Raw genomic sequence first — 144179 nt, forward strand, 5'->3', positions numbered from 1 at the left:
TGTATGGTATGTTTTCTAGCCACAGTTTTCTCTTAAACAATGGAGTACTGTAACTAGCTGATCATAATACATTAACAGTAAACCCAAAATTTCTAAATTATTTGCTTATGTGTGCCTCCTCCCCTTCCCCCAAGACTAGCTACTGTTATTAACATTGATAAACCTTCTTGCTTCTCCCATTCATTAAATCATTTTCATTCATTCATCCCTCATGTTTCAAAGGTTCAGGTCTCATTAAGTCCTTCATAGATGGACACCATCCCCCAAATCTATTCAGCCTACAAATTTCCTGCATCATATCACACATCCCTAATCCTCTCATCACCTTCAAGAAACAGCTGCAGAGGAGCTCCCCCTTCATCACTCAGTATGATCCTGGACTAGAACAACTGAACCATACGCTTCACCAGGCTTTGACTACATATCATCGTGTACCCTTGAAGAATACATGACACGAAGCTTTACGTCTCACCAGGGCCCGTCAACACCGACATTGGATTGTTGATGACAAAACAAATTGCCTGATTAGATAAATCTTGTTTCAAATTGTATTGAGCAAATGGACGTGTACCGGTATGGAGACAACCTCAGGAATCCGTGGACCCTTCATGTGAGCGGAAGACTGTTCAAGCTGGTGGAGGCTCTGTAATGGTGTGGGGAATGTGCAGTTACAGTGATATGGGACCCCTGACATGTCTGGATATGACTCTGACAGGTGACACATACTAACGCATCCTATCTGATCACTTGCATCCATTCATGTCCATTGTGCATTCCAATCGACTTGGGCAACTCCAGCAGGACAATGCGACCCCCACACATCCAGAATCGCTACAGAGTGGCTCCAGGAACACTCTTTCGAGTTTAATCACTTCAGCTGGCCAACAGACTCCCCAGACCTGCACATTACTGAGCATATTTGGGATGCCTTGTAACGTTCTGTTCAGAAGAGATCTGAACCCCCTCGTACTCTCACAAATTTATGGACAGCCCTGCAGGATTCATGGTGTCAGTTCTCTCCAGCACTATTTCAGACGTTAATCGAGTCCATGCCACATCATGTTGCAGCACTTCTGCGTGCTCACAGGGGCCCTACATGATATTAGGCAGGTGTACCGGTGTATGTGTGAGTAACTAGATATCAGCTGTCCATCCGAATTAATGACCACTGCCAAACTGTGGTTACCGTATTTACTCGAATCTAAGCCGCACTTTTTTCCGGTTTTTGTAATCCAAAAAACCGCCTGCGGCTTAGAATCGAGTGCAAAGCAAGCAGAAGTTCTGAAAAATGTTGGTAGGTGCCGCCACAACTAACTTCTGCCGTCGAATATATGTAATGCTACACAGTCATGCTTTGTAGGCATAAAGATAAATACTGGGGCCAAAATCTCTGCGTCAGTAAATAAATTTAAAAAAAGGTGGAAGACGAGCTTTTTTTTCTCCGCCCCGAGTTTCAACCACTACATTTTCATACATTATTCAACGAAGTAAATACAAATTCCGTATTATTCATCTTCGAATGTAGCAGAATTTCAATGTACTACGAATTTTTCGACTGGCAAGACTGTTAGGGATGTTTGTCAATATGGCCAACTCTACGTTCTGAATTTTTTCCTACCTGTGAGAAGAGATGGTTGCTAATAGAAACCTGATGAAATGTGAATCACATACAGTATTCTCTTCGCCATAAGAATAATACGAACATAAACATTTTGCCATCTATTCTTTCGTGTTTGCTGCTATCTCATTTAAATCCTGTCTGCCTAATAGACTACGAAACTAGAGTGAGACAACAGCAAACGCGGAAGAATATACGTATCGTGTCATGTTTATATTCGTATTATTCTTATGCCTAATAGTGATAGTCAGAAATGAAGCACGGCAACTGACTAGATTTTTAAATCTAAGATGACACTAATTTCTGTGCAGAATTTGATGTTCTACAGAAGCGGCCGCAAAGATTTTCAAACGGAGAAAAATTTTCGCCTAACTCTCGTTCAGAACATTTTCTATCATACGCAGTCTATTATTTGGTTCTTGTTGATCATTATCAAAGAAAGCAGCAGTGTAAGTAACAACAAATAGCAGTCTCTTGCCGTTGTTTCGCTAATGGGATGATTCCTTTTTTTTTTTTAAAAAAAAAAAAAAAAAAGCGGCGGTAGCGTGCACAAAAGCAAGCCATGCCGCGAGCGGCGACAGGCCGTAAACACACACTATAAGAATGCGACAAACAATGCATGACACAGTACAGTAATGCATTTTCAGCTTAGAGTGACGTTAACACCTATAACAAAGAAAACGGCACTTATCAGATCAAAGCAAAATAAGCAATCGATTCAAACCAGACGAAGCACGTGAAAAAGGAAGGGTACCCGTATAAATACGGACGGAGCGCCTGACGCATAGCAAGGGTTACCTGGTAAAGCTTAACGGCTAAGCTTGCGACTCGAACCAATCTACTGTAGGTGTATCGTCATTCATTCGACCTAAATTGTGTCTCATATTACAATGGACCAACTTTGTTTCGATTTGGAGGTGCGGCCTAAAACTTTTCTCTCTCCTTGAATTTCGAGTCTCAAATTTCAGGTGCGGCTTAGATTCGGGAATTTTTTTTTTTTCCTTTATTTCGAGTCTCATTTTTTAGGTGCGGCTTAGATTCGAGTAAATACGGTAAGAGCAAACTTGACCACCTAGTGATGGAGCACTCTGCTGAATATATTATGCTTGATTTCAATGGCTGCTTTGCAACCCATGCCATGTGGATCCTTCTGCCTCCCCCCACCCCATCCCATCCCCTCCAATACCAATTTTCTAATCTACAGAATATGGAAGGGGTGGGGGCAGGGGAGAGAGATACATATGTGCACAGCAACCTGAAAAAGGATTCATCTCAAAGGTAGCGAAGTTTTCAGTATTTATTTGGTGAGTTGTTACCTTTACTCCTAAATTATTTACATTCTACCAGAACTTAAGTGCACCATATTTTTTCTGTGTAACAGTGTTGTATGTTTATTTCATTAAATGAAACCTCACAGACATGTTAAAATTCTTAAGCATTGGTGGGTGGAGCGTTCATTTACAATAAAATGCTACTAAGGGTACCAGGAAACCCTCTGAAAAGGGTTATAACTATCTTATCTTTTTACAGATCTGTACCTTAATCTGTAAAAATGGAATTCTTATAGAATCACTTTGTTGTCAGTCTGCCTGTCAAGAACCCTTTTTCTTAAGAATGCATGGATGTACCAAGTTGAAATTTGTCACACACTAAGGCCTTCAGTCCCTTGGTGGTGTAAAAAATTGAAGTCTCCGAGTCAGTGAAATCAAAAGATACATCCATTTATGTCACATAGTTTAATATTTGCAAACTCGATCATCAAAACTTCTAAGGTACTGCCCGTTGACCTAGAATCTTGAAATGTGGCAAGCAGCAAGGTTTCACAGTAGATGTAAAGGATGACAATTGAAAATAGTTAATTTATAGTTATATCACATGAAAAAAATTTCTTTTGTCATTTGACTTCAAAACTTTTAAACATTCCCAGAACCTGGTATCTTGCCAGTATCAGTGTCAATAACAGGCAGAAATTGTCGAGATTCTTAATTAAGTTTATAGACAGTTCATCATCCCGGGAATTAAGTTTACAAGAAACCCTCTGAGCATGGTCCTACTCACTTCTGTCCAAATAGAAAAATATTTTTCAGTACCTATTCTGGGGGACAGTGTCAAGTGTAACTGCTTTATGAATGCAATTTCTTTGTCACTGTTTGCTTAGCAGGCAGGTAATCTGTAAGCTGCTTTCTTAAAATTCCAAGTCTCTTTTCTCCTACTTCCAGTTATATTTCATATTACTAGCACACGATTCAGCTTTTAGTTTGACACATTTATCTGTAACTCACTTTTGTACACACAGCTATCAGTCTGTTGTTTCTGTATTCAGATTCTTTTATACATTTCCTCAGTTCCTGGGATTTTTCACTTGACACTTGTTCTGTCTCGAGCCACAAAGGTGGCAGTGATCAGGATGTGCTAGGTAGTGCTAGACTTCATTTGTTGCAACTTCCACTTGCTGCATGCATTCCTCTGCTTCTGTCTTCATTTGTTTGACCTGTTTCTATTGCCTGCTGCTAAAAAAGAGGGGGGGGGGCAGTCTAACTGGTTCCCATCCAAGCTCCAAAGATCAGTCAGAAAACGGTGATCACATAACTTCTGTAACAGTAATTGCATATATGACATTTAAATGATGTGCCCATGTAGTATGAGCAGTATATGATAAACTAGGAACAGTACAATAAAATTGGAAATTTAGTAAACACACATTGATAAATGAAATTCATGTAATGCTTCTTGCATTGCATGATAAAAGGAAAGGTTCAGAATTCGCAGTAACAAAAGGTAGACTACTTGTATTGGATTCAGTTGTTGTTGTTGTTGTAATTACAGACAATTTTAAATGTCAATTAAATGCAAACACTGTTAAGCAAATAATTTGGTTTTTATTTAACCATAAATAGTAAGCAACAATGAAAATGACAACCACATTTTCAAAAAAGTGCAACCAAAGAAAAAGATTGATTCTGGTATTAGGAAGCAAAAACACTTATGTTTGACAGAGCAAGGGGAATAGAACAAGTTTTTTTGTAATGGAAGAGGCAGAGTATAGGAAAACTGGAACTTGGAACACAACCTGCTGACGATGTTGTATTGGATATGTGGAAATTGGTATAGGATACTAAAAATGTCAATGATTCATAATTTAGGATTCTTTACATGGTGTTTGTATTATCAATTTTCATCTCTGTTCTCATAACTAAATGTCTGACACATACAGGGGTTGCCCAGAAAATAACACACGGCATTTTTTTTCTGCAACATTTCTTTATTGAACATAATGAGAATTACATGCACAAAAGAATGGTATTTTATCTACATACCCTATTTCTCCACATAATCTCCATCCCGTTCCATGGTCTTCCTCCAACACGAAACAAGGGTGTGTATGCCCTGTCGGCACCAGTCCTTGTCCTGGTGGCGAATGCTTCACTGTGTGAATCACCTCCTCATTATCCTCAAAATGTCTTCCATGAATGGCATCCTTTAATATTCCAAACATCAGCTTGCTGCCACATTTCGGGTGTGACAGCCGTCGATGGTCTCCCCGACTGCTGCAAATCATGGAGCTCCGCCAAACCGTCTTCTGATGACCTCACTCTCCGTACCCAGTCACTAACTGTACTTCTGTCATCAGCAGATTCTCCACAAGTGTTTGTGAATATTTCTTGCAGTTTCTTTATCTGCAGTGAGAAATTCAATGACAGCACGTTGCTTGTAATGTACATCACCTACAGACACCATTTTGAAACTGTCCTGCAGCCACGCTATCTGTCAGAAGTGACAGAAACTTGGTGCGATCACTCAGGAGACTTCAAATAATACGAATGTTTTGCATTCGTAGTATTGAGGGGGAAAAAAATGCGATGCATTACTTTCTGGGCAACCCTTGTACATAATGTCAGAACCTTGGTTTTAAATTCCATTAACTTTTTGGTTTGGTGCTTCTTCTCTGGTTGCTGCTCACATAAACCTTGATATCTCTTTTCACCATTCTTGATTTTAATTCCTGTATTGTTTTTTATGATCTGACAAGAGGCATTACCTGTTTCATAAGATGAGTATTTTCTTTGTTGTTACACAGCAACAAGAATAACTGGAAGCTATTTGGTTGGTAAGTGGTATCTTTTACTTTGTTTGAATTAACTTTAAATGTATCCACGTCACTATAATTCAGACTACACAAAATTACCTAAAAACAGAAATTGTTAGAAGATTAAGTTAAAGGTATCTACAGAAACTTGGGTTTTAGGATAAAAATGTGTTGAGATACATTGATATAGAAAGGATTAAAGGTGACTCACTGTATAGTTAAAGTTTTCAGTGATTGATAGGTACATAAACAAGACTGAAAATGTAGATAAACTTTTGAACAATATCCTTCTTCATAGTTAACTGTAGTGCATGTCATGTCAGAAGGCACTGCAGCTTTGAACACCTCTTTGCGTTTCTAGCTGCCAATTAGATTGTCTTCCTCCAGATGGCGATAAATGTTCTCCTCCAGACTTGATTGGCAATGCAGTTTTATTCATTGTTGTGTGAAGCCGTACTTTCTACAGTTTGACAACACATAGGGTGTTCTACCACCACCCATAGAAACCTTACCTCCTCCCTACTTTCCTAATGTTGTTCGTCTCTGGGCAGAGGGGCACCTTCTGTGATCTGCAGTATAGTACAGAATATGCATGAGTCATAAACCTGTGGAAAAATATCTATCTAATGCACCCACATCTTAGCCTATCAGGGACAAGGCCACCTGTGAAAGGCCTCTGCCAGACTGTGGCCAAGAGTAGAGTTGACCAGCTTCTCTGAACTGCTTGGATGTTAATTATCCTTACAACACATCCTCCTGCTCTTACTCTCCAGTAGCCCATCTTGCTCCCTCCCATTTCATTCCTCTTTGTCACTATGTGTCACATGCAGCTCCCTCTACCTGTATCAGAGTAAGTTCACTGGTGCCACGTCCCCATCTTGTGTGCTTGCTGCTTCTCCCGCCCCGCCTTCATGTAGTACTCAGATGCTAAGTGCTGTAATTAGTCTGCCGCATAACTTTGTTATCACATACAAACTGTTATAGTGCAGTATGTTGGCGCCACCTCAATGTTCAGTGTTTCCGTGTGTTCGCAGTGTGGTTCAGGCTTACATGGAATGGTGTTTGGTAGTGAGAGAAAGGCCTCTGTGTAGTGATACTGAGGTGTGCGTGAAGGATGAAAAAAGACATTTGAAAACAATCTAAAATTGTCATACCAAATGTACTGAAGTCTTTCACTGATCTGGCCAACAGTAGAGAAGCCACAAATAATATAAATTTTGGGCAGGTTCGAAAAATGATGACAAAGCTTTGTGATATTTTCTAGACGACTGTTTTGCCAAGTAACAGCACAGTAACGTTGCCAAAATCTCTAGATGTGAACACATTTCTGTCCTACAAGAGAGGGATATAAATGAAAAAGGAAATCTACGGAATTTGACAAGAAGTTACTGCGTGGAACTATGCTCTGATATGGCAGATGAGAGTATCCAATGGCTAGAAAAATACAGGATGGTCTCCATGCAAAAATTATTTGTTCTGGCCAAGAGACCTCTGTTCTCTGCACACTTGGTTTTTGATTGAGAGTGTAATGATGGTCAAAAATGTTTAGTGGAATGTAGGCACATTGCAGCAGCCAATGCACTTATTGCATGCTGAGACAATAATCTTGTAGTATACTTTGATAAAACTTGGGTTGTACCCCCCCTCCCCCTCCCACACCCACATCCCCCCCCCCCCCCACACACACACACAAAATAGTGTTTGCTCGACTTAAATGAAAATATTGATTTGAAGGTACCTACAGTTACTTAAGTACATATTGGCAATTTGGGTGATGGGTGCAGTGATGAATGAACAATAAGAGCGGCAAATAAATTTCTGAGAGGCATGGAATATTCTGTCATATTAAGGAGAGCTCAGAATTTAAATACAGTAATGTCAGATGCTACCATAATTAATTTTATAGTTTTCTTAACAACTTTCTCACTGGAAGTTTCTACAATATCATCAGTGGTGACATTTTTAATTACACGGTGAAGTGTTTCGAGAATTTCCACGTAAATTCTAGAACCACTTGGCCTTCGACCATATTGAACACACGATATTTTAAATATACGTGTGAGAAAGCCTATCTACTGCATGTCGCCTGTCTGTGTGGAGGTCCGAAGTGTGTTAGTAAGAAGACAGACACTGCAGTCGAACGGCACCGACAAATGTTTGCCGGTCGCGCCATGGAAGTTTAATGAAAGAATATGGCATACTCAAGGAACCTCTATGTTATTCCGTACTGTTTTATAACTGTGAATATTGTTAGTGACGAAAGAGCAATTGAATGGAAAAAGATTTTTTAGTAACTTTTAAATTTAACTTGCTAGAGGCAAGACTTGTACGATTCCTGTATAATAGAGTCGTGGTTATTAAGCAAACTCTGTTGTAAAGGTAGCTTAATTGTTTTTAATGTGAGACTTACAAGAAGTAAATTGCTTATATGAGAAGTATGAATTTTGTTCTTCGTGGAAGTTTAAATACACTGATAGTTGTTGAAAAGTATTCTGAGAGTACCTCATTATTTCTCTCTCTCCCTCACACACACACACACACACACACACAGAGAGAGAGAGAGAGAGAGAGAGAGAGAGAGAGAGAGAGAGAGGGAGGGAGGGAGGGAGGGAGGGAGGGAGGGGGGGGGGTTGTTTCGGAGACGTGAGGTAGCCGGCTATCCGGAGAAGATCAGTTGTGCATACCAAGCAAGTCTACGCGTGTAAAGGAAGTGAGAAGGTTGCAATCCAACTTAACACATTCATGTCATCTAAAAATGTTAGAATAGGTGGAATGCTTTTAAACTTCTAACGGTATTTTATTTTTTCTCTCCTAATATTTTTATGTTTTCACTTTAAAATATGAGGCGTGATCAGAAAGTAACAAATTTTTAATTTGGTATTCTTTATACATCAGATTTTTTAAAAAATAATGTTTTTACAAGTGTTCATAATGTAAGTTTGCATTTTCAGCTGTTTTGAATGTTTAGCTCATTGTTGACAGTTGAAGAGGTTATACATGTTTTACAGTGCCTGGCCTTTCGGGCGGGGCGGGGGGGGGGGGGGGGGCATTGGATGAAAAAATGTGCATTTTGGTTGAAAAATTGAATAAAGTGCGGTACTGCTTGTGGGGCTTTTGGTGAATCTGCTATGAGTAAGACGAGAGTAGTATAAACATTTCAAACAGGGTTGAGAAGATGTTGACCACCTCGGATTCACTAGCACATCAATTACTGATGATAATGTGGAAGAAGTAAAGAGAATGGCTCTGGAGAATTACCAAATCACATCAGAGAGATTGCTGATGGTTTGGCATACCCTTTGGCTCGTGCCAAGCAATTTTTTGGACATTTAATGTCTAGCAACAAAGTTTGGTCTGAAATTGACTTTTTCTGGAAAACATGTCGCATGGACATCGCTCAGGAATTGCTGAACGAAGTCGACAATGATCCATAACCTGTAAATAAGGTTACGGTATATCATATGATGAAAGATGGGTGTAAAGAGCATGATGTCAAAACCAAGGCCCACTTGTTGCAACGGTAACTGCTTGAAGAACCAAGACCGAAAAAAAATTTGATGAATGCGATCACATGTGAAGGTTCTCACTGTTTTCTTTGATTACAATGGGATAATGTATAATGAGTTCCTGCCTAATTATATGGTCAGTAAGGAATGCTACCTGGAAGTTTTGTGCTTTTTGCATGATGCAATCCGAAGAAAATGGCCAGAATTGTGCAAAACCACTTAAATTCTTTAAGTAAAACAAAAATTGCCATTACTTGATCACATCTTGCATGTGTCACGTGCTTCTACAAACTTTGAGAATGTTCATAAATTTTTAAGTCCAAATAATATTCTTCAAAATTTCTTGTAACTTTTTTTGTAGCTGCTGGCAAGGGTTTTGTTGTGGAAAGTACTCGACCAAATTCAGAATCTGTACTAAGATTTGAAAAATCACTAATTGGCAATACTGTAATGACCTTGAGATGCCTACTTTCATGACTGCCACTGTAGTTAGCGGTGCAATAAGACAGCTTTTGCAAGCTTAGCATTTCTTATGTACCACTTGATTAAATGGAGAGTTGTTACTGTTACTCCTTCCATTACTTATCTTCTACTATCACATTTACTTTAAATCTTGTAGTGTCAAAGGGATAGAAATGGATCTCAGAAAATGAGTTACACTTCGTATTATGTCCTTGTTGCAATTGTTGAGGTATTAGTTTTGCAAAGATCACCTGCCTTTTCATCTGAAAAGATTATGATTATTAATTCTTGAAAACATTTGTTTAATGGAGATTTTCTGTTATAAGGCAAAGTCAAGACAGAGGAAAGAAGAGTACTGCATCAATATAGCCTGCACTCTGTTGTGGAATAGAAGTGTTAACAGTGGTGTAAGAGATCTTAAACTATCATGGTATCACAGTACTTATGCAGACCTCAAGTCAATGCATAACAGGTAGACAGGAAACCATGTGTCATTTTGCTCCTTTCTTGAATTAGTCAATGATACAAAAAATAGACTTTATTTAAACATATAAACAGTATATACAAATCATACTTATCACCTAGCAGTGAAGTTCAAACATTTTTTGCAATATCAAAATAATTTCTTTAAGTAAATCTGTATGACAGATGGTATCAATGTGTTAAATACATTGTATATTTGATCCATTTCACAATTTAACGTGAGAAACACACATTGAATACACACAGCCTGCTCTTTGTTCATTTTTAAAAGCTGCGCCATTTCTTTGATTTTAATTTCGTAAAAAAAGTTACTTTAGATGCAGGATGCAACCTTAAGGGCAAAAGTGTATTCGTCATGGACTTGCTAAAATTAAGTACTGATTGGCCTCAGCTTATAGTGTGGTGAGGTTTTTTTTTTTTTTTTTTTTACGGGAGTATTGTCACTGTCAGTTTTGCAGAAAAGGTTTTAGAGTAGAGAGAGCTTACTTTGTAAGGCAATGGTATGCATCCTGATGATGAATACTGACATCCAGTTTAACCACAAGTATCAGTCGAGTGGCAAACACATATTTTATGTGAGAAGAAAATCCTCCTCCAGTGTGGTACAGATAACAAAAATCAGCATCCATAATGTAATAAAATTAAAAATTAGAGAAATCAGATCTTCATACAGAAATAAAATATGTAAAAGTGCAATACTGTTGAAACATTTTCTGAAAAGTTTCCGTTAGAAGTTCCGCGGAGAACTAGTGCTTTGAAATATATATCTCATAGCAATCTTCAGTAATTCATGTTACAAGTTTAGAGGGTTTAATTGAACCAGGCCGCCATTTGTACATATGTTTTTGGAAAGTTCACTCATCTTTTTAAATGTGTCAAGAACATCTTCACTTGCAGTTGCCTGAAGATTCTGCTCGACACGTTTTGAGGCCTGTGGAGAAGAAAGAGAAAAGTAGCAATTATTTGTCAGAACATGTAAATAACATGGAATTATTATTTCAAGATGATCTTAAATTACACACTGGTATACATTTCTCCTTCTTACATGAAGTACAACAAGATTGTCTCCAGTAACAAATCTGATTTCTGAATAAGAAACCTGCTATATAATCTTACCTTATACACAGACTATAGATGGCGTTACTGCTACCCACTTTGGGTGGTTAAACTGAAATTGTTATAATTTACTTATCGAAACATCTAGTACACTTGATGTTTTTTTGCATGCCTCTTCATGGTGTTTTAGTGTAATTAAATGCTGGAATTCAGTCACACTGGCTTAGAAACACCCTTCTGCACACTTTCCAAACCACAGTGATGAATTCACTGCACTTCCAGGTTTACCATTTTCTGAGTATTTTGGAATACACTTCTACTTATACAAAACTAACTTTTTCTAAAATGTTTAGGTTTGTTTACAGCCAAATATAAGTCCGTCCTATTATGATTATTAAACTTTAGAAGCCATGAAGGCACTCTGCTAAAGAAAAAAAATGTCCAGTTACTTTGCACTGTCCTCACAAATAATTTTCCAAATCACTTTGAATATTCAATGTATCTTTTACATGGTTGACCAAGAGTTCTTTTCGCATGGGAAGCTCTTCTGTCACACTCTTAATGATCCACTTCAGTGGTGACACTATGACATGTTGATGGCCACTAGATCACCAACGACTGCAGCAGAATCTCATACATAAGTTATGTGCCTGCTGGGCTGGCAGTGTAACAGCTACCTATGCATAGGGCAGTCAATGTATTAATTTTATTATGATCAGTAGTAGTGCAAGATGACTTATGTGTGATGATGAAAAAAAAAAAAAAAAAAAAAAAAAAAAGCACTTTGAGATGAATCTATAGTATCCAAAATTTAATTATGCACTGTGAAAAATTAAGTTACTTGTTGTGCCAGGCAGCACTAGCTTATGTATGGAGATACTCCAATCTCAGTTGCTTCGGAAACAGAAAGCTCATTCTACAGGAAGTGTGTCAGTGAGGTTCTGGAAGGTATCGACAGGGACATGAAGCCTTACTGACTCAAATGCCATGGCCCGCTGCACTATGTTTCTTGGTTGAGGCTCAATGGTGCAAACAGCCCTATTGAAATCGTCCCACAGATTCTTGAGTGGGTTTAAATCTGGGGAGTTCAGTGGCCCAACCACACACGTACATTGCGAGCTGTACAACATGCAGCATTGTCCTGCTGGCAGATGTCATGGGGGGGGGGGGGGGGGGGACACTGCACATTGGGATGGACATGGTTGCCAAGTATAATGTATACATTGTGTTGATCCATTGTGCCTTCCAGAATAATGAGATCATCTAGGGAATTCCACAAAAACATTACCCAGAGCACATTATGAAAAGGAGTCGCAGATAAGTGCAAGAAAAAGATGGTCACAAAATAAGCTTTCAGCCAACAAGGTCTTTGTCTAGACAGACACTTTACACATCACCCCTGACTTTCATGGCCCATAGTGTGTATGTGTGCACACGCACACACCCTCCTGACCATAGTCTCTGACAGCTGAAGCCAGACGTACTGTGTGTGTGTGTGTGTGTGTGTGTGTGTGTGTGTGTGTGTGTGTGTGTTTTCAACAAAGGCCTTGTTGGTGGCAGAAAGCAAACTTTATGAGAGTCTTTTTGTTGTGCCTATCTATGACTCAGCATCTCCACTATATTGCGAGTAGCAACTAGCCTTTTCATAAAGTTGTTACATTTCATCCATTGTTTGATTTTACCCAGCTCATAAAACCTTCTTCCTCTGGCCTGAAATGTTGCATGGCTGTATATGCCAACAACCATCTGTCTGATGGAGCATAAAACCTGATTAATCTGAAAAAAACACCTCTCACCACTCAGTGGATGTCGAATTGTGATAGTGACATGCAAATTCCAGCTTTCATTACTGATGAATAGCAGACAGCATGGGTGCATGAACCAGACAGCTGCTGTGGAGCTCCACACACAGCATCGATCACTGAGGAGATGCTGTTTGTAGCCCCTTTGTTCACTTGGGCATCAGTTGCTCATCTATTCACTTTACACATCACCCCTGACTTTCATGGCCCATAATGCACCACAGATGATTCAGTGTCAGTTTTGGATAACACCATTTTGCCATGCACAGTATAATTTAGCCATGGCAGCACGTGTATAGTTTACAAACTTAGCTATTTCGAAAATCCTTCCATCCTTGGCCCAAAAGCCAATGATCATGTCCTTTTAGATGTCTGCATTACAAAAATGTCTGCACTGTTTTCCATATCTTCCTGACACTTTATATACCTTCCACTGCTAGTGCTGCCATCTGTGAGTTGTGAGTGGTTATTGCACATTGACATCAAACACAGGTGGTGATCACTAAATGTGACTGGACTGTGTAGTTTCACATTTCACTGAAAGGACGGATGCACCCACTATGTAGTGTGGAATAGACATCTAGATATCAGGGAGCCATATCTGCCAGTATAAAAGGAGTAAGGAGCTTTTTGTTGTAAGTAGAGAAGCAGTAATAAATACATCATCATGGACATTTCACCCCCTTACAGAGCTCGGTGGCTCATTGGTAAAATGCCAGAATGCATATCCAAAGATCTTGGGCTCGATACGCAGTCAATCCCCAATTCTTATCTGTCACTTAACACTTCTTCCACCTCTGACAGTGTTTGCTGATGTGAAAAATTCTGGACTGCACCATGGTTTGGATTCCATGTTAAACTGTAGTTCCCCCTATAAGTGGCTGGGTAAGTCAGTTCAGAGGTTGGAGGAAGGCAACTGTGTACCACCTCCAACAGGACCAAGCCTAATACAGTACTGTGGTGTTCTAAACAGTGTTCGGATCGGTGACTGCTTTGCTTTTAAGGCTGTCCAAGTCAACTGTTGATGAAAGTTAAGACATGGAGGAACAACCAGGCAAACCTCATGCACGGGGGCCACCAAGCATTGCAAAGGGTGGTTGTAAAAAAAAACTGCATGAAATCTGCACAAGGAGTCAGTCTTGAGTTTCAAAGTGCTACCAGCAGTCCAGCTTGAACAGTGAATGTGCTTAGGGATTTACAGGGGTGCAATGTTGAGCAGCTCCTCCAATGCCAAACATTTCTGTAGTCAATGCTAAGTGATACTTTAAGTGGTGTAAAGTGCAATGCCACTGGAAATGAGTTATTTGGTGTGATGAATCCTACTATACGAAGTACCAATCCAGTAGAAAGCTTTGGGCTCAGCATATGGCTAAATAACATTACCTGCCATTATGTGTAGTGTCAACAGTGAAGCATGGAGGAGCTGGTGTTATGGTATGGTATGGTGTGGTGTGTTTCTCCTTAGTGTACTTAAGGAAATGCTAAATGTAGAAGGATACGACCAGATTTTACAGCATTGTATACACTGCTTACAGCATATGAACAGTTTGGAGACAATGACTGACTGAACATAACAGTGCACCCTTTTATAAAGCAGCATCTGTGACGCAATGGTATGTGGACAACAACATTTCTGAAATGGACTAGGCTGGCCAAAGTCCTGACCTAAACGTAGTGGAACAACTTTGGGGTGAGTCAGAACACAGCCTTTGCTCCAGATCCCAACGTCCAACATCACTACCTACCCTGGTTTCAGCTCTTGAGGAAGAACACATTGCCATTTCTCCACAGACATTCAGACACCTCATGAAAAGTGCCCCCAGCAGAGCACATTAATGTCCATTAATAGGTGTCATATGAATATATCACCACACTATTACAGTACAGATGGTCCAGTTCAGAGAGAAGTATATACTCTTTTCATCACCAACATCACCACTTTGAGCACTTTTTTTCCATGTAAACATAATATGAAATATTCTCCTATTATGATTCCACCTTCTTTATTATGTAATCCAAGTCGACAGTCGGCGTATGCTTCCCTTGCGACATGAAATTATAATTACTTGAATAAAACCTCACATTACAGCCTCCCCTTCCCACTGTTTGTTGACATAGGACTTCTTTAAGAAAATCAAATATTATTACGAAGTTCAGACCTCCATCTAGTCATTCTGTTTTTATTTTATTATGCGTTTCCTAAATTGCTTCAGATAATTCCTACATTTTCCAAAATTATTCATTGAACAAAGCTGCAGCCAATTACATCCCTGATCCTCCTGCAAATCACCTTGTCATTCACAACAGAGATGTTGGCATCAAGTAAAACTATAATCTTGTAAGCTGTCCTCCCGTCATTTTAAGCTTTCTGACCATGGTTTTTAATGGTTGGCAATTGGACTATGGTGGGAGAGACCTACTGCAGCCTGATTACTTGACATAACTGTACTTTATCTCAAAAATCTACAATAAAACATGTTAAGGCTCCTCTGGGATAAAAGATGACATACTTAATTTATTCACCTTCAAACAATGGAAAATTGTACACACTCATTCACTTTGTTAATAAGGACTAACTTTGAAATTCAAGCCCCCAGAAAAACCCGCAGGTGCTTCAACATTCCTATTCCAACGGAATATTTCCTCAGTGCACTATTAACCACTTTTTAATCCAGCTTCATATATTTGTGATTCACAACTTTCACTACATGCTCATTTGAGGCCCACCTACAGTTATGTGCTCGCTACTAACTTGTATGGTCATCATGACATTGCATTGTCTGCTGGAGAAATGGCGAGAAACTGCAGAAAATTATAGAATCTAAGGTTTGCCAGTTAGTGCCTTCTACTCAGTAGTTCACTGGCAAGGACATCAATTACAATATCGCTATAATCTACATACTTGTTCCTGTTAAACCTGAAACTGGAATGTGTGTATTTTCATTTAAACACCTAATTAAATAACTATTCAACATACCTCTCGACACCAAATTTCAACAATCATTTGTTCATATGCTGCAGATTTCAGGTTACTATTCAGAGACTTTGTTGCTCTAGACAGAACTACCACCATCGTGTAAATATCAATTGCAGCATTTGCCAGTCTATTCAAAATAAATTGTTCTTCAACTATTCCTCGTCCATATTTGATCAGTGCAGATTCCACAGAACTCCCGTATGCAGCAATGGCCTGAAAATAAAATTAAATGAGCTGTGTCTTCAACTGTCAATTAAAAACAAAAGTCATTGCATTACATAAACTGATAAAATATAGTCTTGAAGTAGTGACTCCTCAGGCGTGATGTAATGCACATTTGTAGAACAGTAAAAATTGTTGAATGTAGAATTAATGATGACATTGTATAGTTTGGGTGTATGTTACTGTACTAATAGAAGACCTTTTAATTAAAGTGCACCAACAGTTTATTTGTTTTGTAATAGTATACATATGTTTAAAACATGTCTTCTACATACAGTAAAGCGTCGATTATCTGAAGTAATTGGGGGACATGGGTGTTCAGAAAACTGGTTTGTTTGGATAATCGAACTGTACATGTTTATTTGCCAAAAAGAAGTACTGTACAGTAAATTTATTCATAAAAACAGGCATCTCTTTTAGTATTACAAAGTAACATACAAAGGCAACTTCAGTAGGAATATATAGTATGTGGCACAGTTTATTAAACAAAAATATATACATATTACATACGCATTTTGTATGAACAATACACACAGTATACAAAATTAACGTTTAAAAAAAATCCTTTATTTTGGTCTGTCTAAGCAAGCCTACATGCTTACGAGCAGCTAAGTCATATACTTTTTTCATTACAGATATCTGAAACTGGTCACTTTCATCTTGGGCTTCAAACCATCGCAAGGCAGTATCTAAACAAGTAACGCCTCAGAAGCTGTTGGTATTCTTTCATCTTCACTTCTCTGTCTTGCATGATTTGGTGTCCTGGATCTGCATCATTGATATTCATGAACGTCTTCTTCATCACATTCGTGGCAATCTATTTCTTTTAGCATACCGAGAATTTTGGACATATCATTCTATTCGTTATTTTCAATGATACCTTGTGAATTTTCTTTTGTGTCCAAAATTTTATTCCATGCTTTCTTCAAATTCTCCTCCTTTACACTATTCCATGCTGCGCTGATCACGTAGGACGCGTCTTTCAAGTCAATATTCTTATGATTTCTTAAGAGACTTTCTTCTCCATCCTCTTCTCTTTCTAACAATAACTTACGCAACAATTCTTTCCTGTAATATCGTTGAAAGTCTCAATAACGCCTTGATCCATGGGCTGTAAAAAGGAGATTACATTAGGTGGAAGAAATATTACCTTTATGTTCCACCAGCGGTGGCCCAGTGCGGCAACTACTGTGGGAAACTTGGTTTGGGAGTGAGGGGGATGATGGACGGTGGGATGGGAGAGTAACAGGTGCAAGCGAGTACACAATTCGGTTAAGCGGTCGTTTGGTTGACCAATGTTCGGATAATCAACGCTCTACTGTATAACATTAACACTAACGTGCTCCAAAATACGCTTATAGCAGCAGCTATTCCAAAATTTGAATATCTTGAGAAAAGGGGGGGGAAATGTATTAGGCAGCTATGGCATAGTTTAACATGAATCTGTATCTTAAATGATTGTGGAAAACCTTACAACTTTTTACCCTGCGATTTGCAACTATGAGTATGAAGTGTAAATAAGCAACAGTAAAGTTTTTGCATCTTGTGATTGCATTTCTGTAAGGCTTGGTCAAGATGTTGGAGCAGTGGCATTGATTAACCACAGACAACTTCTGAAATCTTGCTAAGGCAACTGGGGCTGTATGTCACTGTGGGTTTATCATGCCTTAAATGGTTGCCAACAATGAGGGTGTTATTTTTGGGAGTCAGCTAAATCTTATGTGTATCCCACATAAGGAAGAACAGTCATCAGGCCACATATGCCACCTCTAAGTATCTGTACAAATACAGGTTATGGTCCACTTTTTAAGCTCCTGTAACCATCCTAGGTACTTATAGTGGTTAGCTAGCATCTGATCAGTCCATGTTGGACCAAGCAAAGGCATTACTGTTTCCATTTTGTTTGCTTCTGGAAATTGGCCATCTGTCAGACAATAAATTATCCAAGGTCGCGAGTGCGGAAAGAAAAAAGTACACTTCACTGTTCTTGGTGACATCAACCACAGTTCCAAAAATCATTTTGCTTGCAGCTCATTGTATATTTTCAAATGCTCCCACTCATCTTTAACATGGTGAACTCTTTCAGTCACCAAGACTAAATTAAGATTTAAGCTGTTCTTGCCAGAGTGATTCTCTCAGTGCTGTTTTCACAATTAAAGTAATTATTCTGATGCATCTGTTCTGCTTCCCTCTCTAGTAATTGGCCTCTGTCTTTTCAGCACAATACTATGGCTGCAAGTATGAAAATGGAGGCAATTGGAAATTAGGAATTTGGTACAATTAAAATGCTCTGTTGTGTAAGATGGTTCAGACTTATAAATTGTCAAAATACAAACACATTAGATGTAGCATATGTAACTCAAGATGTCTCCAGAAAAAAAAAAAAAGTGTCAGGAGAAACTAAGCCTGATAAAATCCACAGAAAAACACCAAGAAACATTTATCTGACAAATGAAGTAAGGGGTAGAGATTTAAAAGTGGAAGGATAGGCGGCAACTGGAAATCGTCAAATCAGATCTACACTCCTGGAAATGGAAAAAAGAACACATTGACACCGGTGTGTCAGACCCACCATACTTACTCCGGACACTGCGAGAGGGCTGTACAAGCAATGATCACACGCACGGCACAGCGGACACACCAGGAACCGCGGTGTTGGCCGTTGAATGGCGCTAGCTGCGCAGCATTTGTGCACCGCCGCCGTCAGTGTCAGCCAGTTTGCCGTGGCATACGGAGCTCCATCGCAGTCTTTAACACTGGTAGCATGCCGCGACAGCGTGGACGTGAACCGTATGTGCAGTTGACGGACTTTGAGCGAGGGCGTATAGTGGGCATGCGGGAGGCCGGGTGGACGTACCGCCAAATTGCTCAACACGTGGGGCGTGAGGTCTCCACAGTACATCGATGTTGTCGCCAGTGGTCGGCGGAAGGTGCATGTGCCCGTCGACCTGGGACCGGACCGCAGCAACGCACGGATGCACGCCAAGACCGTAGGATCCTACGCAGTGCCGTAGGGGACCGCACCGCCACTTCCCAGCAAATTAGGGACACTGTTGCTCCTGGGGTATCGGCGAGGACCATTCGCAACCGTCTCCATGAAGCTGGGCTACGGTCCCGCACACCGTTAGGCCGTCTTCCGCTCACGCCCCAACATCGTGCAGCCCGCCTCCAGTGGTGTCGCGACAGGCGTGAATGGAGGGACGAATGGAGACGTGTCGTCTTCAGCGATGAGAGTCGCTTCTGCCTTGGTGCCAATGATGGTCGTATGCGTGTTTGGCGCCGTGCAGGTGAGCGCCACAATCAGGACTGCATACGACCGAGGCACACAGGGCCAACACCCGACATCATGGTGTGGGGAGCGATCTCCTACACTGGCCGTACACCACTGGTGATCGTCGAGGGGACACTGAATAGTGCACGGTACAGCCAAACCGTCATCGAACCCATCATTCTACCATTCCTAGACCGGCAAGGGAACTTGCTGTTCCAACAGGACAATGCACGTCCGCATGTATCCCGTGCCACCCAACGTGCTCTAGAAGGTGTAAGTCAACTACCCTGGCCAGCAAGATCCCCGGATCTGTCCCCCATTGAGCATGTTTGGGACTGGATGAAGCGTCGTCTCACGCGGTCTGCACGTCCAGCACTAACGCTGGTCCAACTGAGGCGCCAGGTGGAAATGGCATGGCAAGCCGTTCCACAGGACTACATCCAGCATCTCTACGATCGTCTCCATGGGAGAATAGCAGCCTGCATTGCTGCGAAAGGTGGATATACACTGTACTAGTGCCGACATTGTGCATGCTCTGTTGCCTGTGTCTATGTGCCTGTGGTTCTGTCAGTGTGATCATGTGATGTAACTGACCCCAGGAATGTCTCAATAAAGTTTCCCCTTCCTGGGACAATGAATTCAAGGTGTTCTTATTTCAATTTCCAGGAGTGTATTTACATTACAGGGGAAGGGGGTGGATATAGGACTTTGAGAACAAAATACGCTAAATGTTATGCCAATGTATCTAGAACAACAAAGTAAAAAGAAGTGTAAAATAATCTGGTAAATAAAACAGTCTCTTGCAATGCCATGGCAACTTGGTAGTTTCCATAGTGACAGGTAACAAAGTAGCCGAACTTCTTGGGTAGAAGCAGTTTTGTAACAATGCAAGCCCCTTTTCTAGCCTTTACTTGTGTAAAGATGGTCTGTGATGCACAATTTAGAATATGCCCAATACTGTAGCAGCACAGCACATTTTTGCTGCAGCACACAGGAGAAAAATGTCCACACTCTTAGCTCATTCTCGTGATTGTGTTAAGAAATACGAACATATTGCTATTATTAAATGGTTGTTTCATACCTTAGAGGCGAGTGTAGCAGAAGATGAAAGATTGGGATGCACAACATGGGACAATGATGGAGGGCTGGCCAAGCCAACAGATCGAATAGCTCGTTTGGTTGCCTCACCAAATATAAGTCCAAGGTTTGCTGCAGGGTTCTTAAAAGCCTTCTGCAATTCTCGCAGATGAGCTCCAGCATACTGAATACCTGTAAAACAAAATGTTATATTGATGTGGCTTCTGTGTTAACCACGAAAATCTTATTCGCAAGTAATTACTTCAGACTAATATACAAAGGCCACATACACTGGCAAATGAGTGACAGGTATCTCCAAAGCCAGTTCCCAGAAACTGGAAGTTTGTGAATACATTTTGCTTGGTAAATGTGCAATATTAAGTTCATAAAGTATCATTTAGCCTGAAAAACAATACAACTATTATTGATTGACTTTGATATTGAGGAACTCACCATTTCAAAGGCTCAAACTTTTGATCAGAATGAAAGAAAGCCATTTGATAGCAAGCTTTTGAAATTATTATTTCTTGAATGCATGGTTTTGCTACAATATGTACTGATAAAATTCTCTCGCGCTACCAGCTGGTTGCTGCCCATCCTTACACAGCCGCGCTGCCTTCTGCGACGTCACTGGTGCTCCCTCCATTACCATATAAGGCAATGTTTTCATTGTGTGCCTGCTGCAACCTTACAATGACCAAGACCCAAGTTGCAGACTGCCATCTTTATTGGCACCTTGTCACAAACTTTTATTCTATCACTTATTTTATTACAATGTCCCAGAAGCTATTAGACTGTGTAGTAACAGATGTCTCTTGTAACGTAATACGATGTCTGTTTTCTACAATACGAAGTCTGTTTTCTAGAGCATGCTTTGCTACCACTGATTTCTCATGGTACCGATGGCAAAAGCATCTCTTGTTCTGCACAGCACTGTTTGATAGTATGCAGTCTGAGTGACATAAAACTGTCCGCACCCACTTGGTATTTTATGTACTCCTGATGTTCTGAAACCTGCTCCTGCTCTCTCTCTCTCTCTCTCTCTCTCTCTTTCCCTTTTTGCGCACGCCTCATGAGCTGTTTAATTTTCATTGGCGCCTTTAAGCCTGAATCAATTTCATGTCCCTTTAACGGTCGGCTAACCTTTCCTTTTACTGAGTCACAGAACAGCAAAAACACAACAAGCTTCTTTGAGTCGTCCTGGGTGTCCTCCTGCTTCCGTACTTTCGGAAAAATGGTTTGCACCATCTGATGGTAGTTGTAGTCGTTTTCCTTGAAAATCACCAATTGAGACAGCTACCATTTGATCCACCAAGGGCCTCAGAAAAGAACATTTCTGGGGTGGATGATGATAGATTTTAGCGTGCAGGTATCAGTCTGCTTGGGTGTTTCTGGTAAACATTGTGACTGAAACACCCATTTGCTTCATGGCGGATGAGGAAGTCAAGGAATGCCAAGGCACCATCTGCCTCTACCTCATGATGTGAGGCAAGAATATCCCATCTTTTCACATCCATGAGACCACACAACGAATGTGTCATCAATGTAATGATAAAAGCAGCTAGGCTGTACAGGAACTGTGTCCATGTCCTTGTCCTCAAAAGTACTCCATAAACGTGTTGTCTATAGTTGGAGATAATGGGCTCCCCATCATGACAGTCTGTCTGATTAAAATACGAGGGCCGTTCAGAAAGTAACCTCCGGTTGATTTAAAAAAATACACCAAGTTAAATAAAAATATTTTAATATATACATCTTACAACTACATCTTTGCACTATTTTTCTACATAGTCTCCATAGCGATTGAGGCACTTATCGTATCTCTTTACAAGCTTTGAAATTCCTTCTGCATAAAAATCACCCACTTGTGCCTGGAGCCAGCCTGTGACCGCATCTTTGAGCTCTTCGTCGTCATCAAACCGCTGTGACCCCGAGCCATTTCTTCAAATGCATGAAGAGGTGATAATCACTTGGCGCCAGGTCTGGGCTGTAAGGTGGATGGTTGGTAACGTCCCACTTGAAGGACTCAAGAAGGGCCGTTGTTCTGCGAGCAGAGTGAGGACGGGCGTTATCGTGCAAAAAAACGATACCGGAAGTCAGCATACCACGGCGTTTGTTCTGTATAGCCCGTCGTAACTTTTTTATTGTTTCACAGTACACGTCTTGATTAATGGTTGTACCACGTTCCATGAATTCAACCAACAACACCCCTTTGGCATCCCAAAACACCGTTGCCATCAGTTTTCTGGCAGAAAAATCTTGCGAGGCTTTTCTTGGTTTGGTAGGCGAATCTGAATGTGCCCACATCTTTGACTGTTCTTTTGTCTCAGGGTTCACATACTTAATCCAGGTTTCGTCACCAGTCACGATTCTGTTTAACAATGGTTCTCCTTCGTCCTCATAACGTGACAGAAAGTCTAATGCAGAGGCCATTCTTTGAGTTTTGTGGTGGTCGGTAAGAATTTTGGGCACCCATCGTGCACAGAACTTACGGTAACCCAATCTTGCTGTCACTATCTCGTACAAGAGAGTCTTAGAAATCTGTGGAAAACCAGTAGACAACTCCGACATTGAGAAACGTCGATTTTCACGAACTTTTGCATCAACTGTCTGAACGAGTTCGTCAGTCACCAATGATGGTCTACCACTCCTCTCTTCATCATGAACGTTTTCTCGTCCACTTTTAAATAAACGTACCCATTCACGGACAACTCCTTCACTCATAACTCTTGGTCCGTACACGGCACAAAGCTCACGATGAATAGCTGCTGCAGAATATCCTTTGGCTGTAAAAAACCTTATGACAGCACGCACTTCACATTTGGCGGGGTTTTCTATTGCAGCACACATTTCAAACTGCCACAAAAACTAAACTAGCGCAGGTACGATGTTCACTCGACCACGGCTTGATGCCGACTGACCTGTTGAGTGCGTGAACGCACAGATGGCGTCGCTACTCCCCCCACAACCCGCACTGTGACCAATCGGAGGTTACTTTCTGAACCGCCCTCGTATTCTCCACCGTACAAAAAAAAGTGATGTCTCAGTGTGCTTAAACAAATCAACAACAGCACCATGAAGAGATGATGATTCCATGTTTTGCCTTTGTGAGCCACCATAACAACACTGCTGCAGCCAAGAAATATTTTGTCACGTTAGCTTCATCCGGCTGCAAGAGAGGGTGCGTCACACCAGAAAGCAGTTGAACACCATTGGCTGCGAGCTAATAGCCGCCCATCTGCAGGTGACAGAGTTACTCTCAGCTTTGGATTGGGAATGGATTGATGCAGCCACAGTTGCACAATAAATGTCATCACAGAGAACAGCCAAGGAAACGTAGAATGGGAAATTCAACTGGCTTTCACAGCAACAGTATGGGGAAGAGCAGAAAACGCAGTTATCTGCATGACTATGAGAAACATCGATGCATGTGCCATTTCGGCTCTTACGGGGTCTTAATTTTGCACCCTCATCATATAGTATCCCTTTCACTGACATAATAAGTGGTGTGGCACAAGCAGTTCACAAGAAGCCCAATGAACCTGCTGGAGAACTTCGTTGAGAAACAAGCCACATTCTCTTAAAATCCAAGATGCCAACCTCGAACATAAAAAGAGCTGAATGTAATGATCTTAAAGAAGTCTGTAATGATCCTCTCTTCATAGTCCTGCCAGCTGACAAAGGCAGTGCAGTGATCGTTATGTAATGACCTGACTGATGCAAAGGTTTGGTTGATGCTGGAGGAGGACACACATCAAAAAATTATCAAAAGAACAAATGCCCAGAATAATGAGGAAGACGTCAGAACTTCTCAAGAGGTTTTCACTGGAAGAGAATGTCATAAAATCTCCTTCCTATGGTACCTCTACCATCTACTTTGAGTGGCCTTCGAACAGTTTACAAGAAGGACACAACTCTATTCCCTTCATGTTCGCCATTAGATTGCCACTTTATAGACTTGTGAAACAACTGGCCAGCCTCTTTACTCTGCATGTTGGTCACTGCGTGCACCACATCAACAGTATGATCAACTTCCTCAGTCATATTAAATGCCTGTGTCTTGGAGGAGGAGATATTATGGTCAGCTTTGATGTAGTGTCATTCATGTGTGTTCCCATCAAGTATTATATAGATCTGCTCTCCCAGTTTGGTGACATCGTTGTGAATTTATTTAAGCACACACTGATATAATTATTTTTGTACGATGGAGAATATTTTTATCAGCTGGACGGCATCATGATGGGGAGTCCGTTAGCTCCTTTTATAGCCAACTTGTTTATGAAGTTCTTTGAAGACATTGCCCTGGACATGGCCTCTGCAAAGTGTAGTTACTTTTATCGTTACACTGATATCACGTTCGTTGTCTGGTCTCATGGATGTGAAAACCTGAGAGAATTCTTGGACTGCATCAACGATATCCATGACAAAACAAAATTCGCAATGGAGGTAGAGACAGATGGTGCCTTGCCATTACTTGACATCTTTGTCTGCCATAAAGCAAATGGATGCTTCAGCCACAGCATTTACTGGAAACCCACCCCACAGCCATCACCTATTGCAGAAACATTCTGTTCAGAGAACCTTGGTACATTGAGCGAAAGATGTCACAGATGGTGAAAACCTGCCTAAGGAACTGAGCCATTAGGGAAAGTTTTCAAGGAGAACAGCTACAACTACTACCAGATTTCTTTCCAAAAATCTGAAGCAGAAGGACCCTGAGGAGGATTCTAAAAAGAATCTGTGGCTCAGGGGCATTAAATCAATTTCTTCTTCAGGCTGCAACTGAAATTCGACGGGTCATTAGGCCTGTGAAAGACGATACAGGCCTCAGAAAGCCAGGACTATATAAAATATCATGTGGATGTGGACAGTTCTATGTCGGTCAGACTGTGCATACTATTGGACAGTGCTGCGTAGAACACAAGAGATGCTTTTGTTTTTGCTACCATGAGAAATCAGCAGTAGCAGGATATGCTCTAGGAAATGGAAATCAAACTGCATTTGAAGAGACGTCAGTTATTACACAGACTAATAGTTTCTAAGACAATGTCATAAAAGAAGCAATTGAGATATAATTTTTGACAACACCCTCAATAAAGACAGCAGCCTGCAGCTAAGTACAGCTTGGGACGTGGCCATTGGAAGGTTGAAGCAAGTGTGGCAGGCGACCACTGAAAACATTACCTTCTATGGTGCTGGAGTAAGCACAAGTGACGTAGCAGCAATCAAAAGACAGTCACTACATGACAATGGCAGAGGATTTTAAACCACTTGACATGACTGGAAGCTCGAAAGAATTTTAACACTATTATCTCTCATTTTGTACCAGAAGATGAAGAGATGGTGCGTGTTTAAGTATCAAATAGCTTGGAGGACCACTCACAACATAGCTCAAGAGAGAGAGTTATTGTAAGGACGGTAAGGAACTATGAAGGTCATTGTGACATAGTGAAGGAAACAAGGAGAGATTTGGAAAGGAAATTAAAGTTCTGGGAGAAGACATAAAAACTCTGAGGTTTGTTGATTGCTATGTAATTCTGTCAAAAACAGCAAATGAGTTGGAAGAGCAGCTGAAAGGAATGGACAGTGTTTTGCAAAAGAGAATGTAAGATGAACAACAACTAAAGTAAAAGAAGTGTTATGGAATGTTGAATTAAATCTGGTGATGTGAGACAATCAGATTAGGACAGAACGAAGATTAGTGTTTTAATGCACCATCCACAATGAAGTCATTAGAGATGGAGGGCTAGTTCTGATTAGTGAAGGATGGGTTTAAATAATTTAGGGACATAATAGAAAATCTAAATCAGGTTGCAAATTGGAACTGTTGTTGTCCTGAATGAGTCAAGTATGCTAACTGCTGTGCTACCACCTTGATAGATTAGGTTAGGGACACTAAAAGTAGTAGAAAAGTTTTGCAATTTGGGCATTGAAATACAATGGCCAATGTAGAGAGAATATAAAATACCAACTGGCAACAGCAAGAAGAAGAGTATCTGAAGAAGAGAAATTTGTTAACACTGAATATTAATTTAAATGTTAGAAATTCTTTTTTGGAAGGTATTTGTCAAGAATGTAGTGTTACACATCAGTGAAATGTGGATGAGGAACAGTTCAGATTAGAACAGAATAGCTTTTGAAATGTAGTTCTACTGTGGAAGATTAGCAGAGTTTTCGGACAACTAATGAGGAGGTTCTGAATTTTACTGGGAAAGAAGACATACATATTTTTCCCGCCATACCATAAGTCTGATAATTTGCTTGTTGTGGTTCATTCCAGTCTGCTGCAGCCAGAAACGGAAAGATGGTAGTCTGAGGGCACAAAAAGTACAGACTGTAGGAAGGATGCGGAAGACATTCCCACCCTACTGACTCAATTTCAATTCAAAATGAGGCTGTGTGTTATTGTGCTTCAGAAATGTCTAGATGTAGCAGACAACATTTATGGCCTGTCCAGGTTCAAGAAAAATCAACCAGTATATAACCCTCTGCATCCCACAAGACTCTGCCTGTAACTTTCCAAGCAGGCCACATTGTCCTTGTTTTTTTAATGGTAAATCTAAATGCATTCCATACTCTGGTGTTTCTTTTCAACCTCATAAAGATGGATCCAGCTTATATCACCTGTCACAATATTCACCAGTTGTCCTCATTTTGAAATCTCTGTAGAATTCTTTGGGCCATAATTTTCAAACCAGTTTTAACAGTAAGAGAGAATAAAGGGGTGTAAGAAAGACTGTTTCATAATATGTTGTTGAATTATAATTTTACTTACCAGTCAATGCCACAAACAACCTTAATATGTCATTTGTGCCCTCAAAAATGCGAAATATCCTGAGATCTCTCAAAACCCTTTCCAGTCCACAGTCCTTCATAAAACCCATACCACCAAGTATTTGGATTGATTCATCTGTCACAGTCCACGCAGCCTCAGAAGCAAATACCTGCAAAAACAACAAGACAAAACTCTGCAACATTATATGTAAGAAACTGGAAACAGTTGAAATTAAGCTATGGAAAATCCAGGATGGAATAATGAGAATATTAGGAAAAGGATAGATTGCTACTGTCTGTGACTTATCTCCTCTATATGACGAATAGCAATCTATCCTTTTCACAATATTGCCATTATCTGTCCTTTTTGTAAAACTGGTCAAACATTTATTTCTAGTCTCATACAAATTTAGGGTTGTATTAATTTCAGTTATATGACGAGTCTTCTCAAGTTTCAGTTCATAATTTATAAAACTGGCTTTTTCCCAAACTCCATTAAGGCAACTAAGTGAGAAATAAGCATATCAAATCCCCTCATACATCTTAATATACCTTACCTGCACCAAAGGAACTGGTAATTAAATTACAAGGTCAAGTGAACGCTGTTAAGAACTTTTACATCCATGTTGCTGAACATTTTGTGCAGTACTGGATGAAACCAAAATTCTTAATTAGATTTCTCTGCATTGTTTCCAGTTTTCTTTTGTATCTCTTGGGACACCAATGAACTTTACACTTGGGTGTTTCATTTAATGTGAACACTGATCTCCTTTTCTGCAGTTGAAAACTAATTTTTACATTTTGACTGTGTGCAATGAACCAAACTGCTCTGCTACTTGATCCTTACTGTAAGATTTAACTTTGCTCCACTTACTAAGTTATCCTTGCACAACTCGTGACTCACGAACTGCCCACCAGTTTTGCTTCTGCAAGTACCTCTCTTCAACCTTCCAAAGGAAATATCAAATCAGCACCCTTTCCTCTGCAGAGTGAAAATTCATTTTGCTTAGCCACTTGTTTGCTTGTCTCTGGTATGAAAAGGCAGGCCTATGCATCCTTGCTCATCATCAGCAAAATAATGTTAAAGTTGTGTGTGTGTGGGGGGGGGGGGGGGGAGGGGGGGGATGAACAGGACACACACATACTTCCTCCACCATCCACTGCTATTTCAGCATGAATCTTTGAAAACTGAGGCATCACTAGTATTCAACATCCTTGAAAAAATATGAAAGAACAATGTACATATATGATACATAGTTCAATATATATTTTCAAATCAGTAGAAGAAGTATGTTGATATCTAATATTAAAGAATATAGTGAAATTTTTATTTTTGGGTTTCCACATATGAACTGGTACAAAAAGAACTCTTATACGGCACCCTTGTTCATCTGTCTGTCCATCTGTTAAGATCCCCTTTTCTCAGGAATTGGGTAGAGATACCAAGTTGAAATTTATTTCAAATACTAAGGTTGGTAGTACGTTGGTGGTGTAAAAAAATTAATCATCCAAGTCAGTGCAATCAAAAGATATGGTCATTTATGTCACATACTTTGATACTCAAAGGCTCACTCATCGAAACCTATGCATGAACTATCCATATACTCAATTACATACTTAAGTTTGTACAGAATCCTCAGAGAGGGAGTCTCACTCACACTTGGACTTTTTTTTCCAAATTCAAATGAATGGTGTTTGGTAAAACCCACCACATGTTACAATACGGTGACCTGATATGTCTTATTCCTAAACCACTATGTGCTGTGGGTATGAAGTCTAAATAACATGGTGACAGATCCAGTAAGTATAGTGTCTACTCAAGTTTCCACAGATGAGATGTGCAATATTTTCCCTCATATACTAACCCACAACCCCACTGTCTTTTACCAACTTTATAGAATTGCACTCTTTCTAATCAATGACTCTAGTATTATTTTCTGCCAAAATGAAATGTGCTGTTGGCACATCTATCCATATTATCCGTGCCAGCATAGGTAGGGTTCAGAGTAGGGTTATGTATTCTGGAAAGAAGACAAAGCAAAAGGTTTGGATATCTAACAAATTAAAAAATCTCTCTTTTTTTATTTTCTTGATTAAAGTTAGCTGCCTGATATTTAGCAATGCACACAGCAAACAGTGAGGAAACTATAAAATTACTAGGAGACAGTATGCATGGGCAGTACTTACCTCCAGGAGGTGAAATTTTAGTAATGCCAAGAGACCCAAACATGTATTCTTACTTTTTGCAACTGATAGATTCTGTCTGGTTTTATTGTGTCTATTGGGAGTACTGAGATTTCGTCTTCTAGAGGTAAGTACTGGCCACACACAATGTCTCATTGTAATTTTACAGACTTCAACAGAAAACTGATGACGACGATGATGCTGATTGTTTTATGATATATATGGATATGTTACATAGACACTAATGTAGCAGTAGCACATAGCCACTGCTGAACGGGAAGGAAGAACTTCTCATAGTAGAAGGTTTCCTGTTAATTTTATAATATTAACTTACACTATTAAATTTAGCCTGAATAAGCACAATTTATTTAGTGCATTTTAAAGATAGTTAATAATTATAGCTGTTTCACTTTGTTCACTTATATGTTGAGCGATTCCACAGGCCCAATTCAAATCTTCTGTAAGATAGTTTCACTTTTGAAAGTGATGGAATAAATCCTGGTGGGGAGACATATGAAATAAGCCTTTCCGTGGAGCAGTCAATAGAATAACAACCTTAAAATAAGGAAGCAATGTAACAAGAGGTGCAGTTTGTAAATGAGGTGGTGTACAAGTTGGTTTGCAAATGAGATGGTGCACAAGTTGGGAGGAAAAGAATGTTTGGTTCTAAGTAGTGTGGCCTTTATTCCAGGGTATGGCTCCAGAAAATGACAGTCCTTGTAGATAGGTTAGTTCCACACTGGGAAAGTATTCCACATCTAATACAGAAGTTCCAACAACAGCCAGTATGCCACAGGAGACCTGTTTGTGAAACAAATTTGTCAAATAATGCTAGACATGATGGCAGTGATGAGATGGGATGCACATTTGTGTAACGAATAAATGGCCTTACAGATAATTTTACCACAACTGAACTTGTGAAACTTCACTATCAGAGTGAAGCAGTTACTGAGAATATGTTTGTAACATCCCTCACACTACTACTCATTACATAATCACTATTCGCTTAAATGAGATGTTAGCCTTCAGCAGCAAAAACCATGAATTTGAGACTATAAGCAACATTTTTGTGCAATATAATACTGGTATTTGAATGTCTCAGATCGCCTAGTTCGGTAAGAAACTGAAGGCCCAAAAAATCCTAGATCCCAAACACTAGTTAAGTGTTATTTTCAACATATTCCAACATATCAGTTCTAAGCCACTCTCAGGCAATAACACATCTCACAAAAACAGCACTGTCACTTATGTTTACTTTTATTCATTTACCTTTGAAATAGCAGCTTCAAGTTGGAAATCAACAGATCCACGGTCCATGTTTCCACTAATCATATATGCTAGAGACTCTGTAACATACTGAAGCATTGCCATTCGAGCAATCTTTTCTTGAATACTTCCAAAAGTGTCAATTTTTCGACCAAACTGTACCCTTGTTGTGGCGTGCTCTACTGCTTTCTTTGATACTGCTCGCATTGTGCCAGCAAGTGCTGCAGCCATCCCAAAGCGACCATTGTTTAAAATATTCATTGCAACCTGTGAATGAAATAAAAAGTCTCGTGTAAGTACAGAACATAAATCACTGCCTTCCTACCTAAGATTAGCAGAATCTAACTTGACAAATGCAGCCCAGCATCTGCATCTATTAATTTAATTTTCATTATGTTAGGATTTCTGAAAACCTCTTTATACTTCTTAAAGATTCAAATATAATGATAATTACCATTTCTTGGTCATGATGTGTACATGAATGGCCACTTTCAAAAAATATATGTGCCACCATGAGCTGTTTTTATGGAAGTAGTTACACCAAAAGAGCCACAATGGTGAGTGGAGGAAATGCAGATGCTGCTTTTGCTGTGCTACAAGGAAATCATTACATTATACTGTCCTCAAATACTCACTGAGTTGTTACCTCTGTGTTAATAAACCCTCGCAAATATTTAAAACTGCTGCTACCTAACTATAAACAACCCATGGAAGTAGAATGATGACTACTTAAAAACTAGAGAATTGCTTCAGTGGAGTAAGAGGCATGTTAGGAACATTGAACAGCAGAATTCAAGGAAAATGTGTTAACTACGAGAATGAAACAGTGATTATAAATACACAATTGACAAGCTAAGATGTTGCATGCAGGAAAGAATGGTAACAGCCACACACAGAAGAGGTTGCAATATTTGTTCAACAACACTTAATAAATTTTTTTACTTAGCCATTCTTGAACTGTAGACTGCTCTGCATTCATTTGAAATAGCATATGGTGAGCATCAAGTGTATTTCAGTTATGAAGAACTAATGTTAAGGTATGGATACACTTTCTGTCATGCCATTTTGAGAAAACTGAGAATGTGCCCCGCAGTAACAAAAACTGCCTAAATGTACTGTGAATAAACTGCTCAAGAAACATTTTACACCGCCTGCATTTCTATAAATGTGTATACATTTATATTCATGTGCAGCTGGGACTGAAAGAATAAGTCTTCCAAAACTATAAAGATATTGTGAAATAAAAACAAAATAGTAATCAAAATGAAGGCAGCCTGATCGAAAGTACACATTTTAAATTCTGAATCTGCTGTTGCCTCACCTCATATATTATAGCATGCCTGGATCCTCTTATTGTTGAGTCCACAAGGTGGTTAAGACAGGGCAACTCCAGCTCATTCTACTCTTTGACAGGGGCCCCTCCTGAGGTCACCCAGTACCAAGCATGCTCCTTACATGGTTCATGTCAGCTGATATTGCAGGCCATTTCATTCAGTTGATTCTGGCTTTCTGGAGGGAAGTGCGCTTGTGGATTATTGTCTTGAAGGATGAACTCATTGTCAAAGTGCTGAATTTAAGGCTGGGGGATTTTGTTCCAATATTTAACACCCCTCTACTTATCCTCAAAGGTGACAAGTGGTGTCTGGTACCTGCGACTCGTACCAATCCAAACTGTGATTGACCTACATTCCTGCTGAACCTATGGGTCTGTATGTCTGTGATGTGCACTGGTGTGTACCTGGCTACCTCCACACTCTTCCACAGTAATTATTCAGATCAGACCAATCACGCATCTGTCAGTGAAGAGAAGCTGATTTTGAGTCAGGTTTCACTCCTAGTGTTCCCTTGCCCACCATCTTTGTGCACCACAGTGCAGTTCTGCTTTATTTCCCCTCCTGTTTTTCATTATGGGTGCCTAGAGGCTACATTGATCACAATTCTGGGTTGACACAACCCTCCCAGTTTCTCCAAAAAATGCAGCACTTATTTCTATTGCATTTTTCTAGTGGTACAGACAAGCTGTAATTTGTAGGTAGCAGTCATCAGCTGGTGGTGTTGACCACAGGCTACCACTGTGAGGCAAATCTTCAATGTTTTGTGTTTAAAGTTCAAATGACATCACTGTGGTCCATGGCAATTCAGAGGGTAACCTCCTATGGTGATCACTGTGAGGTAACGGGCGAGTTGTAGCACCCCGGAAATTCTAAGTTCGGAGTTGGCGTGGCCGAGCTGGGGCCTCTCGGCAGGCCACGGCTAGGCGGCGGCCGCACAATGGCCGGACCATGTGGTCCATTGGCCACATGGCTGGAAATTCCATGCTGACATTGTGTCGATGAAGGAGAACATGCCACGAGTGCCAAAGATGGCGGACTTTGTGAAACAATCATGGCAGACATTTCACAGTTTGTACAGAAATTAATAGTAGCCAGATGAGTCATGATACCCCAAAACAAACATGTACATTACCATTATTTGCACCATGATTCTGATGGTGTAATCAGATTTTCAATATCTTTCTTAGTTTAAAGTTTAGCATCTGACTGTAAATTATACAAGTAACACACAGCAATGAATTTCCAAAATCTAAATGGTTTATCCGATTGAGTCGATTGACATGTCTTTAGAAAGACATTAGTGTAAACCTAAATTGGTATAAATTACAGGTATGTAATATGAATAGTACACGAGTTATTGGAGGTCAAAGTGGTCGATTAGTATCGATCGCGTCAGGCCGTAAGTACTCCACAGTTACACGAATAAACGGTAGCAGCATGCTTATAAATATATCTATTCATCTGTGTCTTTGTTTGTATCCGGTATATACTCTTCATGAAGAAATTGCTCAAATATTTACTGCACCAAGACATTATGCTACTGGCCTACTTTTGCTTGCTATTCCTTTAATATATGTTTATTTAATTTGTTTATGTATTTAATAATGTATGTTAGAGCGTGTTTATGGTCCAGCCATAAGAATATTTATTTAATTTCAAGTTATTTAAATGTAAATACAGTATTTCGAATGTGTTTCATTATGTTTGTGAACGTGTGTTGGCTTGAAGACATGGTGGGAGTGCTTTAGCCAATCACAGCACTCATGAATGGGGAGACTTGATGGAAGTGGGAGAAGAGTACGGGAGAGGACATGGGAGAGTCCGGCGTGACGGATGCACAGTCACGGGAGAGAGACTTAGAGAGAGTGGAGCAGTTTGCGCATGGTCGTGAGAGATAGAAATACTTCAGAGTGTGGACTTCTGAGATTTACGAGGTTTTTACAGTGAAGATGTAGTATGCGTTTAGAAGTGAATATCTTGCTAGCTATGTTGTCATTCATAGCTAATTACTGCAGTAGGAATCTATTGTTTCCCTGTTATTCAAGTTATATTTTATTTAATTGCTGCTGGACCATCGACACCAATAAGTGTTTTGCAGAAATATACCACATTCTCAAAAGTACTTCTACTATTGTACTCATCATTTAAAGTCGTTAAGATAGTACCTGCAGATTTTATTTATTGCTATCTTATTTATAAATTTCTATGTTATATTCACGATTGCCGAGTGATAAGAACCTTCGCTTCAAGGCATGCTGACAAACTGAACAGTGTACATGATACACATTGTCCAGTTCATCACTGGAGATTAGTGCATTCTATTGAAAAGCATTAAGAATACAACTTTCCTTTTACTTCTGTTGCACCAGTGGCTGTATATAGTGATTTCTGATAGTCAGGAAGAGTATTGAGAAAAAGATTCTTGGTTAAAAAAGAAAAGTATGCAAGTCATGAGGCTGACGTAAAACATTATTTAGCAGTTTATATACTCAGTAAAATATAAAATAACATCATGAAATTATAATTTAAATGAAATAAGATGCGTGCTTTGATTGAGAATGGTCACAGATTTATAGTGCAAAGCACTGGAACTGATAGTAAAACAATAAGTAGTGCCCAAAAATCACAGATTAAAAGTCATGTGTTCTTCATTCAGCATAACAAACAGAATATCATTGGTAAGGTAAACATAACTAAAGGAAAGGAAATATGAAAATAGTGAAACTGCTAGCGCGAATCATACGAGACACGTTTTCAATCACCCAGAACTCCATATATAATCTGAACCTTCATTTCTGCAATGTCTACACAAGAACATCTACAGTGATGCCAAACTTGCAACCAACGTTATAGCATTCAATCCAGTAAGTTATTGCTGGTGTATTCAGAACTTCCTTTGAAGTCTCCACACAAATTTATTTGCAGATAGTTTAATGGACTTCATATTCAGCTATATATCAAATCATTGTGAGTCTAAGGACATGAAAGGGAGCCAGTGGTTGAGAGGGGAATAAGGAAGGTTTGTAGCATACTTTCCATGGATGTAGAGCATACAGCCAGAGAAAATAAAGAGAAGTTTGGAAAAATAATTAAATCTCCAAGGAGCAGCAATAAAAATTTTGAGGTTCTCCAATGATATATGTAGAATAGGACTTGAAAGATCAGTTGGTTGGAAAAGATAGTGTCTTCCAAAGAGGTTATAAAATGAATCTCAATAAAAATAAAGTGAGGGTAGTGCAGCTCCTGCCCAGATAACAAAGCTTCAAATAAGCTGTCTGAACAATCAACTCAGTTTAAGTATGGGTACAGAGGTCAGACAAGGTGTAGTTCAATCAAGTTTGCCAGCAAGAAACTTGAGGGAAGCTTGGCTACAAAGAGATATTTAGAAAATATAAGGAATCAAGGGTAACTGACAAGTATATCAGAATAAGGATGGAAACAGCAACTAAGCTATGGCAGGAGAAATAGAAATATTACAAGGAGCTAATAGAAGAAGCTGATGTGGACTGTATCCTCACATGAAATGACACGTATACCAAAAAGTAAAAAAATTAATGCAGAAATATAAGAAAAAGGAAACATTTATTAAACTATGGAAAATTCTGGTTGGAATAACAACAATATTATGGAAAGGATAACAGATTACACTAAGTAGAATGGACAAGTACAGAGTGCTTTGCAGAACCACTAAACTGTGATGACCCCAGTGAGTCTCTTCCATGTGAGGTACCAGATACTGTAAACAGCAAAGCAGAGATTCCCAATGAAGACAAAATACAACAAATAATTAAAAAACTAAAAAACAATAAGGCTTTTGGTGAAAAATTTCAGGAGGGCTAATAAGGATTCCGACTGGTACTGGTTAAAGTAATTATGAAACTGTAAAGAATGTTTGAGAATATAAAATTGCCTGACAACTGGAAAATAACCATAATTTGCCCTATACTGAAAAGGAACGACCCCTGATATGTGATAACTATAGAGGAATTTCAGTCCTTAATTTAAGCTACATAATTGTATCTCACTGCCTACTGAAAAGAAAAATCCCAATTACAGAAAAAATTATAGGGGACTATCAATGCATTTGTAGAAGGAAAAAGATCAAGTAAACAGCATTTTTCCCTTAGACAAGTAACCAAGAAAGGTTTATAACATAACGTTGATATTCCATGGTTTTTGTGGAGTTCAAAAAAACTTATGATAGCATACATGGAGGGACAATTATCACTGTCTTTAAAGAGTTTAAATTTCCACAGAAATTAATATGTCTGTACAGATATGTTTAGAGGAAACCTGTTGCAGAGTAAAGACCAGTACAGGAAAGTCAATGCATTTTGGAGTCAGAACTGTTCTTAGACAATGTGACTCATTATCTCAAATACCTTTTAATTTAATTTTAGAAAAAATAGAGAACACAAAAAATTAAACCCAGTTGAAGTAAGACTGCATAATAACATAATAAACAGGCTAGCATATATGGATGATGATGATGATGATCTGGTAAGTTGTAGCAAAGAGGACTTTCAGTTCATGACACATTCTTACAGGAATATTGTAAGAAAATGAGGGTTATGAATTAATTAGGAGGAAACAGAGTACAGGGTTGTGAGCAAGATAAGCAATGATGGTACCTCATTTACAACTGATGAATCCATTTTTAAAAGATTAGAAATGTTTAAAATAACTGGGAAGCATTTTTAGCAAACAGAAAAGAATGGAAATTGAGATTAAGACAAAGATCACAGTGACAAGTAGAGCATATCTTGGCTTATGATGCAGTAGAGCAGTTTTGGGAAGTTTGAAAATCAGACTATAGCAGAATTTTAATTTTCTCGGTAGCTCTTTATGGGTTGTAAACATTTCCATTACGAGGAACAAACAAACAAAAACTGCTAGCCTTTGAGAGGAAGATATTAAGGAAAATATTTGGTCCCTAGAGAGATCCTCTGTCACAGGACTGGGGGCTATTTTAAAAATTATACTCGCAAGCTGAAATTGGCCAAAGGAAGATTGATGTGAGCAGGGTACCTAATTAGGATGGAAGAGGAAAGGCTAACTGCAATTAACGTTCTCAGGATCCAGGGAGGGACGAAGGGACTGAGAAAGAGCACAAATAAGGTGGGAGATTGATATCAATAGGGATACAGAGGCAATGGTCCTGAGAATACAAGAATGGACCACAAAAGCCAGGAAAAGAAATGATTGGTGGAGGAATGTAGTGAACAATTATGGTCTTCCAGACCAAAGTGACAATTAAGAAGAAAACGAAGATTTCTAAAGCTTTTTTCTCAAAACCTTTGGCACTATATATAATAATCGAATAACAAACTTTAGAAGGAACTGACAAAATATAATCAATAAAGATATCGCCTTAATGTGATGGTTAAATAAAAAAAAAAATCCAAACATTCTATAAATTGCATTACTGAGTTCCTGTTTCCATTTTAAGCACAATATTTCGACAAGTGACTCCGTAGTCTCCTTCCTTCAAGTGCTGCTCATATTTCTGTTATGTGTATTCGTTGCCTATCTCCAACAAGTTTATCAGATTTTCCAACATCATTACGCTAATAGAATCTATAATTACGCTGTTTCAGAACCTGAAAGTTTGCACATCAACGTTGGTCTTGTCATATTTCATCTCATAACTACATTACAGGCAGTGCTTCACAATAGCTGATTTGCTTGGGTGCTTTAGTCGGGTGTGACACTCCTCAACTGTACTAACAGTCTCATCAACACGAGACATGCCACATTTGTGTTGAATGTGGAACACATCCAGCTTTCGGAAAGACTGTCTTTAAAATTACAAAGAAGATTTTTTATCTTTGTTGCTGGGAATGAAACACACTGGATGCCATGTTTTAGTTCCAATTTTTTAATCTTTCTAGATACTGGGCCAGCATAATTTAGATAAGCATTTGAAGAGAAACCAATAGAAGGAATTAAAACCCCTGGTAAGAAACTTTTGAGATTTGATGAAGATATTGCAGAGTTAAGTAAATAAGCAGAACAATTAAAAGCATTGCTGTCTCAGATGGAAACAGCACTCAGCTGCTCCTATGATATGAAAATTAATAAATATTAAAAGAATAGTGATGAGTAACCAGAACAGTTATTTAACGATTGCTTAAAGTGGAGTGAGTAAAATTACATCAGATGGAAGCTAAAAGTAGTATAGTGAAAGCCAGATCTACCCGGGCAAAGGCTACTTTAAAAAAAAAGAAGAAACCTTTTCACATCAAGCTGCGTAGACAAACATCTCAGGAACAACTTTATAAACATGTGTGGAGCGTTCTGTTGTACGTAAGTGAATCATGGGCACTTTGAGAAGCAGAAAACACAAATAGCCTTTGAGATGTAGTGCTACAAATAATGCTAAAGACTGCCTGGGTAGACAAGGTGTCAAATAAATAGGTGCTCCAGAGTGAAGGAAGAAAAACCATGTGTTTGGAAGCCAATCGAACACAGAAGGTACACCTGAGCTGGCTATCCGCTGAAACATAATTGTGTCATTAGAAGTATCATTCATGGGACAGCAGAGGACAACAACATAAGAGGCAGACTGAAACCAGAATACATAAACCAGATCGTGAAGGATATCAGCTGTGCCACTTACATCATTTCAAGACAAAGAATGAAGAAAAAAAAGCAGAGCGAGCTGCTGCCAGCCAACCTATGGTTGAAGACCTAACAAGAAGGAGAAGAAGAAGACAGCAGATAAGAGATCCTTTGCTTCTCCTCTTTTGTATCAGTGTCAACCTCATCCTGTGACGTTTTTGTTACTGACTGTGACACTTATTCAGTTTGATGATCTAAGCACCCATTCCATTGGAACACTATTCTTAGTAGTTGTAATTCTTAGGCAAGTTTCTCCTTGTCTGCAAGTGTCTGTGCTCAATGGATCAGAGTCATTAGCATCATCAAATTTCTTTGTAATGGATGATGATGGCTCGAGACATGGAGGCAGAGGTCAGTATACATGAGTTTTCTATAAACACTGTGTCCCAGGGATTCATTTGATTTTCTTGTAACTAACACACCGAGGAAATTTATGTTCATCTGGTTTTCAAGTTTCATTGTGAATTCTGTATCAAGATGGATAGAGTTTAAATGTTTCAGAAATTCTTCAAGCTGTTTCATTCCATGCAGCCACATTACAAACGTATGTTTTAAATTGATTCATTCTAGTGCCTCTGCTTAAAAGTGTCCCATGTACAGGTGATAATGTTTTATTCATCACCATACCATAGATTTGCTCCTAATATTTTCTGTCAAACAGGAAATAAGCTGACATTGAAATAGGCCGAAAAAGTGAAACAATCTTTGAACTTTCCCGTGATTAGTTCCATCAGAAAAGGGTGTAGGGGGTGCTGGGAGTCAGACATGGCTGTAAACAGTGGTGGGGAACCATAGTAGTTTGCAGTCTGGATGGAGTCCAAGCGACAAGTACACATAACAGCAAAACTCGCAGGACATGAAAAAGATGGCTGGGTCTGCCATTGAAATATTGTCCCTAAAATGGAAACAACTCTGCTGCTGTATACACTGAACCACACTATTAATAAGTCACACTGAAAAAATCTGACATATCACATCATTTCACTCTATGGGAAGGAGATGCTCCAAAATGAACACAAACTGGGTAGGTACCATGAGAAGAAAGCTGACTTCTCACTATGCTGGCCTTCCAAACAAAGTGTCAAGATGAACAAGTTGTACCTATGTTTGCCAAAATCAATCACTGTATTAACACACCAGTGACCAGTAGGATTACGTACTGTGCAAGCCTGGCACTAGCGCAAGACTGAATTCGTAACACCTGACGAATGCTAGATATCACTTCTAAAGAGCTTCTGCATCTCAGTCTTTACTTATCAGCTATATACACTGCAGATTCTTAGGAATGGGTTGACAATATGACATGGTTACAAACAGAATCATCGTAGATGAAAATATCGGTACACTACAAAGCAAAATTCAATCACTTGCACAAAGAGCAAAGGCAAGATGCAAGGAACAATACAGTAATTAATCTGAAAGAAAAACATCTGGATGGGAATACAGTGAAGATTCTTGTCGAAGAGCTAAATTTTGTGTCCACTCCAGAAATGCTGGCAATAACAGATCACATCAGCTCAAGGTAGCATGGTGCAGCTATGATCCCACTAGAAGAAGTGTAAGAGACATGCTATGAAACCTGCAGAGCACTTATGAAGGTGACTACACTAAAATCCAAGATCTCCAAAAAAGAACAAATAATGCTGAGAAACCTGCAGGAGAACAAGGAAACTGTGATTCTGCCAGCTGACAAGAGCAATACTACTGTGTTTCTATCACTTGTGGATTACAATAAAAAGATTTTTGATCTTTTGAATGACATTGACTATGAAGAGAGAGAAGTTGATCTTATGAATAAAATTGTGAGGAAGATGATCCTTCTCATGTTGTCTCTTGCCCTATTTTCCTTGTGACATGGACATGTAAACCTGTACTATGGTTGCTGTAAAACTTGCCAACTAATGTCATTATTGGTCCTAGAACATGAGCAACTGTGCCACCACCGTGGTACGCAAGATGCATAGCTATTATTGGCATATCTACATGCCAGCCAGCTGATTATCTGAAATGTATTCTTGGTGAATATGTGAGGAATTGTGAGCAACACATTTGCAACTCCACGCACTTTGTACAGCACCTTAGTCAATTACAACTACACAATAGAGAGAGTGTAGTTGGTTTCAATGTAATCCAGAGTCCCAATTACTGAATCCTTGGAATTAGTCACAGGAACATTTGACACTTGTCGCAGTGTGCACTTTTTAGGGATGTTCTAATGCCAAGTTATTTCCTGTTACAGCAAATATTATGAGTAAACTCATTGCTTGATGATAAGTAGTCCATTACGCCTGTCATGACAAACCTATACATGGAACACTTTAACACAGAGGCTCTAGAATCTGACAAGTTCAAACAAATGGTTTCTTTTGATACTTAGACAAAAGATTTGTGGTGTAGCCAATGGAACAAGAAAGTTTAAAGATCTCCTGGAACATTTAAACTGTGTCCATCTTAATATAAAATTCACACTGGAACTTGTAAAAGAAGGCAAGCTACTGTTCCCTGACAGTTGAGAAAAACCAGACAGATACCTGGGTCTGGTGTACATAGAAAATGCACATACCTCTGCCTCCATGCCTCGATCAATTGCCATCCATTGCAAAGAAATTTGTTACTAAAGATTCCTGTCAATAGGGCTCTACAGCTTCCACACAAAGATAGCCGTGTCAAAGAATTACAAGACCTATGAATAGTGTTCCAAAAGAAGAGCAACAAACTGAGCAGGTTGTATTAAAATCAAAGATGCCTGAGAAAGAGAAATCAAAAATCACTTACCTACATTATGCATCAGTGACACTCCAGGCAAATTCAGCTGTCACTCAGCACTGCCTCAAATATAAATCACGAAAGGAAGTATGAAGAGACCAATATTGCAGTGCAAATACCAAGTATCTTGGACGGACAGCGCAATGAGTCTATTGAAATAATAAAGTCGGAAAATTTAATAAACAAGGAAGGATGTTTCAATTTAAACAAGGCTCAGGTTCTGGCACTCTATGCATAAATTTCTTCCTTGATATCACATCCATCAAAGATGTGAAATGCTATACAAATGTGTTGTTCTGGTAATATCAGTACAAGCTCTGGAAAACAAAAGGGCACAGTGGGCATCAGGAGGTGCACTCTGCCATAAATAGCGACACAGGACCAAATATAGTTAACAGTCTGGTAATAGTCCAGGCAGCCGGTACACACAACATCAATACTCATGCACCTCAGGAAGATGACGGGGTTATTTCTCGACATATTGTGCATAAAACAGAAACAACAACTCTGCTGTATCCCCAGTAGCATACCATCAATCAATTACACCGAGAAAATCAGAGATCATAAGCGTAATTGAATGTATATTAAATGTCACAAAGAAGGCAAAAGAGAAATCCATTTACTGCAACCAGTCTGCTGGTATAAATAGCATAACAAGAAAACTGTAGGTAACCTATGGACAACAACCATCTTGCAGGTTTACGTATCCATGCCACAAGGAAAGTAGGGGATTATTCCAAGTCAAAATATGCAGTAATTCAAGGATTTTCACAAATCTTTGCACATTTGCTTATGCTTACAAAATAGGAACTTCTGCAAAATCTTTTTTGTCTCGACTATAACTTTATTTTATATCTAATTTTAAATGTAGTGATATTCTGATAACTGGGCTCTGCAAGAATGTCAATGAAAAATTGTACTTGTCTACATAAATGCCTGTAACAGGTGTTTATGAAGCTTTTGTTTGGAATTTTTTTCAGAAGTTAAGTACGGCATGTAGTTACCAGATAGTGACATACTGAAGCAGTAAAGTTACAAAGAAAATTTTTACAAAATATTAATGTATGTCATTTCTCCAACCTGCTGGGAACTGTAGCGTCCCCAGTGCTATATTACGAAAAGACTTAAAAAAAGATATTTATAAAGAAGAGACATTTAAAAATTGAATAATATATTTTTATCATGTGGCCGTAAAATAATAATTTCTCTGTCCAAGTTTCAAATGCAAAGAAATAATTTATGACAAAATGATCTAAAGAGACGACAAGATACGCTCTTTTGTTAATTTTTTTTTAGTCGACTTCACTTCCTCTCTTGTCTTGAGTGATGTACAGACGGACATCTTGCGAGTGCTGGCAAATGTAAGCATATTTGTATGAGTTAAGCATATAATATACTGATTTAATATTATTGTGCACTTTTAATTTGTAAGAGGTGATCCCGATTTCATGTCTGTCTTCCTTGAATTAACCTGCATTCAAGTAATTTACAGTTCAACAATCGCAGCGGCCGATGCAGCCAACGACGCCATTACGTGGCGATATTAACTTATGAAAAATTGGCGGAAACGAAATACTCGCCCGCTATTAACATAATATTAATTTTTCTCTACAGCCGCCCGACGTTGCAGAAAATACGTAGCTTTAAGATTCTTATTTTCAGTACCGTGGCCGACAGCCAGAGCCAGGACTCCGACTACAATACAATGGTTAACGGAGGTAAGAAAAATACTCACGCGCATGTGTGGGCCACAATTGTAATTAATAACTAAAGATCTTTTGCTTTAAAGTGAACTGACTAGCCGAGGAAATTAATATGAAAGGTTTATTCCAATGTTCAACTTGTATGCTCATGTTTTAAGATGCAGCAAGTCTAACATTCATTAACGTAACAAATAATTTGAGATTAATATTGTTAAAAAGGAGAACTTCAGGAAAGCATTTAATCGTAAAATCAAAATTCAATTGAATATCATTTTTATTAAGGCCCACCACGTAAGTCGGCAACAATTAAAAAATAATAATAACAATAATCCCCCCCATGAACCATGGACCTTGCTGTTGGTGGGGAGGCTTGCGTGCCTCAGCGATACCACAACGGAGGGGTATCTGTTGAGAAGCCAGACAAACGTGTGGTTCCTGAAGAGGGGCAGCAGCCTTTTCAGTAGTTGCAAGGGCAACAGTCTGGATGATTGACTTATCTGGCCTTGTAACAATAACCAAAACGGCCTTGCTGTGCTGGTACTGCGAACGGCTGAAAGCAAGGGGAAACTACAGCCATAATTTTTCCCGAGGACATGCAGCTTTACTGTATGATTAAATGATGATGGCGTCCTCTTGGGTAAAATATTCCGGAGGTAAAATAGTCCCCCATTCGGATCTCCGGGCGGGGACTACTCAAGAGGATGTCGTTATCAGGAGAAAGAAAACTGGCGTTCTACGGGTCGGAGCGTGGAATGACAGATCCCTTAATCGGGCAGGTAGGTTAGAAAATTTAAAAAGGGAAATGGATAGGTTAAAGTTAGATATAGTGGGAATTAGTGAAGTTCGGTGGCAGGAGAAACAAGACTTCTGGTCAGGTGACTACAGGGTTATAAACACAAAATCAAATAGGGGTAATGCAGGAGTAGGTTTAATAATGAATAGGAACATAGGAATGCGGGTAAGCTACTACAAACAGCATAGTGAACACATTATTGTGGCCAAGATAGATACGAAGCCCACACCTACTACAGTAGTACAAGTTTATATGCCAACTAGCTCTGCAGATGACGAAGAAATTGAAGAAATGTATGATGAAATAAAAGAAATTATTCAGATAGTGAAGGGAGACGAAAATTTAATAGTCATGGGTGACTGGAATTCGAGTGTAGGAAAAGGGAGAGAAGGAAACATAGTAGGTGAATATGGATTAGGGCTAAGAAATGAAAGAGGAAGCCGCCTGGTAGAATTTTGCACAGAGCATAACTTAATCATAGCTAACACTTTGTTTAAGAATCATGAAAGAAGGTTGTATACATAGAAGAACCCTGGAGATACTAAAAGGTATCAGATAGATTATATAATGGTAAGACAGAGATTTAGGAACCAGGTTTTAAATTGTAAGACATTTCCAGGGGCAGATGTGGACTCTGACCACAATCTATTGGTTATGACCTGTAGATTAAAACTGAAGAAACTGCAAAAAGGTGGGAATTTAATGAGATGGGACCTGGATAAACTGAAAGAACCAGAGGTTGTACAGAGTTGCAGGGAGAGCATAAGGGAACAATTGACAGAAATGGGGGAAAGAAATACAGTAGAAGAAGAATGGGTAGCTTTGAGGGATGAAGTAGTGAAGGCAGCAGAGGATCAAGTAGGTAAAAAGACGAGGTCTAGTAGAAATACTTGGGTAACAGAAGAAATATTGAATTTAATTGATGAAAGGAGAAAATGTAAAAATGCAGTAAATGAAGCAGGCAAAAAGGAATACAAACGTCTCAAAAATGAGATCGACAGGAAGTGCAAAATGGCTAAGCAGGGATGGCTAGTGGACAAATGTAAGGATGTAGAGGCTTATCTCACTAGGGGTAAGATAGATACTGCCTACAGGAAAATTAAAGAGACCTTTGGAGATAAGAGAACGATTGTATGAATATCAAGAGCTCAGATGGAAACCCAGTTCTAAGCAAGGAAGGGAAAGCAGAAAGGTGGAAGGTGGAAGGAGTATATAGAGTCGTGCTTCGGTAGCTCAGTTGGTAGAGCACTTGCCCGCGAAAGGCAAAGGTCCAGAGTTCGAGTCTCGGTCGGGCACACAGTTTTAATCTGCCAGGAAGTTTCATATCAGCGCACACTCCGCTGCAGAGTGAAAATCTCATTCTGGAAACATCCCCCAGGCTGTGGCTAAGCCATGTCTCCGCAATATCCTTTCTTTCAGGAGTGCTAGTTCTGCAAGGTTTGCAGGAGAGCTTCTGTAAAGTTTGGAAGGTAGGAGATGAGGTACTGGCGGAAGTAAAGCTGTGAGTACTGGGCGTGAGTTGTGCTTCGGTAGCTCAGTTGGTAGAGCACTTGCCTGCGAAAGGCAAAGGTCCAGAGTTCGAGTCTCGGTCGGGCACACAGTTTTAATCTGCCAGGAAGTTTCATATCAGCGCACACTCCGCTGCAGAGTGAAAATCTCATTCTGGAAACATCCCCCAGGCTGTGGCTAAGCCATGTCTCCGCAATATCCTTTCTTTCAGGAGTGCTAGTTCTGCAAGGTTTGCAGGAGAGCTTCTGTAAAGTTTGGAAGGTAGGAGACGAGGTACTGGCGGAAGTAAAGCTGTGAGTACCGGGCGTGAGTCATGCTTCGGTAGCTCAGTTGGTAGAGCACTTGCCCGCGAAAGGCAAAGGTCCAGAGTTCGAGTCTCGGTCGGGCACACAGTTTTAATCTGCCAGGAAGTTTCAGTATATAGAGGGTCTATACAAGGGCGATGTACTTGAGGACAATATTATGGAAATGGAAGAGGATGTAGATGAAGATGAAATGGGAGATACGATACTGCGTGAAGAGTTTGATAGAGCACTGAAAGACCTGAGTCGAAACAAGGCCCCCGGAGTAGACAACATTCCATTGGAACTACTGACGGCCTTGGGAGAGCCAGTCCTGACAAAACTCTACCATCTGGTGAGCAAGATGTATGAAACAGGCGAAATACCCTCAGACTTCAAGAAGAATATAATAATTCCAATCCCAAAGAAAGCAGGTGTTGACAGATGTGAAAATTACCGAACCATCAGTTTAATAAGTCACAGCTGTCGCATTAAGTCGGGTGATGCTGATGGAATTAGATTAGGAAATGAGACACTTAAAGTAGTAAAGGAGTTTTGCTATTTGGGGAGCAAAATAACTGATGATGGTCGAAGTAGAGGGGATATAAAATGTAGACTGGCAATGGCAAGGAAAGCGTTTCTGAAGAAGAGAAATTTGTTAACATCGAGTATAGATTTAAGTGTCAGGAAGTCCTTTCTGAAAGTATTTGTATGGAGTGTAGCCATGTATGGAAGTGAAACATGGACGATAAATAGTTTGGACAAGAAGAGAATAGAAGCTTTCGAAATGTGGTGCTACAGAAGAATGCTGAAGATTAGACGGGTAGATCACATAACTAATGAGGAAGTACTGAATGGGATTGGGGAGAAGAGAAGTTTGTGGCACAACTTGACCAGAAGACGGGATTGGTTGGTAGGACATGTTCTGAGGCATCAAGGGATCACCAATTTAGTATTGGAGGGCAACGTGGAGGGTAAAAATCGTAGAGGGAGACCAAGAGATGAATACGCTAAGCAGATTCAGAAGGATGTAGGTTGCAGTAGGTACTGGGAGATGAAGAAGCTTGCACAGGATAGAGTAGCATGGAGAGCTGCATCAAACCAGTCTCAGGACTGAAGACCACAACAACAATAACAATAATAATATATTAAATTACGATGGCCGACGGACACGAGAGAACCTGATTTTGATCTTAAATAATCCCAGAAGTTGAAAATACCGCTACAGTACATGGACTGCTCTGCGCTTGTTGATAGCACGGTGCGTACTGTACTCTTCCACCACTCGGGGTCACAGCACCAAGTTACGACACCTTAAGATGAGTGTATAAGAGCCAGAAACTGGTCATGAGGTAAATAAAAGAACCTTTCAACTATAGCGGTATTTTCAACCTTTGATTGTTTGTACTTAAATAATCCTTTAGATTGTTAACTTCATAATAAAATAAAAATTTTAACAGGTCAGCTGTTAATTGACACACACATCTGAAATCAAAATAGTTTTTACTGTGAAGGAAAAGGGTAATTTTAAGTAAATTCATCCACTCGCTGTCTCACTGCCTCAGATGTAAGAGTTTCAAATTAACATATTTAAGTATAACTCATTCTAGGCAGCCAAGTTAACTAGGTGTGAAAATTTATTTCCTTTCATTTGACTAATTCACTAATTTTTCAAAGACTATAATACATATGATTTGTGTGTTTAGCCAGTCACCCACTCACAGTGATAAAAAAGCATTCTTAGACAACAATAGCTGGTTTGAAAACTTTATGGGCATGAAAACAAAGCAGCAAGTGCTGAAATTCATTTTAGAGAATAATTGTCATGCAACAATTAGTCTATTTGGCCTCAGTTGCTCTTTATCTTTCTGAGAGACAGGTCATATCTGTTTGTGGTGTGGCCCTACGGTTGGTTGGTTGGTTTAAATGGGGGTGGGGGGCAAACTGCTTGGTCATCGATCCCTTGTTCCTGTTAAAACAATCATACAAGGGAAAGAAGAAAACAAACGAGACGTAGAGCACAATACTGAAAGGAAGGAAATACGACAAGAACGACAGAAAGGCAACAAGCACTACAAAGAACAAAAGAGGACAAGAAAACCACAGAGAGATGCAAGAAAGAGGTAGGAGAGATTAAAACAAGAGGCAGATTGCCATGGCTGGCTGACCATGAGAATCAAAAAAGGAGAAGCCAGCCACTCTGTAACACATTAAAACAGAGGAGGTAATCATGTGTAAGCCACATGTGGCCAATGTGGAGCTGACAAAGGACTACCGATTCCCTGTGAGAGGAATGCATGGAAGACTTCCACTCATTCATAGTCTCCTTAATGACACACAGTTTCTTGTGTGTACTGTTTTGCCATTCCATTTCCCAAAGCCAAAAACACCTTGTGGCCTTAAGACAGAATGCAGGTCAGTTTCAGAGATGCCCATCTCCAGAAGCAGTTCTGTGTAGCCTTTTGGCCAGCCTGTCAGCAAGCCTTTTGGCCAGCCTGTCGGCAAGTTCATTGCCTGGGATTCCGACGTGTCCTGGGGTCCACACAAACACCACTGAATGACTACCATTCCAGGGCATGGATTGACTCCTGGATGGTCACTACCAAAGGATGGCGAGGGTAGCACTGGTCGATAGCTTGTAAGCTGCTCAGGGAGTCAGAACACCGAAGAAATGACTCACCAGAACAGGAACGGATGTACTGAAGTGCACGAGATATGGCCACAAGCTCTGCAGTGAATACTGTTCAATATGGCCTCTGTGGACATAGACAAAGCCAACATTACCATCAGCCATCGGTGTAATGAGTCCGGTAGGGTTAACACAGTCCTTAGGGCCATGTACGAGGGGCGTTTGGAAAGTCCGTGCAAAGTCAGAGAGATGGCACCACCGTTGCGTATCGAGGTCATGTTTAGTTAGTAGCATCTTTGAAAAGAATGCACACCAAGTTTCAGCCATATTGGTCTATTTCTTTGTGTTTGGCATTCTTGTGAATCAAGGAAGTCTAGTGATTGTCAAAAAATGGATGAGAAAGAATTTTGTGAGGTGATTAAACATTACTTTATGAAAAGCAGAATGCCTCAGGAGACTAAAGAGAAGCTTGATAAACATTACGCTGACACTGCACCTTCGATTAGAACAGTTTATAAGTGGTTTCAAAATTTCTGGAGTGCCCATATGGGCACAAGTGATGCTGAACGTTCTGGATGCCGTGTAGAGGTTATGACTCCAGAAATTATTGACAAAATCCATAATATGGTAATGGATGACAGAAGAGTTAAGGTGCGTGAGATTGCTAGTACTGTGGGCATCTTGAATGAACGGGTACATAATACTTTACGTTAACATTTAGACATGAGAAAGCTGTTCACAAGATGGGTTCCATGATTGCTCATGCTTGACCAAAAACGGAATCGTGTGAGTTGTTGCAAGGATGGTTTGCACCTGTTCAGGAAGAATCTGCAGGACCCTAAGTGTCGGTTCTCGATTGTGGATGAAACATGGATACATTACCATACTCCTAAGACCAAACAACAATCCAAACAATGGGTTACCAAGGTAGAATTTGCACGAAAAAAGGCGAAGACCATTTCTTCGGCTGGAAAGGTTATGGCGACTGTCTTTTGGGATTCACAAGGGATAATCCTCATCGACTATCTGGAAAAGCTTAAAACTATTACAGGTGCATATTATTCATCGTTATTAAACCGTTTGAAAACCGAGCTGCAAGAAAAATGCCAGTGATTGGACTGCAAAAAAAAGTCCTTTTCCATCTCAACAATGCACCAGCAAACACCTCAGTGGTTGTGGTGGAAAAATTAATGGAAATAGGATTCCAACTCATTTCACATCCCCCTTATTCTCCAGACTTGGCTCCCTCCAACTACTAATTGTTCCCCAATTTGAAGAAATGGCTGGCGGGACAAAGATTTTATTCAAACAAGGAGGTGATTGCAGCATCTAATAGCTATTTTGCAGACTTGGAGAATTCCTATTATTCGGAAGGGATCAACAAATTAGAACAGCGTTGGATGAAGTGTATAAGTCTAAAAGGAGACTGTTGAAAAATAAAAAAGGTTTACCCCCAAACAAGTAAGTAGTTTTTATTTTTGCACAAACTTTTCAAACGCCCCTCGTAAAAGGTCCAGACGAAGCTTTGGCTGAGGTATACACCATGAAGGTGTACGTGAATGGATCTTAAGTAGAGGTGGTAAAGGGAAGGGCTCCAGTTCATACAGAAGGGATCGCATGTGAACCACAATCGTTAGCCCTGACGTGGGCCGCCGATGCGGAATATGAACTGCCGTGGGTGGAAAAAGGAGACAGTATTCAGATGCTCAGGAGAACTATGAATGTGAGCAACATTCGGTTCTGCAATGGAGGGACTCTGGTCTCCACCAAGTCACTAGTTACTGGACTTGTTCTAAAAGCTCCCCTCACTAGGCAAACGCCACAGTAGTGCACTTGGTTGAGTAAACGCAATACTGAGGGTACCACCAAACCGTAAATCAGACTCCCATAGTCTAAGTGGGATCGAACAAGGGCTCTGTAGAGCTGCAGCAGCGTAGAGCAATGTACACCCCAGTTCGTGTTGCTCAGATAGTGGAGGGCATTGAAGTGCTACCAGTACCTTCACTTAAGCTGACGAAGGTGAGGAAACCAAGTCAATTGGGCATCGAAAACCAGTCCTAAAAATCAATACGTCTCCAACACAGTGAGGGGATCGTCATTAAGGTAAAGTTCTGGTTCTGGATGAACGGTGCAACACCGACAGAAATGCATGACACACGTCTTCACGGCTGAAAACTGGAAGCAGTGGGCTAGAGCCCATGACTGACCGCTTGTGAATGGTTCCATGTAGGCACTGCTCAGCAACACCAGTACTGGAGGAGTAGTACGAAATGTAGAAGTCATCCACATACAGAGAAGGTGAGACCGACGGCCATACAGCTGCTCCACAGCCGCGTTTGCATTGGTAGATAATATGCCATTGATGTTAACACCAGGGTCCTGTTGGGGTCTGGTACCCAAAAAAGGCGTCTGATCTTCATCCAGACTTGGGAAAGTGACGTATGGCACCCAACTGTTGACACATAACTCTCCCAATACTCCTGTTTCCATCGTTTTCTAAGCTAGCGAACATGGGCATGGAGCTACTTAAAGGCTATTAGGTGCTCTAGGGAAGGGTGCCACTTATGTCACTATAGAGCACACCAACACACTTTAATTGCCTCAGCAACTTCGGGTGACCACCAATGGACTCTCTCTCGCTGGGGACACCCTAAAGAACAAGGGATCGCATTTTCTGCCACAGAAACGATAATTGTAGTGACCTGCTCAACCACAACATCGATGGCACCATGTGGGGGAGATTCAATGGTGACAGCAGAGGTGAAGGCGACCCAGTCTGCCTAGTTTAAAGCCCACCTGGGTAGGCGTCCGTGGGCATGACACTGGGGGAGTGACAGAAGATGGGGAAGTGATCACTCTCCAGTGGACAGATGGGAGAAGTCCTGGGCTGCAGAGAGATAAATCAATGGCCGAGTAAGTACCATCAGCCACATTGAAATGTGTGGCGGCCCCAGTCGAACTGAGACAGTAAAGTTTCGATATGTCTGCCTCGGCCAGTAAGCACAGTGCCACCCCACAAGGGGCTATGAGCATTAAAATCTCCCATAAGTAGGAAAGGTTTAGGGATTGATCAATCAGTGCAGCCAGTACGTTCTGGGGTACTGCACCATCTGGAGGGGGAGATAAACGTTGCAGTTATTTCCTGCATCCTCTGTATCCTGACAGCCACAGCTTCAAGAGGAGTTCGAAGGGGCACAGGTTCACTATATACCGAGTTCAGGAGATGGACGCAAACTCCACCTGACACACTGTTATATTCGCTATGGTTCTTGTAATATCCCCTGTAGCCACAAAGGGCAGAGGTCCGCATTGCCAGGAACCAGGTTTCCTGGAGGGCAATGCAGAAAGCAGATGTAAAGCTTAACAGTTGGCCTAGCTCAGCCAGGTGGTGGAAAAAACCGCTGCAATTCCATAGGAGGATTACACAACTGTGAGACTGGGAAGTCATAACACACTCAATGAAGCAGTCTGTGCCTCAGGGTCACCTGCTGCCACCGGATGAGTAGCTGTACGATTAACATCCATTGTGTCTGAGGGCCCAGAGAGATCTAGGTCCTCAGTGCACACCACAATCTCCACTTCATCGTCAATGCAGAGCTTGTAAGTAGCGGTGGTGAGGGTGCCACCGCATTGCCTTGGTTCTTGGAGGTAGTTTTCTTTTTGGTTTCTCTCATAGCTCCTCAGGTTTGGCGGCATGAAATGAACACCTTGCTGCTCTAGATTTGCACGTAGCTCATCGACAGACTGCAAAAGAAGGTCCCTGTGAAATATGATACCCTGGCCCATATTGAAGCTCTTGTGGGGCATGAAACAGAAACATCTCCCAGCTTGTCACAGCCGAGTAATGCCCATGACTGGGAAGAGGATACTGTTTTGATGAAGACCGACCCTGACCGCATTTTGTACAATCCCTCCACCTCCGCAAACTTGTCTTCTAAATGCTCAACAAAAAACTGAGGCTTCCATCATCATCATGAAAGATTCACCATCAGCTCTCGAACATACACTGTATCTGGGCGAATAAGATGTGTGCCATCCTTAGCCTGGCGTTCCTCCCATGGTGTGGCCAGCGAGGGGAACGATTTGAGGTTGTACATCTATGCATTGAATTGAGCCCGTGAATGCTTAGAGACCACTGGTGTTTGACCACCAGCAAGAGATGATGTACTACAGTTCATGGCATGTCATCTGCCCTGATGCCACCCACTCCGACCAGGGGCCCTCACCATGGACGCCACCCAGCCGCAGCAAAGGTCACATGGCAGGATGGCCATTGCTGGGAGTCCTGATGCCCCTGGGTGATGGGCATCTACTCCTTGGCATATGTGGGGAGTTAACGGCACAGGCATCAGCAGAGCAATCCCTGTGTAGTCAGGAGACTTAAACCAACAGGGTACATGGCGGCCCCACCACAATGGACTGACTACAGGGTACATGGCGGCCCCACCACAACGGACTGGCTACCACGAAGAAGTGAATTATTATCATCAGTGCAGAAAGCGATACTGTACAGTGGATGGAGGAAAATGCACCCAGGAGGGGGACCTTGCCCAGCAGCTGGAGGAGGACCGTAAGTGCAGATCCACATTGACGAAGGATGCGAGAGGTCTCAGAGCATGATGGACACGATGCACCATGTAAGGCACCCTTCCAAATAGCTCGCTCTTCGGGAAAATTTTGGAAAATGGAGGTCAAGCCCTACATGGGACCATCACAAAGGCAAAACTTGAGAGACTCCTTTTAGTCACCTCATATGACAGGCATTAATACCTCGGGCCTATTCTAACCACCGGACCCACAGGGAGAGGTGTGGCCTTATCATTTCACTTGTATAAAGTATGTTTTAAGTGAATTAGTTCTCAGTTAATTTTAGTGGGAAATGTGAATTCTTGCATTGTTGGAAAATAACTAGAAACATCATGTTATTTGACAACCTATACCTTAGTAAAAATTCTACAAAAAATAGTAGAGCTTAGTGAAGACCAATGAGATTTAATATTGCTGCGATCCAACATAAACTTTCCACAAGATTGAGAAAGTGCTACTATATGTGAACATCACAGATACTATTACCTAAAAGTCATTAAAGAACTTCTTGTGATCCTTTAAAAAAAAAAAAACAAACAGTTAAAAAATCGTTGAGGTCAGTTTGTTTGCTTAAAACATTTCAGTGCTAAAAGAATTTATATAAAACCAGGTCAAAAACTGGGCACAACATGTCGTAAGATTTGTGAATAGATAACCAACATCAGTGATAGAAATGAAAGTGATGCACATGACCTACAGTTGACATTTCACAAATCAGTACTAAAAAGTCAAAATACTGAGGATGTGAATACAACTTTACAAGATTTGAGGCACTCTCCTTTAAAAACTTCATTTCATTCCATTTCACAGCAAGGCTTCATATGGCAAACATAAGCTAGAAAAAGTGAAGCATGTTTCAGAAAAGAAAAGTGTGCCAGCCATTAGATTGCAGTATTGAAGATTCTGACCACAGAGAAGAAAAATTTGATGACAAAATTGTTAAGAAAGCCAAAGATTTTGATGCCATGATATTGTTAATGAAAGAAAAAGTGGCTAGTGCAAGAGTACCTGAAAAATTCAAATTTTAACTTTAGCTTCACCCTGTTGGTCAAAAGAAAACAATGTCAGAATTGAATCTTAGTGAGTGAATGGTTTGGCAACCAAGGAAACTGAAAACAGAAATCGATGTTTTATCAATTCCTAAACCAAAAAGGGGAAAAGTTATTGCTGATGAAGTGGAAAAGATTGTCACTGATTCCTTTCGAAATGATGAATATACTCGAATGTTACCAGGAACAAAAAAATTAGCATTGAAAAGAATGTGTGTATGCAATTAGACTCATCCTTTGCAACTTAAGAGAACTGTACTCTTGTTTTAAATGGGAGAATACAAACATTAACATTGGTCTTTCTAAATTTTGTTCGCTATGACCGAAGTAGTGTATTTTAGCTGCTGCTGCTGCTGGCACTCATTCTGAGAGAGAGAGAGAGAGAGAGAGAGAGAGAGAGAGAGAGAGAGAGAGTTTCCACAAAAATGTGAAACTGCCTTTGGATGAAGAACACATTGAAGAAACATACAATGAACTTTTAATATTTCTTGTATGTGACTCTGAAAACTACGACTGCATACTTGAACACTGTTATGATCGTCCCAGTGATGAGAAACTGTCAAAATTATTAAAACAGAAATTAGCTTACAAAGATGCTGATGACGAAATTCAGTTCAGCTAGTGGATAAACATAGATCATTGGACAGAATTGGTAAAGCAGTTTTCAACTGTTGGTGAATACGTAGACTTGTTGGTAACAAAATTACAAGCACTTAAGCCACACTCATTTATATCTAAGGGTCAGTCAAAATCATTGAAAAAATTGAAAGAAAATCTAACCCCGGAAAGAGCAATTTTGTTAATGGACTTTGCTGAAAACCACAGTTTTGCAATTCAGAATGAAATTCGGGGTTACCAATGGACAAGCGCAGCTGTACAACCCATCCCATATATATATATATATATATATATATATATATATATATATATATAAAACAAAGATGATGTGACTTACCAAATGAAAGTGCTGGCAGGTCGACAGACACACAAACAAACACAAACATACACACAGAATTTCAGCTTTCGCAACAAACTGTTGCCTCATCAGGAAAGAGGGAAGGAGAGGGAAAGACGAAAGGATGTGGGTTTTAAGGGAGAGGGTAAGGAGTCATTCCAATCCCGGGAGCGGAAAGACTTACCTTAGGGGGGAAAAAGGACGGGTATACACTCAGTCAAAATCATTGAAAAAATTGAAAGAAAATCTAACCCCGGAAAGAGCAATTTTGTTAATGGACTTTGCTGAAAACCACAGTTTTGCAATTCAGAATGAAATTCGGGGTTACCAATGGACAAGCGCAGCTGTACAACCCATCCCATATATATATATATATATATATATATATATATAAAACAAAGATGATGTGACTTACCAAATGAAAGTGCTGGCAGGTCGACAGACACACAAACAAACACAAACATACACACATACATTCCAATCCCGGGAGCGGAAAGACTTACCTTAGGGGGGAAAAAGGACGGGTATACACTCGCGCGCGCGCGCGCGCCCACACACACACACACACACACACACACACACACACACATATATATATATATATATATATATATATATATATCATGCTCTGAGACCTCTCGCATGACAATGGACTGACTATAGGGTACATGGCGGCCCCACCACAACGGACTGGCTACCACGAAGAAGTGAATTATTGTCGTCAGTGCAGAAAGCGATACTGTACAGTGGATGGAGGAAAATGCACCCAGGAGGGTGACCTTGCCCAGCAGCTGGAAGAGGACCGTAAGTGCAGATCCACATCGACGAAGGATGCGAGAGGTCTGAGATTGAAGAAGAGATTTTCAACAACTGGCACAATACCTGGTACCAGGAATTTTCACCATTACAAAGCACTTTCTTGTGATCCTTTGGAGATTAGAAGAGTAACTTCTTCTGAAAAGCCTTTCTTGATTTTTTCATTCAATGAAAATGCCCCCACAATGGACATGCACTTGTCATCAACAAAATTCTTTTGTAGCAGCTGTATATGATGACAGGTAGACTTTGCCTTCATCAGAAATGTCTGTGAGGAAGAAGGAGACATTGAACTACTTTTTCTCCACCCACCTGGACCATCAGTGTCATTCTTTTGGCCTGAGAAGGAAGACTCTTGTTTTATGCCTTTGGAAAACATTTTATTTGCTGCTGGTGTACCTAAATCAACATCATTAGGCAGAATGTATTACTTTAATGAAAAATATATGAAATTAACAGATATAATTTGTCACAGTGGATTAAAAAAAAAAAAAAGAGAGGCTCTTAAGAAGTTTCATTCATAGTTTCAGGGATCATCACTGCTGAACATGTACATTTTGAATTAACATTAGTGTGGCTAGAATAATTGTTGTTTAAAGATGCTAATTGACACTCTAAATAAAGTTAACCCATGTAATAAAAATGTTTCAATTAAATGTACAACTTTTGGCTCTGTACTTTCATGAGGCAGCCTTACTATGGTTTGTCAGTTTACATAATCTGATTTGAATGATCTTCTGAACAATGATGAGATGTATATCTATCAAAACTCTGGGTGCTGCATCTTTTTTCTGTTTTCAAAAATAATAGAGTTTCAATAAAGAAAGTGCTCTACATATTTAAAAATCATTCTTTGAACCACAACACCTTAAGCTGATTTTCTATATTCCCCGCAAGTCAAGACAGTTCATTTTTTTCCCAATAAAGACACATCCCTTCTGTGACATCTGGTGAAATATGACAGCAATGTGTTGAAAATAAGATACTTTATTATTATTATTTCTTTCTTGTCTCAGACGTTATGTCTGGTTAAAAATGGAAGGTGATGCGGACCTTGATCAAGCGTGACTTCCTTTTAACTGTACGGTATATGTTACATTGCATTTAGGAACTTTCGGGCAATTGAACAAGTGTCAATAATTACAGATTTCTGTAGTTGTATATATAAGTTTGGATGTAGCTGTATTGCATTGATGTACTGGTGGATATTGTGTGGTATGACTCCTGTAGTTGATAGTATAATTGGTATAATGTCAACTTTATCCTGATGCCACATGTCCTTTACTTCCTCAGCCAGTTGGATGTATTTTTCAATTTTTTCTCTTGTTTTCTTTTGTATATTTGTTGTATTGGGTATGGATATTTCGATTAGTTGTGTTAATTTCTTCTTTTTATTGGTGAGTATGATGTCAGGTTTGTTATGTGGTGGTGTTTTATCTGTTATAATGGTTCTGTTCCAGTATAATTTGTATTCATCGTTCTCCAGTACATTTTGTGGTGCATACTTGTCTGTGGGAACATGTTGTTTTATAAGTTTATGTTGTAAGGCAAGCTGTTGATTTATTATTTTTGCTATATTGTCATGTCTTCTGGGGTATTCTGTATTTGCTAGTACTGTACATCCACTTGTGATGTGATCTACTGTTTCTGTTTGTTGTTTGCAAAGTCGGCATTTATCTGTTGTGGTATTGGGATCTTTAATAATATGCTTGCTGTAATATCTGGTGTTTATTGTTTGATCCTGTATTGCAATCATGAATCCTTCCGTCTCACTGTATATATTGCCTTTTCTTAGCCATGTGTTGGATGCGTCTTGATCGATGTGTGGCTGTGTTAGATGATACGGGTGCTTGCCATGTAGTGTTTTCTTTTTCCAATTTACTTTCTTCATATCTGTTGATGTTATGTGATCTAAAGGGTTGTAGAAGTGGTTATGAAATTGCAGTGGTGTAGCCGATGTATTTATATGAGTGATTGCTTTGTGTATTTTGCTAGTTTCTGCTCGTTCTATAAAGAATTTTCTTAAATTGTCTACCTGTCCATAATGTAGGTTTTTTCTGTCGATAAATCCCTTTCCTCCTTCCTTTCTGCTTAATGTGAATCTTTCAGTTGCTGAATGTATGTAATGTATGCTATATTTGTGGCATTGTGATCGTGTAAGTGTATTGAGTGCTTCTAGGTCTGTGTTACTCCATTTCACTACTCCAAATGAGTAGGTCAATATTGGTATAGCATAAGTATTTATAGCTTTTGTCTTGTTTCTTGCTGTCAATTCTGTTTTCAGTATTTTTGTTAGTCTTTGTCTATATTTTTCTTTTAGTTCTTCTTTAATATTTGTATTATCTATTCCTATTTTTTGTCTGTATCCTAGATATTTATAGGCATCCATTTTTTCCATCGCTTCTATGCAGTCTCTGTGGTTATCCAATATGTAATCTTCTTGTTTAGTGTGTTTTCCCTTGACTATGCTATTTTTCTTACATTTGTCTGTTCCAAAAGCCATTTTTATATCATTGCTGAATACTTCTGTTATCTTTAGTAATTGGTTGAGTTGTTGATTGTTGCTACCAGTAGTTTTAGATCATCCATGTATAGCAAATGTGTGATTTTGTGTTGGTATGTTCCAGTAATATTGTATCCGTAATTTGTATTATTTAGCATGTTGGATAGTGGGTTCAGAGCAAGACAGAACCAGAACGGACTTAATGAGTCTCCTTGGAATATTCCACGCTTAATTTGTATTGGCTGTGATGTGATATTATTTGAATTTGTTTGGATATTAAGTGTGGTTTTCCAATTTTTCATTACTATGTTTAGGAACTGTATCAATTTAGGATCTACTTTTTATATTTCCAATATTTGTAGTAACCATGAGTGGGGTACACTATCAAAAGCTTTTTGGTAATCAATGTATGCGTAGTGTAGTGACCTTTGTTTAGTTTTAGCTTGATATGTCACCTCTGCATCTATTATCAGTTGCTCTTTACATCCTCGTGCTCCTTTGCAACAGCCTTTTTGTTCTTCATTTATAATTTTGTTCTGTGTCGTATGTTGTAATGTAATTAACTGTCAGAGATAAACTTTACCTCATGCGAAAAGTACGATGCCCACAGTAGAGAGTTAAGGTAACTTCATTATGTTGCCATACAATGTGTTTAATTTATTTATTTATGAATATTTTCTTTTATGATAAATAATGGATTTGTTTGAGATGATAAATGTTGTATATTTATATGTATTTATTTATATGTGTCTTTGGAGTGTATTAAGGTCAGAAGACCAAAGAATCTGGAATGCAGGAATGTCTGCAACTTCCGGGCACATGTTGGCTTGCCCGCCACTTCTTTGTCGATATTGGAGGGAGATGGACGTGTTTACGTGACCTGTACAGTATAATGCATTTTTAGGATATCAATGTTCGAAGTGAAAATATTGTAGTTACTATACAGAGAGTACGAATAAATATTATTTTTAGCCGAAAGTAATTCGAATCCGGTAGTGTTTATTTCAAACAAGAAGAAAACCCAGGCCATGCTTGTTAGAGTAATGTTTTGCAGACAAAACCCCTAGACAAACGAGATCTGCAGTGTGTAATCTTTCAGCAGCTACTAATAAATAAGCCTTGCTGAAATTGTGCTGGAACTACTCGCATTATTATCAATTACAAACACGTGGTGCGAATGTGGTCCTACCACAATATACCGCGTAAGATTCCACTTCATTCAGTTATCAAGAAACGAGATAGGTAACAAACAGTACAATATGGTGGCGTCGTCCGGGATTATTGAAAATGTTACCGAAATAAACTACCACCGAGATTGCGAAGAAAACGACAGAATTCGTACATCCTGGCTGAAAATGTTCAAGGAAGTCGTATGCTGATACCTTCAAGACAAAGGAAGTCGTATGCTGGTACCTTCAAGACAACGGAATGCAGTTACTGGAGCAAGAATAACGGCGCAATAAGTCACGAAAGAAGAAAAAAAGTGTAAAGTGTTGTGCAACAAAAAAAAAAAAGCAATATTCATATAAGTGTAGTGTTTGTGTTGTGAATTCCATCACGCACCGATCAACAAAGAAGACGTTATAAGAAAATCAGTAAACTGTGAGTAAAATAGTTTAGTATCCTTTAGAAAAGATAAATTTGTTGTGTTTTGTTTATTCCTGTGTAAAAAGATGACTATTGTAAAAGAGGAAGGTATTGACGACGGTGTCGCCAACGCTAGTACAGATGTAAATTTATCATACGAAAGTGAATGCAATAGTAATAGTCCGAATCCTGTAGACAAAGTTGAAACTCATACGGAAAGACAGAATGAATTATATGGAGGGAAAATTTAAGGCAATTGATGACACTAACAGACAAAACGGACAGTGGTTAGGAAATATTAAAGACAGACTCGATGCTAATGAGATTCGTTTGGATCAAATGGAGCAAAACAACGCTGCTCAGCTAGACCAGACTCTTAAGCTCATGAGTGATAAATTTGAAAAACAGTTCAAAGAATATGAAAAGAAAAATGACGATCACTTTCAAAAAGTAGAAGCAAAAATTTCCAGTTTGAGTCGTAATATGGTTAAGATCACGGGTAAGGTCAATTATGTCGGGAGAAAAGTTAAAAATGTAGATGCAAAAGTAAAAAATCTGAAAACTGAAGTTAGTACAGGTAGAGAGAAAATCCATAATGCGTTTAAAGTTGTGCATTCAGATATCAAACATGTAGAAGAAACAGTATCTGATCGTATTTCTCTTGTAGACGATAAAATTGTTAAAGTAGAAAGCAAATTTGAACAAAAGATAGGAATTATTACTGAAAAAATAGATGTAAATAATCAGATAAACAAAAATGAAGTCAAGAGTTTAGAAAGTAGTATTAATGACATCACTAAGAAACTTGAAAGTGTTAGTAGCAATATGGTCACCAATAGTTTGCCGAACAATATTGGCACTTTGTGGTACAATATTCCAGTAAAAAACTTTTCAGATGAGAGCAGTATGCATCCGGTAGATTTCCTGCAGCATTGCAAAGATAACTTTTTTCCAAATATGAATGATAATTTGAAAATTAAATTTGTGAAAAGATTTCTAGAAGGTGAAGCATTGTCATGGACTAATCATTATTGTACAGAGGGAATATCTTTTGCAGAGTTCGAGGAGAGGTTCTTAAGTAAATTCTGGTCAGAGACAGAACAAGCAAGAATAAAAAGCGAATTCTTGAATGGACCTGTTTATAAACATGAATTTGGTAGCATGAAGCAATTTTGCAGAAATCAGTTAAGGAAACTCACTCACCTAAGCAAACCTTTTGATGAACTTACTCAAATTGATGCACTTAAAAGGAGGCTACCATGTGAACTACAGTGGGAGTTAGCTTATGGTCCAGATGACACAATAGATCAGTTTTTGAAATATGTTGACAAACTAGACAGAATTATTGAGAAAACGGGTAAACCACCACACCATAGTCAAAACCATTTTCAAAAGACAGGGCATACAGATTGGGGAAACACACAACATGATAAAAAGGAAACACACAATTTTGGAAGTAGTGATTCTCATCAGAGAAATCACCAGTACAACTTCAAGGGATCACAAGGACACAATTTCCATTACAGAGGTCAGTATGGAAATAATCATAATCAATTTGGTAACAGACACTTTGGAAATAAACCAAAGGAGTGGAATAGTCATAATGGTATGGGGAGAACTGAACAGGAGTCAAAAAACTGAATGAGGCTCCATTGGCGGTCCGCAAGGTAGGAGCTACTTATACGCAAATGGAAAGGGCCAACCCAAAATGTCTAACTAAACAGAAAGATACCTGTGACATAATGAGTAATTATTTTAAAGAGAAGTGTTATCCCATTAATGTAGTATCTGTTACAAATAATATATGTCATACAAATAAACCAGAAACAAAAGGTAAGTTATTTAAAGACACTGATTGCTTGGAAAACTGTGAAGAATTAAACTTAGATTCATTCTATGAGTGGGCTGAGAGGAGCACCTTGCTGGAAAATAGTTGTTCAAATGATCAAAGTGTATTAGGAATTAGAGAACTTATGGAAGAGTCTGGTGGGCTAGGAATGAAAAGAGCACCTAGTAAGGATGATTTAAATGAGTATCTGCATACTGAAGGTAAGAGTGCAGAGGATAAAGATGATAATTTTTGTGATGTTGATTGGGAAGAAAAGGAGATTGAGGATAGTAGTGAAGATAGATGTTTTATTGGTGTAAGTGAGGAGTTTGAAGCTTTAGGGATTACTAATATAAAAGAGGATAGTAATGAAATTAGCGAGGTACACATGAACACAGTTGACAATTTCAATGATAAGGATGCCAGAATTTCAGCCAATGAGTTATTTGATCTTAATACATGGAAGAAAAATGAGAAGGAATTGACAGCAGGTAATCTTAACAGCATTAGGGCAGTAGATGATGAAATGTCAGATAGTGAGCAATTTTTGTTTAACTTATGGATTAACAGTAGTGCCATTAAGGATGATGAAAATTTCAGAAAGGTAACACTTGATATATGTGAAACTTTGTATCCAGACTGGTGGCATAGAATTAAGTATCACATTGCACAAATGTTAAGAGAGAAATATAAAGGAGAGACACACAATAGCACAAATGAATGTAGTTGGATTAATGAAATATTCAGGAATAGTAATCAGGCCAAAGAAAATGCAATTAGGGTAATAACAGCATACAACTCTGGTAGTAATGATACAGGTAAGGATACTGGAAAGGGATATGGATTCAGTGAAATTGAAGATGACTTATTACATGAGAATATTAACAAAAAATTTGACTTTGATGTAAGCAGTCCGTTTATTGATGTGCAGATAGGATCATGGAAAGGAAAGTGTTTAGTGGACACAGGAAGTCAAGTATCTGGGATATCAGAATCATTAAGTAAAAAACTGAAAACTAATAAGGATTATGTCGAGTTACCTGTGGTAGGAATTAAAATAAGAGGTGCTACCGGGAAGCACAGTAAATCAATAAGGAGTCAGGCTTTTATTACTTTTGAAATTGAAGGAGTAACATGGTCACATGGGTGTCTTGTCATTCCTGACCTCACAGAGGATTTTATCCTAGGCATGTCTTGGATAACAAAAGTAAGTGCAGCATTTGATTGGGCAGGGCAGAAATTAATGATGACTCTACCAAGTGGTGAAGTCATCACTACGAAACTTCTTCAATCAAATGTGTTTTGTATGAATAAGACTGTGAACAGTATTGAAGTTACAAAAGAAGGTAAGTACATTGAAAGCCATGTCACAGATTTTGATACAGACGAGATAGAGTTTGAAAAGTTGGTAAATGAAAAAGTAGCCGAAGCTAGAGAACTAACTGAGAACCAAAAACAAGATTTGAAATTATTTTTGTGGGAATATAGTGATGTATTTAGCAATATACCAGGTAAAGTAGTTGGATACCAATGTACTTTACAGTTGAAGCCACATGAACCTTTCTTTACAAAACCATACAGTATTCCAATCTCGAAAAGGGTAGCAGTGGAGAAAGAATTGCAAAAGATGGAAGTGTGTGAAATCATTGAGAGGAGTATAAGCCCTTATAATAATCCCTTAGTCACTGTAAATAAACCTAATGGACAAGTCAGACTAGTACTAGATTCCAGACAGTTAAACAAATGTTTATACAGAGAAACTGACCACCCAGAGAACATTGATGAGTTGTTATATAAATTTAAAAATATCCAAATTATGTCAAGCCTTGACCTAACTTCAGGTTTTCATCAAGTACCTCTTGCAATTAGTTCTAGAAAGTACACTGCTTTCTTATACAATGGGAGATGTTACCAGTATTGTGTAGTGCCTTTCGGGTTAAACTCATCAGTCGCCGAATTTATAAGGGCACTAGACTATGTACTTGGCCAAGAAGTTGTGTCAGAATTAACAATCTATGTAGACGATATATTAGTTTCAAATCAAAGTTGGGAGGATCATTTGAAGTTATTGAAAAAGGTGTGTGAGAAACTCAGAAGAGGTGGTATGACATTAAAACTGGAAAAATGTAAATTTGGTGTGTCAGAACTCAAATTTTTAGGTCATGTCATTACTAAGGAAGGTATAAGTGCAGATCCGGAGAAAATAAAATCTATCGTAAACTTTCCATCACCTAGAAACCGGAAACAATTAAAGTCTTTCTACGGACTCTGTGGATTCTATCGAAAATATGTAAATGGACAATGCCTTAATGTAACATGTTTAAGCAACTTACTTAGAAAAAATACTCCATGGAATTGGTCTGAAGAGTGCCAGAAAGCATTCGATAAAATTAAGAATGAACTTTGTAAGAACAGTCTTTTACACAGACCAGATTTTAGTTTGCCATTTTGTCTTCACACTGACAGTAGTGATTATGGACTAGGAGCAGAACTATTTCAGGAGAAAGTTGTGAATGAAAAAAATCTCCATTGTACCATTGCATTTGCCAGCAGAATGTTACTTAAACATGAGAGAACATACACTGTCACAGAAAAAGAATTACTCGCAGTACACTGGGCGTTTACAAAATTTAAAACATACCTGTTGGGACACAAGATAAAAGTCTATTCAGACCACAAAGCTTTAAGTTACTTGCAGGAGTGTAGACTATATCACAGTAGATTAACCAGGTGGGCAATGTTCATGCAACAGTTTGATTACGAAATTGTGTATATTAAGGGATCAGAAAATGTAGTAGCTGATGCTTTATCCAGGTTACCAGTAGGAGGAGATCAGGAAATGTTTGATCAAGAGGAAGAAAAGGAATTTAAAATAAGATACATGAAGGGAATCCAAGATGAAAAGCTCATAAAGACACTTTGCAATAACATCAGGAGGGGACAGAATAACGATCCTAATTGGAAATTGGTTAAGGACTGTTTAGGCAAAAGAGGGTATGATAAACTTGACAAGTACTATAAGGTCTTTAAGGGAACACTCTTTAGAAGAACAGATGTGGACTCTGACAATTGGAAGCTATGTTGGCCAGAGTGCGAGGCAGACAAATTAATAAAGTACACCCATGAGAGTTATGGTCACTGTGGAATACAGAAATGTGTAAAAAAGTTACAAGAAAATATCTACTTTTATAACATGGTAAAGAAGGTGAGGAACGAAATATCAACATGTGACAAATGTCAAAGAGTAAAAGTAAGCAACAGAACATGTCAGGGAGAAATGCAGAACATCATTCCAGATAAGCCATTAGATTTAGTAGCTGTAGACTTTTATGGACCTTTACCTAAAAGCAAAGGTGGCCATTGTTTTATATTCGTCATGGTTGATGTATTTTCCAAACTAATTAAACTTTATTCTGTGCGAAAAGCTACAAGTAAAGAGATCATTACAAAAATTGAGAGAGATTACTTCAAGAGTGTAGGGAAACCTAAAGCTATACTATCGGATAATGGTTCACAATTTGTTTCAAAAAACTGGAAAGCATTCATGGGAAAAACTAACACAAAACATATCTTGATATCCGTGTACAACCCATCTTCAAACCCAGCAGAAAGGTACATGAGAGAAATAGGGAGACTTTGTAGGACGTATTGTAGTCACAAACACCCTAGTTGGTCCGACCATGTAAACAACTTCGAGGATATCATGAACAGCTTGCAGCATAGCTCTACTGGGTTTTCACCATATGAAATTATGTTTCATCTCAGACCAGCAAATCTTATTTCTGAATTAATAGACTTTCCACAATGTAGCTTAATATCAATGAAAGAACGTGAAGAGATTGTAAAGAAAACCATGAAGAAACTAGGTGAAGCTAGGAAAAACAGACATAATAGGAAAATAAAGGCTACCACATTCAGAGTAGGTGACCATGTCTTAGTGAAGTCCCACGAACGATCAAAGTTACTAACAGCAGAACTCAAGAAGTTCTTTGACATTTACATTGGGCCATTTGAGATTATTGAGAACCCCCATCCAAATGCGTACCGATTAGTATATCCCAAGTCGAGAAAGCTGTTTGGTCTTAGGAATGTTGTTTCTTTGAAGCCGTATATTGAGAAAAGAGCAAACTGAGCCTAAAAACATGCCTTTATCTGGAAAGAATTTTACTGGAAGTAAAGAAAGAAAGAAAAAAAAAATGCAGTCACCATACTATGCCATGTAACACATCTCATGCAAAACGATGTTGTATCTAGACTGATTGTCACATAATTCTATTATAAGATTAGATTTCATGATTCCTATGTGTTTTTTTTAAGTAATTTTACAGTATTTAATGAATTGCAAAATATGTGAACTTGATAAATAAGGGATTTTATTTTACTGATGATGCTAGGAGACAAGACATGTCACCCACCCTCACAGTTTGAGAATAGCAAATCTCCTAAATTTTGAAATCTTGTTCATTCTCTTAAATATACCATAATGCTTAAAAAAAAAATTGTATAGTTAATAGAATATATTTTCTTGTATATGCAAGTGTGCTTTTGTTTTACATCATGCTCACCATAACTGTTTTTATTCAGCTCTGTTTATAACACAACACAGATAATTTGTTAGCTTATTTTGTCTCTTAATTTTGATATCACATAATTTACAAGGCTCATGAGAGAATAGTGTTGTTGAATTGAAATACTTTTGCAACCTCACTGATGATATAGGAGTTGGTCCTATGTTTGTTCTAATATGAGAAAATGTTTTAACTTTAGTATTATTTTATAGTAAATTTCTGGGCAACAAATTGACATATGTATGAATGTAATTTATGTTGTGAGACAAAGGAGGAAGTCAATGGTTGATGAAAGAATAAACAGTTTACTACAGTTGTGATAAAAAGTTGTATACAAGCCAAGACAATGATGCAATTTCTGTATCGGACTGACAAGTGGACCAAGGTACACTTGTAAGTCCTGGTGGGCTATTGTAATGTAATTAACTGTCAGAGATAAACTTTACCTCATGCGAAAAGTACGATGCCCACAGTAGAGAGTTAAGGTAACTTCATTATGTTGCCATACAATGTGTTTAATTTATTTATTTATGAATATTTTCTTTTATGATAAATAATGGATTTGTTTGAGATGATAAATGTTGTATATTTATATGTATTTATTTATATGTGTCTTTGGAGTGTATTAAGGTCAGAAGACCAAAGAATCTGGAATGCAGGAATGTCTGCAACTTCCGGGCACATGTTGGCTTGCCCGCCACTTCTTTGTCGATATTGGAGGGAGATGGACGTGTTTACGTGACCTGTACAGTATAATGCATTTTTAGGATATCAATGTTCGAAGTGAAAATATTGTAGTTACTATACAGAGAGTACGAATAAATATTATTTTTAGCCGAAAGTAATTCGAATCCGGTAGTGTTTATTTCAAACAAGAAGAAAACCCAGGCCATGCTTGTTAGAGTAATGTTTTGCAGACAAAACCCCTAGACAAACGAGATCTGCAGTGTGTAATCTTTCAGCAGCTACTAATAAATAAGCCTTGCTGAAATTGTGCTGGAACTACTCGCATTATTATCAATTACAAACACGTGGTGCGAATGTGGTCCTACCACAATATACCGCGTAAGATTCCACTTCATTCAGTTATCAAGAAACGAGATAGGTAACAACCAGTACAATGTGTCATTAATTTCTGTGTAATGACTGAAGTTAATATTTTGTATATTGTTGGTAGGCATGTTATGGGGCGATATTTAGCTGGGTTTGCTGTGTCTGCTTGATCTTTAGGTTTCAGATAAGTTATTCCTTGTGTAAGTGTATCAGGGAATGTGTATGGGTCTGCAATGTAACTGTTAAATAATTTATATCTAAAAACAAAGATGATGTGACTTACCAAATGAAAGTGCTGGCAGGTCGACAGACACACAAAGGAACACAAACACACACACAAAATTCAAGCTTTCGCAACAAACTGTTGCCTTATCAGGAAAGAGGGAAGGAGAGGGAAAGACGAAAGGATGTGGGTTTTAAGGGAGAAGGTAAGGAGTCATTCCAATCCCGGGAGCGGAAAGACTTACCTTATGGGGGAAAAAAGGACGGGTATACACTCGCACACACACACATATCCATCCACACATATACAGGCACAAGCAGACATCTCACAAGCAGACATATTTAAAGACACTTTAAATATGTCTGCTTGTGAGATGTCTGCTTGTGCCTGTATATGTGTGGATGGATATGTGTGTGTGTGTGCGCGAGTGTATACCAGTCCTTTTTTCCTCCTAAGGTAAGTCTTTCCGCTCCCGGGATTGGAATGACTCCTTACCTTCTCCCTTAAAACCCACATCCTTTCGTCTTTCCCTCTCCTTCCCTCTTTCCTGATGAGGCAACAGTTTGTTGCGAAAGCTTGAATTTTGTGTGTGTGTTTGTGTTCGTTTGTGTGTCTGTCGACCTGCCAGCACTTTCATTTGGTAAGTCACATCATCTTTGTTTTTAGATATATTTTTCCTACGTGGAATGTTTCCCTCTATTATAACCATATTGTTAAAAAATTTAGTTAGATGTGAATGTGTTGAGGTGAATTTCTTTAGCCAGAAATTTGCTATTTTATCTTTTCCAGGGGCTTTCCAATTGTGAGTAGAATTAATTGCTTGGGTGACTTCATGTTGCAAAATTATCACTTAAGGCATTTGTGGTATCATCATGTACGTATCTGTTTCTGCTTGTATCCACCGTGCATGCCTGTTATGTTGTACCGGGTTTGACCATATGTTGCTCCACAAGTGTTCCATGTCTGTTATGTTTGGTGTATTGTCTATTTTAATGTGTGTGTTATCTGTTGTCTGGTAAAATTTCTTTTGGTTTGTGTTGAATATTTGGTTTTGTTTCCTTCTATTTTCACTTTTTTTGTATCTTCTAAGTCGTTTGGCCAATGCTTGTAATTTCTGCTTCTTTTCATCTAATTGCTCTATCACTTCTTGTTGTGAGATTTTACCTAACCTTTTTCGTTTTTTTTCTGACATTTCATTTCTTATAAATTGTGTTAGCTGTCCGATGTCTTTTCTCAGTTTTTCTATTCTGATCTGTAGCCTGTGTTGCCATGCTGGTTTTGTGGGTTTCTTCTGTGTGTTGGTTGGTTCTGATCTCTGCCTAGTGTGTATATTTAGTGTAGTGAGTGCTCCTATATAAACCAGTAGTTGTAACTCTTCCATAGTTGTGTTTTCATTTATTTTGTTGTGTATGATTGTGTTGATGGTTTTTATTGTTGTTTCGACTTGTGGGTTATTTGGTGGTCTATGCAAGAATGGTCTAATGTCTGTATTTGTGTCTTTGTACTCTATATATGTTAGCTGAAATTTTTCTTCTATATCTAACATCTGTGTCACTTCGTGTTCTATTTGTGCTTGTTCTGGTGGCTGTCTTAAGATTTCGTTTTCCTCTGACTGTTTAATTGGTGCATATTGTTCTTTGTTTGTTTGCTCTGGGATGTTTGAGTCCATTACTGTATTTTCTTCTTCTTCTGATTGCACATTATTTTGTTCCAGTATTTGTTGAACTTGTTGTTTGATGTTTTCCAATTCTGACTGGGGTATCCTGTTATTTTTGATTATTACACGGATCTGATCAGCTAGTTGTTGTTCTGTTAAAAATTTTAATTCTGGGTATCTGTTGATAAATGTTGTGTATACTTGTGATGTGTATCCAGTTGTGTTGGTTCCTAGATTTGTTGCTTGGTAATAACAGACCATGAGGTGTCTATTAACTTCATCTGACCATCTCAACCTCTGTCTTTGTTTTCCTTCTAGGGTGGTTGCAGGAAGCATATCCTGCAAAACACCTCTATTTGGATTTGAATCATTTTCCAGTTGGCTAGCAGTGTCGTTACCATTGTGGCCGGGCATAGGGTTCAAGCGTCGTCCCCGACCATGCCGGCGCTTGTCCGAGGCTTCTTTAGTTCTGTCCTGAACCAACTAATCACACTAAAAGGGGGGTTAGCCCTATTAGTGGTTTGTTCTTTTCGTCGCCTTTTATGACTGGCAGAACATTATTATTATTATTTCTTTACTTTCTCAGACGTTAAGTCTGGTTGAGAATGGAATGTGACGCGGACCTTGATCAAGCGTCACTTCCTATTAACTGTACGGTATGTGTTATATTGCATTTAGGAACTTTCGGGTAATTGAACATGTATCAATAATTACGGATTTCTGTAGTTGTATATATGTGTTTGGATGTAGCTGTATTGCATTGATGTACTGGTGGATATTGTGTGGTATGACTCCTGTAGTTGATACTATAATTGGTATGATGTCAACTTTATCCTGATGCCACATGTCTTTGACTTCCTCAGCCAGTTGGATGTATTTTTCAATTTTTTCTCCTGTTTTCTTTTGTATATTTGTTGTATTGGGTATGGATATTTCGATTAGTTGTGTCAATTTCTTCTTTTTATTATTATTATTATTATTATTGTCTGCACAAACTTCAGTTGCAGTGTTTAAATTTGTAAAAAAATTCCATTTTTTCCCCTGAAATTACTTGCAGTATGTGCAGAAATTTTGCATTGGCTATTGCCATGCACAAAGTAACAAGTAGAAAAAGTTTCATGAAAATCTAAAGCAGTGGGTGTCAGTTATGGATGATCTTTCTTAAAATTCTTTTTTTTTTTTTTTTTTTCATCACAACACAAAGTATTGTTATTTCAGATTTATTTGTGTGTCCATTTGTAGAAAACTCATTAATAATTTTATTTTATTACTATGTATACTGTCTTGGGAATTATTTAAGACCAATTGTAAGTTCTCATCAGGTTGGAGAAATGTGATATAAGCATTTTTCAATGTGTCTGTACTTTTTCAGGAAATTGGAAAGTGACATATATTAAATTTTTTGGTATTGTTCTTTGCAACATTACTGCTTGAATAATTACATGTCTGTAGAGTATGTGGTTCTCTTACCTTATAAAAAAGTTCCAAATCAAAAGCTTCATATACACCTGAATTATGGGCATTTATGTACATAAGTATGATTTTGCATTGACATTCTTGCAGAAGCCAGTTATCAGAATATTACTACATTAAAAATGCAAAAAGATTTTCTAGAAGTTCTTGTGTTATAAGTACAAGCAAATGTGCAAAGTTTCATGAAAATCTGAGATGATGGGTGACATGACACTCACGATTTGACGTGGAATGACCCTGGGGTGAAAGAGAGGTGACAAGAGAAGCATTCAGCAATTTATGAAGGACATCAATGAACAACAAAATTTAACTGCCCTGGAAGCCTATCAGTGTAGCATACAAAGAAGAAAACTAAACTGTTGCAAATCTGGGCAATGTGGGGAATAAAAAAGAAGAGTAGCAGAATTTTTGGCAATTACAATCTCTGTAAGTTATTTTGTTTTCTTTTCTTGTCCTTCTCTAGAAATGTTAAGCACTGAAAGTCCTCTTTGAGATGCCAAGATATACAGAAAGGTAAAAATGAAAAGTCCCAAGCAACAGGCCTATTTCTGGACCCCTCTAAAGATTTCAACAGAATAAATCATGAACCACTCCTTCAGAAATTTTGATGGGTGGTGTCTTGGAAAATTTAAGCAATTACTAGAAATAGATTTAAAAAGTAGACAGTTGTGTGCAGATATTATATACTGAAGTGGCTAACAAACTGGTATAGGCATGTTTATTCACGTACAGAGATATATAAACTGGTAGAATACGGCACTGTGGTCAGCCATGCCTATATAAGACAACTAGTTTCTGGCACAGTTGTTAGATTGGTTACTGCTGCTTCAATGACACATTATCAAGGTGTAAGTGAGTTTGCACATGGTGTTATAGATGGCACACGAGTAACTGAACACGGAATCTCCAAGGTAGCAATGAAGCGGGAATTTTCCCATAAAACCATTTCACGAGGGTACCGTGAATATTAGGAATCCGGTAAAACATCAGCTCTTCAACATTGCTGTGCCTGGAAAAAGATGCTGCAAGAACGGGACCAAAGATGACTGAACAGAATTGTTCAAGGTGACAGACGTGCAACCCTTCTACAAATTGCTGCAGATTTGAATGCTGGGCCATCAACAAGTGTCAGCACGTGAACTATTCAACGAAACATTATCAATATAGGCTTTCGGAGCTGAAGGCCCACTATGTACCCTTGATGACTGCATGACACAAAGCTTTATGCCTTGCCTGGGCCCACCAATACCAACATTGGACTGTTGATGACTGAAAACATGTTGCCTGGTCAGACGCGTATTGTTTCAAATTGTATCATGTGGATATACATGTACAGGTAGGGAGACAACCTCATCAAATCCGTGGACCCTGCATGTCAACAAGGGACTGTTCAAGCTGATGGAGGCTCTATAATGGTGTGGGGTATGTGCTGTAGAAGTAATTGGAACTCCTTATACATCTAGATACAACTGACAGGTGACATATACGTAAGCATCCTGTCTGATCACCTGCATCCATTCATGTCCATTGTGCATTCTGACAGCCTTTGACAGTTCCAGCAGGACAATGCGACACCCCACACATCCAAAATTTCTACAGAGTGGCTCCAGGAACTTTCTTCCAAGTTTAAACACTTCCACTGGCCACCAAACTCCCCAGACTGGAACACTGAGAATATCTGGGACACCTTGCAAAGAGCTGTTTAGAAGATATCTCCATCCCCTCGTACTCTTACAGATTTATGGACAGCCGTGCAGGATTCATGGTGTCAATTCCCTCCAGCACTTCTTCAGGCATTATTCATGTCCATGTCATGATGTGTTGCAGCACTTCTACATGCCTGCGGGGCCCTACACGATATTAGGTAGGTGTACCACTTTCTTTGGCTCTTTGTGAACCTGATAGTGAAGAAGTGCTAGAGGTGGGAAAATCAAGAGCAGGAAGTAGTAATATTGGTACTCTTCAAGGCTCAATTTTGGGATAGTCCCAGTTCCAATGTTATGTATTTGATTTTCCAATTGCTCTAGATAATAAACGACCTTATTACTACATATTCTGAAGACAAATCTGTTTGGCAGGCAGTGAGTCCAACATAACTGAAGAGATTCAAAACTTTATTAGAAAAACTAGAGCTGAAAGAGACAACTTAAAAGTTAACACAGAAAAAAAGTATTATTCACTTCAAAACAAGTGTTCAAAAGAAACAAAATATTGTGAATGATGACATTTTGTCAAAGATCTTCTCCAGCTGTAAATTTTTGGATCTATACATAGATGACCAGCTTTCATGGAAGCAGTAAGTTAATCATTTCTGCAAAAAAGTGATAGCCAATCTATATACATTATGAATATTATAGCCATGCCTTAATTTTAAATCATTAAGGACTGTTGTTTTTGGTTTAGTCTTATGCTTTATGCCTTGTCTTATGGAATAAAGATGTGAGGTGCGACCTGTCAAACTAATATGAAAATGGATTTTCATACTGGAGAAGAGAGCCTTGAGGATTGTAGCAAATGTGAAACAAGGAAAACTACTGAAAAGACTAATTATTGTTTTCAGTATTCTCACAATTATGCCACATATATGTGTAACTGCAAAAACCATTAACGTCTGAAATAGGAACTTCCAGATATGTGAGACATAAGAAATTTCTGTTAGGTTAACAGAACAATAACAGGAAAAAGCCCTTATGTCAAAGATGATGTTTTTCATAATTTCCTACCAAATTACTGTAGGATGTTGGCCACAGGTACTTTTACAAACCAACTTAATTCATGACTTCTCCGTAAGTGCCTTTATAACTTGGGACCAACGGAAATGATGACAGTGGCAACAATCCTGTCCTAGCAGCAAGTGCAGTGCTAAATTGCATATAAAACCAACTGTTCACAATGAACTGAAATATCCTAGTGTATGACTTAAATAATTGTACAGCAGTGTAAAAAACTTCTTTGTGTGCACAAATAATGTTATAATTTTACTTGGTTGACTTTGCCTTCGTATGGAGAATTACATATTAATAAACAAACTCCTCTGCATCAAAACTGGGCTAGACAGAGGAAACCCCAAAGTAGTGTTGCAGGCCCTTTGCTGTTTCTTAGCTATATAAACAATTTGGGAGGCAATATGAGCACCAGTCTCAGTTTGTTTGCAGATGACGCTGTCATTAATCGACTAATAAAGTCATCAGAAGATCAAAACAAATTGCAAAATGATTTAGGAAAGATATCTGAATGGTGCGAAAATTGGCGGTTGACCCTAAATAATGAAAAGTGTGAGGTCATCCACATGAGTACTAAAAGGAATTCGTTAAACTTTGGTTATATGATAAATCAGTCAAATCTACAGGCCATAAATTCAACTAAATACATAGGAATTACAATTACGAACAACTTAAATTGGAAGGAACACACAGAAAATTTAACAGATCTACTAAGTATACTGCCTACACTACTCTTTTTCATCCTCTTTTAGAATACTGCTGCACAGTGTGGGATCCTTACCAGATACGACTGATGGAGTACATTGAAAAAGTACAAAGAGAGGTAGCACGTTTTGTATCATCACAAAATATGGGAGAGAGTGTCACTGAAATGATACAGGATTTGGGCTGGACAACATTAAAAGAAAGGCTTTTTCGTTGCGACGGAATCTTCTCACGAAATTCCAGTCACCAACTTTCTCCTTCAAATCAGAAAATATTTTGTTAACAGTGACCTACCTAGGGAGAAACAGTCACCAAGATAAAATAACGGTAATCAGAGTTCGTACGGGAATATATAGGTGTTCGTTCTTTCCACGCACTAAACGAAATTGGAATAATAGAGAATTGTGAAGATGGTTCAATGAACCCTCTGCCAGGCACTTAAATGTGATTTGCAGAGTATACATGTAGATGTGTATGAATTATTAAGCATTGCCAACCAGATTCATTGGTTGAAATCATAAATCATAATGAAACAACACTGACCATCAAAAGAACAAATAGAAGTACTGTGAGCAAAAGCAACAGATTAAACAGAAGCAGGGTGAAGTTCAAATTCTTTGTCTGTAATCTCTAAATGAATGCTGAAGAAATAAATGAATGCAGCATGGGCTATGGATTAAAAAAATAATTCATTTAATAATAGCAATTCATACAATACATTTCGAACTGTAATGTTTTATAATTACAATTACTTCCATATTTTGAATGACACAGTGATATTATACATACCTTGAAACCTTGACCCACCCCACCAAGGACATTTTCAATGGGAATTTTTACATCTTCATAGTAAACTTCAGTTGTATTTGAGGCTTTGATTCCCATCTTCTTTTCTGGTGGACCAGAAGAAACTCCACCAAACGAACGTTCAACTATGAAGGCAGTTACCTTGTCTTTCACCTCTCCTAAATTAAAAACAAAGACAATCAGTTTTATAACGTATGTGTGTGTGTGTGTGTGTGTGTGTGTGTGTGTGTGTGTGTGTACCACAAAAAACAAATTACTAAAAATTGCAAAATACAGTGTATCATTCTGAATTGAATGCACATCAAAAGAAGACATTAAAAGCTAAAAAATATGATTATCACCATTTAAGTGTTTAAAATGTACTACATTAAATGCTTTATACAAAGTAAAAAGTCTTGCCACCAATATTTCTGTAGCAATCATCATATAATAATGGTACTTGACAATTTTAGTTAAAAATCTGCAATAAATTGATGGATTAGAAGAATAAGAGGTACTTTTGAGGATATGAGCTGGTACATTGTTTCAAAAAAATTGTATGATTATGCTGTAAGAAACCAAGCATGATCATTCATTCATAAATCAGCTACTAAAATATTTACTAAAGGAACCTCTTACTATCGTCTGTGCCCATCAAAGAAGCAAATGATAACGTGAACATTACAAAGAATTCTATCTGCATTTCATCACAATTCTGCTGTTGGGCATTTTATTTCTAGAGGAAGTTTATGCGCATGTTATACCTGTGCACTTTCATCATTTGCCCATTACAGTCGCAATTTATGTTTTCTTTCCATTGCCTTTTTTTTGTTGGGGGGGGGGGGGGTTTCCACTTATTTTTAAACCAGAGCAGATAACTGAGTAAAGACAACAGATAATAAAGAAGAAAAATAAAATGATGATACCATTCCTAACTGTTCTAATGTTTGCTTACAAAACATACAAGTATTAACCCCAAATTCAGTTCTAATTTCATCTCATTATTAAATGAATACTTTTTCTCGAAGTGAAGAGTGACCCAAAATATTACCTCACAGGACATCAATGAATGACAATAGGACATGTTAAGCAATTTCTAGAATCTCCGAAGTTGGCGAATATTCTTATGGTAGCTGAACCAAATTATTTTAGCACACTGAAAATACAGTGAAACCCCATTTTTACACTTTTTATGGTACTTCAAAAATGCTAGAAAATGTACAATGTGGGAAATAATGTTTTAAGCTGTAAAAGTTGCGTATATGATACTCCTTTACATTTTCGCACTTTATATATGATATATGCACATAGTAGGCATCAGAATACTTGTCAGGGACTTGTTTATTATCTAATGAAGGTTTATTAACTAATAAAAACTGCTGATGTAACTGGAACCGATAACTGTGTGAGAAGTAGGAACATTTGACTCAATTTAACACATCAACCGATGGATATCCTGCAGCTGTCACTCATTATTAAATAATGAAATACTGCACCAGTTACATATTTTTTCATGCTTACACAATGCGTTTCAATAATTTTTTCTCTCTGTCAAGTGCAAATATTTACGCAAGTAATTTGTGTGGTGTCTGCATATGTGTTGTTCTGCATCCCTTGCCCTGCAATCGTCCTTTTGAGGTGATCAGGTACTGTGTCTCATCAGTTATGTAGAAAACCACACACATGCTAAACTGTCACTCACATTGTTTGTGTAACATCACCAAAAAAATACATATGTAAATAATGCACCTGACAATGAGAGTAAATTCTCGAAACATGTTTTGCTCAGCATGAAAAAATACGTAATTGGCGCTGTGCTTAAACCAAAAATATTTGAGCAAAGCAAAGTGAGTAAAGGTGTCAACTAGCACTATAAGTGACCAAACGACAAAAAACACTACATGTGGTTCAACCAAAGGTGTCACGACGATCACAACAATCACAAAACTGTGCATGCGCAGTAGGGCACCGAGCAGAGCTTGGCAACGGCAAGAGATACAGGATGAATAGTTACAACTTTTATATGTTCACTGGTTTGAATCCGCTGAACAGAGCACCCTGGTGTCCAGAAACTTAACCACATAATATCAGTAAACACTACTTCACAGCCAATGTCATGCCAGCGTCTTTTTACATCAGTTTTTTCTCCACGAACATTTTTTATAAAGCATAAATCACAGGAAAACTATAAAGATGTTAATGCAAAATCAAGTGTGAATTAACGTTGTGGACATAGGAAATTTGATGAAAGCGTATACTGTACGATTTTTCCAGGTGATATCCATATATACCACCAATAACTAAAAATTTCCTTTCTGTTTACTTCTGGCATACTGTGTCTGTATGGGACATGTAAGGTGTAGGCTCATGTTAAGCTCATAACTAAACCAGTGGTAGTGCAGCTACTTTTAGGATCTCTCAAGCTAGGCAAAACAAAGCAAATGAACAAGGCGAACTAGGTTTCACTTTTGTTTCTCATTCTGTCTCTCTCTTCATTCACATATTATTGACTCAGAAATGAATTACTTCAACCCACATTGTAGACAACATGAAGAGTAAATGTCTGCAATCAACCAGGCGCACCATGTGACTTTTTAACGAAGAAAACTGACAAATGACAAATTCACTAAATATGGTATTTACATATGGTGCTTCACATGATTTCATATGATACCTCACATAAGGCAGGAATTCTATTGCAGGCATCAGGCACGACTAATTAAGAGCCATCTGCTGTTCTTGAAATGGCAGTCTTGGTGTGAATGGAGACAACCTTTCTTTAGCCTTCACTAACTTTTTTGAAAATGGTAATGATGGAGTGCACAGGCAGTGGCTGCCCTATCTTCCAATTAACACCAAGCTGCTGATGTGACAGGAAGGCACTCTGCTACATATTTTAAATTCAGGCTATGCAGATGCCTGCCATTCTGTCACAAACAGGTTCACAACTATACAGAAGATGCAGTGTGATGTACATATACCACAATACAAACATTTGCTACATAAAGCAGCCATCAAATGTGATAGATTTATTACAAAACAAATCTATAAATAATCAATAAGCAAGAGGAAATTCTACTGAAACTGTTTGGAAATTCTTCAACCGTAACTCTAACTAGTCTTTTTAACTCCATAACAAAAGGACTAGCTTACCTGTTTTCTCATCTTTGACTGGAGTCTGAGCAAATACTGTCATAATTTCTGCTATCCCACCATTGCTAATCCATATCTTGCTTCCATTCAGTATATAATGCTTTCCATCTGGAGACAAGACAGCTCGGCTCCTGCAAGATATACAGTTGCATCAAGAATGTCTCACTGCAAGATATTTTATAAATATCTTGTATTGGCCACGGCACATTGTCAGAATGAGTGTAATGTAAAGATGAAACTTTAAGCAGTCAACTAGTGCTAAATGCGAGAAGATTTCACCAGGAACACCAGACGTGATCCATACTCAAGCATCAAATGTTATTTAATACAAAGCTCTAGACTATGACGATTTATGGTGGGGGCCCTAAACAGCAAGGTCATCAGCTGCAAAGCTCTACAACACTACAACTTGATTAAATTGTCATATCATACTAGCCTGTTCGTATATGTAATAACTTTATTGTGCCAACTAATCACACCGAACAAGCAAATACCATCTTAAAATAATTTAATCAGACAATTCATGCTAGCCAGTCATTTACTGTTTACAATACAGCCTGTTGCCACATTTAATGTAAGTCTTTGATATATTGCACTTCTAGCATTCCAAGTGCACTTGTATTACACACACACTACTAATTCAGCTTTGCTTTGGTCAGGTTTACTACACCAAAAATTTCCTACCTGTTGGTGATTGAAAGAACAAATAATGACAGTGTCACATTTCTCAAAATATGGATTATCAAATTTTTGGGAAAAAATAAAAATCTAGAAAAGTTGAATTTCATTATTTTGTATCTCAGTGAATCATTTTCTAAACACAAAAGTAGATGAAGTTTATAAGAATTGGCAGTAAAAAGTTAATTTTTTTTAGTCTTCAGTAGCATTTGAATTGCATTGCTTGTTCTTATGTGAATTTATATTGTTAGCAAACACTGATGAGAATGTTGGAAGTTTCTTATGATGATGGTTTTGATTTTTATTGTTATGCCAAAGAGGAAAGCAGTGACCATATAAAAATAGTAGTAACTGACAAAAAATCTTAGGACCAGCTGGGATTTGCATTCTGATACATAACTATTAAACTACAAAGTATTTGAAGGGAGCAAATCACTAAAAGTCATGATTCGCATAAAGTGGTATGAAAGTTGAGTTCATTTTGCAACTTGGCACTTTATGTCCAAATTTCCTTTGCCCCCATCAGAGGTGAGTACAGGGAGCATTGGGATCAGCTCTGTCACACAGACAGATTATTAAAATAGAGAGATGAGAAAGGGAGATTTTCATCTCTGCTTAACTGAACATAGTTACTATAAGTGTAAATGGACATCATTTTCCCATATTTTTCACTTACAAGGGAAATGCATGGTCTCAAATGCTCACAACAGCATGAAAATGTGCGCAGAATAAAAATCACTCATCCCAAAAATGGTGGTATGAGCCATTCAAAAGCAAAATTGCATACCTTACAACAATAGACAGTTGAATGATCATCTACTCTAGAGGAACTTTGGTAACACGAAGGAACAGCATGCTGATGTGATAGAATGAGGGGCAGGGGAACACTTTTCAATGGCAAGCCTTACTGCTATGTATAATTAATTACAAATATAAGGATGTAGAGGCTTATCTCACTAGGGGTAAGATAGATACTGCCTACAGGAAAATTATAGAGACCTTCAGAGATAAGAGAACCACTTGCATGAACATCAAGAGCTCAGATGGAAACCCAGTTCTAAGCAAAGAAGGGAAAGCAGAAAGGTGGAAGGAGTATATAGAATGTCTATACAAGGGCGATGTACTTGAGGACAATATTATGGAAATGGAAGAGGATGTAGATGAATATGAAATGGGAGACACGATACTGCGTGAAGAGTTTGACAGAGCACTGAAAGACCCGAGTCGAAACAAGGCCCCCGGAGTAGACAACATTCCATTGGAACTACTGACAATCTTGGGAGAGCCAGTCCTGACAAAACTCTACCATCTGGTGAGCAAGATGTATGAAACAGGTGAAATACCTTCAGACTTCAAGAAGAATATAATAATTCCAATCCCAAAGAAAGCAGGTGTTGACAGATGTGAAAATTACCGAACTATCAGTTTCATAAGTCACACCTGCAAAATACTAACGCGAATTCTTTACAGAAGAATGGAAAAACTAGTAGAAGCCGACCTCGGGGAAGATCAGTTTGGATTCCGTAGGAATGTTGGAACACGTGAGGCAATACTGACCCTACGACTCATCTTAGAAGCTAGATTAAGGAAGGGCAAAACTACGTTTCTAGCATTTGTAGACTTAGAGAAAGCTTTTGAAAATGTTGACTGGAATACTCTCTTTCAAATTCTGAAGGTGGTAGGGGTAAAATACAGGGACTGAAAGGCTATTTACAATTTGTACAGAACCAGATAGCAGTTATAAGAGTCGAGGGGCATGAAAGGGAAGCAGTGGTTTGGAAGGGAGTGAGACAGGGCTGTAGCCTATCCCCGATGTTATTCAATCTGTATATTGAGCAAGCATTGAAGGAAACAAAAGAAAAATTCTGAGTAGGTATTAAAATCCATGGAGAAGAAATAAAAACTTTGAGGTTCGCCGATGACATTGTAATTCTGTCAGAGACAGCAAAGGACTTGGAAGAGCAGTTGAACGGAATGGATAGTGTCTTGAAAGGAGGGTATAAGATGAACATCAACAAAAGCAAAACGAGGATAATGGAATGTAGTCGAATTAAGTCGGGTGATGCTGATGGAATTAGATTAGGAAATGAGACACTTAAAGTAGTAAAGGAGTTTTGCTATTTGGGGATCAAAATAACTGATGATGGTCGAAGTAGAGAGGATATAAAATGTAGACTGGCAATGGAAAGGAAAGCATTTCTGAAGAAGAGAAATTTGTTAACATCGAGTATAGATTTAGGTGTCAGGAAGTCGTTTCTGAAAGTATTTGTATGGAGTGTAGCCATGTATGGAAGTGAAACATGGACGATAAATAGTTTGGACAAGAAGAGAATAGAAGCTTTTGAAATGTGGTGCTACAGAAGAATGCTGAAGATTAGGTGGGTAGATCACATAATTAATGAGGAAGTATTGAACAGGATTGGGGAGAAGAGAAGTTTGTGGCACAACTTGACTAGAAGAAGGGATCGGTTGGTAGGACATGTTCTGAGGCATCAAGAGATCACCAATTTAGTATTGGAGGGCAGCATGGAGGGTAAAAATCGTAGAGGCAGACCAAGAGATGAATACACTAAGCAGATTCAGAAGGATGTAGGTTGCGGTAGGTACTGGGAGATGAAGAGGCTTGCACAGGATAGAGTAGCACGGAGAGCTGCATCAAACCAGTCTCAGGACTGAAGACCACAACAACAACAACAACAATAATTACATCATCTGGACAACCAGTTTTTTCTTCTGGCCTGATAGTGTTGCACAGCTATTTTGTCTTCAGAGTGCAAATGTGGGATTTCAATGAAATGGACAAGGCAAAATGGAAGAGAACAACATGCTCATCGACGAAAGCCATTGTTTCAGATTTAACATCACATTTGCATTCAGAGAGTGCAACATCAAACACCCCACTAAATACATTTTCAAATGATGATAAGTCAGTGCAGAAAGTTTATTGTATAGTACAGAGTGATGTCTGATGATGAAATAATGATTGTGTGACTTTACTTATGATAAAGACTGAATAGCTGTTCAACAATATCAGGTCAGTGTAAAAGGTGGTTGTTTGGATTGCATCATTATTTTAAGCAAAAGGAAATATAGCAGTAAGTCACAGCATTGAAATGCATATGTTTTTGACATCACATCAATATTTCATTTGTTTGAGTTACCAAAGCTCCCCTGTTAGATATAAAATTGGTGATCATTCACATGGTAAGATGCATAGAAATGACTTGCAGCACTGTTTTTTAAATGAGTGATTACATTCTCGCACACTTTTGTGAGGTTCTGAATGTTGAAGATCATGCACTTCCCTAGTGAGGAAGTGTATTATAATCGAAATCTGACTCATTCCGCATCATAATGAGAAGTCACAATTATGGTCCATTGAAAATGCAAAAAACTAAGCTAGATTAAGAACTGACAACTGAGGTTTTAGTTATGGTATTTCATAGCAAAAAACAATTTGCAAGCACTACATGTTTATTTTTCTATCATTTTGGATTTGCACATTACACATGCTTCACATTCCCCCCTAAGGATAAACAATAATTATTTTGAAATTACAATGAAATGAACAACCTTAACTGCTTACAGGCATTGACATACGTCAACGGGGACAGATGAAACTGTGTGCCCTGACCAGGACTCGAACCCGGGATCTCCTGCTTACATGGCAGACGCTTTATCCATCTGAGCCACCGAGGACACAGAGGATAGCGCGACTGCAGGGATTTATCTCTGGCATGCCTCCCGTGGAACCCACATTCTCAACGTATTGTCCCGCACTACATTCTTAGTGCCCCCACCCATAATACTCATTACTTGTGGCGCATTGCCGATTCCCGTAAGAGTTCGGGCACTGTTTGTGCATTCGCACAGAAGAAGAAGATGGTCAAGCAGCTGTGTCCTCGGTGGCTCAGATGGATAGAGCGTCTGCCATTTAAGCAGGAGATTCCGGGTTCGAGTCCTGGTCGGGGCACACATTTTCATCTGTCCCCGTTGACGTATGTCAATGCCTGTAAGCAGCTAAGGTTGTTCATTTCATTGTAATTTCAATCTAACGAGCTGCTTGGTCACCGATGGTATCTGTTCTTTTGGACATGTCCAAAAGAACAGATACCATCTTAGTAAATAATTATTTTATGAGAATAACATCTTGTATGACATTTAACATAAAAGCTTCCTACTGACATTGAATGTTGGACATAGGTTTTTTACTGATACAGACTGCAAACTTTCAATGGCAGGAGGGTGATTAATATTTTACATTTATTTTAAATTCACTGAAAACATTATTTATTTATTTATTTATTGCAAAGGCAAGAACTACCTCATTTCAGTTTACTTGGGGATAAAAGAGATTTAAGCTTGTACATATCAGCTAGAAAAACAAAAATCTCCAGATACTGAAAAATGACAAAGTGTTCCATATTAGGTCTTTCTCCTATAATTTATTAGAATACTTGCTATATACGCGTTCTTCACAATGGAAGGTAAAGAAGGATCTTTGTAAACTTTTTAGGAGTCTATAACTCAATAAATAAAAACAGTACCCTTATGGGATCATTTTTTCAGTAAATTCATTTTTCCTACCCAAGAAGTCAAACACACTATGTGGAACCATTACATCCTTATATCCTGGCCAAGTAAATTCAATGTTAGTTTGTATTCGTAAAGATCAGACTGCAGCGCTTAATTCTGTCACTGACGTAAACTTCCGAAAATACTTTGCCACTGAGGTAAAAAAAATAAATAAATAAATAAAAACTAACAGCCCATCTGTTGGTTCTTTGGTGTATTATCCTGTCACTAAAATGAATATCCAAACTGTTGCACTGATCAGACTCCTGAACCTACAAATTATACAATGTCTCTCTTTCTCTCTCTTTTTTTTTTTTTTTTTTTTTTGGTGGTCTGATTTAGGTGAAATAAAGGCTATATGTTGTCCCTGTGAAAATTCGTCTAGTAGTTTTGGAGATTAGTGTGTTCAAACAGACAGACATGATGGTTATACTGTTTTATTATTACTACAGATTTGGTCTCATGTTTGTAAATTTCAATGAATGCTTAGTAGTAGCGGAACAGTGTAGACAGAGAACAGTGGCCTTTATGTTAAGTAGCTGCTTTTTTCCAAAATTCTTATCACCTTATGGAACCAGCATCACTCCCTGATGAAGGCTCAGTTAAGCAAAATGCAGCATATTCTTTTCCTGTTGTTACTCGTGGAAGATATTTTTTCTTTTGTTCTGGTGTTCCAAACAACAAGATTCCCTAAAATTAAATAAGAACACAATCAGTTACTTGCTTATAGTCATACTAGGACTACAACAACTTAATTATTATTCACAATATACCTGTACAAAAGAACAGATAATCTTACAAAATTTTGCATCCTCCTCCTGTACATCTGTGAAAGACCCAAACAGCAATAAACTGAGACTGTAAGGTGAATGTGGCAGAGAAGCCCTGGCAAATTTTGCGATATTCTTGATAGTGGTGTAACTGTTATTAATTGTGGTTGTTTTTGATTCATACTCAGACTTTTGGTTTAGCCAACATGTACTTGAATCATTCTAAAACTAGTTTCAATAGGCTTGATGGTACCACTGGTTATCCCATCAGTATTCCAGCAGTGACCAGAACTTTTTTAGGGTCAGATATTGACCTTCCTAAATTCTACAGACTTCCTTGTGGTTGTTGACATTTACTGGTCACGTTGCATCTCCTCTCTAATGATAATGCTGGCTAAGAAATGATTACCTTGGAAACCCCTGGTAGGAATATCCACAATGTAGGAAAGACATATTGCTATTTACCTTAAAGAAGACATGTCAAGTTGCAGACAGGCACAATTAAAAGACACTCGCATGTAGCTTTTGGCCACAGCCTTTGTCATTAAAGAGAGGACACACACACACACATGCAAGCAGCAATCTGGCGGGGGTGCGGCAGAGGAAGGGATGGTATCGTATGGGTGGTGGTGGTGGTGGGGGGGGCTGGGGGGGGGGGAGAAACTCTGTCTGGTGGAGTGTGCAGGGACTAGACTACAACAGATGCAGTGTCAGGAAGTTGTGGGGCAGGAAGGTGGGGAAAAAAAGGAGACGATTGGGGAAATACAGACAGATGCATTGGCAGAGGGCTGCAAATAAACAGGGTGTGAGACAAGAATGGGGACGGGATGATAGGACAACGGGATGGAAACTGTTGGATGGAGGATGTGGGGACAGTATGTTACCTTATTACCACGGGTCAAAGCCAGGTTAATTACAGGAGCAGAGAATGTGTTGTCAGGACAACTCCCATCTGCGCAGTTCAGAAAAGCTGGTGGTGGAGGAAAGAATCCAGATGGTTCGGGTAGTAACGCAGCCATTGAAATCAAGTTCGTTATGTTCAGCTACATGTTGTGGCACAATGTGGTCTACTTTGCTCTTGGGTAGTTTGGTGGTGGCCGTTCATCCTGGTGGACAGCTGATTGGTAGTCATACCAATATAAAAAGCTGTGCAATGATTGCAGCAGAGCTGGTAAATGACATGGCTGCTTTCAAAGATGGCCTGGCCCCTGGTGGGGTAGGATAAATCTGTGGCAGTTGGCAGTCTAGTTGGTTGGTTGGTTAGAGAAGGGACCAAACTACATGGTCATCAGTCCCTCCAACCTGAGATTAACTAAAACTGATAAAATAGCACATGAAAAGAGGGAACTACAACATCCATAAAATGATAAACTATTGACAGGGGAGGAAGGAAAAGGACGGAAGACGAGGTGAGGGAAAGAAAGTGACTAATGACAGGGGCATGAAGGAAGAAGCACAGGAGACAAGAGAGATGCTTTGGACACGACAGACCCCATGAGGAAAGGAGTGGGAAGGCAGAGGGCCAGGGTGAACCACCAAGCCCAGTTAAAGCCAATCCAGTCGGGGCGAAGGGAGGAGCATGAAAGCCTGCCATTCCCTCCACTCACCAATAAGGTGGAAGGCCCCTCCCTTAAATAAAGCGATAAGAATCCCCATCACGAATAAAACATAAAACGCGATCTGCCGCGAAGGCATCATCAGCCAACACTGGGGGCAGCGATTCTGGAAATCTGAAAGTCCATTGTAGGGTGGCTAAGTTGCGGCAGTCCAGTAAGATGCGAACCACAGTCAACATCGATCCACAATGACAGAGAGGGGGGTCCTCACGACAGAGGAGATAACGATGAGTCAAAAAAGTATGGCCAATGCGGAGCCGTCAGGGGATGACAGAGGCCTTATGAGAGGCCCGTAAGGAGGACCGCCATGGAGTTGTAGAACCCTTAATTACCCTGAGCTTGTTCAGCGAAGAAAGAGTGCTCCATTCTGCATCCCAAAGGCCCAAAACCTGACGACGTAATTCTGAGCGAAGGTCTATTTCCGAATGTCAATAGCGAGAGATGGCCTGGTAGTAGCTAATTTAGCCAGTCGATCGGCAAGTTCATCTCCAGGAATCCCAGCATGTCCTGCAGTCCAAATTAAAACCACCGAGCATCCACATTGAGCGAGGAGAGAAAGGGAGTCCTGGATAGCGATGACCAACGGGTGGCAAGAGAAGCACTGGCCGATAGTGTACAAACCGCTCAATGAGTCACTACAGATAGTGAAGGATAGTCCTGAGCAGGAGCTGAGATGATCCAGTGTGCGAAAGATAGCTACCAACGCTGCAGTAAAAACACTACAGCCACCTGGCAAGGAATGAAGTTCCGTGCATCGCGCATAGGTGTAAGCAAAACCAGTGTGGCCAGCAACCATGGAGCCATCAGTATAGATCATTTCTCAACCCTGAAAGGAACTGAGGAGACAGGAGAACTGGTGGCGAAGAGCCATTGGAGGGGCAGAATCCTTTGAATTGATTGCGAGATCAAGACAGAGTTGCAGCCGAGAGACGCACCATGGAGGGGTACATGCGTGAGTGGAGAAGGGAGGTGGTAAAGGCAATTGCTGTAGATCAGAAAAGAGCAACTGAATGCGGACAGCCATGGTAAGCCCACATCGTGGCCGCTGCTGCAGCAGGGTGATCTCCTTGTCTGGATAAAGGAGACCATAATTAGGGTGCTTTGGAGTGCAGCGAATGCGGAACGCATAAGATATCAGCTGTTGCTGGTGCAAAACTCACAGTGGTGGAATCCCTTGCTGGCGCAAAACTCGCAGTGGTGGAATCCCCGCCACTGCAAGAAGGCTAAGTACGGAGCTAGTCCGGAAGGCACCAGTTGCAAGTCTGACCCCACAGTGGTGAATGGGTTCTAGTATATGCAGTGTCGAAGGTGACACAGAACCTTAGACAGGACTACCATAGTCTAAACAAGACTGGACTGACGCTTGATACAATCACAGGAGAACAGAGTGGTCTGCACCCCAGGTGGTATTGCACAGGTACCTAAGGACACTGAGATGGGACCAGCATGTCCTCTTCAGCTGGCAAAGGTGAGGGAGCCATGTCAACCAGGCATCAAAGACCAGACCCAAGAAGTGATGGCTGTCCACCACCTCGAGGGACTGGTGATCGAGGAACTGTTCCGGATGGGGATGGCCTGTATGGTGACAGCAGAAATGCATGACACAAGTCTTGGTTGCCGAAAACTGAAAGCCATGGGAGAGAGCCCATGAGTGGGCCTGACAGCCCCCTGTAGATGGTGTTCTGCAGTGCCCATTACAGAGGAGGCGAGGTAGATACAAAAATCGTCAGCATACAGAGAGGGGGACACTGTTGGCTCAACAGCTGTCACCAGACCATTAATGGCTATGAGAAAGAGAGGGATGCTCAGCATGGAACCCTGTGGAACCCCATTTTCTTGCCAATGGGGAGAGCTGTAGGAGGAGCCAACTTGGACCCGAAAATAGTGACAAGAAAGAAAGTTACGGATAAAAACGGGCAGAGCACCACAAAGGCCCCATTTGTGAAGGGTGGTGAGGATGTGGTGGTGCCAGGTAGTGTCATAGGCTTTATGTAGATCAAAGAATACTGGAAGGAGGTGTTGTCAATGGGCAAAAGCTGACCGGATAGCAGACTCCAGGTGGACCAAGTTATCCACCATAGAGCAGCCACAGCGAAAACCACTTTGAGTCGATGACAAAAGGTTGCGGGATTAATGGATCCAAAACAGCCGCAGACTCACCATGCATTCAAGGAGCTCGCAAAGGGTGTTAGTAAGGCTAATTGGATGGTAGCTATCCAACTGAAGAGGCGGCTTCCCTGGCTTCAACACCCGAACAACAATGCTTTCCTGCCACTGGGTAGGAAATACTCCCTCACCCTATAGACGGTTGAAGAGGGTCAATATACGATGGTGGCCAGCCACCGATAAGTGTTGGAGCATTTCGTTATGTATCCGATCCGGTCCAGGAGCTGTGTCAGGACAAAGGGCGAAGACGCTGGCAAATTCCCACTGGCTAAATGGGGCATTATATGGTTCTCAGCAGTGAGAAACAAAAGACAAAGGCAGTCGTTCTGAATGCTCTTTCAGGAGAAGGAATGTGGGCAGATACTGAGCTGATCCCGAAGCTTGAGCAAAGTGTTGAGCGAAATTTTCTGCCACAAAGTCCACATTGGTACGGACAACACAATGCACAGAAATTCCTGAAACCCTGGTGGGAGGGTGGTGGCCAAAAATTCACCAGAGTTTCACCCAGACTTGTGAAGTGGGGGTGTGGGGTCCTATGGCAGCTACATATCGTTCCAAGCAAATCCATTTCTGAAATTTGATTAGGTAGTGGGCCCAGGCGCAGAGTCATTTAAAGACCAGAAGAAGAGCAGTAGAAGGGTGCCACTTGAAGTGTTGAAGAGCACGGCAGCAGTCTTTTATGGCTGCAGCAATTTCCGGAGTCCACCAAGAGACCATCTTCCTGCAGGGGGAACCTGAAGAAGAATGGATTGCTGAAACAGCTGCTGAAAGGATGGAGGCAGTCAAGGTCTGAGTAGATTCATCAACATTGTCATGTGGCAATAGAAGGGGGATGGGAGCAGAGAAGAAGGCACCCCAATCAGCCTTAGATATGGCCCACCTGGGAGCGTGACAGAGCGAGAGACACTGAAGGAAGGTCAAAACAATCTGATAACAGTCGCTGTCACGTAAGTCATCGTGGACACCCCACTGAATGGAGGGAAGAAGGCCAGAACTGCAGATGGAGAGATCAATGGTTGAGAAAGTGCCATGCGCCACACTAAAGTGTGTGGGAGCGCCTCTGTTTAGTAAACAGAGGTGAAGCCCTGCCAGAACAGCTTCAATTGTCCTGCCCAGGGCAGTAGTCATACGACTACCCCAAAGAGGCTTGTGGGCATTAAAGTCCCCTAATAACAGGAAGGGAGAAGGGAGTTGTTGAAGAAGGATGGTGAGGGCATGGGATGTGGGCGGCCAGTCAGGTGGAAGGTAAAGATTACAGATTGTGATTGGAGTGGCCAGATGAACCCTGACAGCAATGGCTTCCAGAATGGTATGGAGGGCAACCCATTTACTAACAATGTCCTTGCGGACCAAGGTGCAAACACCACCAGAAGCCCACAAGGGCCAATTCGGTTGTGACAGGAAGCTTGGAACCCATGAAGAATTGACAAAATGCGTCTCCTGTAGCGCAATACAAGTGGCAGAGTAAAAGGAAAGAAAGGGCTGCAACTCTGGAATGTGACGCAAATATCCATTACAATTCCACTGGAGGATTCTCAAGCCAGAGTCCAAAGTGGAAGGGAGTGGACTGGAGTCGCTCATGCCACCGAGATGCTATCCGTCACCGATAAGGATGGGGTAATGTCCATATAGGTGGGGTCAGACAATGTTGGTTCACTGACTGTAGGAGGGGAAGGCTGCAACTCAGAGGGTACCAGAGGGGCCTTGCCCTTGTTCCTGCGTTTCTGCTTCTTTTCTTGGTAAGGAAGAGAAAGGCAGACTAGGGCAGGCACGGAATTACACCGGGCAATCTTGGTGCCCACCGGCCATGGATCACGCTGCCGATGTGGAGCAGTAGATCGCCTTTCAGGGGTGTGCCGGGGAGAGGAGTCCCGGGAGGGAGCTCCAGTACCGGCAGCCGCCGAAGGAAAGGAGCACTTCTTCGGTGGGGAAGGGGGAGCAGCACCCGAAGTGGTGGGTATGAGTACTGTGGGGGAGGGGGAGAGGGGGGAGGAGGAGGAGGAGGCTGAAGGCAAAGGGCGATTGGGGTGGGGCTGGGAAGAGGAGGGGGTAGGAGGGGGAATGGATGTAATTGAAGCAAAAGTGGAGGTCATAGACACAGGATAGAGCCGGTCATATTTTTGACGAGCCTCAGTGTAGGTGAGCCGATCTAAGGTTTTGTACTCTTGAATCCTCCTTTCTTTCACAATCACTGGGCATGTAGGTGAGCATGGAGAATGTTGTCCATTACAGTTTACACACATTGGCAGGGGAGCACAGGCACTCCCCTCATGGAGGGGGCATCCACAGTCACCACAGAGGGATCAGTGGTGCAGCGGGAAGACGTGTCCAAACTTTAAGCATTTAAAACATCTCATTGGTGGTGGAATATAAGGTTTTACATCACACCAATACACCATTACCTTGACCTTCTCTGGGAGGACACCCCCCTCGAAGGCTAGGATAAAGGCGCCCGTAGCGATGCGATTGTTTGGAGGGCCTCGCTGCACACGGCGGATAAAACGAACCCCTCACCACTCGAGGTTAGCACAGAGCTCCTCGTCAGTTTGCAGAAGAAGATCTCAGTGGAAAATAATGCCCTGTACTGAGTTCAAACATTGGTGGGGCATGATGGTGACTGGGAAGTCATCGAGATGGTCAGAATCACACAGGGCATCAGATTGGGCAGCGGAAGATGTCTTGATGAGCAAAGCACCAGACCGCATTTTACTCATCAATTCAACTTCGCCATACTTATCTTCAATCGTCTCCATGAAAAACAAAGGCTTGGTTGTGGCAAAACTACCGCTATCTGTCCTGGTACAAACCAGGTACCGAGGGAAAGGTTTCAACCCAAGCCGGCGAGCTTGCCTCTCCTCCCAGGAGGTGGCCAGGGAGGGGAAGGCTGAAGGATCAGAAGAAGTAGTGTCACGTCTGCTATCACTCTTAGAGACGGCAACAGAATGGCCAGGATGGTGATGCTTTTGTTGCTTCATGCGCAAGGCATCCTCCCTAGTACCGCCCACTCTGATCAGGGGCTCGCCCCAAGGGCGCCACCCAGCCACAGCAAGGGCCATCTGGCATGGCGGCCATTGCTGGAAGTTCTGGTGCCCCAAAACGATGAGCATCGACTCCTGGGCATACACGCGGTGTTAACATCTCCGGTACCAGTAGTGTGATCCCTATGGTTTCAGGGGGCTCAGCCAAGTAGGTAATTAACAGCCCTAACACGTGGACTGGCTACGGTGCTGGTGATCTGGCAGGAGGGGGGCCAGGGTGCAAAGGGAAAGGGGAGGGGAGGGGAACCTGAACCATGGAAGCTAGGTAGGGAGTTCATCCGCAAATGGCTCACACTGCACGGAAAATTTTGGAAATGGAGGTCAAACCCCAAGGGGACCAAAAACGCCGAAAAGGACATGGAAACAGCCAACTAAACAATAGCACAGACCAAAACAAATCCAGGAGGATAGCCAGGTCGACATAAAGAAGACCACTAAGAGGGAAAAGATGGGGCAAGGACAAAGGAGCAAGGATAGGGAGGGAGAGGAACAGGGACGGTAATGCAGCCTTCAAAGGAAAGGAAAAGAGACTGCAATAGCTCAGGGCCCTGTGCGCACCACACACGTACCCACAAAAGAATTGTGGGCCCCCTGGGGGGAGTTGGCAGTCTAGTCTCTGCACATTCCACCAGACGGCGTTCATCTCTCTCCCCACCCACACACTACCATTCCTCCCCCTTCCCCACCCCCTCCAGATTGCTGTGTGTGTGTGTGTGTGTGTGTGTGTGTGTGTGTGTGTGTGTGTGTGTGTCCACGCCTTACTGATTAAGGGTATGGCTGAAAGCAGCATGTGAGGGTCTTTTAATCACACCTGTCTGCAACTTGACATGCCTTCTTTATGGTAAGTAGCAATCTATCTTTTCTTACATTGTTTAAATGACTGGCTTGGCCTCATAGACATTCAACTTACGTATTCAGTGGTTTTTCTGATCCTTGGCAAGCATCAGTATGACCTAAGTAGCAGAACACCATGGTAATCTTTTGTGTCTTAGTATTTTTCCCTGATTGATTACATTAAGAAGAGCACTCAGTTCCCTGGTCACTATCTGATGATCTGAATGTATAACTGGAAAGGTTCTTCACCATATAAGATTTGAAGGCTAGGTGCACACAAAAAACATGGTATTTTGTAGACATCCTTTTCACTTTTTTGGAAACTAGTTAACCATACTAACATCCACTACAAAACCTATTGCAAACATCAGTGGATATCAGTGTGTTCAAACTATACTGCAGAGAGAAATTCAATAGGACACTGTATGCCCACAATTTATCATCATCATCATCATCATCATCATCATCATCATAACAACTTCCCGAACTCAGAGATACGTCCTATGATTTTTTTTCACTTAATTTGTTTTTAGGACAAAAGCTAGCATCTAATTACTGTCTTGCATTCTCTTCCTTCATAGCTGTCTTTGTGAACAGATGGAATAAAAGGTGGTGTCTCACAATATTATTTTAAATAAGCTGAATTATACTAATATGAATATTTATTTTATTCATTTGTGTTATTTAATTTACTCATTGTCCTCATCTGATAATTTTCAATGTTTTTTGGCAAATTTTCATTGTTGGTAAACATACTGCAACAATGCAATGGATCAGCTGCCATTGTTGCAGGCTTGCGTGCTCACAACACTTTCCAGAAAATGAACGTATCTTCATTCAGTTGCATGATAACAGTCTGATGCCAATTTATGAGCATCATTTTATTGTAGAGTTAAATTTGATGCACATAAGTGATTAATTATCTTCCCACGGTCAAGTATCATCATGTTAAAGACAGGCATACAACACAGGCTTTGCTGATTTTTGTCATTCATATCCACTTTAATTACCCTTTCTTTCTTTGGCCTTTTATATTCAGTAAAACAAACACTAACAACTAACTAAATGGAAAGGGCGATTATAACACCTCTACACCAGTAGCCATCCTGAAACATTGCTCCACTGTCACTATACTTCACAAAAATCTTGACAACAGAGCACTAGCAGAAGGGTTCAACTAAAACTTAAAGTAGTTGCAAGGTGGCAGTGAGTGAGTGACGTGTGCCAATTTGGCTCACAAGTTTACCTGAAATTTCGAGGAGTAATCAAGCAGTTAGACTGCTCTGTATATTCAAGATTCATGTGACAAGGGTCTAGTGTCACATTAACAACTCATTTTGAGTATATGTTACATGATTCTGCTTTCAAAATGAAAAACCATCTAACACACAGCACTACCAAAGGCCATGCCACTGAGAATGCTGGGGTCAAGCCAACACAGGTAGCTGCAGCCACATTGCTTGGCATCACTGACATCACCACACTTGTCAAGGCTGAGGTTAATGCCACTCTGCAAGCTCAGGACACACTTTGGCTTCTTGTCCAGACCACCACAGATGCTATCACTGCAGCAGTAATGGACAGAATACAGTAATCTTTGGAGGTGAATGTAAGTGAGATCTGTGCTCTGAACAAACCATTTAAAGAAACTGAGGATAGGGCACAATTACTCGAACAGAAATTGGTCCTGAAACCTGACAAACTTGAACTTTTTGTTGTGCCTCTCTGTGACTCAGCATCTCCACTATATCCTTTTCACAATATTGTTACAGTCCATCCTGGATTTTCCATCTGTTGAACTTTACCAATATCAGAGACAGAATAATCTCCGACAGTTCAGGATTCCAGACAGTAGCTGAGTGGAGCTAGAATTGTAGGTGACACTGGATGTTATTGACAGAAGTCGTAGAGTAGGACTTAGGATCCCAAGATCTATAAAACATAGTCCAATGACAGTGAAGTGTGTGTTGTGCAGGGAAAGATCTGAAATCTTCAGAGCAGAGAAGAAACTGACAAAATCATGTCTGATAACACAAGACCATCTCACCACTGAAAGATTAGCATTTCAAACAATGCAATTTTGAGATTTGGGCTACAAAACATATGGACAAATGATGCCAGGATAATGGTGAAGACCATAATGGAAAATATCCATTTCTGATGCAGATGAACTCTCATCCTGAGCTTTAGGAGTGAAGAGCATGACAACTCTTGTTGCCACTAGTTTGTGTGTTTATACTGTTATTGAATATTATAGTTGACCATAACTTAATTAATGTGCTAACTGCTTTGTTTTACTTCATTACTATTGCAGAAATGACCACTTAGTCAACCACATGTAACAGCAACACCAACTGTCCTATTACATTCACTAAGGGAACTACTTCACTGTTCATGCAGGACTCTCCTTGTAGGGTAACAGACTGAATGTCTTAAAATTTTTGATCCATTGCAATCCTAATTAGATACACATTAGAATATAATATCTTTAAAAGGCATCATGTTGTACTGAATCAAAACCTTTTGAAATCTCTACAAACACCAGGTTTGCTAAACCAATAACACCGAGGATATCATGTTTGAAGTGCCCAAGTTGAGTTTTACATGGTGTCAAATTCAGAGCCCATGCTGATTTCCACAGAAAAGCTTATTTTGTTCCAGATGGGTTATAATGTTTGAACTAAGAATATGTTTTAGTATTCTGCTCCAAACAGATGTGAGTGACATAGGATGGTAGGCCTGTGAATCAGTTCTACTTCCTTTTTTTGTATATGAGTGAGGCCTGTGCTCTTTTAAAGTCATGGGGAATATAACTCAAGGGATCAGCAGTACCTCAAGTTCAACAGCAGAGTTAGTTCACTCATATATTATGTACAGAACTTTAAAAGAACTCCATCAGGCTCTGGGGACTTAATGAGTTTCAGAAATTTAAGCTGCTTCTTTCCATCATTCATACTGATTGCTACATCACCTTAGCAGTTGTACACTTATGGCTGTTGAATGGTGGCAATATACTTTTTCTTACATGAAGAATTTAATTTTGATTTGCTGTTTTATATTTTGATTTCTTTTTGATCTACAAGCGTCTGGACACTGATTTTTACTTTCTTTTTTAAACATATGGACAAAATTTCTTGAGGTTCTGGAGCAGGTCCTGTAAAAAAGGTTTTTCACAAAAGTTAAAAGGCTTTGTGTATTATTCTCGTGGTAGCCAAATGAGTTTCAACTAACATCTGCACAGTTTGTGAAGCATGATGGTGAAGTAATAGTAGACATGAAGGCAATGTTGAGCCTGCATATTTGCATAATGAATCAATGTCCATATGAATATGTTTACTTCAATATGTTTACTTCCATATGAATATGTTTACCCATTACTGAGAATGCTTACACCATTCCTCAAATTATCACTCATCACATAATTACTAATTACTTAAAAACAAGAATTTGAAGCATGTACATACATTTTCTAATATGTTAATGGTTGTACAAAAAGTGAAGAAATGATTCCTGTTTTCTGTTGGCTTTTGGTAACATAAACCATAAATTTGAGACTTACCTTAAAACCAATAGACTGATGCGCACCCAATGTAATGCCAACAGCGAGATCATGAGCACCAACAATTTCGACTAGTCGAGCGTATTGAGTATTTGTAAGTCCCAGACCACCAAGTTCAGTAGGAACTTGGAGCCCAAAACATCCTAGATCCCAGAGGCCAGTTAAAGTGTTGTCTTCAACACGTTCCAACGAGTCATTCTTGGCAGGGTCATTCACTTCCTGCAATTTATATAAATAATGAATGAGACGAAAATAAAATATCACTTCAATAAAGAAAATCTGCTGTTAACTATAACTTACATAAAAATATTAGAGTAACAAAACAATTCAGTGTTCAGTTTTTCCCTCCATGCTCCAATAAAAAATGAGACACTGAATAAGGGGCTGGTTCTGTAAGCACCAGTAGCCAACAACACGCCCATGATAGACAAAAAAGAAAACTTAAGACCAAAAGAGGTGTCACAGTGGTTAGCACACTGGACTTGCACTTGGGAGGACAACAGTTCAAAACTACGTCCACCCACCCTGATTTAGGTTTCTCATTATTTTCCTGAATTGCTTCAGGCAAATGCTAAGATGGTTCCTTTGAAAGGGCATGGCCAACTTCTTTCTTCCCCATCCTTCCCCTAATCCAATGGGACTGATGAGCTCGCTGTTTGGTTCCCTCCTCCCATATCCACCAACCAACCAAATTTAAGAATTTAATATCCAATTGCGGATGATGTCATTACAGATGAAGCACAAATTTGGATTGTAGAAGGAAATCAGCTGTGTCTTTTAAAAAGGAACCATTCCAAAATTTGCCTTAGGGAAATCATTCATGATTGAATGCATCTAATATCTTCCGACAAATGATAGAGAAAATCTAAATATGCTACTGCCATAAATGAAGCAGTACCAGATGAAGCTTCAACCAGTTTGTATTGGGCATTTCAAGTTGCCCTTTGATGTATCATATGTCACTGACTTCTAAACCTATGCTAAAACTGATGTCTGCAAAAAATAAAAAGTAACAACCAACTGCTGGTTCACCTGTCTTAAGAGTTTGACAGTACCCATGAGTTAACTCTTACATCTATCAGAGTGATTTTTTGGTTCAGTGCTTTCCTAGCTTACCACTTCACAATAACATTACTGATAGTGCAGCTGAATACACATAATTCCTGTGAAATTATTGACGGGATGCTACACTTCCACAATTATGCTGTATTTCCATAATTATGCGATTACACCGCCCAACATCACACACAATGTATCCAGTGAATTGTTAGGAGACATTTGGCCTTAGTGTATTTGCAAGCATTCTCACATACCTGAAAAAACTTTTCTGTTGGATCCACCAACATACTTAAAGAATCCCTCTGTTCTGCATTTAACACCTCTGGGTATGGAAAAACTTGTGCTGTTTCTGCGAGTCCACGGAATAAATTCATGGTAAATGACTGACTTTCCTTGGGTTGAGAGCTTTCTCTTGGTTTAGAGGCATCACTCTTCTTGGCTGGTTGTGCAGCTGTTGCAAGTGCACTGTAAAAGAAATTATTGTAATTAATGAAGGCAGTGGACTTCAGATAGTACAAAAACCACATGTTTTTAGTCTAAAAATTAACAGACCAACCTTTATCTCATTCAGTCTAAATTGAAGGCTAAAAAATAATTAATGTAAAACAATGACATTTCAGGAATACATTTGTCTGTTGTAGCCAACATATTTAAGTCATTCACACTGCAACATCAATGGTTAATGTAAGTGCGACATAACCATTGCACACATGAAATGCTGGTATATTAATAAATGGTATAACTGCCAGAATGTAGAATGCAAGCATGCGAACGTGCATGCATTGTGTTGTATAGGTGCTGGATGTCAGTTTGTGGGATGGAGTTCCATCCCTGTTGCATTCAGTTGGTCAATACTGGGACAGTTAATGTTGTTTGTGGATAAAGCTGGAGTCATCGTCAGATGGGCTTGATTGGAGACAGATCTGGAGATTGAGCAGGCCAAGACAAAATTTTGACACTCTCTAGAGCATGCTGGAAAACACCCACGGGAATGCTGCTCATGAATGGCAACACAGCAGGTTGAATCACTAGACTGACTTATAAACTTGCATGGGATAACCACGAGAGAGCTCCTGTCTCACAAAATCACACCCCTGACAGTAACTCCAGATGTAGGTCCTCTGTGTCTAGCTTGCAGACAGTTCAGTTTCTGGCCCTCAACTGGCCTCCTAACCAACATGGTCATTGGCACTGAGGCAGAACCAGCTTTCATGAGAAAACACAGCACTCCACCCTACCCTCCAATGAGCTCTCACTTGACACTAATGAACTGGCAAATGGCGGTAGTTTTGGGTCAGTGGAACACACACTACAGGACATCTGGAGCTGTCCTCAAAGTAACTAATTTTTAACAGTTTGTTGCATCACTGTGGCACCAACTGATGGTGAGATTGCAGCTGCTTATGTGTTACGGTGCACCAGAGACATATGCCAAACAATGGTCTTCACTCTCGGCAATGCTATGTGGCTATCCAGAGGCTGGTCTCCTTGCAAATGTATATTCCCAAGACCACTGATGCCAGCAATGATGTACTGTGGCTACACTACTGCCAAGTCTTCCTGCAGTATCACAGAAGGAACATTCAACTTCCTGTAGCCTTTTTACAAGACCTTGTTGAAACTTATGAGGTGTTCTGTGTCGCCTTAAAGGCAGTTTTGGCTAACATCAACTGACCACATACAGTCTCAATGGTAACTAATTGTTACGACCTTTACAGCACGCATTTAACACAAATGTGATTTGCATCCTCATATTCATGCTACTAGCACCACTCTTAAGCAACTGGTGTGAAATTTGAATAGATATATGTTTCAGATGTAGAAACATGCCTGCCAACTTTTGCTTATGGCACACAACTCCTCTCTGGTGTTGCAACTTTTTTTTTCCATCAGTGTATATCACATTATTTTGGGGTGTTTCAAGTCTGTGTTTGTGCTTGCCAGTTACCCCACCTAATTTGCACCTTACTGGTTGGCACTGACTACCGCAATCTCTGTGCCAATACACTGTGTGGTCAGTCTGCTGATGATCATGTCCTGGGCTAGTACCCTTTTCAAAGCCAGCCCATAATTTCATTTCTTCCTGTTGAGAGGTAGTTATGCAATAGGCTTTGTATAAGGACTCTATTTATTTATGATGATTTTCATATTATGTACTCGTGCCATTACTGAGCTATTATATGTACTTCAGTTCATTGTGTGTCTTTAAACTCACTCTCCACATCATACTACCTGAAACCCACTGACTGTTGGTTCTGTGTTTCCCTACATAAAATAAGCCATCCATTTTGTAGTGTTTGAAATATGTCCAAATATCAGCATTCTTACAGCAAACAAGAAAAGAACAATAACTTCATTTTAATGATTAGCATTGTTAAATACGAAATCTTGACTTTTCTACAGCCTTTGCTTCCAAGTTATGTTCTGACATGTCATACACTCTACTCACTTTTCTCTCCATAAATAATAGTTTGTTGGAGATGCCCAGGAGGCTGCTTGAAAGAGTATTAAATGGAGATGATCTATTTGAATGGAAAACATGTTACATATGACCAGTGCATAAGAAAGGGTCATGTACTGAACCAAAAAATTGTAGAGGATTGGTAGTAATCTCTTTCACCGGAAGACTATACTTGAATGTACTCCTCTTCACAATCAAACTAATATGTGAAAAATGCACAAAGGTTAGATTGGAAACCCATGTTGCATTGATTCATCTAGAGAAAGGGCATGATAATGTGCCCACCAGCTAACTGGGGGAAAAGTTGAGAGAGACAGAAGTAGATCAAATATTGCAAATGGTTGTCATGATACTACATGAAAATAACACAATGAGAGTAAGGATTGGCAGCAGCTGTACAAAAGAATTCGAGGTGAATAAGGGTCTGTGGCAGGGATGCGGGCTGTCACTGACACTAACCTGTATCAAGGAGCAATTCTGTAGACTTGGCTTAGTAAATGCCAGATTATGTGAGTCACAGTAGAGAACACCAAGATATTTTCAGTGTACTTTGCACATGACTGTATTGTACTAGCAGATGATGAAGACGATTTAGTTATGCAATAAGAAAGCTGAAAGAGCAATACAATAAGGCTGGACTGAAGATGAACAAGAAGTGAGAGTACGTGGCCACTAGAAGGGAAAAAGTTAATAATTTGGAGGTAGACGAAGAATAAACAGGGCACAAGTAATGATGAAATCACTAGTAAGATTTATAAAGGGTGAGCAGTAATTAGGAAGAGAATGTATAAGACTGTAGTCCAAAGTGTACTTCTGAAAAGACTAGAAGCCTGAGATGTTAGTAAAAAATAAATAAATAGGTAAGTAAGAATTAAGTGCTCGGCACTGAGATGGATTACGTAACATGAAACTTAAGCTATACTTGGGTGGATAGGATAAGAAAGTACAAAGTCTGTCAGAGGATGAAAATGGATAGGGGTATCTGTGACAACATCCAACAAAAATAGCTCATGTGATGTTCCATGTGAATAAGAAGCCAAAGAGGATACTACAATGGATTCGATCCCAGTTGAAGAAAAGGTTTTGGTTTTGTTTTGCTGTCGGGTGCAAATAACATCTGGGGTCATTCACGCCCAATTCAAAACTATAGAACAGGAAGACTGAGAGGAGTTAAAAAACAACTATATGTCAGTCCCAATTGACATAATAGAAGACAGCTGAAAACAGGCATGTAGAAAAAGGGCTGAAATAGACACAATACAAAAACGGAGGTGCAAAACTAAAAATTAAATGGCCTTCACCATACTGCCTTGGCGGATAAAAAGTAAAATTCAGGCAACAGCCCGCACATCATTTGCTAAAATGGCCAATAACTCAGACGGCTAATCCAAGTGGAAACATAAGTGGTTAAAAAATGGGAATTCCATCAGGAAAATGTGGACAGTTAAAACTTGGGTGCATTGTGTACAAAGTGGTGGGGCAGCATCACTTATCAGATGATGGCTAAAAAGGCAGTGCCCAATACACAGCCTAGTTAAAATGACCTCCTCCCGGCGGGACAGCCGAGAGCAGGTCATCCAAGCCTCTGGGAGAGACTTAATACGCTGGAGTTTATTCCCATGAAGGGAGGACCAATGGCGATGCTATGAGGACTGCAGCCTTGGCAACAGCATCAGCAGCCTCGTTTCCTGGCAGACCAATATCACTAGGAACCCACAGAAACATCGCACTGGCTCCATCAAGAGTGAGCTAGTGACAGTTTTCCTGGACCCACTGCACTAAGGGATGGGCGGTGTACAGTGCACATAGACTTTGAAGGGTGCTGAGTGAGTCTGAGCACAGGACAATTGAAAAGGCTGTGTCACCAGATGTACCCCATGGCCTGATACAGGGCGAAGAGCTTGGCTGTAAATACTGAGCAGTGTGCTGGAAGCCAATATCAAAAGACACAGGTGCCAACGACAAAGACACACCCGACCCCACGGTCAGTTCGAGAGCTATCAGTGTAGACATGCGAAGGTCGTGAAACTGAAGGTGATAGGCTGAGGCTGGAGTAGTGTCCTAAGGAAGCAAATGAAGGCCAATGTTAACATGGGCTGCTTCATGAAGCCAAGGTGGTGAAGGATTTACACCCACTGGGAAAGCTGGAGGTAGTGTGAAGTTAAGCAGCCGTAGCAAGTGCCAAAAGCAGACTCCAGGAAGTAACAGAGAAGAGGGATGCGCCCCATGAATGGCATGCATTGAGGAGAAGTCAAGGTGGTGGGACAGTGATAGTTCTACAGCTTCAGCATACAGACTATCAACTGAGCTTGTGTGAAAGGCGCCCATGGCCAAATGGATGCCACTACGGTGGATAGTATTGAGACGGCGTAAGAGGGGTGGACGTGCAGACACATAAACAAAGCACCCATAGTCGAGTTTTGACTGGACAAGGGACTGGTACTAATGGAGGAGGGTTGTTCGACTGGCACCCTAGGAAGTACCATTGAGGACACATAGGTCATTGAGAAACCATGTACAGCGTGCTGCCAGGCAAGACACATGGGAGGACCAAGAGTGTTTCCTATCGAGCATGAGCCCCAGGAATTTCGTAGTTTCAATGAACGAAAGGGCAACAGGCCCAAGATGTAAAGATAGCGGGATACACCAATTGTGTCGCCAGAAATTCATACAGACAGTTTTGTCAGTGGAAAAGCAAAAGCCATTGTCAATGCTCCAGGAGTAAAGACGATCATGACATTGCTGAAGAATGCCACTCAGTGAGACAGGTCTGTGGAGAACTGCAACTGATGGCAAAATTGTCAACAAAAAGGGAGCCAGAGATGCCCGGCAGGAGACAGGCCATTATATGGTTAATGGCAATAGCATAAAGGACAACTTGAAAAAAGAGACAGCATTGGTCGTATATTTTTTACTATTGCAAAATCGATTTTCTGTCACTGAGTGACCATCTTCAGTGCTATATTGTATAACTTAAATTGGGATGCACTGTTGTCACTAAGCTTACGGCAATCACATAGACTATGTGATTGCTGTAAGCTTAGTTACAACAGTGCATCCCAATTTAAGTTATACAATATAGCACTGAAGATGGTCACTCAGTGACAGAAAATCGATTTTGCAATAGTAAAAAATATACGACCAATGCTGTCTCTTTTTTCAAGTATACCTGTTATCTGGTCGTAGTGCACAAGACAACATGGAGTCGCCAATCAATAAAGGACAACGCTCAGGATGGAACCCTGAGGTACATTTTCCTGCATAAAGGTGTCCAAAAGGCAGAACCCACAAGTAAATTGAAAACTCGGTATTTTAAAAATGCGTGAAGGAAACAGGGCAGGCGGCCACAGAAGCCCCACGTGTAAAGAGTACGGAGGATACCAGTTCTCCCGCAGGTGTCTTAGGCCTTCTCCAAATGGAAAAACACGGCCACAGTCTGGGATTTCTGCAGAAAACCATTCGTCATATGGATGGACAAAGTAATGAGATGGTCAATTACAGATTGCCGCACTCTAAATCTACATTGTGCATTCATCAGTAAATTACGAGACTCTAGCTACCATACCCGCCGGGCATGAATCATACATTCCATCACCTTGCAAATGCAGCTGGTAAGAGAGATGGGGCGGTAGCTAGAAGGAAGGTTTTTATCCTTACTGGGCTTAGGTATGGGTATGACGGTGGCTACACACCAGCATCCGGGAAATGTGTCCTCTGCCCAGATGCGGTTGTACGTATTACGCAGAAAGTGCTTGCCAGCTAGAGAAAGGTGCTGCAACATCTGAATATGGATGGCATCCGGTCCTGGGACGGAGGATTGGGATACGGTCCTGGGACAGAGGATTGGGATAGAACTGAGAGCATGATCTAGCTCCCTCATAATAAAGACAGCATTGTAGCACTCATGATTTGGAGAAGAGAAGGGTATCGCCCGAGTCTCCCCCACTCGTTTCCAATGGAGGAAGGCAGGGTGATAGTGAGAAGAGCTCAAAATTTCCACGGACTGGCAGCCCAAGGTGGTGGAGATAGCAATAGAGTCCACAATGAGATCATCTGCTACTGTCAGGCCAGAAAATGGGGACTGGATCTTTGGTCCCAGAGAGCCATCTGAGGTTGGACCACATGACAGAGGAAGGGACGGAACTGTTAAAAGAACTAGTGAATGAAATCCAGCTAGCTCTTTTGCTATCCCAAAGAACGCAACCAACGACACTTTGCATGCATCTGTTTATAATGAATGTAGTTTTCCATCGTTAAGATGATGGTTGAAAATGCAGAGAGCATGTCTCTGTGCGTGAATTGCGTCGCGGCATGCCTCAGTCCACCAAGGGACTGGGACATGATGTGATAAAGAGGAAGAATGAGGAATGAAATGTTCTGCAGCATTAAGGATAATGTTTGTCAGATATTCCACCTGGTCATCACAACTGGGGAAATCTTGTTCTTCAAAGGTCGCCAGGGAGGAGTAAAACTGCCAGTCAGCCGTAGTAAGCTGCCATTTGGGCATGGACATGGGTGGGGCAGTAGTCAGCAAATGGATAGCACACAGGAAATGGTCGCTCAGGTAGGTGTCAGAAAGAATGGACTACTCAAGACAATGGGCAAGCTGGGGCAGTGCAGAAAGATAGGTCCAAATTGGAATAGGTGTGTAAGGAGTCAAAGGAAAGTGGATGCTCCAGTGTTAAGACAGAAGAGGTTAAGTTGGTTTCTTAACCAACCAAGAAGGCACCTCTCTGACAGGTCCTGGGAGAACACCAAAGGGGATGACGTTCTTTAAAGTCACTGAGTAGTAAAAATGGGGGAGGAATCTGCCCAATACGCTGAAGGAAGCCTGCCCTTGTAACATCGAATGATGGTACAGAGGAAAAAGTCAGGTGGGGAAGGAAAAGGTGAACTGCAACAGCTTGAAGATGGGTACTCAGGGAGATAGGTTGACTATGAATGTCATCCCATATGAGCAGCATGACACCCCCATGAGACGGAATGTTGACCTCAAGTGGGAGGTCGAAACGAATTGGTAAGAAATGTGAAAGCTCAAAGCAGTCATGAGGGCGCAATTTCATTTCCTGAAGGCAGAGTGCAAGGGGACACTGCGATGCTAAAAGCAGTTGTAAATCCTATTTGCGGGACTGAAGGCTGCTAACGTTCCATTGGAGAACAGCCATAATGAGGAAGAAATTTAGGGGCATCACCTCACCAGTTGCCGAGTGACAGTCAGTTAAGAGTTGCTATTACAGGGCACTGAAGCAGGAGGATCCTGCTCCATGTGGTCCCCAGAAGCATTGGATTGCTTGTGCGGTCGGTCTGTGGAGTCCAATGCTGAAAAACAGTTGGTGGTGTGCACTGGTGACGTGGAGACCGGCCAGGCGAAAGTATCATGTGGCGACACCATCAAAGAGGATCTTCAAGTTTGTGAAGGAGAAGACCGTTTGCCTTTGGTGGCCTTCTTCAAGCCTTTACGGTTAGAGGAAGACTCGGGTGTTGTTTGGCTGAAGGGACAGAGGAAGTCTTCATGGGGGTACTCCTCCTGTCCTTTAGAGCCTACCGGTTGTGTAGCTGGTGCCTTTTCCCCTTGAGGTGAGAGTTTGATGGCTTGTTGCACAGCTGGATGGTGGGATGCGATGCTACCTTGACACTGGGCGATTTCACAACCTTAGAGCTAAATTGCGGGTCGTATGTCTGTGTGGCCATGTCCTTCACAGAGTGAGGGGTAAAAAGAACAGAACTTAGTTGCCAGACAGGGGAACACAGGGTTTGCGACTAGCCAGTAACTTGTGAGCGACTTCCTTTACACAGATCTCTTGGACAGCCCACTCATCGAGATACATGGGATAATCCCCAGAGGCAGTAGCATGGCTGCCATTGCAGTTGATACAGCGGGGAGAAGGAGGTGGACAATCGCCCTCATGCGCATCCCTACCACAGGTTACACATTTGGCTGGGTGTCGACAAGATGTTCTAGTGTGGCTGAAACGATGACACTGGTAGCAGTGCATCGGGTTCGGAATGTACAGCCGGACTACGATAATTTCATAGCCTGCTTTGATCTTGGACAGAAGCACCGCTCTATTAAAGGTGAGAAAAAGAGTACGAGTGGGCACTAAGAAGGAATCTACCTTTTTCATTACGTGATGGACGGCAATGACACCCTGATTAGAGAGGTAAGATTGGATTTCAGGAATGTTACAGTATTAGAGAAGGAAAGTTGCTGCTCACCATATGTCGGAGATGCTGAGTTGCGATAGGCACAACAAAAAGATTCACACAATTATATCATTCAGTCATTAAGGCCTTTGTCAGCAATACACACACACACACACACACACACACACACACACACACACACACACACACACACACACAAACGCAAACGCAAAACGCAACTTGTGGTTTCAGTTCTTTGAGACTGCAGACGTGTGTGCAAGTTGCGTTTGCATGAGTGTGTGTGCTGTGTATGTGTGACTATTGTTGACAAAGGCCTTAATGGCCGAAAGATATAATTGTGTGAATCTTTTTTTGTGCCTATCGCGACTCAGCGTCTCCGCTATATGGTGAGTAGCAACTTTCCTTCTCAAATATTTTTGTAATGTTCATACAGCAAGTTATGAATGAATGAATGAATGAATGAATGAATGAATGAAATTTTATTGTCGTTTAGCTAGACATTAGGTGTAAAGTTGGTTGGGTTCTATAAGGGTAACAGTCTTAAATGGAATTAAAACACCTACAACTCTTCTCATTTTGCATTTAAAATTATCTGCCACTGCCTCTGGTTGAAGACAGGAGCATCAGCTTTCTTGCATTCTTTCACTTCCCACAATCGTATGAGTTATCTCATCTGGGGCCAAAAAACCTGGAATTCTTATACTCTTTCCTCTGTAAATTGTCTACAACTAAGAATACAAATCATTTCAGGTAAACCATGATTTACACAGCAACAAAATAAGACTTTGCTTCCTTGTCTAACAGAAGTTTCTAACTAGCTCCCAAAAAGAGATAATGTAAGAAAATTAAAGGCATATAGACTCCTTATGCAGAGTAGTTTAAACATTGTTAAGAACTAATACAATGCAACAGAATGCATATCTGATACTTGCTTCTCTTTCACAATGTATATTTTGACTCATTTTACATTCTTGAAATTCCTCTGTCATGATGAGATTCATGGAACTCGCTAAATGAAATAGAAATAATCAATAGAAAAATATTTGTTTGTTGTGCATATTTAGCAAAGCTTGCCTTATGATTTCATGGAGTGGAAGTAGCTGTCTCGTTACGTTTATGAAAAACAGGTATAGTGTGGGAAAAAAAGAAGGGAAAAAGAGCAAGCGATGAGTAAGTAGATACACATACAGTTCGTTGGTGAAGACTTTGTGAGGTAAGAAAAAGAATGAACCACACAAAAGTTGTCATATACAGATATTTTGTATATTTCATGTAACTAGCTTAGAACTTTCACTATGAAGTGGAATGTGTCAATTGATTTACAAAAATTATCAATGCAAACTATGAGGAAACTGAATGGCTGGCCATAACTGACTTTCTGCAGGCAAAATTTGTAACACTTCTCCTTTATTTATTCAACCTATCTGATCATATGCAGTACAGTATACTAGACGATTTTTAACTTTATTCAAAAGTAGTGTTTACAGAGGAAAGTAATCTTGTTTATATGTACATAATACATATACTGAAGTTTATCCATTTTCCTACTGAATACAAGTTGTGATAACTGTAGATCTCTTAAATGCATTTATATTTAATATTTTAAACAACCTAGTGTCTTGTTTTAGTCTCATATAGCATGTACCTTGTGACACAAACTTGTATAAATCAAGGTTATCTGTTTTAATTTTTTGTTGTGATTTGTGTGTGTGTGTGTGTGTGTGTGTGTGTGTGTGTGTGTGTGAGAGAGAGAGAGAGAGAGAGAGAGAGAGAGAATCTTTTTTTCTTACTCCAATCACTGCCAACTACAAATTTTTAATAAACACTAGTGTTTTAGAAGACTTGTTTAAATGATCACTTTAGCTGTGCTGCCTATATAACCCCAGTGGCCCTCTTTTGTATTCTGAAGGCCCCTAACTGCTGGGGAAATTCACCCAGAATATGAAGCCATAGTTCAAATGCACATGGAAATATGCACAGGAAGCACTCATTAGTGAATGCTGATTTATGTACCCTATTAAGATCTTAAAAAGATCATGGTTGTACTCAGCTTGAATTTGGTGTGTTCAATGTATCTGTTCCATTTTAGGTCACTTTGTATCCAGGTAACAAGAAGCCGTGTTGCCTGTTTATTTACAATTACTTGACGACCATTTGCTGCTGCTCTTACTGCTACTGTATTATTGAATTATCATTAGCAAATGTAATTCTTTCATGTGAAAGAATATTGTTGATGTGAGTTAGGAAAAGAAGAGGTCTCATTACTGATCCTTGAGGTTCCTCATAAATGACATTTCTTCTGACAAATATTTTGTAAGCGTATGTGATTTTATTTCTACATGTCTTCAGCTTACCTTTTACTTGCAGTTAACAAGAAGTGAATGAATCCATTCATTTGATATGCTCCTTATTATTCAAACTGGTTTATAAAGTATGGTTTACTATGGAGAAAGACTTGGTCAAGTTTAAATACACTCCTGGAAATGGAAAAAAGAACACATTCACACCGGTGTGTCAGACCCACCATACTTGCTCCGGACACTGCGAGAGGGCTGTACAAGCAATGATCACACGCACGGCACAGCGGACACACCAGGAACCGCGGTGTTGGCCGTCGAATGGCGCTAGCTGCGCAGCATTTGTGCACCGCCGCCGTCAGTGTCAGCCAGTTTGCCGTGGCATACGGAGCTCCATCGCAGTCTTTAACACTGGTAGCATGCCGCGACAGCGTGGACGTGAACCGTATGTGCAGTTGACGGACTTTGAGCGAGGGCGTATAGTGGGCATGCGGGAGGCCGGATGGACGTACCGCCGAATTGCTCAACACGTGGGGCGTGAGGTCTCCACAGTACATCTATGTTGTCGCCAGTAGTCGGCGGAAGGTGCACGTGCCCGTCGACCTGGGACCGGACCGCAGCGACGCACGGATGCACGCCAAGACCGTAGGATCCTACGCAGTGCCGTAGGGGACCGCACCGCCACTTCCCAGCAAATTAGGGACACTGTTGCTCCTGGGGTATCGGCGAGGACCATTCGCAACCGTCTCCATGAAGCTGGGCTACGGTCCCGCACACCGTTAGGCCGTCTTCCGCTCACGCCCCAACATCGTGCAGCCCGCCTCCAGTGGTGTCGCGACAGGCGTGAATGGAGGGACGAATGGAGACGTGTCGTCTTCAGCGATGAGAGTCGCTTCTGCCTTGGTGCCAATGATGGTCGTATGCGTGTTTGGCGCCGTGCAGGTGAGCGCCACAATCAGGACTGCATACGACCGAGGCACACAGGGCCAACACCCGGCATCATGGTGTGGGAAGCGATCTCCTACACTGGCCGTACACCACTGGTGATCGTCGAGGGGACACTGAATAGTGCACGGTACATCCAAACCGTCATCGAACCCATCGTTCTACCATTCCTAGACCGGCAAGGGAACTTGCTGTTCCAACAGGACAATGCACGTCCGCATGTATCCCGTGCCACCCAACGTGCTCTAGAAGGTGTAAGTCAACTACCCTGGCCAGCAAGATCTCCGGATCTGTCCCCCATTGAGCATGTTTGGGACTGGATGAAGCGTCGTCTCACGCGGTCTGCACGTCCAGCACGAACGCTGGTCCAACTGAAGCGCCAGGTGGAAATGGCATGGCAAGCCGTTCCACAGGACTACATCCAGCATCTCTACGATCGTCTCCATGGGAGAATAGCAGCCTGCATTGCTGCGAAAGGTGGATATACACTGTACTAGTGCCGACATTGTGCATGCTCTGTTGCCTGTGTCTATGTGCCTGTGGTTCTGTCAGTGTGATCATGTGATGTATCTGACCCCAGGAATGTGTCAATAAAGTTTCCCCTTCCTGGGACAATGAATTCACGGTGTTCTTATTTCAATTTCCAGGAGTGTATATACCAGCTGTTTAATGTGTTTAATCAACTGTCGGCCGCAGTGGCCATGCAGTTCTAGGCGCTACAGTCAGGAACCGCGCGACCGCTATGGTCGCAGATTCGAATCCTGCCTCGAGCATGGATGTGTGTGATGTCCTTAGGTTAGTTAGGTTTAAGTAGTTCTAAGTTCTAGGGGACTGATGACCAAAGAAGTTAAGTCCCATAGTGCTCAGAGCCATTTGAACCATCTTTAATCAACTGCTTTCAAAACAATACTCACATACTCAAAAGACAGCTGTCTCATATGATTTCTGGCACTGGAAATCGTGTTTGGAATTTATTAACAGTCTATTTTTATTAACATTCAGTTTTTGTTTATGAACTTTACTAACTTGCTTATTTATTTATTTATTTTTATTCATCCAAGGGTCATATCACAATTATATGAGATTTGTCACAGTAATGCAATGAAAATTAATAGCTGAAAATTTAGATGTACATACAATATAGAAGTATGCTATATTGAGGTAGGACAGGTGCTCGCCTTGATGTGGAGCCATCCTGGCATTTCCCTGAAGTGATTTAGGAAAGTCATGGAAAACCCAAACCAGGATAGCCAGAGAGCCATTCTCCCACATAAAAGGTCAGTATCATTTAACAGCTGTACTGCCTCATTCGGATGATCCCTAATGTAGAATGTTCTTTCATTTACTTAATTGGCTACAGATAATTTATAATAAAAAACAAAATTTTGTTGTTCTTGCCACACACTAAGGATGTCTGCTAATGACTTCTGGGACATGTATATGCTGTTATGCCCCTTGCACTAACTCCAGTCTGTTCAGGAAATTAACTCCAGGGCCACAAACCTTCATCTATGCTCCATGTTTGTCTTCTGCACTTCCCTCTGTCCACCTGATATGAGTCAGCATTCCCCCATGATGAGCAAGATGGGGAACTTAGGAGAATAACATGACATTACAATAATGCACTTTAGACCTTGACACATGAGTTTTGTAACAGCAGTAAACTGGGACCATGTACTGAAATGTGACAGTGTGTTGCAATTATCCCCTTCTGTTATTACCCACCACACAATCTTTATTTGAGTAACGTGCACTACACTACTTATGAAGAACGTTTTAGCTGTCTTTTTGAACAGATGTTCTCTCCTTTCCTTGGGAAATTTGTTATAGAATGTTGTTTCCTGGTAGGAAATGCTGGTCTGAGGTTTTTGTTTGTTTTCCTTGGTAAATGTTAAGTCAAAACTGGCTCTAGTTCCATATTATGTACAGAACTGTTAGTGATTTTTTTAGTAATGTTTTCCCCCCTGATAAAAAACACCAATTGGTGGATGTACTCACTTGGTGCAGTAAGGATGCCTAGTTTAGTATGCAAGTCTTTACAATGAGCCCAACTACTACTTATTATTCTTATGGCCCTTTTCAGTGGTTTAAAAATTTTGTCCATGTTTTGTCTCTCTCAGCCCCAGAAAAGAATCCCATAGCTAATACCTGAGTGTACACAGGAGTAATATGTCGCCACAGTATATTGGCTGTTACAAACTGAGTATCTTTCTGTGCTCATTGCATGTTAGGTGACAGTTAGTGCCCACCCGAAAAACTTTGTGCTTGTTACACAATCAATAAATTTATCACCTATGCTTCCATCTTTATGAGGAATTACATACTGTGTTTTTTCTTTACATCCAACATCAATTTATTACCCAACATTAGTTTGTTATACACTGCCCAATCATAAACATCTTTGAGAGCTTCATTTGCTTCTTCTAATAGGAGGTCTGGTATTTCTTTCAATGACAATGATGTGGCTTTCATCAGTAAAGAGAACTTTTTCTCTGTCTTATAGTATACGGGAAATCATTTATATATATTGAGAACAGGATTGGACCCAATACACTACTATGAGGAACATTTATATTTGTATGTTTCTTATCTGACTATTGTTCTACTAAAAATTTATGATCAAGAGGTGTGTGAACTCTCTCTGCCTTCTTTTCACCCCATTTTCCATGTAAAGACAGGTACACACTAGACCAATGAAGGCCAATAAACGACAACCATTTGCTTCATTGGAATGGAACTGTGATTATAAAAACAAATTGAAAAGATTAGGCACTTGAAAGAAAATAAGTTGGATGTTCAGAAATAATGTGCATGACGTGAACGATAAAATGTAATCCTTGTGGATATCTTTCTATTGCAGGTACATAAGAGAGATGTCATATGTGGAAATTTTAGGGCCTACATACCAGTAATGCTATAACAATTCAAAATTTGTAGGTCTCATTCACAAAAAATTATGAAATAGCCCATATCCCAGTTCAGTTTTATGGTCAGACAATCTATCCTTCATAACAGATTAAATTACTTTTGGGAATACAGGTACTAGAGAAACTGGGCTGTAGTTTTCAATACTTTTCGCAGTAGCTTTATTTAGTAATGGCACAACTTTTGCATGTTTTAAGTACTCTGGAAAAATACCTGAAGTGAAGGTCATTCTTATTATGTTGGATAACGGCGCTTGTATGCTGTCTACGCAGCCCTTCAGAACTGAGACTGTAACTTCCTCTATACTTGCCGAGTTCTTAAATTTAATGCCTGTATTGTCTTCATGACCTAAAGCACTCTCATACAAAACACTTGCTGTGTAAGTCATTCTAGGTGCTACATGTGTTTTAGAAATATTTTGCTGCAACTTCACAATACCAGAGAACAGAGAAATAGTCATCTGCAAAACTTGCCAATTCCTGATGATTCTACTCCACCTTTGATTTGTGTGTTATACTTTGCCTACATTTTCCGGCTTCTTGTTTTACAACTTCCTACACTAATTTGCTTTTATTATCTGTATTAAGTATTATTTTGTCATTGAATGATATTTTTGCAACAAGCAGTAAACTCCTGTATATTTTTTATATCTGTAATAGAAATCTAGGAACTGTGGATGAGTGCACTGCTTTTGTAAATAATTCAAAAATTTAAGTGTGTGAGAGGACTTTCTGATAAGGATAGCTGTAGGCTTCTGCTGAATGTGCCATCCATTCTTGCCAAGTACATGGTTTTTAGTTATTTGACAGCCTTGACTCCTTCCTTCTTACTAATGTAGCCTACTACCATTGATTTTTTTCCACTGGTTGCTGATTTCCATTAAACTACATTTGAATGAAATTTTCAGCTGTTTAATATATTTTCTCTCTTTAATATGACAATATTATCTTTGATTTTCTTATTTTTGCCTGTTCTCTTTTTATGATACAGAATATTTATGTATATGTTACTGCAGCCTTTTTCCTTGTTTAATGACATTTCACGAAATGTTTCTATTCATTTTATAATGTTTGCGCATGTCTGTTGTCACGTTATTTGACTTGCAGATTTTGTCCAGTGCTCTTTTTCTTTGCAAGCAGTTTTAATTCCCTTTGTTATCCAGCTGTTGCCTTTTATATCCTTTGATATTTTTCATTTTTGGAGAGATGGTAGTACTGATCAACTACTCTGCTTCCTTGTGATTTCAACAGTTTTCCCAACTAAATATTCAATTTTATAAGATTATCTATGCAATAATTCATCTACGGCATAAATGAGTTCTCTGGAGAAAAAATGGCATAACTGAAGAATTGGATACCACTTCACCAATTCACAACAGTGTCACATGCACACTGTCATCACATTATGGGACAAAAGCAATATCTCTTATGAGTAGCTTCAATTGGCACAAAAATAGCAAAGTATGATATTTCTTGCCTATCAGAACCTTCAGTCAACAGAACTGTTCTTAGATGTTTTTCTTGCCAAGGGTTACTTTTTTGTGTCAGTTTAAGTCGTGAAAAATTCCTAGAGATATACGTATCATTGATGGCTCTGAGCACTATGGGACTCAACTGCTGTGGTCATTAGTCCCCTAGAACTTAGAACTACTTAAACCTAACTAACCTAAGGACATCACACACATCCATGCCCGAGGCAGGATTCGAACCTATCATTGATGCCAGTACTGTTTCCAAATTAGCATCAGCTGTAAATCACATTACCAGAATATTTGTACTCTGTGGCTCTTATTAGTATGGCTATTCGAAGGCATATCTCCACAAACAAATCAGCCCCATGAACTTTCTTCCCAAATAAATTAATAAGTTTCAAAATTTCACATCAATCTGTATTATTTACTGACAGTAAAATCTGTACAGTAAAGGGCAAAGAACACTGTGTTGCCAGTATTAGTTTATTAGATTCGGTATGACTAATTTTACTTGTACTATGTATACTGAAGAAATTAATCTTCATTACATTTATCATATGCATAAAGTGTGCAAAAACTTGGGTAGTTTTTCATTCCAAGTATTATGTTTTGGCATGGTCAATCCATGTGTGGTGCATTACTAATACTACGAGTACTATGACAAAGAGAAATGCACGTTAGAAACTATCTTGCATTGTTTCATATAATATGCAAAATCATCTGGTGTCAGATACAGGTCCCACAAGTAGGTATGTTAAGTTATCTGTATTACAAGTGAACAACTTTATTTTCCTCCCCTATAAGTTTGTAAATTCAACTAGTGCTAAGCTATTTTTGGGTAGATACCACTGACCAGTCTGACAGCAAATTAGGCCCAACCAGTATATTTCTGGTGATTTTAAAAAGATGTTTGATACTGGCATTTCACTTCTGATATTTGAGGCTCCTATCCTTGCTCTTATTACAAACTATAACCTATTTGGAGTAGAAAAAACTGGGCAATCTGATAAATTCTAATCGATTGAAATGAATTAAGGTTAAGCCAGAAAAGTTGCTAGGGAAATGGAAGGCCCTACAAATAGTCCAGTACACATGATACAATAACAGCGCAAGATTACGAGCGAAGAGCTACTCAAATTTTGCGTACTTCATGCGTATACTGTTTATTTCTTGCATTAACTGATCAGGGACATCGTTAATCTGAAACTCTTGTATTCACAACGTCGTGAAACAGTAATTTACTACTATTTAATCACAGCCTTTGACGTAGACAGTGACAAGCAGAGGCACAAGACTAATAAAAAAAATATTGCGAACTGCATATACTTCCCTACAGCGTTGACGAATACCTACCGAATGTTATTCTCTACAACCTGAAGTGTCTTCTGAGGAAACAAAATGAACCTGCCAATTCTCAACATCTTGACCTACTTACAAATATAAGCACTTCTACAAATCAGATGCGACACAAAATCACGGTAAGCTGATCAACCCGCACGTCGAAGGGTACACTCAGCACACTGCGTTCAGCACTTGCTATTATTTCCGTACACCGTTTTCGTAATAAATGAAGCTCTACGGCCAATAGCACAGTGCAAGGTACAAAGGTAAGCGAGCAACTGCTCGAAGTCCAGCTGGTTCGGAACTTTGTTGGCAGGAGGCGTATCTGACAGATGTTAAGTTATGGGAGATAACCAACATTTTCTTTTTTAAATAGAGATATCATGTTACAATAAAGATGTTGCATCTATCGTTAAACGAAGCAGACCGACAAGAAAATAATTTTTCTGCAACCTATCAGAAATAAAACTAAAACGAAGTGACGAAATCCTGAAAATGAGGAAAAGACGATATTGTACAATCAAAAGTAAGATGCGTAGAATGCAATATTCTATATACTATTTTTATTACAATGAAAAGTAAGATGTGTAGAACGCAGTATGCTATTTTTACTAAACCATTTTACATGGAAAAGTCCCACAAAATGTAAACATACGCTAAGGACGAGATATTCAAAGCTACGAATAATTTTTTTGGATGCAGAACCGTCTACATAATTCAATACGAATTATGATATCACATATATTATGAAAGGATAACGCTACAGTGGTTATTTTTATAAATCGCAGTCGCAGACACAACACAATGAAATGCACGCATAAAAATTTGTGGGAAGAACGCATGGGCGTTCTCGCATCGGCACATTGCCTGATTGGCGCTAGATGCCTGCTATAGAGCTCTTTCTTTGCTACGGAACTTGAGCGTTGTTTTTCGCGATGAAAAGACTTCAGAAGAAGAAAACGCAAAAGCTAACGTAGTTAAATAGGTATAGGTACCTCTGTTATTTAGGTACCTGAGGTACGACAAATATAAATTGCCGACAGCATTTTGTTTGGAAATTTCAGGAGAAGCTTACAGTGACAGTCTATGAGGGGCGTTCAATAAGTACACATTTTTTTTTTTTTGTTTCTGGAAAGAGCTTGGTTTTATTCAGGATTCCAGTACACCATGTTATTCCCCACTCTTTTGGCTACGAAGCCCTATTTTTCATCATACGCCTCCTTACTGGCAGGGCCCACATGTCTCCGTGGCACCACTCTGCTAGTCGACGTCAGTGGCAATCAATGTCTTGCTGCATCAATAACCTCCCCTTATCCACGTGCTGCTTCCCGCTGAGTGCATCCTTCATGGCGACAAAGACATGGAAGTCGGAAAGCGAGGAACCTTTGAGTACCCCAGCTGGTGGAAGTGTGTGTCGGCGTTACCGACAGAGACGTCCAGTAGAGCTGCGAGGTGTTTGATTGTGATCCGTCGATAACCGCAAATGAGTGTCCGCACGTTTTATTGCTGCAGGAGTCACAGCTGTGTGCGGCCGATCGGCATGCGAGAGATCGGAAAGGTTCGCGTGATGTGATGATGACTCATTGTGCTTTTGTTCACTGTAAGGTCTCCGAAGACGTTCTGCATGCACCCATGAATATGTGCGATGCTCTGGTTTTCCGCCAAAAGCAACTCAGTGACAGCTCTCTGCTTGGAGCACACCACCGTAACAGATGCCATTTTTTAGGCAACTTACGGCGACAGCATCTATTGAATTACTATTTTATTTTACAAAAAAATCAAGCAATTTTAATCACCAAAGATTATGTGTTGGTTAACATCCTCCCACTCGACAAATACGGGAACTTCATAGACGCCAGAATCCACTAGAACGGAGACTATGTTTATCAATTTTGTGTTTTTTGCGTCATCAGTGTCCTTCATTTCTTTTTCTAGTAATTTGTTGAGGAGCTACAAGTATTGTATCAAGCCAGTTGTGTGGAAAACATATTGTAACCTGTCTGGGAAAATACCTTGAGTTAGTGATGCATTACATATGTGACTCAGAACATCAGCTGTAATTGCTCCACATTGTTTTAATATCTTATTAGAGATGTGATCTACTCCAACAGAACATTTATTTTTCAAAGATTTAATAATTTTACTTATTTCACAAGAGGTTTTTAGGTGAAACTTAATCTGACTAATTTTTCCAAAACAGACTTTTCCTTCTACTGTCTGGTTTTTCTTTTGAACTGTTCTCACCAATTTTTTCTCCTACACTTAATAAATTGTTGTTAGATACATTAGCTACTTGTGTACTGTTGGCTAGGATGGTCTCGTTCTCTTTAATAGTAATCAACCTACCCCAGTGGTTACTTTTCCCGTCTCCCTTCTAACAACATTCCATATTGATTTTATTTTGTTGCTGGAATTGTTAATTTCTTCTCTAAGATACATATTTCTTGATTTCCTTACAACTTTTTTCAGTATATTATAATAATGTTTATAGCTTCAAACTACTTCTGGATCTTTACTAGTTCTTGCTGTTTCATACAGTATTCTTTTTCTTCCTGAAGACACTTTAATACCTGTAGTAATCCAAGGTTTCTTTGCAAAATGTGTGGTGTTACATTTAGCAATTTTCTTTGGGAAACAATGTTCAAAAATGGATATAAATTTATTATGAAATATATTGCATTTATCATAAGCATTTGGCTCATTATATACATCTCCCCAATTAACATTTCTTAAGCTTTCTCTGAAGTGCTCAATAGATACCGGGTTGAGCGACCTAACACTTTTTACTTAATGGTTTACGAACTGTACACCCTGTTCGGTTTTGTAAGTTAATCAGTTGTGCATCATGGTCTGACAGTCCATTTGCCACAGGGAAAGCATGTGTTGGATTTACATCCTCTTTCTGAACAAATACATTACCTATTAGCATGCTACTGTCTTGAGCTGTGTGTGTAGGGAAACTGATCACTGATTCTAAGTTATATGTTGTTAATAACATTTCTAGTTCACTTTTCCTATTAGAATTAATAGAAAGTTTACATTGAAATCACCACAGATTAATAACTTCTTCTTTTGTCTAACAGGCAGCATAATAAGGAGTCACACTTTTTTTATGAATGGCACCCAGTCTCCTAATGGGGACCTGTACGCTGTTGCTAATATTAATACTACATTATCCAGCTGAAGTTCACATGCACAAACCTCAAAGTGCTGATTAACGCAAAATTTGCTTGCTTCTATTTATACCCTTGTTTTATGAAAATGGCAACTCCTCCATTATTCATCCTAGATCTACAAGTATAAGATGCTAAATTATACCCACTTATACTGACACTATCCATGCCCACAAATACATGGTGTTCAGACAGACAGAGTATATCAATCTCATTCTTATTTTTGAGATCATCTTAACACACTAATAGCTCATCCACTTGATTTTTTATTCCCCTGATATTTTGATGAAGTAAGTTGATACTGCCCTTAGCTTTACCCTATTTACTGTATATGATGTTTCTTTTATTCTATTTATCTTGATTGTCATCTGTCTGGACTTTGGCTTTAACCTAAAAAATCTGTCTGCCTGGATCCATTAACCACAGGGATCACTCCTTGTGTGACTGAGGACCCCCTTACAGTTTCTGATAATAGAGAACCTAACTTGTTTTCCCCATCCTATTCAGGTGCAGGCCATAGGCCATGCATAGTGTATCCCCACCTACCAATAGCATTTACTGGAACAACACTTTTGTGAGATTTTGCCAGTGTCTGGAGCATCCTGTTCAGCTCAGTGTTAACATGCCTTACAGCAGTGTTTACCCAGGGCTGATCATGGCGCTGAAAGACCTCCATAAACCCCACATTTGTGTGCTCAGTTTCTGCCCCTATTTTATCCAGGTCACTCCTAATACTGTATCTTGGATTCATAGCCAGTCTGTTTCCAGCTCCTCCAACTATAATTACCTGATCTTCCTTCTCAAAGTCCCTGCATAGTTGCCCTAAGTTCTCTGTCACCTGGCTAAGGCTAGCACATGGTTTCACAAAACTCGTGACCTGGTACCCTGCACCTAATTTCTCCTCAGGCTGCTGGCCCACACTCCTCCCATGACTGCTGCCTATAAGCAGAATTTTCCTTTTCCTATTCTGGTTTGATCCCGACCTGTCTTTTTTCTCTAAGCTAGTATTCTGCTTCAACCTACTTTCAACTACATCTAGATGAGGCCCTTCTTCCACTTCAGATAGCAAGCCAAACTGATTTACTAATTGAATTTCTGGAGTTTTTTCAGGTGCTTCCCTTTTTCGCCCTTTGCTTGCTACCTTTTCCCAGTCTCTTTTTCCTCCCGTAACCTACATAATTCCAAGTTCATGTTTTCAAATTCAGCCTTAAGGGCACAAATTTTTGCCTCCTGTTCAGCGATTTTTCTGTCCTTTCTACATAACCTACACTGCCATGGAAGAGCCTCATTTTCTACCCTCGTTGCCTCGCCGCTACATTCGCCCCAACGAAACCATAACTTATAGTCCACACAGAACACCTCCTCTTTCAAATTTCTACGACAACCACCACATTTGTCACACGTGGTTTGATAGACAGACTTAACACAAAATCAGAGAATAAGTTGGCACAAGATCACAGTAGTTTCGTAGCCTGTAGCCTACTAGTCAGTAAATAAACAATAATGTAAACAAACTTTTAAACTAACTTCCGAAAGTATTAAATGCCTAAACCCCGTATGATCGACACGAATTAATTTGACCTTGATGCGAAAACTCAAGTCGAAAAGGAAAATCTACACCCGCGCGAAATTTACGCCTAAAAAACGTAAACAAAACTAGCTACTACCGGCCTTTTACGAAATACTTTCTTTTCGATCTAAATACGGTCAGAAAAGCGAAATCTTCATTAGACAGCCTAGAGAAGAAGTATATAAACTAGTCTAAAATGTAATATTAACTAAATTAGCTCTTATTTCAATATTAATCACTTAACTTAGCGAGAGCTCTGTATACGAGCGTCTGCCTACCACCGACTACGAACCACATATAGGCCTCCTTTGATCTCGTGGTCCCTAAACAAATCATCAGGTAGCGGTATTGTCAAGAGGCTACTTCCTGATTGTCTGTGTGGACCAACATTCCGAAACATGCAGACTGAGGTTTGCATCTCTTCTCAGGATACAGTGTTTCTATTTGCCTTAGCTGGAGACAAAGGGAGAGCTGATGCAATTTCGGTATCGAACACAGAATGAAATAAGCCATTTCCACTACCCTTTTTAATTAACTGTATAACAATTTACAGGAGTTAAATGGATCACTTAAAACATAATCACCTCCACCTTACGATGAGCCTTCTTTGTAATAAAACATATTTTCAACATTTGAGTATCACACACAAACATTATGCAAATCAGGTATTGAAATTTCCGCCACAAATAGATCGTTGCACTAAATATATACGAAGTCTTGTATGCACCAGCGTTTGAGAGCACAAACACCCACATCTGAATGCATGTGTACACGCAATACAACTATCGGAAACAACCAGTTGATCAATAGGGAAACTGACGTAGCGACTGGATTTTTAAAAATACTATAAAATTCCTAAATTGGCTCTCTCCACTACATTCGGAAGGAGGGTGGAAGGAGCATGATACAGTAGAGACAACAGGAAATAGCACTTTAAGACAGGGCTCACTGTGGTGTATTGAGAAGCACTAGACTCGACACACGTAAACCACGATCCAGTCCATAGCAGTAGTTGCCATGACTAGATGTCGGAGGTAGCTGAAACACTCGCACAGCCCACACGCTCATATCCCATGGTCCACACACCATCCACCTGCCCCTATGCACACCGCCAGCGTCGTGTTAAGATGTCAGTGGAAATTACCGCTTTAGCCACAGCTGCAATCGCGGATGCGCATGTATGCCAGAGTGCACCACCCACGGACATTGAGGGCATCTGGGGATGATTGGAGTGGCAGAAATTCCGATGTTATCAATACCTCCAGCACAATTAATAAAAAATTCCTCGTTATTATACCGTGGTCGAATAGATTTCACTTCAAAAACCAACGTTTCATCCCTGTCTGCGGAGTACATTCTCAAGGAGGACCGTAGCATTGTTGAATGTCCGATTCACACCTTGGCTTGCTCAGTAGCGAGCCAGGGTGTGAATTGAACGTTCAACAAAACTTCGATCCCCCTTAAGAATGTCCTCCGCAGATGAAGACATAGCGTCAGCTTTTGAAGTGAAATCCATTCGTCCGTGAAGTAATATGCCAGAACGTTTTGTTAAATATGACCTTGCCTACAGTGAAAGTTTATATTTTACCATACCTACAGCGTAAATGTCCATCATTTTGTATCTTCTCTTATGTAACACACACACACATCTCCTTCCGTTGTGCTCACCCAGCACTGCCCGGCCATTGATCTTCTTGCATGAACACACACGCTGTGCCCCAACTCGTGCGGGACTTGGTAGATTAATTTGCCACAAGTAATGAGTGTGATGGACAAACATTTGCTAGGTGCACTACGAATGTAGTGGTGTGGACATGTTGCGAATGTGGGTCTTGCGTGGAGCGTGCAAGGGATAAGTCCCTGCAGGCGCACTATCCTCTGTGATTTTGGTAGCTCAGATGGCTCAGATGGGTAGAGAGTCTGCCATGTAAGCAGTAGATACCAGATTCGCGTCCCAGTCAGGGCACACATTTTCAAAATGTCCCCAATGATGTATATCAAAGCCTGTTTGTCGGTTTAATTATCATTCCGTTACATCAGATTGCCAACTACTCGTGAACACCGCTGAACCAACAGTGGTGCACTGCGAAACAAGCAGCTGCAATTTAGATGTACACAGTCTAATCCGAGGTAGTGATTTTGTTGACCATACACCTCGAATTTCTCACACGAAATGTAGATTCCTCCCGTCTATGCGCGTTATTTTCGAAGATGGAAGAAATCGGACAATACACAGGTTTTCACATAGCTAAAGTAACGTTACTTGTTGTGAAAATCCTGTACAAGACTATGACATAGGCAATATTCCCTCTAAGTATTATTTTATCAGACAGAGAAATATCTTTTCTTATCCTTCACATCCTGCATCACAGGACTAGAATATTAAACTCATTTATGGCTCATGATGGAGTGCTAAGATCTACCACTGTCACAGGACGCCTCCTCACTTTCGGACTCTCTCTTGAGATAACAGCACAGAGAAGTTGTAAATATGAGGTTTATACTATGTATCACTTTACAAATTCGGTAACACATATGATTTCATTACGATGGTCGTCTCTCCCTGTTAAAAGATATAATCGCAACGAAAAAAACGTTAAGTCAAGAATTATATCTGTGGTACACTAGCCATGACCTCAACTTTCTGGGTGGCATGTCACTGATATCAAATAGATAGACTAAATAAATTAATCATCAGAGTCACTTTGCATGGCAAGTAATTTTTATTTTTCAGTGGCTGGATTACATTCACCAGGTAGTTCAAATGGAAATCCTTGGAGGAAACTCGACGGTCATTTCGAGAAACACTATTGAGAACCGATATTTGAACCTGACCAGAGGAGGATGCTATCACTGGTAACAAACAAGTCGCGTAAAGACCGCGCTATTAAAAACACGATCACGACTACTACAGTAGTGTCACCTGTATAAAAAGCGGTCTTGGTTCCAAAGGCACACCCAAGAGTCGCTGATAGCGTTACAGTTTTTGATAGAAATGTCTGCGATTTGGAATCAAGTTTGTACAGTCAACCACATACTTGCATTGGATCCTATGGAGGCATCTTTTAATGATTACAGCCACTGGTGATTCATATTTATTCCACTCTCATATCTCGAAACGAGTCACCTTTTTCGTATCTATCTGCTACAGCAGAACTCCAACGTGGTTTTAGACAGCCCCTCTGCATCTTGTAAGTGTTCCTCAGTCTCTGTCCCACTCTCCCTGCACCATCGCCCATGTGATAATCTAGTTTTAAGTCGGAACCGAACACAAGTCGGAGAGTGCTATATCTCACATGCTGGAAATGGAGACATTTTGTCGTAGCTCTGCCAACGGTGTAAGACGGGCAAGGCCAGCGCCAAAACGAAGCTTTCTCCTGCAACACGAGTTAGTATAAAAGACGTTATGGGAACTGAAAGAAGGACGAGGATTTTGCTACTGCCTTGCTGTATGTCTCCGAACTACTTACAGCTACTACAGTCAAGAATAGATCTGCTTCCGTCAGGGGGCAGTCACATCAGTCACCCAAACTTTCTCTCTATCATCGTTATTTTGTACCATCCATCAAAAAACTATGAACTATAGAAGCTCCACTAACTTCATCCAACAGAGAATTCGATAAGATTTTACTACGTCCCTGTCTTTTGATATATATATCGAAAACAAATATTGTCTTTGTGTGCTGGCATCAAGCATATACGGCAATCCTATTAAATATACAGGTATTGATTCACTCAGTGATCGAAGTCGCTTGCACAGACCAGAGTAAAATTTTATTGTCTGTACTGTAGGAATGCCATACCTACAGACTATCAGTTGCAAGAGAGGGTTCCTGTTTTGATGTATGATACATTTTTTTCTGCTGTAACGCGTCGAAGCAGCAAACGACACAGCTTTTACACCGTCATACATTTTGTTTTTTCCACCTCGACTTCAAGGCCTGTGTCAGGTTCTAATCTGACATAAACCTGTTTCGATCCATTGGCTCTCACAGAAAACTGGACATCGCATGGCGTAAATTATGCTGCTGTTGCTGCTCCCACAACACACACATTTAATGACTGAAATAAAAGGCAGTAACAACATTAGGAAACTGGAAGAGTTTGTGGCATTCTGGAGTGTTCCCAAACTGTTGTCCAAAACTGATTGACGACAACCACATTTAAACCTGTCTTTCACAGTGAAGGGATTGCTGATGGCTCGGTGATTCGTTTCGAGTGATTCTTCACATTGCAGTCATGTACCCGATCACTGTTTCGGTGCTACCATCCCCTGAAAGTGTTCCCCTTCGACCAAGACTCTTTCTCCATCTCAAACAAGCAAGTGTTGATGAAGTGCCTGTGTCAATAATAAAAGAAGTTACCCAACAAATTATAAAGCCCCTGGTACATATTGCCAATTTGTCTTTCAGCGAAGGTGTGTTTCCTGAGAGGTTGAAAATCTCTAAGGTTAGACCTCTGTTTAAAAAAGGAGATCCATACAAGGTAGAAAATTATAGACCAATATCCCTTCTCCAATCATTTTCAATAATTCTAGAGAAATTAATGAAAACCAGACTCATAAATTACTTAGATGCTCACAAACTTCTGAACTGCAATCAACACGGCTTTCGCTCGGGCCACAGCACAGAATCAGCTATCCATGCCTATACCAAAGAGATTGTCAGGAGTCTCGACACTAAAAAATGTGTAGTAGGAATTAACTTAGATTTATCTAAAGCTTTTGATACAGTAAATCACAAAATTCTGTTAAACGAGATGGAGGCAATAGGTGTAAGGGGAGTTGTGAAGCAGTGGTTTGAATCTTACCTTCAAGATAGAACTCAGGTAGTAGAAATCATCGCAGAACATAAAAATCAGAAAATCAAGTGGGTTTCAGATGCAAAGAAATTGGAAATAGGTGTGCCACAGGGCAGTGTTCTTGGTCCCTTATTATTCTTGCTTTATATAAATGACATAAAAAATCCTAATATTTCTACCAAAATAATGTTGTTCGCAGATGACTAAGTGATGATAAAAAATCATTAACCACCACAACTGATATGGTCCTGAAATATATTCAACATTGGTTTAATGCTAATGAGTTAACACTTAATCTAAGTAAAACAAATTATATACAGTATGGCAAAGCAACTCAAGATATGGACCTCCAGTTAAAACTAATGGATAAGAAGATAGAGAGTGTACAAACCACAAAGTTTTTGGGCATGCACATTGATCAAAACAAGCTGGAAAGACCATCTCAAGTACTTATCCCAAAGGCTCAATTCGGCATGTTTTGCATTGAGGATATTATCTGGAGTAAACAGCACAGACTGTACTAGACTACTGTATTTTGCTTACTTTCAGTCCATCGTGTCTTACGGCATAGTGTTCTGGGGTAAAACTAAATCAAGCTTAACAGATATCTTCAAATTTCAGAAAAGAGCTATACGAACCATAACACATAACTCTCAAAGAACTCATTGTAGGCCCCTTTTCAAAGAATTGCAAATACTCACAATACCACCACTGTATATTTTTAAAAGCATTCTGTGTACAAGAGCACATATGAAAAATCTACGTACAAATGAGGACTGCCATAATTATAATACTAGAACTCGTAAGAATTTGTATGTAGAAAGGGTAAGGACAACACAAACCCAAAAGCATGTAAGTTATTTTGGAATAAAACTCTACAATGCTCTGCCAGTGTACATGAAGGCAATAACAGATGAAGTAAAATTTAAGACTGAGCTTAAAAATTACCTTTTAAGCAAAACTTTCTATGATGTAGATGAGTACTTTGATTGTGTGTAAATTTATTGCCAAAAATTTTAATTTATATGTCTAAATTTGTACTTTTAAAAAATGCCTTGAAAGTGATGTTCCATTATTAAGTCTGTAGTACTTGTACTAGTATAATAACTTTGTTGTGACAATTACTACATCATGTAAATGATATACAGGAAGATAATAAAATGAAATGAAAAAAATGAAATGTCCGTCAATCATAATGTGGTAATCAACAGGATACCAGTGGACAGATGGCGTGGAAAAGACACCACCGAAGTACTGTAATAACGATCACAAATGATAGTGCAATCAATTTCAGTAATCCAGAATGAGATTTTCACTCTGCAGCGGAGTGTGCGCTGAAATGAAACTTCCTGGCAGATTAAAACTGTGTGCCCGACCGAGACTCGAACTCGGGACCTTTGCCTTTCGCGGGCAAGTGCTCTACCATCTGAGCTACCGAAGCACGACTCACACCCAGTATTCACAGCTTTACTTGTGCCAGTATCTCGTCTCCTACCTTCCAAACTTTACAGAAGCTCTCCTGCGAACCTTGCAGAACTAGCAGTCCTGAAAGAAAGGATACAGCGGAGTCATGGCTTAGCCACAGCCTGGGGGATATTTCCAGAATGTTTCCAGAGTGAACATCTCATTCTGGAAACATCCCCCAGGCTGTGGCTAAGCCATGTCTCCGCTGTATCCTTTCTTTCAGGAGTGCTAGTTCTGCAAGATTCGCAGGAGAGCTTCTGTAAAGTTTGGAAGGTAGGAGTCGAGATACTGGCACAAGTAAAGCTGTGAGTACCGGGCGTGAGTCGTGCTTCGGTAGCTCAGATGGTAGAGCACTTGCCCGCGAAAGGCAAAGGTCCCGAGTTCGAGAGTCGGTCGGGCACACAGTTTTAATCTGCCAGGAAGTTTAATTTCAGTAATGTTACCAGTTTTTTACAATGCCGACCAGTGACACGGCAGCATGCCTCCCAATTTCTGTATCATCGCTAAACCTCCCCTCCTCTTCTTTGCGAGTACCGTTGTGAAGTTAGATAGATGACTGTGGTGTAAGTGCATTCCTTGTTAATTCTCGAACATAAACACCAAAGTATACCAGACAGCAATCTAAATATTTCTGGCACTTCGATCACAGTACGCAATTTACGATTACGATTACCCATCTTTGCCAATGCGGATGGGAGTGACAGAGGATTCTCGCATTCTTATGATAAAGTTAGAGATTGGAAGATCTCCTCGCATTGTCTTTGACCAACCCTCCCTGCAACACTGTCACCTATTCAATCTTCAGATGACTAGAAGTAGACAGCTACATTCCACGTTTCGTGAAGGAACACAGCGGACCAAGTCCGTAACAGCTGTCCTGCACCCAGATTTTTCCACATGCTCTCATATCGAGGAGGTTAGGATCACTTGTCGGTGTATAGTAGATATGAAAGTGTTGTGATGATTTAATAGACGGTTAAGAACAAGAAACGTGTGGTTTTTATGAATAACGGAGCTCTTGCATTCATAAGCTATGCGGTTCTGTACTTTAAACACGCTATAGTGTTAGATCATTGCAGCTTCCGACCTAATAGTCGTGCGGAATGCAACATTGTTTATATTGTAAGAAATATATCCCCAGCGAATGGCATAATTTCTCCATGCATGTTTCTCTTCGATAAACTACGCTGACAAACTGTGAAGTCATAAAACTACTACCTTGCACACCAAAGAAAACATCGATTCTTTGTAGCAGAAATACTACACAGGTTTCCAGAGGTGTATGACACCTGCTGTTTCCGAAGTTCATGTCCAATTACGGTTCGGAAATTATGATATGTTCACAACAGCCCTATAAAATATCGTCGACAGCTAAAAATGTATACGAAGAGACTGGGACATATTAGGAGGAAATAAACACTACGACAGTAGCCAGAGGAGCTGTAACAGTCTTACCGCGCCTTACTATCGCCCCTGATAACCTTCCTCTTAAATTAAATGCGTAATAAATGGCCTGCAGCAACATATCCCTATCTCATTCTCAACTGATCATTCCATCTACTACCTGTCGTTCTTTAACGCAGATCCATGTAAGTTTAGAGGCAGATGGTTCTCTTTCTTCAGGAAAGCATCAAAGACAACAGTCAACTCGCATATATCACTATTACTTCAATAGACATACAGTAGAACGTTCCCGTATAGCAACTGTTTGTTAGCTGACACCATAAGGTTGTGATTGACAGAGAGTACAGAGCAGCATATGGTAAATACTGTTTGTTACGGTTTAAAACACCAAAACTGTCCTGCACTGGGTCAATCACGCGGTCCGTTCTGTAGCCGTATAGTGCAATCATCCCAGCCGGTAATACAGCGCTCTTTAGCTAAGGACACTTTACAAAAATTTATAAGGTGGTTTCCAATAACTTTTGGGCCACATCAGGGTTCGTGAACCGACATTTATAAATTTATTACTCTACATTTGATGGTCATCCACGTTCAACTTCTACTCGACTGTCTTATCGCAGTCGAAGAAAAATGACTGTTTCCCTGGTCCCAGTGCTTCCATGTCAACGTTCTCCCGTACTCCTTTTCCTGTCATGCACTCATTCCCATGTACAAGAACTGTCCTGCACCAAGCAGAAGACATGCAAGTACTCTCTCAATTTCCCCGCATTTTGGCGTATTTACCCTCAAGTTATACGTATTTTCCGTCATTTTTCGTAATTTTATCGATTTTATGTCACTTCTATACATGCGATCATGATATCACTTATCGTTCCGTATTCTATAATTGCTTGTAAACGTAATACAGTTGTCAACACTTAGCGCAAAGGCACTATTGTTCTGTTCGCACTGTAGTCGAATGCATCCAACCTCATATTCTACAGTTGCAGTGCGTTTGCTCTGTTTTCTGTATTTCTGTGCCTGTGCATGAGCTGCCAATGGCTCCCATGACCCAGAGTAGACCCTAGTTAGAGTTCCAGCGTGGATTCGCACCCCAGCATAGATCCGCATATAACGCTTGGTGGATCCACACTCGAGAATTCTGTGATTCCCATGCACGTAAGGAAAGATGGGCATTTGTAATCTCATTGCGCAATATGATCGAAGTGCTTGAAATATTTAGATCACTGTCTCGTTTACTGTGGTGTATGTATTCGAGAACAAACAATGAATGCATTTACTGCACAGTCATCTATCTACATTTGGAATGGTACTCGCAAAGTAGAGGAGGGGCGATTTAACCATGACACAGAAATCGGGAAGCATGTTGCCATGTCACCGGTCGGCGTTGTAAAAAACTGGTAAAATTGCCGAAATTGATCGCACTGTCAACAGCGATGTTTATTACAGTACATTGGTGGTGTCTTTCCACCTCATCCATCCACTGGAATGTTAAATGTAGAGGTCATCAGTCAGTTTTAGACAGCAGTTTGGAAACACTCCACAATGCCACAAAACTATTCCAGTTTCCTTATGTTGTTACTATCTTTTATTTCAATCATCCAGTGTGTGTGTTATGGGAGCATAATTTATACCCTGCAGAGTCCAGTTTTCTGTGAGAACCAATGGGCTGAAATGTGTTTATCTCAGTTTAGAGCCTGACACAGGCCTCGAAGTTGTGGAAAAAACAAAATGTATGGCGTTGTAAAAGCTGAGTCATATGGTGCGGAGAAGTGTTACAGTAGAAAAAAAAAGAAAAAAAAACAACGTATCAGACATCGAAACAGGAACCCTCTCTTGCAACTGATAATCTGTGGGTATGGCTTGATGCCAGCACACAAAGACAATATTTGTTTTCGATATATATATCAAAAGACAGGGACGTGGTAAAATCTTATCGAATTCTCTGTTGGATGAAGTTAGTGGAGCTTCTATAGTTCATAGTTTTTCTGACGGATGGTACAAAATAACGATGATAGAGAGAAAGTTTGGGTGACTGATGTGACTGCCCCCTGACGGAAGCAGATCTATTCTTGACTGTAGTAGCTGTAAGTAGTTCGGAGACATACAGCAAGGCAGTAGCAAAATCCTCGTCCTTCTTTCAGTTCCCATAACGTCTTTTATACTAACTCGTGTTGCAGGAGAAAGCTTCGTTTTGGCGCTGGCCTTGCCCGTCTTACACCGTTGGCAGAGCTACGACAAAAGTCTCCATTTCCAGCATGTGAGATATAGCACTCTCCGACTTGTGTTCGGTTCCGACTTAAAACTAGATTATCACATGGGCGATGGTGCAGGGAGGGTGGGACAGAGACTGAGGAACACTTACAAGATGCAGAGGGGCTGTCTAAAACCACGTTGGAGTTCTGCTGTAGCAGATAGATACGAAAAAGGTGACTCGTTTCGAGATATGAGAGTGGAATAAATATGAATCACCAGTGGCTGTAATCATTAAAAGATGCCTCCATAGGATCCAATGCAAGTATGTGGTTGACTGTACAAACTTGATTCCAAATCGCAGACATTTCTATCAAAAACTGTAACGCTATCAGCGACTCTTGGGTGTGCCTTTGGAACCAAGACCGCTTTTTATACAGGTGACACTACTGTAGTAGTCGTGATCGTGTTTTTAATAGCGCGGTCTTTACGCGACTTGTTTGTTACCAGTGATAGCATCCTCCTCTGGTCAGGTTCAAATATCGGTTCTCAATAGTGTTTCTCGAAATGACCGTCGAGTTTCCTCCAAGGATTTCCATTTGAACTACCTGGTGAATGTAATCCAGCCACTGAAAAATAAAAATTACTTGCCATGCAAAGTGACTCTGATGATTAATTTATTTAGTCTATCTATTTGATATCAGTGACATGCCACCCAGAAAGTTGAGGTCATGGCTAGTGTACCACAGATATAATTCTTGACTTAACGTTTTTTTCGTTGCGATTATATCTTTTAACAGGGAGAGACGACCATCGTAATGAAATCATATGTGTTACCGAATTTGTAAAGTGACACATAGTATAAACCCCATATTTACAACTTCTCTGTGCTGTTATCTCAAGAGAGAGTCCGAAAGTGAGGAGGCGTCCTGTGACAGTGGTAGATCTTAGCACTCCATCATGAGCCATAAATGAGTTTAATATTCTAGTCCTGTGATGCAGGATGTGAAGGATAAGAAAAGATATTTCTCTGTCTGATAAAATAATACTTAGAGGGAAATTGCCTATGTCATAGTCTTGTACAGGATTTTCACAACAAGTAACGTTACTTTAGCTATGTGAAAACCTGTGTATTGTCCGATTTCTTCCATCTTCGAAAATAACGCGCATAGACGGGAGGAATCTACATTTCATGTGAGAAATTCGAGGTGTGTGATCAACTTCATCGCTACTTCGAATTGGGCAAATTGGGTTTCTAAAGTGGGTGATGTACGTCGTCATAGAATTGTTTAGAACTGTTGTGTACATCCAAACTGCAGCTGCTTGATCACAGTGCACCATGGCTGGCTGCAGCGGTGGTCACAAGGAGTCGGCAATTGCAAATATTAGATTACCTTAGCCTGTGACAGGTGTAAAGAATGCACGGACCTATCTGATGTTGCCCATGGCGGCGAATGCTGGCGAAGTGATTCGCTTGCTATGTGAGTGCAACAGAGGCTGACGTGTGTATGTTACGTGAGAGAAGATTCAAAATGATGGACATCTGCACTAGAGGTATTGATAACATCCAAATTCCTACCACTTCAATCATCTCTGAATGCCTTCCATGGACAGGGTGGTGCACTCTGGCATACATAAACATCCACAACTGTGACTGCGGCCTCAGCAGTAATTTTCACTGAGTTCTTAATGCGGCACTGGTGGTGTACATGGGGCGAGCACGCTGTGTGGGGGCCTCAGGACAAGAGCACGCAGGATGTGCATGTGTTTTAGCTATCTCCAACATCCAGTCGTGACAACTACTGCTATGGACTGGGAAGTAGCTTAAGTGTGTCCTGTTTAGTACTTCTCGATACATTGCAGTGGACTCTGTCTTGCAGTGGTATTTGCTATTGTCTCTATTGTATCATGCACCTTCATCAGTCCTGCCAAATGTGGCAGGGTGAACCAGTTTAGGAATTCTACAATACTTTTAAAAATCCAATCGTGACATCAGATTCCCAATTGATCAATTTATTGTTTTCAGTAGTTGTATACCATGCACACATGCGTTCAGCCATGGGTCCATCTCCTGGCCCGTGCAGATGAGGTCTATGTTGTAAATGGTGAATGGCATGTGCCTCACGATTGCTCATTTGTGTGATATGCAGGATTTTTTTTTGATCAGATATGTTTAGTGTTACGTTGAGGTAAAGGAGGCTGTTTGTGCTCTCAAACGCTGATACATACAAGACCTTGGATATATTTAGTGCAACGATCTATTTGTGTTGGAAATTTTATTACTTCATTTGCATAATGTTTGTGTGTGATACTCAATCTTAATGTTTGTGTGTGATACTCAATGTTGAAAATATGTTTTATTATGGAGAAGGATCTTCGTAAGTTAAAGGTGATAGTGTTTTAAGCGATCCATTTTACTCCTGTAAATTGTTATACAGTTAATTTAAAACGGTAGTGGAAATGGCTTATTTCATTCTATTTTTGATACTGGAATTGTATCAGCTCTCCCTTTGTCTCCAGCATTAGCCAATAGAAACACTGTATCCTGAGGAGAGATGCAAACCTCTGTCTGAATGTTTCGGGATGTTGGTTCACACAGACAATCGGGAAGTAGCCTCTTGAGAAAGACAGAGACAGGAAGCAAGTCTGGAATTTCCCGGCCAACAGAATACCGCCAACTGATGCTTTGTTGGGGGGCCACGAGTTCAAAGGAGGCCGATATGTGGTACTTGGTCGGTGGTATTTAGTATTGTGATCTGCAATTATGAGATGGGCGGTTTTGACCTTCGTTGCGGAGTCCTGACGATAGCAACACGCACTGAAGACCACAAATGGCTGCTACTATACCAGACGTCACTTCATTAATTATCTGCAGACCACTTTTTCAGGGTTTAACTGTCAGTGCTATATGACTGCTGTATGTTTCTCGATTTGTACAAAATAGTTTGCCGCTGAGATCCTAGTAATTTGTCTGTCTGCAGAAAGTTATGGTGGGTTTCTAAATATGTCATAATCTTTTAGATATGTAATTGTTCCGATTTTCCCGTCTGTGCTTAGACACGTGTGCTTTGAATAGTGAGGAAAATAAATAATAAGAGTCTTAACATCCCTGACTCTGGAAGCAAATATAAACTAAGCCTACTCATCGTTTCCAAGCGCGATCAGAATAATAAAGCGCCGCAATTGTTTAAATATTCCATACTGTGAGCGATTTCCTGACAAATTCTTTAAATAAACTATATTTAATACACCATCTTGTATCTTCTAAATTGTTTAAAAAAACAATGTTTCATACACCGCAGTAATTTTCCGGACAAGTTCTTTACTAAATAAATAAACCATATTCCAAACACCACCTTGTAGCGCGTAAATTGTTTAAATAAACAATATTCCACACATTGTCTAAATCGTGTAAACAATATTTCACACAGTTAAATCGACTTCCTGACAAATTCTTTAACTAAATAACTGAACTACATCCATATTGTGCTTTAAATCCCGTAAATTGTTTAAATAAACAATATTCCACAAAGTGTCTTAATTGTTTAAACGATATTCCATAGGCCACAATCGATTTCCATCCAAATGACCGATCAACTGAGCCCTTTCTTTGCCAATTTCTAGGAACTGGGGGGGGGGGGGGGCGTGTTAGCGGAAGGGCTGGGGTTTTTCTGCAGATGGTGGATTTAATTAATGGTTCGATTTAACTTATTAGTCAGTCACACTGATATCAAAAGTGTGCTTGTATTGGCGAGAGGAGTTCCCTGAGGGATGGGGGAGGAGGTGGAGGGGGAGGAGGATGGGGAAGGGTGGGAGAATAATAGGTTAAGGGCCTGTCAATCAAGAGGATGGATTATCCCCAGGATGTCATAACCTGTCAATCAAAAGGATTTATTATCCCCAGGGGGTCTTAATCATCTTAGCAGAACAATGACCTGTCAGTCAAAGGAGAGCAGGTTTGCCCCTGAATGTAGGTAACCCACACTAACAAATTGCACTGATACCCCTGTTCCCCTATTAATGATGAATATTATACATTATGTACAGGAACCAAAAGGAAACAATAAGACTGGAAGACCAAGATCGAAATGCTGAGAAAAAGTGTGTAAGACAGGGATGTAGTCTTTCACCCCTACTATGCGATCTATAGATAGAAGAAGCACTGGTCGAAATAAAAGAAAGTGTCAAGTGTGGAATTATAATTCAAGGTGAAAGGTCATCAATGATAAGATTCGCTCAACACATTGCTGTCCAGAGTGAAAGTGAAGAACTACATGATTTGTTGCATGGCATGGACAGTCTAATGAGCACAAATATAGTCTGAGAGTAAATCGACGAACTACGAAAGTAATGAGGAATAGCAAAAATGAAAACAGCGAGAAACTTAACATCAGAATCGGTGATCAAGAAATAGACGAATTTAAGGAATTTTATCTAGGCAGCAAAGTAACCCATGATGGATGGAGCAAGGAGCACACAAACAGCACCCTAGCACTGGCAAAAAGGGAATTCCTGCACCTGAGAAGTCTACTAGTATCAAACATAGGTGAGGAATATATGGAAAGAAAAAGGGACAGGATGATAAGACGTCTGTTAAGACATTGGGGAACAACTTCCATGATGCTACAGGGCGCTGTAAAAAGTAAAAACTGTAGAGGAAGACAAAAAATCAGAATACATCCAGCAAATAATTGAAGACAGAGGTTGCAAATTCTACTCTGGGATGAAGAGGTTGGCACAGGAGGAGAGTTCTTGGTGGGCCGCATCAAACCAGGCAGAAGACTGATGACTCAGAAAAAAAAGATCATGTGTTACAATATGCAGATGATGTCTAGTTATAAACACTGTCTGACAGTTTAGAACTTTACATGAAACCACTGAACGTAACCATTGAATATAAGCCTGGGACATTTTATGTTTAATGCACAGATACCAAAAAAGATATTACTACTTCTGAACAATATTCTATCTTGGACCAAACACGTTTATGATATTGCTATGGAAATAGAAAAAGCTTTGAATGTCTTATGCACTGTAAGTAATGTGTGGGTGGGGAGGCGACGGGAAAGGGGGGGGGGGGAACTCAACTGGACATCGTCATTACCTGAGACTATGGACTAATATGAGCTGTAATGGACTACCGTACATAACGATTCTCTTTGGAAATGTCCCACTGTATGTGCTACATAAACGAAATGTACTTCAGTTTCGGGCTATTAGCTAGTGTCTACGAATCATGAGTTCATCACCAACTAATGCCCTTCTAAAAGAATCCAAAGAAATGCTTCTTGATACCCGTAGAGAACCACTAGCTAAAAAATTTCTGCTTCAAAGCTCTGGAAAAAATTAATCATCCTGTTATTGATAGAACTAGGAGTTTGGTAGAAAGAGGATAAGCAGAAGAAAGCAAGCCAACACGTTCTCGAATGAAATTTCGCTCTTCAGTGAAGTGTGCACTGATATGAAACTTGCTGGCACTTTGAAACTGTGTATCAGACGGAGAGTCGAACTCGTGACCTTTACCTTCACAGGCAAGTGCTCTACCGACTGATCTACCTAAGCACGACTGACAACCTCTGCCTGTAGCTTTATTTCCGCCAATGTCTCAGCTCCTATCTTCTAAACTTCACAGGTGTTCTCCTGCGAAACCTGGAAGACTAGCACTTCTGGAAGAAAGAATATTGCGGAGACATGGATTAGCCACAGCCTGTGGGATGTGTTCAGAATGAAATTTTCACTCTGTAGCGGAGAGTGCGCTGATATGAAACTTCCTGGCAGATTAAAACTGAGTTCCAGTCCGAGTCTCGTATTCAGGAACTTTGCCTTTAGAGGGCAAGTGGAAACATTTCCCAGGCTGTGGCTAAGCCACGTCTTCGTAATATTCTTTCTTCCAGGAGTGCTCGTCCCGCAAGTTTCTAAGGAGAACTTCTGTGAACTTAGGGTGGTAGGAGACGAGGTACTGGCGGAAGTAAAGCTGTAAGGTCGGATACTGAATTTTACTCGTTGCCCTCAGTAATTAAAAAGCTGAATAAAAGGATCAACGACGAAGTTTAATAAGTGTTTTGTGACAAAAGCCTCGATCATCGTAAAGCACAACTGGAAGATAAATCATCGTTTAGGAGAAAGGAGATGAGCTGTGGATAAGGGAAGGGAATTGTGATCACTCTTTGGATTCAGAATTAATATCTTTCCTTCCCTCGCCCTATCTGTAACACATTGCTGCACTTCTGAAGTACTTAACAACGGCTTTGAGTGTCCAATACACTTTCTGATCAGAAGTGTCCGGACACCTGGCGGAAAATGACGTACAAGTTCGTGGAGTCCTCCATCGGTAATGCTTTAATTCAGTATGATGTTGGCCCACTCTTAGCCTTGATGACAGCTTCCACTCTCGCAGGCATACGTTCAATCAGTTGCTGGAAGGTTTCTTGGGGAATGGGAGCCCATTCTTCACGGAGTGCTTCACTGGCGAGAGGTATCGATGTCGGTCGGTGATGCCTGGCACGAAGTCGACGTTCCAAAACATCCCAAAGGTGTTCTATAGGATTCAGGTCAGTACTCTGTGTAGGTCAGTCCATTACAGGGTTGTTTTTGTCGTGTAACCACTCCGCCACAGGCCGTGCATTATGAATAGGTGCTCGATCGTGTTGAAAGATGCAATCGCCATCCCTGAATTGCTCTTCAACAGTGGGAATCAAGAAGGTGCTTAAAACATCAATGTAGGCCTGTGCTGTGATAGTGCCACGCTAAACAACAAGGGGTGCAACCCCCCCCCCCTCCATGAGAAACACGACCACTCCATAACACCACCGCCTCCGAATTTTACTGTTGGCACTACACATGCTGGCAGATGACGTTCACTAGGCATTCGCCACACCGACACCCTGCCATCGGGTCGCCACATTGTGTATCGTGATTCGTCACACCACACGACGTTTTTCCCTGTTCAATCGTCCAATGTTTACGCTCCGTACACCAAGCTTGGCATTTACTGGCGTGATGTGAGGCTTAGGAGCAGCTGCTCGACCATGAAATCCACGTTTTCTCACCTCCCGCCTGACTGTCATAGTAATTGCAGTGGTTCCTGATGCAGTTTGGAATTCCTGTGTGATGGTCTGGATAGATGTCTGCGTATTACACATTATGACTCTCTCCAACTGTCGGCGGTCTCTGTCAGTCAACAGACGAGGTCGGCCTGTACGCTTTTGTGCTGTGTGTGTCCCTTCACGTTTCCACCTCACTATCACATCGGAAACAGTGGACCTAGGGATGTTCACGAGTATGGAAACCTCGTGTACAGAAGTATGGCCCAAGTGACACCAAATCACCTGACCGCATTTGAAGTCTGTGAGCTCCGCGGAGTGCCTCATTCTGCTCTCTCACGGTGTCTAATGAGTACTCAGATCGCTGATATGAAGTACCTGGCAGTAGGTGGCAGCACAATGCACCTAATATGAAAAACGTATGTTTTTTGGGGTGTCTGGATACTTTTGATCACATGGTGCACGTATACAAAAACGCAGTGGAACTGTTTGGCATGGATAGAAACTCTGGAGACCTCATATATAGATTATTGGGAAACTGCAACTTCTGAGGCAGCTGTAAGCTATGCAGACATTTGTCTTACAAATGTCATTTGGCTTTATCATACCAGTAAAACAAGTGATCAGCTTTGTTTCATTTGATCTGCCTTGTGCTGATCTGCAGCGAATATTTCTTACCTCTCGTCACTGACGCCAAAGTTCTAAAATGATACTTCACTTGTCTGTCTCATGTTTGTTTCATAGCTTCCAAAGCAATTACATCACGCCACATACATACATGAGCAATTAAACTAGTGATAGCTGCTACACTGGAGAGAGAAAGCATCTGTCCCAATAGTGAATGAAATAATTCAATGTGTCACTTTATAGAGATGGGGTCAGACCTTGCACAGACTGTCTGCATGACTGTTGAGTGCAGGATACATGGTATCATCAAGTTTAATCATGCTCCAAAGATGTGACAATCTGTCTCTGAGGTCATGGGTACACTAAGCTTTGCAAGCGCCACCGTCTCTTGCTTGTATTGTCCCTTGATTCATGGAAAGGTGCCATTGCCAGTTTGGTATTTGGCAGAAATATCGATAAAAACCAGCTGCCTAACATGCGCTCTTGATAGGGGGTAGTACAGAGCAGGATATGATTTGGTCACCAATAATGTGGCTGTCAACAGATTATCTAGGCAAAGACCCTCCTCTGCCACTACCAATAAATCATCTGCTGGAGAGCAGTGGCGGTAGTCACCTGTGTCTAAAACTGCCCATTCACAGCATGACTCACTTGTTGACACATCCAACTGTGTTTGGACAGTGGCAGCAGTAGTGGTCAGGGCTAACATATAGAGGTCTACCAGTCAAACCAATGTTCCTGGATCACGGACATGACCTGAACCCATTGTCCACACATAGTTCAGGTCCGGTACTCTTGGGGGCAGCGCTCGGGAGGGGGTGGAGGGAGGTGGCCAACTGGTCCATGTTTGTTTATGGGGCCTTAAAGGTGCCCATACAAAGACGATGGACCAACTGGCCAAACGCTCTGGTGAGTGTTTCTGCCCGGACCCAGTCACCTGTGTATGGGCGATGGGTTCCTAGTTGGCAATGTCGTCTGGGTGAATCGGTTTGACCAACACTCTACCTGCTAATCCCAACTGCAACCTGCCCACTCTATCAGTGCAGGCAGATGGGGTCTGCCAAGCAGTCGCTGTTGCTTTCACACAGTTGGATAGGTTGATGAGGGGGTTGGTGAGCGAGTTGGCACACCAGTTGGGCTATGAATGGGTGCCTTAAACTATTGCTCTTATTGTCTCACTGTTTGCTCAGACTGACCTTTGCTATGACGACCTGGGTACTAATAAACGACTATCTGGTGGAATACTTTGGATCTGGGCTAGGACTCAACTCGACTGTTTTTATCAGGGACTCGTTAATCACCATTTACCATTACCTGATCACAACAACATTGTACTTACTGTTTTCTGTGTATTATTGAATTCAATGAATGGTGGACTGGTGACAGAACAGTCACTGTTAATTACCATGAGTAACAATGCATTGATGATAGTTTGCCATATACTATCAAAAATCATAACAGGAAGACATTGAAGTAGAAATGCAGCCAATCACTTGTCAATGCAATTCTGAACAACATTAACCAAGTAGCAGCCATAGTATTCTGAACCTTCACTCACTCTGCTTACAGAAGCCACTATCCCATACCTGAGTATCTACCCTCAACATGTCATGGAGTACAGAGATTTGCATGGGTGCAGGAATATCCCAGTTGGGTTCTCATATCAATGGAGAAAGGTTACATGGACTCATGAATTATAGAACAAATTGGTGCATGCCTATGATGCTGAGTATATCAGAACCCTCATAAGACAATGTATCGTGCTCGCCAACTGGACACTGAGTGGTAGATGGTGGCGTTATGCTTTAGTAGGGAATATTTGCATGGAATGGAGCCCTTGGATCTGCAGCCATTATTGCTCACTGAGGAGCAATGCAGGAACCTATAGTGTCGGGTCGCATTTGCCCTTAGTTCTCCTTCACAGCTGCACAGACAGTGCACTACCCCAATGCTCCAGAATTGTGTCAGAATGGTTTAAGGAAAATTCTACAGATATCTGATCATGTTTTAGAGACCTCTCGTACTGAAGAAATTTTAGGGAGCACCAAGGGAGGTGTCCCCACTCTGAACCCTGTTTTGCTCAGTCTCCATGATTTATAGGATACAGCTTAGCATTCATGGTCCTTGATCGATCTTGAACGCTTTCGCCGACTTGTTGGAACTCATATCACAACATAATTTAATTCAGTTGTTCATGAATGTGTATATGTAACATGCAATAATTATGAGTTTGCACCACATAGTAGTGTAAATACTGTCTTTTATGTATATATACAATATTCTCTGCTGGTCCTTTTTGGAACAGGTTCCACACACTCACACAATATTCAAAGATGGTTTGCATGAGTATTTTGTAAGCAATTTTCTTTGCAGATTGATTGCATTTTGCCAGTAACCTACATATGGATTGATGTCTGGCATCTGCTTTATCTATGACAGAGCCACTTTCATCATTCCATTTCATACTATTTTAAATTGTTACACCCTGAAATTTGTGTGAATTGACTAAATCCAATTATGACTGATAAACACTATAAGCAGATGGCATGATGTTTTTCGTTTTGTGAAATGCACAATTTTACATTTTTGATTATTTAAAGTGAAATGCCAATCCTAGCACCAGTTGTGTGCCAATGTGGTTTGAAAGCTGCTTGAAAACAAATGGCAAATATTGGATATGGGAATGAAAAGCCTTCCCAGAAGTATGCTCCCTCAAGAGTGGCACACTGGTGAATACTGGACCAGCCATTGATTTCCTTGTGTGTCGATGATATCTCGTGGTTTCTGTCCTTCTGCAAATATTATTAATATGGCGACATTCTCCATCTCTACCAATTGCTGGCACTGAAGAACTCAATACTGCCGCCATTCAGATGAACAGTGAGACATCTTTAGGGGTAGGGGGGCGCAAAATAAGGCACTTAAACTAAGCGTGAAAAAGTTCCAAATAAAAATATATCCTATTGACAATTAATAGGTTTTGAATCCTGTGAACAACTACCTTCCATTCTTCTCAAAAGCACACCAATACCTTTTCAAATAATTGTGAAAAACTTGGTTGTGATTTTGGATGAGCACATCAAAAGGCGGGAGGGGCGAAATACTGTCAAGACATACAGGATTAGTGCCATGCGCCTCTATGCCCTTAGAAAGCTTCTGAACATATTCCAACAGGACGTGAAACGTGAAGGGTAAGTGTGCCCCTAAGCACTCAATGTCGAGGTTACCAGCTGTGATAAGTGAATTTGTGAAACTACTCGTTCTGTTGAACCTCTAAAATTGTGATGTAATCCAGCATGGCACTTTCTAGCTGTGATAAGTGAATTTATGAAACTACTCGTTCTGCTGAACCTCTAAAATTGTGATGTAATCCAGTATGGCACGAAGTGTGAGAAACCTAGACGACTAGAAATAACAATTAACACTTGTGTGCATTACATCTGCAACATCAGTCTATTTGACCATGTTGAAGCCATACTTCATACATATGTCTGCTTGGGTTGGTTGTGTCCAGAAAACTTACACGACTACTATATATTATGTTTACTTTCTTGGCTCCTGTGTTCACATGGTTCCTAGTATCTCACATCACAGATTTTAAGTACCAGTCATCTCATCTCAAGGTCTCACTTCTCATAGGTGTGTCCATACATAAAACATAAGCATTTCAAACTCTTTATCTGTTGTTGTCTTCTTCCTCTGCAACAAACTACTCTGTACTGTGTGGCAATTAAATGCTGCATTGCTTTTAAGAAGAATCTGAAGCACTTATTCTGTCACCTCTATAGCATTTCCCCAAACATTAAATTATGTGGACAGTTTCTCCTCTGTCAGACAGTAAAGCATACCTGCCAACCTTCAAAAACCAAAAATCAGGAGATTCAGTTTAAAAAATCAGGAGAAATCAGGAGATATGAAAGATCAAAAAGCTGTGGCTCATTTTTGTATACACTTAAGACAACTGAAAAGTTTTCCTTTAAGGCGCCACAAAGCTATATAATGGCTAAAAAACATATAGAAACATTGGAAATACCGAAAATGTTGATTCCGTAACCCTTATTTGTAGTTTCGCCCAGCTAATTGCTGTTAGGTTGGGATGTTTTTTGGCATTAGAAAAAAAGTATGATTGCCGTACAGCAGCATCCATCATACTGTTTTGTGACACACATGAAAACTGTAAAAGTAGGCTTGCCAACTGGTTCTCCGGGGTATGTTGAAATCTTAACACAACCACTTCTTTTTTATTTTTCAGGGGCAGCATCTACTTTCTCCTCGTAAGATTTCACATGTTATATCTGTATATGTTCAAAGATTTCACATGTTATATCTGTATATGTTCAAAGTTAGCTAGTATTACACATTTTCAGGGAAACTATGTCATTACAGAAATTCGTAAAATTCTCATATTTAACTCTAGCTATGTAGCCTATTAGTATTCAGTATTAGCGAGAAACATTGGAACAGTCATGAGAACATGTACAATACCTTTCTTCTCACAGGTGAAGTAGAAGCTGCTTCTGCAGTAGGAAACATTGCAGAATCTGAATAATGATGCTGTACTAACAAACTAAAACAGTTACCAAATAAAATAGTAGTTCACTCTTAAAATGTTTCGAGATCAGTACACATCAGTGATGTACACATCAGTGTTCTCACTTATTTAACAATGTTGTTATCCGTTCACATCAAGGTCTATCATTTCCTCCTTAATTAAATTTCCAATACATGATGAGGATAGAGAAAATATGGTAACACACAGGTATAATTATCTTTTCACGAAACATTTCACATTTCTATTGATTTAAGGAATTGAATGTTGAAGACTTTCCTTTCCAAGAAATTCTTTCTTGTAGGTTTGCTGAAAGCAGTCACTCTGTAGTCTTGATTTTACTGTCAACAATCTCTCCAAATTTTCATCGCTGGTAGATGATCTGAAATGTGTCCTTGTTTTAGTTACTTGACTAAATATCCTCTCACATTCTGCATTACTATGAGCGACCGTTAGAATACCTAACATAACACAAATTAATTTGTCAAATTTTAGGCTCCCATCTCTATTTCTTAGTTTTCCTATCAGAGACCACTGCACATCAATTCTTTCTTCCCTTAAGATTTAATCCGGTATATCATATATCTGAAATGCACAAAACTGGGATTGTAATTCATCCATGGCATCATGCTGTTTATCTGCATCAGCATTCAATAATACTGGAAACGCTTCCACAAAATACTTTAGGGTAGAAAAGGATGCATTGGAAACAGATCTGATTTGCATTCCTCAGCATTTCACTCTTCAATGGGAATTTGTGAACCATGTTGTCACAGGCGGCAATTAAGTATTTCCAAACACATGAGAAGAATTCCACCTTCTCATCATGCTTGAGGCAATCCACAAGTTGAGAAGTACAACTGCCAATGACCAAATCACAATCATCCTTCTGGTTTCTTCTGCTGTGGTAATCAACCTCAAAAGGAGAACAGGATTTTATAACTGTAGGTAGTACAAATTTAGACATAAAATTCTGTAACGTGTCCAGCAGCAGATCTTGCAGTAAATGGATGTGAGGTACACTTGACTGCAAAATTACATTTGTTTTGTCAAATGTAGGTATAACATTTGTCAAAAACAGACACAAAGCCATGTTTAAATCTGATGACAGAAACATAAAAATCCTTTCTTCACGAGACAAGTTGTACTTAATTGGGGAATCCTGTTTACTTATTTTTGATGTAGTTGAACATGGAATTGGCAATTCACTAGCTCTTTTTCTTGAAGAGGCACTACTCTCAAATGGTGACTGTTTCACCTTCGGTATATGATAAGTTTGGAGAAACCCAAGCTGATCATTCTTACCAGACTTCACTTCATAATTGAGCAGGCTGGTCAAAGGCTTCCACTGTTCCAGTAACCGAAGTAAACATTTGTTCACAGGAAGCCAATAGGTGCACACATGCTTCAATATTTTCTTCATCTTGACATTATATAATTTCTGAAATTCTTTCATTTTCTCCTTGCTCTTTGTACTCTTTTGCAGAAACTAATATATGTCCAGTAAATAGTCATCAATCTGGAATGGCAGACATGCAGCTCCCTTTATTGCTGCCAAATTTAACGAATGGCAGGGACAACCAACAACAAAGAGGTTAGGCATATGATTTTTCAAGAGACCTGCAACTCTGTTTTTCATTCCAACCATTACAGGGGCATTGTCACAACCTATTGACAAACAGTTACTGAGTGGAATATTACATTCCTTCAGTGTGTCGAGAAGAAGCGTTCCTATGTTGACACCTGTGGAATCTTCTTTTAAGTTGGGGAGTGATAATAAGGTACTTTCAATTTTTTGGGTCGTCTCATTATAAACGGTAACAACTATGGGATATAAATTAGCATCCCCTTTGTTACTACCGTCCGTTGCAATAGAAAATGGACATTTTTTCAAAATGTCTACGATTTCTTCTTTTTCCTTTTTTGTCATTTCTCCGATAATTGCGACAGTTTTTTTCCTTCCGCAGCTGTACTTTTTCGCTATACTGCTATCCCGGAACATTTTCCAGAACAGGTGACTTGCATGGTCAGCGCAATTAAATGGCAAATTATGTTCTAAAATAAAAGATTTAAATTTTTTTTTTTTATTTCGAGTCAAAAACATTACAACAATATTTACAATATATACAATATGACAAATCAGGTCAAATCATAAAAGAACAAACTAAACGGTATTAGCCCAAAATTGTGCAACGGCAGCAGCATTGTCTGAAACATCAACAAGCTCTTGTGTGGAACATGATACAGGACATCTAGGACAGTTAATTAAATGTTTGGTTGTCTGTTCTTCTCCGCAGTCACACAAGGTGGAAGATTCCTTCATGAAGCCCCATTTAAACAGGTTGTCCTTAGTTCGTCCGACGCCACTCCTGAGCCGATTTAGGGACTTCCACACTGTCCAGACTTGATTTCCACCAGGAGGAAGGGTCTCAGAAGGAGTCATCCAATCATTGCTGTCAGATTTTGCTGTCCACTGAGATAGTCTGGCTGCTCCAGTCCGACCGGTGAGGGGTGTAGTAGTTCTCATAAAGCTCCTCCTAGATTTGAGTCTACTAATTGGTGGCTGGTATCCATGTAGCAGGTGATCGGTGTTATGATCTGCTTTATGTCTCTCAAGTTTGGCTGCGACTTCACGCCTTATGTCTGGAGGAGCAATACCTGCTAGTTTATGGAGTTTATCAATAGGTGTAGCTTTGAGGCATCCCGTTACTGTCCTGCAGGTTTCGTTCAGTGCCACATCAACCTGCTTTGCATGAGATGACTTGTACCATACAGGACATGCGTATTCAGCTGCGGAATAGCACAAGGCCAAGGCTGATGTTCTTAGTAGTTTGGGATCTGCACCCCAAACGCTGCCAGTGAGCTTCCGCAGGATGTTGTTACGAGCAGCAACTTTCTGCTTAGTGTTAGTGCAGTGTTTTCTGTAGGTCAACGTTCGATCTAAGGTGACACCCAGATATTTGGGGTAGAAACAATGTTCAAGCTCTTGATCTTCCCAACACACTGTAAGTTTTCTGTAGGCCTCTCGATTGCGTAGGTGGAAAGCACAAACTTGAGTTTTAGTAGGGTTCGGTCTTAAGTTATTGACTCTGTAGTACTCAGATAGGTCCTTGAGAGCAACAGTAAGCTGGTTTTCTACTGTGTCAAAATCTCTGGCTTGTGTGACTAAGGCAAGATCATCTGCATAGATGAAACTCTTTGTAAGAGAAGGTTGAGGCTGGTCATTTGTAAATATGTTGAACAATATGGGGGAAAGGACACTACCCTGAGGCAAGCCATTCCTTTGACTTCTCCATCTACTCCTTCTTCCTTGGAACTCCACATAGAATCGCCGGTTTTCCAAAAGTGTCTGCACAGTTCTGGTGAAAT

At 40.1% G+C, this 144179-nt stretch overlaps 1 protein-coding gene across 1 annotated transcript; it reads right to left on the reverse strand.

Moving 5' to 3' along the window:
• Positions 1–10196: 10196 nt before the first annotated feature.
• On the reverse strand, positions 10197–114328 carry LOC126263530 (very long-chain specific acyl-CoA dehydrogenase, mitochondrial). The gene is made up of 11 exons (XM_049960627.1): positions 114000–114328; positions 96637–96847; positions 95324–95542; positions 83906–84030; positions 78088–78218; positions 74938–75113; positions 30789–31052; positions 27337–27505; positions 20566–20753; positions 15992–16204; positions 10197–11087 (listed from the first exon to the last, which is right to left on the reverse strand). The coding sequence occupies exons 1-11, from the start codon at positions 114065–114067 to the stop codon at positions 10950–10952; spliced, it is 1902 nt and encodes a 633-aa protein (XP_049816584.1). The 5' UTR covers positions 114068–114328; the 3' UTR covers positions 10197–10949.
• Between the last annotated feature and the right edge of the window lie 29851 nt (positions 114329–144179).

Source organism: Schistocerca nitens, chromosome 1 (assembly GCF_023898315.1).
Source record: "Schistocerca nitens isolate TAMUIC-IGC-003100 chromosome 1, iqSchNite1.1, whole genome shotgun sequence".
NCBI lineage: Eukaryota > Metazoa > Arthropoda > Insecta > Orthoptera > Acrididae > Schistocerca > Schistocerca nitens.

Excerpts from the sequence above, each read along its gene's own strand:
- LOC126263530 (XM_049960627.1), bottom strand. The coding sequence starts at position 114,067 with ATGTTGAGAATTGGCAGGTTCATTTTGTTTCCTCAGAAGACACTTCAG. Across the intron at positions 78,219-83,905 it reads AGTGATGCTGGTTCCATAAG|GAGCCGAGCTGTCTTGTCTC; the intron begins GTGATAAGAATT and ends TATATCTTGCAG. Across the intron at positions 75,114-78,087 it reads AGTCAAAGATGAGAAAACAG|GAGAGGTGAAAGACAAGGTA; the intron begins GTAAGCTAGTCC and ends TTTTTAATTTAG.